This window comes from Talpa europaea (assembly GCF_964194135.1).
Source record: "Talpa europaea genome assembly, chromosome: 9".
In the NCBI taxonomy this organism is placed as follows: domain Eukaryota; kingdom Metazoa; phylum Chordata; class Mammalia; order Eulipotyphla; family Talpidae; genus Talpa; species Talpa europaea.
In genome coordinates, this window is record NC_140076.1 from 34942410 (window position 1) to 35086588 (window position 144179).

The 144179-nt window shown below is 39.8% G+C and overlaps 1 protein-coding gene across 5 annotated transcripts; it reads left to right on the top strand.

Annotated features, from left to right (window-relative positions):
* Positions 1-5617: 5617 nt before the first annotated feature.
* Positions 5618-117024, top strand: FBXW11 (F-box and WD repeat domain containing 11; the record flags this gene model as incomplete). 5 transcript variants are annotated; one of them, XM_084244128.1, is made up of 13 exons in its annotated part: positions 5618-5662; positions 46957-47058; positions 83862-83924; positions 87104-87329; positions 96663-96849; positions 97700-97790; positions 105418-105555; positions 107868-107986; positions 109944-110193; positions 113103-113221; positions 114957-115067; positions 115902-115980; positions 116863-117024. In XM_084244128.1, 13 exons carry the CDS (start codon positions 5618-5620, stop codon positions 117022-117024), a joined length of 1692 nt encoding a protein of 563 aa, XP_084100254.1. The 5 variants fall into 5 exon arrangements, with proteins under 5 accessions (XP_084100254.1, XP_084100255.1, XP_084100256.1 ...); XM_084244129.1 differs by lacking the exon at positions 83862-83924; XM_084244130.1 differs by lacking the exon at positions 83862-83924 and having other exon boundaries at positions 96669-96849.
* Between the last annotated feature and the right edge of the window lie 27155 nt (positions 117025-144179).

Below are 144179 nucleotides of genomic sequence, written 5' to 3' on the forward strand. Positions count from 1 at the left end.
AACCTATGAAGCTGTCCACAACCACTGCAGCATGAGTTCGATCCCCGGGTAGGGAGATCCCCACATGGCACTGCAGACCTCTCCTGACTTGCCCGGTGCTCCCCTCAGCAGTGCACTTCGGTCAATCTGCCTGTTCTGTTCCCGACTCTGTCTCTGGTGGATCCTCTCACCCCTCCACATCTCTGGCCTGTACCCCAGTTCTTGTATACATAAACAATCTTAAAAAAATATATCAGTGGGGCCTCCCCTGGTGGCGCAGCGATTGAGCGCTGGGCTGTGAGGCTGCCCGTAGCCTCTGCAGCACCGGTTTGTTCCCTGGCCACTGGCGAGGGTCCCACAAAAAAAAAAAAAAAAAAAAAAATCAATGGTGCTGGGAAAAAAGGAGCACCACATGCAAAAGAATGAAACTAGGCGACTACCTCTCATCATGCCCAAAAATCTACTCAAAATAGATAAAACTGAACATTAGACATGAAACCATAAATATATATATATGTATATACACACACATACACACACACACACACAAGGTGTGGGGCCTCATTATGTAGATGCTGCTTGCTTCCACACTTCTAATCAGCACTCTCTTTCCTATGATTTCACAATATGCTCCCTCAAGAATGACATTATTTGAGGGTGATCGGAAATGAGTTCAGTAAAAATTTCACTGCACTGTCCTTCTCTATGATCTATTTGAATTTAGAAAACTCATCAGAGGTTGAAATATACCACTTTAGAATATGCTTTATTCATTTTAACAGTATTCATAAACAGGGGAAAGACACAAAGCCCTATCAAGGATTTGTAGTGCCTTGATTAAAAGGAGATCTCATTGAGTCCAGTATTTTAAACTAGCTCTTCTTTTTTGGTGGGGGATGTTGGGGGTGGAGGGTGGGGGAGAAGTGCCTCTATTAATTTTGTAATGTGGTGTAACAATACCTAAAAGTGTAGCAGTTTAAAATAACAAACATTATCTTGCACAATCCCTATGGCCCAGGGATCCAGGATAAGTGGTTCTGGTTCAGTCTCTTATGAAGTCAAGATGTTGAATGGAGTACAGCTCTCTGGAGACTTGACTAGGGCAGGAGGCTCTTCCTAGAAGGTGACCTCCGTTCCTTACCACATGGACATCTCCATAGGGTTGTTTGAGTGTCCTCATGATATGGCAACTTGCTTACCCCAGACTGAGAAATTCAAGAGATAGAATAAGGAGGAAGCTATCACCTCTTATGAACTTAGTCTTGGAAGTCAGGGACCCTTACTTCAAACATATTCTTTCAGGAAAATATAAAGAATTATTAACCAGCGTCTCCCTGATGGCGCAAGGAGTTAAGCACAGCACTCTGAAGCTATCCACAGCCCCTGCAGCATGAGTTCTATCCCTGGCTGGCCAGGGAGCTACCCACATGGTGCAGCAGACCTTTCTTGCCTTACCTGCTGCTCCCCTCAGCAGTGTATTTCTCAGTCAGCCTGTTCTGTTCCTGACTCTGTCTCTGGTGAATCCTTTCACTCCCCCCCCCCCCGCACCTCTGGCCTGTACCCCAGTTCTTGTATGCATAAAGAAATCTTTAAAAACAAAGAATTATTAACCAGTGACAGGGTATTTAGTACTAAGGGATAAGGACAACTCTAAAGAATTGAGAAAGAGCAGTTATAGGGAATAGCCACTACCTTTAGAGCTGAAGCAGAGTACCCAAGGAAGGAGCAAACTCAGAAGTTCCCTCCTGCTCCCACCCCTAGGTTAAGATTCAGATCTCACTGGACAGAGAGGGTAGTTACGGCCCACAGGATGGTGACGTTACTGAGGTGATGGAGCTGGGGTTGGAAAATAGGAAGCTACCCTCTGGATGTCCCAGGAAGCTGGGAAAAATATACTTAAATTATGAAGCAAAGGACCCTTTATTCAGGTATGTTCCCGTAGGGCTCCTGACTGACAGCACATTGGCAGCTGAAAGATATATTTATAGGGCCTCACTACAGTGTTTCAAAGGGTAGGAAAGGATGGGTTTGTAGCTGAGAGTCTATAAATTGGTAACAGGCACACATATGTTCTGTTCCAGAGCAATTAATATATTGGATCATGAAGGGCTGTCCGAGACCCCACTAGGAATGTTACATTATACGCATAATATGTGTACCACATGCCTTTGTACAATCTGAACAATTCTGAAATATATCTGGACCTAAGGGTTTTGGTTAAGGGATTGTGGGCCTGTACCGCACTTTGTTGTTAGTTAGCATGTCTTTTATTTATTTATTTATTTATTTATTTTTTACTTTGGGTGCTTCACTTGGGAACTATACTAACTATATTCTTTCTCTTCTTCTCTCTCTATTGCACACTGATTCTCTATTTTATAGTAATTGTATTAAAGTTCTTTTCTATTGAAGGTCTTACACTTTAGTGTATGTTTTGTCTTTTTTTTTTTAATAAATTTTATTGTTATATTCCCCATACAATTGCAGCCCCCCCATTCTGACCCCAATCCCTCCCCTCCCGCCCCCGCCCCCCTAAAAGTGTCTCTGGTTCATAGTTTTTTGTTGATTTTGATTTTCACTTTCTTATAGTTATTCATTTTCCTGGTCCCTTATTTAAGTTTTCTAGATTCCTGCTATGAGTGAGACCAGTTAGCATGTCTTTTAAACTTCAGTGCAGAGCAATCTGAAAAATTGGGATGGGTGAGGAACGTGCCTCAAAGTCTTTGTCTATGATCAGATCTAATCACCAGCTGGCATTAAGCCTGAAGTGGTCAATATATTTCTAGTACCTCAGTAATTGTTTGAGGGGAGGAGAGAGTTAAGAGATAGGTCTTGGCTCAGCTTGCCTCTCATACAGCTTGGGGAAGAACTCTATCACACGCATGACTTTTAATCCCCCTGAGCTCCTGGAATTTGATCCAATAATATTAGTATTTTTTTTTTCTTAAGGTGACATGGTTTTAATAAAAGGACAGAGACTTTGAGTCATCCCCATTACAGCTCTAACACCAATGGTTGCAAACTCAAATATTAACATGGGCTAGGCACACAATTTAAAAGTGAATCACGCGGATATGACAACAGGGAGTGATGGCAACAGTAGAAATCTAAAGACTACCTGTAGCTGCTACTTAACTCTCATATATTATCACAGTGCAGACCCAATATAGTCAGAGAGTTAATTTTTCAAGAGAAGCAGGAAATTCAGATGTCAAATTTTCAAACAGCAGAAAAGATGTTGTAGATAAACATACATATTTGGATAGTACATCTACCCTAGCTTTGCATGCTAGGTGAAGTGGAAAGTGCTGGAAACTCAGAAGGTCTTAGTTACATTAGCAGCGTCCAATGAACCATCTGACTGCTTTGGTCAATGGGACATAGAAAGTGCGATGCAATCAAAAGCTTGCTAAGCATTTGTTCATTGGGTCTTGTCCTCTTGGAAGCTTCTGCATGAATTAGAAGCCTCAATGATTAGAAGCCAGGTGGAGAATAGCGGCTATAGAGGATGAGAAGCTGTTTTGATGAGCTCGCAGCTGGTTGAGGCCCCATGAGTAACCTCAGCTGTGTGGGCCCAGCTGAGGCCAGTCAACCCACACAACTGTAAAAATAAACCATCGTTATTTTAAGCTACTAAGTCTTTGGGTAGTTTATTATGATGCAATAGCTAACTGAAATAGAGGTCACTTATTCTAAACCAACTTTTTTTCTAATGAATGTCTCAAGGTCCAGAGAGGGAAAGGGGTTTGATATAATTCAGATAGCAATTTAGTGGTAAAAACTTTCAAATTCTGGGTTCTTTCTTTCCATTGTTTTTCTTTCAATTCCCCTGGTGGGTAGCACCAGATAAAGACTATGAAACTTCAAACTCTACCCGCAGGGAACTTACACCGTGTTCTGCATGTATACACATTACTGCAGTAATTTGGTTCATGGAAATGGAAAGATTTCTAGGTCATCTAGTCCTTTTTGCTTTTCAGGTGCAAAAAATGCAAAAAACATATTGAGAAAGTGAAAAGCAGCCCCTGATAATTGCAAACTGGTCTGGTACCATCAGCCAGGCTATGCTACTAGATAGCCTTGCTTTCTTAGCTAGGCCTTGTTTTCTCTCGTTGACCATAATTTCACAGAACGTAAACATCAAACATGGCCATTCTATGATCCTGATAGAGCAAGACAAAAACAAGACCACTCCTTAGTGGTCTGAACGCGATTAAAACATGAGCAATAACCCCAAACCCTAAACATCCTCCGCTCTTAGTGCACAGGAGGGGATGCTGTTTTTCTTTTTTCCAAACCATTCACAGTTTTAAACGCAGTCTCTTCCAGGAAAGTTACTGAGATGCCCAGTCACAGAATTATCTCCAGTTACTGACAGCATATAATCCAAAGTAAAGTCCTCTATTTCCTTAAACCTTTTCTCCAAATCATCTATCAACTCTCACTGAATTGTCCCACAGTTCCTCACAGTGTGCCTCCTTCCTCACTGCAATCAGTAATATATACCCCACCTGTTCAATTATCACTGTGTCCCTGGTGCTGTTTGGTTAGAAGACATGGACAGACTTGACAAAATTCACTGAGAGTTGGAGGTGGAGTTCACCAGGAGAAATCTAGCCCAGCTGTATTTCTCCTTACTACCTACCACTCTTTTGGTTAATGTCTACTTTCCCCCCCACTAGAATGAAATCCCACCAGAGCAGAGGACTTGACGCCATGTTCACAGCTAATTCCCAGTACTTAGGTAGCCGGGAAAGGATGGAAGTTTAAAAAAGCATTTACGAACAAATGAATGAGGGGCTCAATCTTGCAGGTTCCCTTTCATGTCTCCGCTGCTCCCAGTTCGTGTGGCATACAGAGCACAACTCCCCTCCATAAACCTTCCCCCAACTAAATCTCCACTCACTTCGGGGATGCCCATCCTCTCTAGGAATCTCCTCCCTTGAGCAAGCTTCTTTCGTTCGCTGGCCCCCTCCCACACACGGGCCCCAAGACCATGCCCTTCTAACGCACCTAGAACCCACCTGTCTTCAACATCTTCCCCTATCCCCAGACGCTCGCAAAGTCAGGCTCCGCTACCTACGCTTGGAGTGGGCACTGCGGTCACCGACTGCGCATGTGCGGAAACCCGTCGCACACGCAGGTACTCTGACAAGTAAAGAGTTGCCTCGGAGTTTCCGTCCGGGTCTGGGTAGCCTTATGCTGCCAGGAAGTCAGGACAGACTAGCCGGAAGGAGAATCCGCGCGCAAGGCTTTATGGGAAATGTAGTCCTAGCGCTCCCGAGGCTCTACCTTATGCGATCCCATATTTCTTTTGCTCTGCACATCCTTCATTCACGGCCCAGTAGTACTTTCTGCTTAGAATTTAGCTTCGGACCGCCGGGAGAGATTAGTCTGGGGTGGACTTCTTGTTCCCATAACACCCTGCTGGGCCCGCGGCGCCTGCTGGGAGCTGTAGTCCCCGCCCTGCTTACTGCGTTCGCCGAGGGGGAGGGCGGAGCTGCCGGCGGCCCGGGCGGGCTGGCAGCTAGAGTGGGTGCGATAGCCGCCTCCGCCTTTACCGCCTCCGCCGTCGCCTCCTCCGCCCGGGCCGTTCGCTGCTGCGCGGGGAGAGCGAGGCGGGGCCGCCGGGGCCGCCATGGAGCCCGACTCGGTGATTGAGGACAAGACCATCGAGCTCATGGTGAGTGTGGCCCGCTGGACCGTCCGCTCTTCCGTCTGTCCGTCCGGCCCCGGGCGGGCCTGCCCACCTCAACGTCCGGCGCGAGGCCGGCCCTGGCCCTTCCCCGCCGCCACGGCCCCGACCTGGGCCCCCTGGCTTCCCTGGCCTCGGGCCCAGCGCGGTTCCTCCGGATCCCTCGAGATCTCAGGCCGGTCTGAGCCCGGCCCCCTCGGTGCCCCTCGTTCTCCGCCCTTCCCCTCGCCTGTCTCCGGGTCAGTTTCTCGGACGACCCTCGCTCGCTTCTGCTGTGGCCCTGGGTCATCTTCGCTCTAGCATCTTGTTTTCCTTCTCTTCCGAGGGGATTTTGTCCTCCTCTATTTCTCAGACCCAGGCCTGCACCACTTTGGCAAGCCCCACTCGGGTCGAGTGAGATGATGGTGGAAGGGGGTACGGAGGAGATCGGTCAGGGCCTCGGCCTCCGCGCCCTAGAAGGGTCTCAGCACCCGCTTCCCGACCTAGGGCTTGACTGTTTGGATGCCGAGATAGGCCGTACTGGGCTGGGGGTGGGGAACTTAGGATTTGATGCTGTGACGGATAGACGGGCCTCTTGTCCGGGGCCCCTGTGATGTCCGACTTCTCGGACAAAGGGTTTCCTACTCGGCCAGGAGGGATGTTTGCATAGCAAGGCCCCAGGTGCTCTGGATTCCGTCTCCTAGGAAAGGGAAATCGTAACTTCACATTTTCCAGAGCTGCTTTGGGAAGTGGGGGGAGGGGGTTGGGAGGGAGGGGGAGGATAATCTTCACTATCGCTAGTTCATCTCCAAAAAAAGGGGGGGGGGCGAATTCTAGGCTCCTGGGGTAAGGATCACTGTTGTGTTAGAAATCATTGGTAGCCAGGCCAGACTCCCTGGCCCTGTGAGCACCCCAACCCTCTTCCGTCTTAGGACTTGGAGCCAAGAGGGGTTTTTAGAAACAGGACCATGTGGCGAGTAAAAGCCAAGAATTTGCTACTTGGCGGATGATTTGGTGGAAGGAATGAAATATGGCAGCTATTACCTGCCAATGTGAACGTTAGGGAAATCAAACTGGGCTCTTGAGAGTTGGGAGGAGGAAGTCTTTGCTTCAGCGAATGGACTAGCCCAGGGTTTCTTCCTGTGGAAACCTTGACAGTTTCTTTGTATCTTTCCTAATACAGTAACAACTTCTACCTCAGGGTTGAGAGGAAAGGTGAAAGAATCTACTTAACCCAGCAAAATGTTTTCCTAAGCAGATTTTCTCCAGTGTGAAATGTTTATTGAGTCAGTGATTCCACTGGGTAGGGTCGGTGACATCAGAGCCACTTCCCCCATTTAATGCTATAAATAATAAATGGTGACACTGAAAGTCTGTTGGATAACTGCATGGCGTCTGTGGATGATGGTATCTAGGGAGTTGAGATGCATGTTTTAAAAATGGAAGTATGGTGGCATAAATACAGAGGCAGTTTAATATTTGCTACCCTTTGCATAATTCACAGAACTAGACTTCTCCAGCATTCTTAAAAACGAAGGGGGGAGAAAAGCCCTGGCATTTTCTGTGTGTGTGTGTGTGTGTGTATATGTGTGTGTGTACGCGCGCGCGTGCGCGGGTGCATGTGCATGTGTGGGAGTAGGAATACCCACCTTTGCTTCCTAAGGGATACTGCCACTTGTGGGTTATTTTATTTTCATTTATTAAATATTTTTTCCTTTTCAGCATAGCTTATCAAACTATGATAAGTATAGTCAAGCTTTTGATTTTTTGCAGATCTTGTAGTGGATTATTTTGGTAAAATATCTTAAGTGGAATTACATATAGTACATACTTCTATGGATGTACAATACATGTACTTTTAACAGGAGAAACTTCATATGGAGAAATTATAACTTGGTACCTCTTTGAAATTGCCTGTTTTGTGCGCCTTCCATTTCCATTTATTTTTTTAAAAAAACCCTCAGTCTTTATTTTCAAAGGAATTAGAAGATATATAACCTATTCATTGTCTCTGAATGACTACCTATATTAAAAAAAAATCATTGGCCTTAATTTACTGACTTTCTATGCTTATATAAGTTATAAAAAAGTTTTGATTTTCCATGATTGCGCTTATCTATGATCTGAAAAGATACTTCTGTCTTCCTGGGACATAACACATTGGGGTTCGGAGAAAATTTAACAGAGTTTAGTAGCTATCTAGATTATTTTTAAAAATGACTTTTCATATATACAGATTTTGATAATCCCTCAAGAGTGATTGATACCAGTCAAGATTCTGAGGCAACCCTTTTCATAAACATAAGTATTTTAGTGTGGTAGATTGTACAGATACCTATTTAGTAAATCCAGTATCAGATGTAGAAATGATACTGCCTTAAAATCTAATTGCATGTGTTTTTTAGTACTCATTGCATTTTAATAACAGTTTCCAGAACTAGGTCAAAAAAATTTTTTTACACTGGTTTCAGAATAACATGATTGGAGGTAGGGGAAGGGTTTTAAGCTTATGATATTTTGATTTTTTTTTTTTTTTTTTTTTATGAGTCAGCAGCCAGTACTCAAATATTTGTCATTGTGCTGCTTGTACCGGTTTGGTACTTCATGGTTATTAACAGGGTATCTTTCATTTGATATTCTAGAGCTTAATGTATTAAAGAAAGGAAACAGTTTACTTGGATACTTCTTTCTAATTTCTTAATCTTCAACTCTGCCTTCTTTGATTTTAGGTCTTTCTCCGTTTATTCCCTGGCGCTTTTTTTTTTTTTGGTGGGACCCTCGCTGGTGGCCGGGGATCGAACTGGTGTTGCAGAGGCTGTGGGCAGCCTCGCAACCCAGCGCTCAACCGCTGCGCCACCAGGGGAGGCCCTATTCCCTGGCGCATTTGATAACTTTGCTAAGAAATAAGCTTGGTGAAAGCAGAATAATTAAATCTCCAAAATATAATCATAATCCCCATTAAGGGGGGGGCATCTTTGTTCTTAAAACCTACTGCATAGGGTTCAGTCTTTAATACAGATTATCTGTCTGTCTACTCATGATTCAGACAACTGAATTTACAATTGCTGATGGTGAATAATTTAATCACCAAATGACTGTCATGGCCTTACGTTGGTCCAGTACTATAACTAGTTTGTAGGGCTCTTTTGCAACTGTTGACCTCAGTAAGATCAGCTTTATTATTAATGAGCTGGGAAAATAGTAGCCCATTTTGGAAATTGTATACAGTGTTCTCCAGGCTATGTCTTCTGCGGTGGCTTTCACTGGAAAGAATGAAAACTACTTTTTTTATCCCATGCTTGAGTTAGGAAAATAAATTGATAGTCAGGGACTCATTACTAAAAAGCACCCAAAGTTGCTAATTGGGAAAGGTTGATTAGTTCTTTCTGTTAGAAGATAGTAGAAGCTAATGTTAAAAGTTTAGTAAAGGGGGACTCCCTGGTGGCACAGGGGGTTAAGTCTCAGCACTCTCAAGCTATTGGCAGCCACTGCAGCACGGAGTTCAATCCCTGGCCAGGGAGCTACCCACATGGTGCAGCAGCAGACCTCTCCGGTCTTGCCCACTGCTCCCCACTCTGTCTCTGGTGAATCTGTTATAGAGCAACCCTGATATTAAACGGGTTCCTGGCTGTGGGTCCTCACCCACGCGCTTTAAAGGGACTGGGACTTATGAATACTCTACTACAGACACACACAAAAGGTTAATAAAAGGTTTATTTACAAGAGAAAAGGAAAATGTACAACTCAGGGAGAAAATAGGGAAATAAAGTCTTTAATGCGTCCTACCTGATCCGAGGAGGACCTGGAAACCCAAAGTCACTCTCAGAGCTGGCCAGACCTGCGTGCTGGCAGAGAGCCAAAAATGGGGGATCCCCAAAGCCCACGTGTCTGCCTTTTCTATCCACCTGGCTGCTTAACCCCACCCTCAGGTCCCAGCCACCTTCCCTTTGGTGGTGATGGGATTTGGAGTTCCCAGTGTCTTTGACTTTGACCTGGGGTGGGGGTGGAGTCCACAAAGCCTATATGGAATTAGCTTTGGGACATCCTTTTCCCCCTAACAATTCCTCTCATTCCCCTCCCCCCCCACCTCTGGCCTATACCCCAGCTCTTTTATGCATGAATGAAATAAATCTTTAAAAACAAAAAAGTTTAGTAAAGGTAACCCCGGCCCCTCTGGATGTAAGCACATCTCTCCCTCCCCCTCATTCCCCTTTAGACAATGAATGGGCAGTTTATACCCTATTGTTAACTGTTGAATGGACCCCTTCTTTGCTAAGTGACCTTGAGTGAGTCATTTCCCTTTTGTGTTATCTTTCAGTGACTGTTATTTGTTGATGTAATATAGGTAAAAATATATTGAACGTTATTAAGAAGATATAGATATTATATTTAGAGCTATTGAAACAGTAAAAGTAGGACACAAGGCCAGGGAGATGAAAGGAACTGGTAAGTCAAGCTCTTGAGAGTTTTTCTCTTTTTGCCCATTCTGTCACTGGCTTTCTAAGTGAAGTGGGACTGTTTAGTGACCCCTTTAAGAAATTGGAGCTTACTTTGTCACTGTCACTTATCCTCAACTACCTCTCTTGAAGTGCCCAATGCAGATTAAATCGATGAAAGTTTAAGTAAGTTCCCAAAGAAAGAAAACACATCTTTCTAAGACTTCAGGGACCTGCTTGAAGAGACTGTGGCTCAAATACAAAATTTTTACCCCTGATTTTTGAGTAGGTTAAGTGTCCTTTCAGAATTCTCAAGGATAACCATGATCGTGCACATCATCAGTGAGCTCTTGGTCCCTGACTGCTCTACTCAGAAAGAGCCAGAGTGGGAGACAAACTAGCACATTCATAGAACAGCATATATATCCCCTTGAATAGTGTAATTGAGCCTCTGAATTCTAGAAACAACTTTTCTGTGCTATGATGTACCTGGGACCCCAGGTTCCACCTGGTGATATTTATACTCTTAAGGTAAGGAAAGCATTTCAAGCACTACTTATTCCAATGATAAGCCCACCTTCCAGTTTTCCTTTCCACGTTGTTCCTTTGCTCTATATTCTAGTCACTGTGGTGAGGAAGGTTATGGTTCTTTAGATTCTGCTCACACTATTTCCTTTGTCAGCACTGATATGAACTGACTTAAACCCAGGTATTGAAAACTACAGATATTTATGGAAAGGATCTAATAGTTGGCTGTCTGGCCAAATCAGCTTAGTTCAAATCTCAGTAATCTGCTCTTCCATTTAGGCTGATAAGAGTCCTGTCCACAAGCAAAACACAACTTAGATGCCACTGTTGTCAATTTCTATTGTGGTGACTGATACCATTTTATTTTTATAACTATAGTACTGCCTACATGATACTCTTTGTTAAATGAAAAGAATGAATTCTGGCACTTTGTATTTATCTTGGAGCATTTGACTTATTTCAGGCTTGTAGTTTCCTGTTTGTGTCCCTTACTGAATTATAAACTCTTCAGTGCTTTTTTATAGTAAGTGTTCTGTAAGCATTGAGTTAAAAATTTCTTTGCATGTATTATTGCCTTTTGCCAATATCTTAACCATCCTCTTTTTCTGGAAATTTTCAACTCAATCACTAATTCTAACAATCTGTTCCTAATTACTATGGGACTTATCATACCTTCCTGTTTATCATAAAGACTTGTGATCTGTTTTAACTTCCTCTCCAGAGGCTATATCTGATTGTGCTTTGAGTCCTTTTACAACCTTGAGCACTTGGGTACTCAATAGGTATTTATTGATTTAAATTAACATTGGGTTGTTGTTTTTTTTTTAATGCTGTGAAGGAAACCTTTTTAAGATTTCCTTTTGATAACCTTAAGACCAAGGTGTAGATGAATGGAGAAAGACTGGTAAGGTAGAAGAGGAGGCTGGTGTGTGGCACACGGACATTCATAGAGCTTTTAACTGTTATTTACAGACTTTTTATACACTATATGGATTCATTTACACACATCCCAGAGAGTGGTTGATAGCCATATATTGAGGAAATCAAGTTCCCTTTTTATCTGTGAACTTGCCAAACAGTCAATAAGTGCTAAGGATTCTATGACCTTAGAGAAGCATGGTGTGGCAGAAAGGGCATGCATGGGCTTTAAACACCTGGTTTCTATCCCCATTCTGTGACCTTAATGTTAACCTTTCTGTGGTTCAATTTCAGTATCTGTGAAATTAAGAGGATGGAGTAGTAGGTACTGCTTTGAGTTGTTGGGAGGATTATGAGAGATACTGTGTAAAAGGGCCTTGCAGAGGCTTGTCTCTCAGCAACCGCTTGCTGTACTAACTTTCCCATGTAGGGATCAAATTTTGTAATGCAAAATCAAGACAGATGGTGTGAAGGTTTTAACTTTTCTCCCTGAGCTGTGCATGTATTGGTTTGTGAAGTTTTACAGTTGTTTTTAGCCATACTTTTAATGAGGCAACTTTGGGGGAAATAATAAAGTCATAGAACCAGTATTATCTTGGAAATCTGGGAAGCACTGTTACAGTTACAAAGAACCCTAAATTAAACCCACCCAGACCTGTTTTAGGTATCTTGGTAGAGACTGGTCATTAGTTCATGTAAACATTAAGCATTGTGGCATGTTTAATCAGTTTAGGCTAGGAAATTATGATTTTTAAGTCCTTATTCATGGTTTAGCAAAGCTGATGATTTTGACCTTTAACAGAATAAGCACTGAATATTGATACAAGCTTTCCTTCTGAGTTGTATTGTTCATTGAATTAGTTGACAAAGGGGGAAAAAACCTGTTGGTCCAGAATATGCTTGTTACCCTCAGTTAACTAAGTTTCTGCTAATCACAATTGCCTAACAGGAAGTTTGTCTTTGTAGGCAAAAGAGAGACAAACCAGGAAGGACCTGATGGGCCAGTAGGGTATCTCTAACCTGGATCTCATTTTAACAAAATTCAAAGGTTGCAGACTTCCAGTGATGTCAGCAGGAAGCATTTTTAGGAAATTCCCTCTCAGGGTTCATCAACATTGAAGACAATATGAAGACCAAACTTGACAGAAAAAGTTTATCAGTAGAGATATACAAATGTAAGTAATGAAGATAGGAATCCATTCTCCTAAGTATCCTCTGTTCCACAAAGAAAAAGAAAAATTGAATGAGAACTCTAGAGAAAAAGGAACTTGAATAACTTTTATTTTTAAGAGTTAAATTGAGAACATTTAACCATTTTTGAGAACTAATAACATATATTTGGTTCTAGGAAAGAGAAAGGGGCAGAGAACAGGAAGAACTCAGTTCTTGCATTCCTGACCTGGCATCTGTTAAATCTTTATATCTCTAGCATAGGCTGCCACTAATTAGGCATTCAATAAATGTTTATTTGAAGGGAAGGGGGAAAATTAACTCACCAATATAGGGGAAAGGCCTCATGATTCAAGAGTTTCAGAAATGAGTCTTTTAAATTATTATGGTTATGATTTGTTATGACTGTTCTGCATTTTGGTCAGAACGGTAAATTATTTGAAAAGCAGAGTATATTTCTTTATCAGTTAACTACTAGTCATGGCGCACTAGCTACCTCTATAAAAATTGCATTTCCAATATATTCTTAGGCTCCAGAGTAATATGTAGTGGGAAAAACTTGAGCACTCATTATTTGCTTGACCTCTTAAGTTGTGGGTATGCAGCTTTTCCCAAAATCTGATTGTTAGGGTAAGGTTAGTCACACACTGGTCTTTCTGTCACTTCTTTTGCTTTTGCCTACTATGTGAAAAACCAAGAACATCTTTAATCATTGCCTGTGGACTATTAAGAAATCTTGGGATTTAAAAATCCCTTAGTTTCAACTGGATTTGAGGTTCCTTGTCCATAGACATAATCTTTGTTACTACGTACACAGACTACTTGGGCACCATTTTTTTTTTAAACTTTCCTAAAGTTTTCTTTTTTTTTTTTTTTTTTTTTTAAGATTTATTTATTTATTTATACAAGCACTGGGTACAGTCCAGAAGTGCAGGAGGGTGAGAGAATTCACCAGAGCCAGAGCAGGGAGCAGAGCAGGCAGAAGGACCGAAGTACACTGCTGAGGGGAGCAGCGGGCGGCAGGAGAGGTCTGCGCACCATGTGGGACCCTCCTCCGGTGGCTGGGGAGCAGCTGGGAATCGAACCCGTGTCGTAGAGGCTGCGCGCGGCTTCGCAACCCAGCGCTCAACTGCTGCGCCACTGGGGAGGTCCCTAAAGTTTTCTTTTTTAAAGATTTTATTTATTTATTTATTTATACAAGAACCGGGGTACAGGCCACATGTGCAGGAAGGTGAGAGGATTCACCAGAAACAGAACGGGGAACAGAACAGGCCAACTGACGAAATACACTGCTGAGGGGAGCAGCGGGTGCGACAGGAGAGGTTTGCTGTGCCATGTGGGACCCTTGCCGGCCAGGCGGCCGGGATCGAACCGGCGCTGCAGAGGCTGTGGACAGCTTCACAGCCTGTGCCACCAGGGGAGGCCCTACTTGAGCATCGTTATAAATAATATAGTATTTTAGCATCAGTATGGTGAACCTTAGAATTGCATGACTCTTTGTTAATAAAAAATTTTTTTAGGTGACAAGATCTAGGAGAGCTGGCCCTTTGAGAATGGCTCAACTGGTTGAGTTGTATTTTTTTTAGTGGGGGAGGGGGCTGAACTGTTTACTCTTCTGTATTGTTGTAGTTCTCTATTTGTATGTTAATTATTTTAGCACCTTTGAGAATAAAGTCTGGTTTCTTCTGCCCCTGGAATCCTCCCTTTGTAATCCTTGCACTTGGGGGACTGCAGTGTTTTCTTGAAGGGGCACGTGGATACATAGTGCTTGTGGGATTTGGGGAAGATCTTTCTGCTCATCTTTTTTGAGAATTAAATATGGGTAATGACTGTAAAGGGTCCATGAGTAGCCCTTCAGTGAAGATAGGTATTGTAATAATTACAGGGACATTTGGGCAGTCATGTGGCAATTGAAAAAGTAGCAAGTTTTATCTGTGTCCTTCTGTTGAAGTAGCCTTTTTGTTGGTCACAATTTTTTTGAGACTTGCAGTCTAATGGAAAAGTTGATAGGGTTGTAAAAGAATGTTGATACAATGTGAAATGGGCTATGTATTTAAAGGTTATTAGTGTTTATTTAATTTTCCGTAGTTTACCCTATAACTGGTCCCTGCCAGGGATTGGCCTTTATTTCTGAATTAGAAGTTCGCCTTTGAAAAAATAAACAAAATAGACAAACCTCTAGCAAGGCTCACCAAGAAAATAAGGGAGAAAATTGAATGAGAAATTTGCTTAAAATTATGTCATGTATTTTAAAATGGACTGTATTTCAGCTAAGTTTTGAGGATTTGGCAAATATGCGGATTTGATGTCTTATTTGTAGCAAACTAGAAGATTTCTTGTTAAGTGCTTAAATAAAATGTCTTTATTGGCAGATATCTGAGTCCTCCCATATTGTTCATTTGTATGTCTGACAAATTTTTTTGTAATGGTGGAGGAGGAGTTGTCTTAGAAAATGGCTAAGAAAGTAGTGTATGGCAGTTGAATGGTCTGGGACAATTCATATGGAACGTAGAGTTAAGTTTTTAGCTTTTCTCATTTGGAAATTGCATGCTTTTTATCATGAGTAAATAATAATATTAGGGATGTTTCCTGCTTTGCTGTGTAGCATTTCTTATCCTTCACTTAACTCAGAGGTGAAGGAAGACCTTTTTTGTCACATAGCTGGCTCAGGGGTTAAATTTTTCTGTGCCTCAGATCCACCACTCCATTGACCCTGCCTTCCATCTGCTGGTGGCTGTCCTTTGCCGCTGGTGCCATGGTGGGTGTATGGATTGCTTTCTGTCTTTCAACAGTTACCGAAGTGCATGTTTGGGATTTTGTTGAAGAAAGCTGGATACAGTAAACGGAAAGAATCTTGGAAGCTGCTTGACTGCTGTCTTTTCTCAGACTAGTCTGAAAGGGAATACCCCCATTCATTCTGGATTGGTGGATCTGAAGTACAAAATATTTTCCAGGTAAGCAATTACCCTGTATTATTTTGTTATGTGGAACTCAACTCATTGAAAGAAACGTGAAAAACAAAATTTCTTTACTTTTTTCTATTAATAGGGATTGGAAGAAATGTTAGATATTGTGTTCATGATTAGGGTGTGGCTTAGCAAGGATTATGTAGCATAATTGCTAGTGAAAACTTTAAGTGTAAGAAGCCTAGTGTAGAATATATAGCCATAGTCTAACAGGGAATACAATAAACAAGGGGTTTTTGTTTAGGGAATAGCTTGTAAAATAAGGAAAACAATTGAAAAATTTGAGGCATTATCACATGATTTCTAGTTAATACCTGGTCAAAGAATTTTTTTTGTAGCTAATATGTAAAGAGGTGGTCTTTTGTTATGCTTACGCCCTTTGGAGGATATTGCCAACAGCAGTATAGTGACACTTAGCATCTGCTGAGTGTCAGGCACTGATGTAGGCTCGTGACATAAATTTCTTATTTTACTGACACATCAGTTTTCCTGTATTTTACAGATAATGAAATGAAGTTCATGATCATTAAGTCAGTGCAGGTTGTTCAGGGTCATCTAGCTATTAATTGGCAGAGCCGTGCTCTAAGCTGGGTATGTGTGTCTTCATATTTTCAAATTGCCCATCTGCCGGAGCAAGTTGCGATTTTCCACAGTAAGCTTCAGTTCAGAGAACACATGCTGGATTGCTGTTTGGCATGGTACTTTAATTATATTTGATGCTCTCCTTACTTAAAATGAAAACTTGTTGAGTTCATCAAGTGAACATAAGTAACTTAGGAAGTATAAGAGAGTCAACACATTCAAATTTAAAGCATATTTTATACTGGGAAGTGTCATTGCTCTAGTGAACTCAAACTTGTATCTTCTCAGTTCCTCCTTTATTTTTATTGGTTATTTAAATGTCTCAGTTACTTGTTATGTAGACTTCTTTTGACTTGTGGTTTATCAGCCTTGTAAGACATTGTCAGACAACTCTCTTGCAAACAGGTTTTTTTTTTTTTTTTGGTATTTTATGTTTTCTCCATATTACCCATTGCCTTTAATATTTAAAGCATTTCTTTTTATCATAGACTGGCAATCTGATTTTGTGATTATTCTTTCAGTTTACTTCTTTTATACTTGTTAATATTTCCTCTAGGTGAACATACTTCATATTTGCCTTCTTGTTGTAATGGTAGAAATAATAGTAGTTAACACCAGGCCCTTACCCTGTATTGAGCATGATTCTGGGCACTTTATATGTATAAACTCATTTAACTTTCATAGTAATCCATTAGGTGGGTGCCATTATTTCTATTTCACTGATGAGGAAACTGAAGGATAGAGAAGTTATGTGACATGTTCAAGGTCACACATCTAGTAATAGTTAAGAGACAAAGATGAGATATGAATCCAGGCAATCTGGCTTTGAGAATGTGCTTCTAACCTCTGTACTACACAGACTTTAGCTTGGAATATTGAGTGGTAAGAGAGGCAGAGATCCTGAAGATGAGCACTATATATTCTAGCTTCAAGAAACCATTGCAAAGGAAAAGGAAAATTATTGCATATCTGTTTTTTTCTTACTTTCTACAGAAAACATTCTGGCTCTCAGTCTTTGTTAGCTAGCCAGAGCTCACTCTCAGTTTCTCAAGAGGATTGACAACAGGTTTAGTGTGAGGTTGTCTTCCAGACCAGTGCTGTTCGATAGAACTTTTTGTGATGATGGAAATCTGACTCTCTGAGGAAATAAATTTTAAATCTTAACTTAATTAATTTAAATTTAACCCTTAAATAGCCGCGTGTGTAGCTTTGGAATTAACCTTCATCCTAGGTCTAGCCCTTGGCTTAATCATTTTAGAAATCTCATCTGGCTAGCATGTTCAAAGCTACTTATTATCCCAGGGTTGGACTTTCATTAACCAGCCTTACAAGACAAATTCTGGTTTATTTAGAATGATATGTGCATGTTGGTTGGCATGATGAGGGTAAATTTTCTCATAGATAGTTTTGCTTACGAGGTCCTAATTTATATGCCAGTTAAAGAGTTAAAGGGACATGAAACAAGAGTTAAAGGGACATGAAAACTCAAGTCCAATGATTGGAATAGTCTTTTCCTGTAGATAGACATTAACTGCCACCTCAGATTGTAGTTCTGCGGCTTAGATATCATAAATTCAACCAGGGAAGTGAGAGATTTGCTGCACCAGGACTGACACAGCCTCTTACTTTAGGGGTGGATGATTTTTCTTTTTTTTTTCTTTTTTTTTTTTTTTGTGGGATCCTCATCAGCAGCCGGGGAATGAACCGGCGCTGCAGAGGCTGCGGGCAGCCTCGCAGCTCAGCGCTCAACCACTGCGCCATCAGGGGAGGCCCTGGATGATTTTTCTTTATTGCAGAACCTCTTCCTCTAGTTTCTCTGCTAGCTTTTGCTTCCCTTATCCTTTTCTGATGAAAGCATTCATTTTAGATATTTAACTTGAATGTACTCTTAACTTTTAGGTCTGGGAAGGCCTTTGTTTTCCTTAAGAAGACATTATAACTCAGGTGATCCACTTTGTGGTCATTTTTACTTTGAGAAGGCAGTTGAATTTTCCTTGCTTTCCTGTGGCCTCTTCCTATCAGAATGTAGCGTATTAGTTTATTTTATTTGGTTATATGATATATGGTAGAACAGGAAATAATCATAAAAATTACCTGGTGCTACATGCTTTTTGCATCACGTCATGTTATTAAATGAGCTTTTTTTTTTTTTTTTAAACTTAATGTATTGTTAGTTAGGGACTTATTCTTATACCTTTGTTCCTATGCAGAAAGAGTATACGAATTAATATTTTAGGAAGTTTATTTTTTCGTGTGTGTGCTAGATGTAGGTTGAAAAGACTTGACGCAGGGAGACCAGTTAGTTGAAGTGAGCAGAGATGACAAACCAAAGCATTGACAGTGGCATGATGGGGTGGGATGCAATTAAAAGAGATGTAGGGGCCTCCCCGGTGGCGCAGCGGTTGAGTGCTGGGTTGTGAAGGTGCCCGCAGCCTCTGCAGCGCCAGTTCAATCCCTGGCTGCTCCTGGCCACCGGAGGAGGGTCCCACATGGCGCACAGACCTCTCTTGCCACCTGCTGATCCCCTCAGCAGTGTACTTAGCTCCTTCTGCTTGCTCTGCTCCCTGCTCTGGCTCTGGTGAATTCTCTCACCCTCCCGCGCTTCTGACTGTACCCAGTGCTTGTATAAATAAATAAAATAAATAAATAAAGATAAATCTTTAAAAAAATAAAAGAGATGTAGGTGGTAGGGATCTACAGAACTTGGGGAGAGATTGGGTTATAGGAGTAGGAGATGGAAGGACTATAGTATGAATTTTAAGGTTTTTGTCTTGGATTCTGGATGGGTTTTGTTCTCTTTTCCAAGCTAGAAAATACTAGAACAACAGATGTTGGGTGGGAGGGGTGGGAAGGGATGTGTTTAGTTTGAGTTATAGTGAATTTGAGTTGCCTGTGGGTGATTCCTCTAAGAGGAGAAATATGTAATAGAAATACTGATCTGGAGCTCACCAGGCAGCAGTGATAGAAAGATTGGGAGCTTTTAACGTCAGTGTTAGCTAACTTAATAGAGTCAGATGATTATTGAGAGTATAGATTGGGGGAGCCTATATATCAGTGCATGGAAAATTCAATATAAAGGAGTTGACTTCAACTAAGGTTAGAACTTGAGATCATATGTGATGTTAATCAAGAGGTGTACTTGCTCTCCTTTTCATCTTCACCTGGGAATTCTGTTACAACCTGTTCCCAGTAAGCAATTAGCCCATTATGTTTGAGTTGTGGTTTTTTTCCTCCACTGTATAATGGTTTGTTAATTAATACAGGTATAGTTTTTGAAATGTGTTTTTTAAATTTCCATGTTGTCACTACTACCCATCTTATGTACATTTAAGTAAATTCAACTTTTATGTATGTGGTGACAAAAACAAGGGAAAGAAACAGTGACTGTTCTGCTTAAGTGTGAGATGGGAAATAGAAATCTGTTCAGTCAATATGTCTCAATTCCTGAATGCTTCTCATCTAGCTGTGAGGAGTATGATTATGGATTTTAACCTTTTTTTTTTTTTAAAGATTTATTTATTTATTTATACAAACACTGGGTACAAGAAGCGCGGAAGGGTGAGAGAATTCACCAGAGCCAGAGCGGGGAACAGAACAGGCAGACTGACGATATACACTGCTGAGGGGAGCAGTGGACGCGGGAGAAGAGGTCTGTAGTGCCATGTGGGACCCTTGCTGGTGGCCGGGGATAGAACCGGCGCTGCAGAGGCTGAGGGCAGCTTGGCAGCCCAGTGCTCAACCACTGCGCACCAGAGGAGGCCCTGATTATGGTATTTTAAAGAAACACCTTTTTAACATTATGAGGCCTAGCTCGGTACAAGCTAGCTATTTTTTCTATTAGTTGGTTGAAGAAACAGTGAGCTGTTCCAATGCTGGAGTGAAAATTAGCTGTGTTGGGTTATTGAGACAGTGAGTCAGTTCAGTATGTCATATCTTTAAGGAATTTTAGGGGCAGTTGTTTGCTATATGCTATTTTCACCTTATCCCTTGACTTCACACTTTTATTCCCAGGTGAGCTATATCTGTACTACAGTAAGTGGGTTGTGGTGATGAAAACATGGAGATAAGAAGAATTAGTTATAACTGCAGTCCATCAATACTTAAAATGTCTTTTTTTAAAAGATTTATTTATTTATTTATACAAGAATTGGGGTACAGGTCAGATGCGCGGGAGGGTGAGAGGATTCACCAGAGACAGAGTAGGGAACAGAACAGGCCAACTGACGAAATACACTGCTGAGGGGAGCAGCGGGCAAGACAGGAGAGGTCTGCTGCACCATGTGGGACCCTCGCTGGCCGACTGGTGTCAAACCGGCGCTGCAGAGGCTGTGGACATCTTCACAGCGCGGCACTCAACCGCCTGTGCCACCAGGGGAGACCCACTTAAAATGTCTTTTTAAAATACATTATATATGTCTTTGTGCCTATGACATAAAATTCACAATGTATATAGTCTCCCGTCCCCTCTATTTCCAACCATTTTTTTTGTGTGTGTGTAGAAGAACTGGAGTGTAGGCTGGGAGGGAGGGTGAGAGGATTCACCAGAGACAGAGTGGGGAGCAGAACAGGTAGTTCACTGAAATACACTGCTAAGGGAAGCTGTGGGCGAGACTGGAGAGCTTAGCTCCCTGGCTGGAACTAAACTCAGGCCATAGAAGTGGTAGCCCTGAGACTTAACTGCTAGGCCACCAGGGAGGCCCTCCCACCACTTTCTTGTGTAGCCTTCATAAGAGTATGTATGCACTGTACATTATTCTGCATCTTGATATTATTTTTTTGTAAAATAAGACATATTTCATCCCAGTTCCTAAAGAGCTCTCATATCCTTTAAAGAAACAATTTAAAAAATGCATGCTGATTAATTGTGTGTGCCATAATTAGTGAAACCAGTCTGGACTGATGTACATACAGGTTGTTTCCAAACTTCTGCTATTATACATAATGCTGCTATTACACATAATGCTGTAAAGAATAACTTAGTGTTTATGTCATTCCACATGTGGCAGTGTCTATCTTTGGGACAGATTCTTAGGAGTAAGCATCGCTGGATAGGGACTTTTAAAAATCTGATAGGCACTGCCACATTGCTCTCCAGTTATATAACAACACTTTATACTCACAGCTGATTTGCCTTGCAAATTGTTTTCCTCTCTCCCCTTCCCCCTAACATATTATTATGAGAATTTTCGTATGTGCAGAAGATTGGGGGGAAAGTCAGTACAAATACGCACCTGTGTACTCTCTTCACCTAGACTCAATAGTGTTAATATTTTGTCATGTTTGGGTCATTTCTCAGCTACTCCCTGAGTTCCTCCTTCACTCCCTCCCTCAGTCTCATCCTTCCTCCCTGCCCCCATCTTTCCCTTTTCCCTCTCCAGTCCTTCTCTCTCCAAATACCTATCCTTTTTGTTAAAAACTGAGAGTAAGTTGCAAACACGATGCTCTACTCTTAATGAACATATTGACATGTATCTCTTAAAATAAGGACAGACTCAAGACACATTTACCTCATTGTCTCTAAACCACCCCCCCACAACCAGCCAACCAACATATGCATATGTATATACATTTCCTGATATATAACCATGTATAATCATATATTTTATACATACATATAGAGTCACAGTACAATATCCAATTTTCAGTTACATTTTATTTTTTCTAATCGTCCCAAGAATGTCTTTTATAATATTTCCCTCAGAATCCTAACAAAATACATTTTGTGTTGGTTATGTCTCTTTAATTTCGTTTCAGTTGAAATAGTTCCTCTACCCATCTCTCTCTTCTCCTGTATTGATATTTTGGAAAAGTCCTGCTCACTTGTCTTAATAAGATGTGCAGCATTTTTCCTTGTTTGAGTATTTCCTCATGCTGTTATTTAACTTGTTTCTCTAGCTGCTACACTTCCTGTAAACTGGAAGTTAGGTGAGAGGCTTGATTGTAGTCAGGTTAAACATTCTGACAAGAATGCTTCATCATGTGTGAAGTGTACTTCTCATTGAGTCATGTTGGGAGGTACTTAATGACAGGTTACCTCATTATGAGTAATGTTAAATTTGATCCTTTGGCTAAGGTGACAAGAGCCAGATCTCTTCATTATAAAGGTATAATTTTCTACTCTGCTATTAGAAAGGAATCTATGGGGCAGTATTTTGGTACCTTGTAAATAATCTCTTCCATTACAGCCTTCCACCCAGCGGTTTCAGCATCCTAATCCTGAAATCAGTTATTACACCAGGAGTTAAAAAAATGTGGTTTTCTAATTCTGTTCTATGTACATTCATTAGTTGTTTAAAGTCATCCCTTTTTTTCTCCTTTTGTGTATCACCATACACACTCTCATGGATTTTTATTTATTCAGTGTTTTAGCAATGAATTCCAGTCTTTATTGATGTTCAGTTTGTTCAAGATTTGACTAATAATAGCCCCTTCAAGGTAGTTGCTTTTTTATGTGATCCCATTAGTCTTCATATTTTTCTTGCTTTTTCCTTTACTTGCATATCAATAACCAGCCATTTCTCCAAGGTCTGTTTACTTTGAGTAGAGGATGACATTTAGAAACCAAAATCATTGCTTTTGGGTTGCATTCACTTCGAGACCCTCCCAGTGGATAGATCTAGGAAGTATTAATTATAAAAAACCATGAATTCATGTTGTTTCTGATTCAAATTCAGTATTACGGGTATGCATATTTCTGAACCTAAGTCTTAGGCCTTCTGATTTTCAAGATCCAAGGAATTATATCAATGCACTAGCCATCAAGTTGAGGTGCAAATCATTATATATATAGACAGATAATAGCTTTTATTTATTATTCAATGTGTACTTTAACACGTACTGCTTGGTAATGAGGGGAATACGGAAGTAAGTCAGATGTGTACCTCGCTTCCAGAAACTTTGCAGTATTACATTAAAAAAATACAATGTGAAAACTGGTAAAGATCAGGAAAAGAGGTAGGTAGGTATACAGTGTTGTATGGTTAGAAAAGGAAGGAAGTTTATGAAGGGCATTTATAAAAATTACTTTTTTGAGGTGCTTGCAGAAATTAGGTGTAGAAATGGATGTTTTGAAGCAGGGGAGCACTTTCATAGCCAAAAGTAACTGAGAACAATGGTGTATGTTGTTTTTTGGGAGGGATAAATAGTTTTGTGGATTTTTGGAATATACCTTATGTGAAGGGACTGAGGTAAAAAAATTTGCAAGTATGTTATAACCGAATCTAGGACTTTATCCCTTAGGTTGTAAAAATTACAGACTAGTAGCCTGTGACTAGGTAGACTCCATAGATATATTTTATTTGGTCTGCACAGATTTTAAAAATTGAGACAATTCATATCAAAACACTTCTTTCTGGTTTTGCCTGGAAATTGTAGCTGAGTAGTGGCCACCCTTTTGGATTCAACACTTGTAATTTCATGGCCAACGTTATTACTTACTTGGCTCTGTAAGCTTTTGAGGTTGTGATCCCTATGGGTATCCCTACAGGAGAGGTAAGAGTGGTGGTAGACGTGGTCTGAAAGGAGAGGTGACTATGCAAATTTGAACAAGGTCTGTCCTTTAGAGGGCTCACTCTGGCCTTCAGTAGTTTGGAGGATGCACTGGAACAGGAAAATTGGAGCAGGGAGCCTAATTAGTAGACTTAGAATATTCCAGGGAAGCAATGACAAAGTAACAGATGGGAATTGGAGGAAATGAAACATTTTACATGTAGAATGGACAGATTCTATAGACAGACATGGGTGCGTTTTTATATTGACAAAATACAGTCAAACTGTGCTAAAACATGGAGTCCTTTTTTGAAAAAGCTTTGCATTCGTATTTTCTTTTCTGGAAGCTAACCAATTGTTTTTATAATCTGTTGGGTTAATTTTGGAAGGCAGTAGTAATAGTTTTATGCATTGTTGTTACTGTATAAAGTTTAATTTTGCTATCTACAAATAACATGTTTTGATTAAAAAAGTGACTACTCTGACCTATTTCTGACGATTGTTTATAAAGTGAATTTTTGTATTGTGATCTTTTTCAAAAAATTACTTTTCTTATAACTGTGGAAGTACATTTCAAAAGAAATATTGGTAATGCTACATACTTTTACAGAGCTGGTGGTGTGTGTTCCCACAATCTCTGCAAGAGGCTAATCAAAAGGATAGTGGGAAGGGAAGGGGTGGAAATAGAACAGTGAATTTACAAGGACCTGTCTTATACACTTAAAATTACTCTTATATTAAGGTCATTATACTTCTAATTAGTATTTTGCCATTCTGCCTTGACTGGTTGGGGCATGACTTTATCCATTTCCACTGCCAATGTCATTACTACAAGTAGTATCTGGTAGCACCCCAGCTCAGACAATCTAAGGGAGCTAGACATGGAGAACATGTAAATGATCAAGTGGGAGTGACAGTGACTCACAATTCACATGGACAGAAACCACACCTCACTACTGTGTACAGCTTCCAGATTGGTTTGTGTATGCGTGTGTATGTGTGTGTAGTGTATACATGTAGATTGAACACAGTGTGAAATGTACAGCTCAGTGAATTTTTACATGTGTGTATACCATGCTGAATAACCATCTATCTGCAAAATCAAGATATAGACCATGTCCAGAACCCTTGTCAGTGCTTCTTCAATTTCAAGCCTCACCCAGTCAATAAACCCTCCTGAAAGTCTAATCTAGTCTCTTTCACAACAGGTTTGTTACGGCTGTTTTTGGATTTTGTGTAACTGCAGTCATACAACATATACTCTTGAGTTTTTCCCTCTGCTCATTATCACACCTGTGAAATTCACCCATTGCATTGTTTGTAACAGCTCTTTTATTTTTCTTGTGCATTCTGTTTCATGTGTAGTCCGTGATTTTTTGGTAGGAGGTACTGCTGTAAATGAACACTACTTCTAAGGTGGGTCTGTCAGTCATAAAAACCCAGGGATGTAATTATTGGGTCAGTATATAGGCATATGGTTATCATCTATAGATACTGCTAAACTGTTTTCCAAGCGTTTGTGCTGATTTACACTCCCATCTAATGTGGAGAGGTCCACTCACCACTTGGTTTGATCTGTCCTTTAAGTGCTAGCCATTCTAATGGGTATGTGGTGGTACTTATTTTAGATGTACTTTTGCATTTTGAGAACATATAACCAATGTCAAAATCAAGATAAAGAACATTTCTATCCCCACAGAACTCCTCATTCCCCTTTGCAGTCCTTCTACCACAACCCCTGGCCTTAGGGCACCTGTTGTTATAACAATAGATTTGTGCGTGTTCTAGAATTTCATATAGATGGAATCATATAGCGTACATGCTCTGCTGTTACTATGTGTGGCTTATTTTTTTTCAGCATGTTTTTTAGTTTATTCTTGTATTAGTTTTTTTCCTTTTTATTGCTTAGTAGTATTACATTATATGAACATACAACAATTTGTTTTATGCTGTTCTCCTGCTAGTAGGTATTTGGGCTGTTTCCAGTGTTAGGAGTAAAAAACATGAATATTTATGTTCAAGTTTTTGTTTGGACAGTTCTTTTCTCTTAGATGTACCTGTACACTAGGAGTGGAATTGCTGGGATAGAGTGTAGATGTATGTTTAGTTTTTAAGTAACTGTCAGATTTTTTCCCAGAGTGATTGTATATTCTTATACTTCCTCTGGCAGTGTTTGAGAGTTTCACTTGTTCTAAATCCTCATCAGCTCATAGCATTGTCAGTTAATTTTAGCCATTCTGATACAAGGAAGTGGTATCTTACTGTGGTTTCAATTTCCATTTCCCTAATGACAAATGATGTTGAGAATTTCTTCATGTGCCCATCGACCATTTGGATATCCCCTTTAGAGAATCTTTTGACCCTCCAAAAAAATTGAGTTGTATTTTTCTTATTGATTTATGGGAGTCTGGAACTGAATTGTTTGTCAGATACACTTATTGCAGACAACAGCTGTTTCATGGCTTGTTTTTTTCAATGTCTTAATATTGATGGAGAGAAGGTCTTAATTCTAATAAAGTCCAGTTTATCAGTTTTTTTTTTTCCCTCATAGTTAACTGCTTTTGTGTGTGTGTGTGTGAAACCTCTTTAAAAAATGCCTGCTCTATGGTCTTGAAGAAAATTATTCTGTTTTCCTGTTTCTGTCATCTCAAAATAGTTGTTTTTAATGGTTGAGGTAGGGATCATGGTTGTTCCCCTCCCCCCATATATTTACAAATAGTGCCTTTGTTTAAAGATACATTAAGAAACTGTTAAAAAATTGTTGAATAAGGACTTTATTTTCCTTTTATGGAAGTCATTTTTACTGTAGAAAAACATATTTATAAGTGTAAAATAAACAGAACAAGTAAGTTCCTCTGGTAACTACTATTAATATCTGGTAACCTTCTTTCATGTATGTTTCACATATATTTGTTTTTCATGTATAAAGTTGTTTTGTAAACTGCTTTTAAAACAGCAGCATTTGTCATCCTTATGGACCATATTTTTTTATTTTATATATTTTTTACATCTTTTTTCATTTTTGCACAATGTATGCATTTTCATCTTGGTTATAGTCCCCATACAATTTCTCCCCCCCCCTTGTTTTGATCCTACTCTCCCCATTACCCCACACTCCAGTGTGTTTCTGGATTATAGTTGCTTGTTGATTTTGATTTTTACTTTATTATAATTAGTCTTTTTCCTGGTCCCTTATTTAGGTTTTCTAAATTCCTGCTATGAGTGAGACCATCTGGTATTTTTCTTTCTCTTTCTGGCTTACTTTTCTGAGCATGATCCCTTCATATAGGCGAAACACTACATGACATACACGTCAGTAATATCTTTAAAGATGCGTCACCCAAAGCAGTGATAGTGAAGGCAAAGATAAACAGCTGAGACTACATCAAATTAAAAAGCAAAAGAGACAGTAACCAAAACAAAGAGATACGGATTGGGAGAAAATTTTTGCACACAACACTAATGATAAAGGACTGGTCACAAAAGTCTACAAAGAGCAGATGAGACTCAACAAAAACAAAGTAAATAATCCAGTCAAAAAATGGGCAGAAGAGCTAAAAAGAAACTTCTCCAAAGAGGAAATGCAAATGGCCAATGGGCACGTGAAAAAATACTCAACATCACTTGCAATCAGGGAAATGCAAATCAAAACTACAATGAGATACCATCTCACACCATTGAGAATGGCACATATTAAAAAAACTAGCAACAACAAATGTTGGTGAGGATGTGGAGAAAAAGGAACTCTCCTGCACTGTTGGTGGGAGTGCAAACTGGTCCAACCACTATGGAGAGCTGTGTGGAGATTCCTCAGCCTGCTAAAGATGGAGCTTCCATATGATCCAGCAATTCCACTCCTAGGTATTTACCCAAAGGACACAGAAACATTAATTCCAAAGGGCACATGAACCATATGTTTTTTTTTAATAACGTTATGAAGGAGCATCTAATGTATATGTGCAAATGGCTAACTAGTTAAACTTTTCCTTTGTTGGACATTTATGTTATTTCTAATTTATGTTAACTCAAAGTTGTAGTTTAGTCTTTGAACACAATCTGAGTAGTGCTTTGGAGCAAGTTCTTAGAGGTTGATTTGCTGTGTGAAAAGGTGTAAATATTTTAAGATCACGTGTTTTAGATAACCAAAGGTTTCTTTTTAAAAAGGTTTATTTATGCATACAAGAACTGGGGTGCAAGCCAGAGGTGCTGGGGGGTGAGAGGATTCACCAGAGACAGAGTAGAGAGCAGAACAGGTGGATTGACTAAAATACACTGCTGAGGGGAGCAGCAGGCAAGATAGGAGAGGTCTGCTGTGCCATGTGGGTAGCTCCCTGGCCTGGGATTGAACTTCTGTTGCAGTAGCTGAGGATAGCTTCACAGTGCTGACACTTAACCCCTTGCACCACCAGGGAGACCTCAGTCAAAGGTTTTACCCACTTTATAGTCTTAACTGTCTGAACACAGCGGAACTGATCATATTCTATGAAAGTGCTGTTTTCTCCAGGTGTATGCCATTTTTAGGGTATTAATTTTTTATAAAAAGATTTTATTTATTTATGTATACAAGAGCTGGGGAACAGAGACACCTGCCACCAGGGAGGCCCAGCATTAAATTTTTTTAAGTCAGATTTTGGTCAGAGTTAAAAATTGTTTCTTTTATTACTATTGATATTGGACACATTTTTCTGATGTTTATGGGTATTTGTATTTCTTTTGTGAAGAAATGTTTAGATCACTGTACTTCTACTCTGTTGACTGTAGACCCAGGTGCACTTGGGGAGTGTGGTAGAAAGAAGTCCCCAGGGCCAGCAGCTCCTGAGTCTGTTGTGACTGGGACAGTGCTGGCCTCCTGTGATTGAAATGGCCATTTTTATAGGAAGGCAGCTGCAGAATGTCCGCTTTACTTAGCTTCCCGCCCCAGGGAAATTAAATCAGGCCCCTGCTCTGGCCTAGACTCACTGCTTCAAGGACACTCACTCCTACTGGCTTATGCTGCTTTGAGTTGGGAAATAAGGTTCTGTTGGGATTTCCTTCTACTTCTCAGGTAGGCTTTTCTTTGTATGACATGTCCCTATATCCAGTTCAGTTTTTTTTCTGTATTTTTTATATATATATATTTTAAAGATTTATTTACTTATGCATACAAGAACTGGGGTACAGGCCAGAGGTGCGGGGGGTGAGAGAACTCACCAGAGACAGAGTGGGGAGCAGAATAGGCAGACTGATCGAAACACACTGTTGAGGGGAGCAGCGGGCGAGACAGGAGAGGTCTGCTGTGGCATGTGGGCAGCTCCCCGGCCGGTGGGGGATTGAACTTGTGCTGCAGAGACTGTGGACAGCTCCACAGTGCTGCGCTCAACCCCCTTCACCACCAGGGAGGCCCTGTCTTCCATATGGCAGGCAGCCTTACCAGGTTTCCAGTGCTGGTGTAGATTGTCTTTTTATTTTGGTGTTTGTATGATGATTTCAACTGCACCCATTAGAAACCCCAGCCCTGACACCTCTCTTTTACTCCTGAGTCTTGTCTGTTTTTGCTCTTTTTCACTGCAGCTTTTTGCACTTTTGTCACCATGATTTTCCTCCCACCCCTCAACTCCATCCTCCAGCGCACCAGATTCTGTACTAAGGACCTAATAGGCATTATCATTTCACCATCTGTTATTTGTCATCAGGGTGGTTTCACCCTTTCTTCCTTTCTTGCCTGGTTTAACCTCAACTTGTTCTTCTATAGTGGAGCTCAAGCATCAATTCCTCAGGGATTGTGTTTGCCTCCCCTGGGTATCTCAACAGGTGAAATTCCGTTTTCTTATTGTTACAGTACTTGATTCTTTTTCTTCACAGCTGGTAACACAATTGTAATTGATAAATGTATTGCATAATCCTGTTATAGAGTTAATTCCTTTATTAGAAGGTAATCTCTATGGGACCAAGGATCATATCTGCATGTTGTATTAGTTCATAGCATATTACCAGCATCTAGCACAGTGCATGCCATGGAGTTGCCAAATTTGAATGAAGGGATAAATTTGAGAGAACAAATTGTATCAGAAGTCTATATTAATTTTTAAAATGAATGCATTTGCTTCTGTAACTCTTGGTGTTTTCTCTTTAACATCATTTCTTAATTTTTAATGACTCAGTTCTGAAAATTAAAATTGTTGGCACCAGCAACTCTTTCTAGTAGATGAAAAGGCATTCCCCCCTCTCCTTTTCTGCTTTTGAACCAGATTTTTTAACCTTCTAATCTGTCCAGATAGTCTTATCTCACTAATACTTTAGTTGTCATTTGAAGGGGTTGTCAACAGCCATCATCTACTAATCTTTTCCTTCCTCATATATTCTTCCTGTGTATCAGTAATTTTTTTAAAGATTTATTTATTTATGCATACAAGAACTGGGGTACAGGCCAGAGGTGTGGGAGGTGAGATGATTCACCAGAGATGGAGAGGGGAACAGAACAGACAGACTGACTGAAATACACTGCTGAGGGGAGCAGCGGGTGAGTCAGGAGAGGCCTGCTGCACCATGTGGGTATCTCCCTACCCGAGGATTGGACTCATGCTGCAGTGGTTGTGGACAGCTTCATAGGTTGTGTCTTAACCCCTTGCACCATCAGGAGGCCCTGAATCAGTAATTAATAGGATGACTCTAATTGTGAGTTGCTTGCTTTGGTCAAGTAAATTCTGCATATAATCTCCTGATGAAAATTTCACTCAGCATTTCCCAAACTTCTGAACCTCAGCATTTCTCTTCTCCTTTATTTTGGTTCAGAAATGGTATTATCCAAGGAGTATTCTTTGCCGTTTTTGTGCATTTCATCCTAAGTCCTTTTATTCGCCAAGAGTTCTCTATCACCCTGTAAGAAAGGTGGAAACTAACACCTGTTTATTAAATGCTGGTTTTATAGCTACTGTTCTTTTGGACTTCACTATAACCTTGAAAGTTAGGCTTATTTTCCATATTTTAGCTTTTTGAGGAAATGAAGATGAGAAGGGAGTTTTTATTTTTCTCAAGGTCACATAGTGACTCCTCCCTTCCTCCTTCCCTTCCTCCCTTCTTCCCTTTCTCCTCTTTCTCTCCCTCCCTCCCTCCCTTTCCCCTGTCATTTGAAGGGGTTGTCAAGTGTCATCAACTAATAATCTTTTCCTTCCTCATATATTCTCCGTTCTTCCCTTTTTCCCTCCCTTCCTCCCTCCCCTCTCCTTTCTGTCTGTCCATCCATCCATCTGTCCATCCATCCCTCCTTCCCTCCCTCCCTCCCTCCCTACAAAGCCTTGTACCACTCTTGATAAGAAAAGAAAAATGCTTATGATTATTTTAGAGACAGCTCGGAATATTAGGTGGGAGCTTGGGCCTCTCAAGAGAACCAGAAACTCAGAGAAGAGGGTCTTCAGGCTTTTGGAGAGATTCCCAGTATTTGGGGAGATTGAGAAGAAAAGGGGAATGTGAATACCTTGACTGCCCCTGTTCAAACTGCATCTATAAGCCCTCAGGCTTCCTTCCTGCCTTCATATAGGCTTAAGTCATTCTATCCAGTTCCAGTATTTTCTGCTGCATATGGCTTTTTTGCTGGAATTTTAGTTTGGCTTTTATGAATAATGTAGTAACTGACGTATATCCGGTGTATGCTTTGGGTATAGTTAGCATTGTTCCTCTCTGACCCCCTAAACAGCTGACTTGCCTGAGGTCACACAGTGTTGGACCTGGAATCTTAACCTGTTTCTGCCTGGGTTTTTTTTTTTTTTTTTTTTTAGCCTCTTAAGAAAAACCTTCCCCTGAGCAGTTAAAATTTATGACACCCGTAGTTTGATGTGCTACATTTTTTTACTCTTACGTTTTTAAACACATGGTTATTGAACTTAAAACACCTTTAGGTACCACCAGAAATCATCTTGGTTACCAAAGCTTTGGAAACATTGCTGTAATCTAACTATTTAACTTTATCTATCCATGTATCCATCCATCCATCCATTAATAATTCAAGATGTATCTATGAAAGATAAAGACTTGAAAACAAAAAACTTACAAAATTCCATATAAAATATTAACAATAATTCCTTAATATCAAATAGTCAGTGTGTACATTGCCTCTCTCAATTTTTAAATTAATAGGCTTTCTCTTTTAGATGTTTGAGATTTATAGAAAAAAAGCAACTAGTACAGGATTCTCATACATCTCATTTTTTTCTGCAGTTTCCCCTATTATTAGCATCTTACATTAATGTGGAACATTTGTTAAAATTGATGAACCAGATGTGCTGAAGTCCATAGCTTATGCAGATTTTCTTAGTTTTTGCCTAATATCCTTTTTCTGTTCCAGGATCCCATCCAGTACACTACCTTTCATTTAGTAGACATACGTTCTTAAGTTCTGCTTGTCTGTCAATTTCTGAAACGTGCCTTGTTTTTGAGGAGCTGGGTGGTCTTGAGGGAGTACTGGTCAAGTTTATTATATTGCTCTCTATTAGAATTTGTCTGCTTTTTTCCCCCATAAAATATTTTTAATAGTTGGTTCATATCTTGCATGTAGTTAATTAATAATCTTTTAACCTATAAAAATTGCATCACCCATCTTTTTTTATGGCCATGTATTTTTTAAGTAACTGGATTGGTCATTTGTTTCTTCCCACTTCTCCTAAATTCTAGATTTTGTTGATTGGGTCTACATAGTCTGTTCCCCTTTTTATTTCTTGTAAATTGGTCACTAAATTCAGAGATTTATTGTATTCAAATTCAGTGTGTTTCCATCTTAATTCAAAACTCAAAACAAAATGTACAACACAAGCTCTTTCCACTGTGCTGTCCTCCTTTCTTGTTTTGTGATATTTTCTAATTCTTTCCAAGTAAGTGATCCTTGAAACACAGGCCTTTCATGCATGTACATTTTTCTGAGTTAAAAATTGCCACATTTGTTGATGGCAGAAAATGAAGTAGGTACCCTGGCTGCAGGAATTCCCATGTGTGGTTGTCATTTTTGCTAGGGACAATGGTCGCACACTTTATGGCCTTGACAATCAGTATTACAATATTATTCCTATGGTACTTTATTTCCAACTTTTTTTTTTTTTAAAGATTTATTTATACAAGAACCGGGGTACAGGCCAGATGTGCGGGAGGGTGAGAGGATTCACCAGAGACAGAGCAGGGAACAGAACAGGCAGACTGATGAAATACACTGCTGAGGGGAGCAGCGGGCGAGACAGGAGAGGTCTGCTCGCCATGTGGGTTGCTCCAAGGTTGGCAGGGATTGAACCGGCACTGCAGAGGCTACGGACAGCTTCACAGTGCTGTGCTCAACCGCCTGGGCCACCAGGGAGGCCCTCCAACTTTTTCTCAGTCCAGAAATGTAATGATTTTGCCAACTGTTAGTATATATTTGTACTTTTCCCAAAAGGTTTGCATGCTTGTTGACATATACAATGTAGAAATAGATGAAAAAATATATACACATAAGATAATAAGGTAAATGCAGAGATAAAGTTACATAGAAATGCAAAAAACAAGCTTAGTTGTTAAAGGAGAGGCACAGTTTAGGTACTGCACCTTAGGTAGTATTTTGCATCTGTGGCAGTTTGCAGGACTTTGGGAATCTTAGATGAGAAATAGATTCTTTTCTAAAATTATTTTTTTGATGTTTGTACTTGATAATACCATCTCATTTGCTATTTAGAATGAAGTGCCTATAAAGAATTAGGTCCTGTTTCTCAGTATTGATTGATTTGGAAAATCAGGACTCTTATTTATTTCTTTTGTGCTTTTTCTGCAGTCTTCTTAGAGTTTTGATTAGTTGATCCATGTATATGTACGTGTATGCATATGTACACACATATAGTACTCACATATACCTATATATGTATATATACACACACATGTAATATATATATTTTAGTATCGATGCTATAACATGAATTGAGTATTTCAGAACATTTAATTTTGAAAACCTTTTGTTTTTCATTAGAACATAATGATGCCACAGCAAAGTAAATAATAATTTTAAAATGTTGCATTCACAGAATACTACATAACCTTAGGTCAAGTACCTTTTTTAGGCTTTACCTTTTCCATTTCAAATAAATGAAGGTTTGTTACGATTTTTCCAGGTGAAAGTGGATAAACCCAACTCAGCCCAGATTAAACTATAAAAAGGAGTTTTCTCATTTGAAAAATTCAGAGGTAGATGTGGGTTTAGGTTTCTTCCTCAGATTTAGTGTGGTGCTACGCAGTACCAGCTCCAAACTCTCCTTTGTGGTAGTGTGATGGCATCAGCAGCTCCACTTTTCACCGTCTCATGTTCAAGTTCAGGGGAAAGAGACTTCTTTCCTTGTGGCTCCCATAGACATTCTGGGATCCAACTTTGAGAAAGTGCCTATCTCTGAATCATTCACTGTGATTAGATGATATGGCCAAAATCAGCACCTTTAAAATGATAACATTATATTCTTTGCTACCCTTCTAATTGAATTTGCTCTACGTGTGAACTTTTCTGGACTTTACATGGTAGTTATATGACAACTTAACAAATACAGAATTCCTACTATGTACAGCCACTCTAAATATCTGAAAACATGACATTGTAAATTGGTAACTTGTCTCACTTGCTTTTTTTTTTTTTAAAGATTTATTTAATTATGCATACAAGAACTGGGTTATTGGCCAGAGGTGTGAGCAGTGAGAGGATTCACCAGAAACAGTAGGGAGCAGAACAGGCAGATCTGCTGAGAGACACTGCTGAGGGGAGTAGTGGGCAAGACAGGAGAGGTCTGCTATGCCATGTGGGTTAGCTCCATGGCCTGAAATTGAACTTGTGCCGCAGTGGCTCCCAACAGCTTGAGAGCTTGATAGTGCTGTGTCTTTAACCCCTGTGCCACCAGGGAGGCCCCCTTGTCTCACTTGCTTTTTATAAATTATTAAAAAAAATAAAGCCCACAGTTTATTTGGAAAGAAAGTCTATTTTCTTTTTTGCAAAATTCGTTGCTCCAAGTATTTTCCTGTGGGTTATAGAGCAATTTTTGTTTTTTGAATTTGACTATTTTCAAAGTAAGAATATTGTCACTCTTTCAGCCTTTTTCACAGTCCAGTTTTGGTTGCTGAGTCTGTTTCTCTATAGATACTTAATTCATCAGTTAAAACAAGCACTGATTCCTGATTATTTTTTTGCTCTGATGTGATAGGAATTGCCCCCATGAGATGTCTTCTTCTTCTCCCAATTCCATGGTTTTACATAGTAAATTAAAAATTTATTATGTTGACATCTGTGTTTTGTGCTTTTTTTTTTTTATAAAGATTTATTTATTTATACATACAAGAATTGGGGTACAGGCCAGAGTTGTGGGGGGTGAGAGGATTCACCAGAGACAGAGTGGGGAACAGGCAGATTGACCAGAGTATACTGCTGAGGGGAGCAGCGGGCGAATCAGGAGAAGTCTGCTGCACCATGTGGGTTGCTCCCTGGCCAGCCAGGGATCTGAAGTGCTGCAGAGGCTGCGGACAGTTTCACAGGTTGTGTCTTAACACCTTGTGCCGCCAGGGAGGCCCTGTGTGTGTGCTTTATAGAACTCTGACTGATTGCTTCTATCTGAGTCATTAATGAAGTTATTCAAAACAGTGGAATTGAACAGGTTTTCCAACAAAGAAGTCCAGTATCTTTTAAATTTTTACTGGGCCTTTACATCATGACTTTATTACTTTCTTTGTGTGAGAAGTTCCAGAGTGTTGTACTCTACTATGTCCGTATGTACATCTGCAAAAAGACCAGGCGGACTTTTTTGTAGGATATGTTTAGCAATAATTACCTACTGTTGAGATTAGATGCTTTCAAGGGGGTGCATACCAAACATACCATATGAGAGATTTACAGAACCTGGTCAAGAGAAACATTTTTAGAAGATGGACAAAATGGTATATAAAGTCCCTTTCAGCTCCAGAATTTAATGACCACTCTGATTTCAAGTGGTGAGAACTCCCCTTACCTAGTTGCCTACAGGAAGCTGACAGTGTGATGGGAATCAAAGCTATCCTTGCTGTGAATTAAGCAGCAGGAATACCTGAGTAAGGCAGTTCTTGCCCTGGGTTGAAAAGCAGATTCATTTATTCTTAGAGCCCAGTGGATTGCAAGGCACATAGTTTCATTCTTATTTGAAACCAAGGTCAGCTTGGGATATGCGAATAATGGACTATGAGAAAGTAAAGCAAGTGTTGAGTTTGCTATAAAGGTAACGAAGGAATGATAAAATGCCCCTTTTTAGTAGTATCGTTGACAATTCACATTTGATGATATTTCTAGCTAAAGAAGCAAAGTTTTGATTACCACTCTTTTCTAACCCTCACCTCCCTGTCCATCTCTCTCTCTCTCTCTCTCTCTCTCTCTCTCTCTCTCTCTCTCTGTGTGTGTGTGTGTGTGTGTGTGTGTGTACATTTTTAAATGTTAAGGCTTTGGGATTGGGGCTGGCTAGTTCTGTGAAAATAAATACGAATTTTGAGAAATGAGCAATGTTGAGAATGTACTAGAGGGTTAATTTAAATGGTTTTCAAAAGTTTTTTTATAGGACCAACTTTCATTCTACAGGTACTTATTCAGGTCTTATAATAAGACAGGAACAGTATTAAATGGTGGAAGCTTTGAAAGTATTTTGAATTAATTTTTAAAATACCATTAGTTGAGTTTAAATTTTAATTATCTTGAAAGTAGTAAATAAAAATGTCACTTCTTTAAAATATTTTATGCTTCTTTAGGAACTTGGCCATCTTTCTTCCTGTAGTAAACTGGGAAATAATGCAGTTTTATTTTCAGACATGGTTTTTCATACCAGAATATTTGGTTTTGTGAATTTTGTGTTGTCTATTGAAGCATTTTGTACACTGGAATAATGTTCAGTAAACTTTTTTTTTAAGATTTATTTATTTATGCATTAAGAACTGGGTGCAAGCCAGAGGTGCAGGGGGTGAGAAGATTCACCAGAGACAGAGTGGGGAGCAAAACAGGCAGATGTACTGAAATACACTGCTGAGGGGCGCAACAGGTGAGACAGGAGAGGTCTGCTGTGCCATGTGGGTATCTCCCTGGCCAGGGATCGAACTCGTACTGCAGTTAGCTTCATAGTGCTGACATTTAACCCTTTGTGCCACCAGGGAGGCCCCTCAGTAAACTTTTTTTAATAAACAGTTTAAAATGAAAAAGTCAAGATAGGATTATGATATGGGTCTACAATTAAGTCAAGTCATTGAGAGTAGATGTAGTAATATTCCTCAAGTCAGACTCCTGAAAGTAATATCTCTTTCTAGAAAAAAATTGAGACTCTCATCATACCAGGACAAAAAAAGGTTTAGTTTATTTTTTTATTTTTTTTAAAAATAAAGAAAAAGTTTATTGACTTTTGAGTTGACAGAAGGACTAGGAAGGGATGCAGCTGTAACTGGGTGAAATCGAGGGCGTACTCAGGGATCCCAGTCTGTTTTTTTATTTATTTATTTGTTTGTTTGTTTTGTTTATACATGCACTGGGTACAGTCAGAGCGCGGGAGGGTGGGAGAATTCACCAGAGCCAGAGCTGGGAGCAGAGCAGGCAGAAGGACCGAGGTACACTGCTGAGGAGAGCAGCGGGTGGCAGGAGAGGTCTGCGCGCCATGTGGGACCCTCCTCCGTTGCCGGGGAGCAGCCGGGAATCAAACCTGCGCTGCAGAGGCCGCGGGCAGCTTCGCAACCCAGTGCTCAACCGCTGCGCCACCGGGGAGGCCCAAAAGGTTTAGTTTATATATGTTCATATATGTCCTAATGTTCTTTTAAAAACTTGATAAACCTTTCCCTTGAAAAACAGGGTAAGGATTTTGGCTCAGTATAATAGGCAATTATATCTTCTGCAAACACTTCCAGAAATTCTTTAATTACAGTTTATTGACTTTTTGTGGGGCCTCCCCATTGGCACAGCGGGTTGAGCACAGCGCTGTAAAGCTGTCCGCAGCCTCTGCAGCTCGGGTTCGATTCCTGGCCAGCCAGGGAGATTCCAACATGACCCGGCAAACCTACTCTGTCGCGCCTGCTGCTCCTCTCAGCAGTGAATGTTCTGCTCTCCACTCTGTCTCCGATGAATCCTCTCACCCTCCCGTGTCTCTGGCCTGTACCCCAGCTATTGTATAAATTAAAAAAAAATCTAAAAAAATAAAGAAAAAGTTTATTGACTTTTGAGTTGACAGAAGGACTAGGAAGGGATGCAGCTGTAACTGGGTGAAATCGAGGGGGTACTCAGGGATCCCAGTCTGTTAAGGAGCTAAAAGGGTTTGGACATCCTCATGCACAACGGCAACTAAAGCAGACTCTTAGTGTGAAAGATCTTTAATTGTTGTGGGGGGAGAGAGAGAGAGAGAAGAAGAAGAAGAAGAAGAAGAAGAAGAAGAAGAAGAAGAAGAAGAAGAAGAAGAAAGGATGTCAAATAACAGGTATCTAATAAAACTCCCAAGATTACCCATCACCTTTGGGTAAATGCCCAGCCAGGCTTGATCCAAAGCAGGGTGGCTAAGGCTGGATAGCTTGCCACAGTCTAAGGCACTTTCCTGCAGGGAACCAACCACAAGAAAGGATTTAAGGAGGTCCTGTAGAGCTAGAACAGGAGGAGAACCTAAAATTCAAAGTGCAGCATGTAATCCATACAAGATCAACAGCTGCTGTTGTCTCTGCTAAAATGCTAAATTCCGTAGAGCAGCTTCTCCACGTGTGTCTTACCGATATTATCTCTTCTCCGAGTATCTTCTCCACATGTTTCTCCTTCCTCCTTTGTTACACCTCAGTTTATACATCCACTTTGCTGCTTCTCAGCTGCCCACTGTTCAGCGTGGCATGCTGGGAATTGTAGACCACGGTGACTGCATGTAAGGGAGGGTGGGAAAAATGACACCTGTTGACTGCACTGTGATGGTCCTCGGACCCTTTCACAGAGCTGCATTCTGTACGCAGCCAGCACCTGTCGGAAATGGTAAGGAAGGGAAATTTGGACTAAGCAGAGTGCCCTGCTATAGGTAATCAAAGCAGATGGCTCGCAGTTCTCAGATGATGCCTAAAAAATAAGGTGAGTTTTTAGTTTTCTGACATGGAAATCCTCAGGTTTCTTGCAATGTGGATATGGATTGTCAGATATTTAGAAGTGGAAGCTCCAGAACACAGTAAGAGTTTTCTCGCTTGATACCTTTAGTGAGCAATTATCTAGAAGTCAGAGACATTGAGATGGATTTAGGGTAGTGTTTTTGTCACCTCAGTGTACAGCCAAACACTGCTAGCTAGCTTCATTCTACCCACTCTCCACCTTCGTTGAAAGAGAATGTCTTGGAATCAAGAGACACCTTGCTGTGACCAAATCCCCAAGTAGTAGTGTGGAAATGTCAGTTACTCTGTTTTGAGGTGGCCTGGAGAAAGGATTGAGAAACTCGAGTAGTCTAGAGCCAGTTGTGGATTGTCTATAATTGAAAAATACGATAGACAAAGCAGAAGAAAGTAAAAATCACCTGTATGTAATTCTGGGCATTTTACATGTATTTTATGTCTTATTGTGTAAGTCCTGATTTGTCACCTTTATTACTTCAATGTGTCTTGTACTTTTCAGTTCTGGGTCAATAAATATATTCCCACAACATGATTTTTATTTGCTTGACACATAATATTCTGTCTTCTGAATGATTAATTTTTTAAACTAGTCCTTATTATTGCACATGTTTTCCTTTGCTATATTTTGTCAATGTCAACAACAAGCATCTTCTTAGCTATATTTTTGGATAAATCTTTATTTTTTTTCCTTACTATAATTTTTTGCAGATAAAGTTGCAGTCATATAATATACTCAGGGTATTTTCAAGTTTTGAAAGTGCATTGAGGAGTTGAATGTGAGAGGTGTACCAGTTACATTCCTGTTAGTATAGACAAGAAGATAAAATTTGCAAGTAAATCAGGGAATTGACGCTTTAAGGAGTTTAATGTCAAGAAAAGGAAGTGACTGGCAGTGAAATTCAGCAAAGAAAAATAGGGATTTTGAATTTGAATTTCATTTCTGTCACTTTTGAGTTCTGGCAAGTTATTTGTTGTCTCTGGTTCTGTTTCTTCCTCTGTAAGACTGAGATACCTGTCTGGCCTCAGGCAGTGTGAGAATTTAAGACACCACAATGGCTGTACAGTGTCTGGCACAAAGTAGGCACTCAGAAAATAACAATTGGTACCCCTCCCAGTTTACACTTCTGTAAATTTTCACTACATTTATAATTCTTACAGAAAATGATGTCAAACTTAATAGTTTAGTGGTCTGCTCTAGTCCTGAACAACATTCCTAATTGCACCACAGATGCTAACTGACAAAAGCTCAGATGTCCTTAATTTAACTGTTGTTTAATTCTCTCCTGTCTCAGGATTTGTGGATCTTGGCTAAACCCCATTGCGATTGGTTTAGACTAACCTGGAACTTGCTGGGGGAATCTGTTCCTTCTTGGCAACTGAACCTCAGACTGGTCTGAGTACAACTGAGGACCCATGTGGCTATGCCGGAAATAGATTATTTTGTTACATCCTGTTCTCTGTCATGCAGCTTAGAATAGAGATTCCACTCCCCCCACATTCATCTAATCCTTCCTCCCTCCAGCTTCTGTGAGAGCTCTTAAAAACCTGGTGACATTTTTGAACCATGGATGGCAATTGTAAAGTGGACAGTGATGATTTTTATCCCCTCTGGAATTACTCAGAATAAGCTGTTATTTTGATGTTCAGTGCTGTTTCTGAGGGTCATTAGGTAAAATATTTTTCCACCACTCAGCATCTTAACATTTTTTTAAATTACAGATGTTTAAGATGTGCTCAAAATTCTTGGCAAAAGAATTTTTTACCCAGGCTATCAAGTTATTACTATTTATAACATAACAATTTAAATAATTAGTTATATAATTAAACAAAATAAAGCATCACTTGAAATTATGCAAAGTAATATTAAAATACTACAAGTGCTAAAGTTTCATTGAAGAAAAATCAGCAAATATGAATGAGTAAAAAAAAAAATCCTTTATCCTTCTAGTAAAGATAATGGTAAAGATCCATTTTAGTTTTGTTAGCTTTTGGCTTCTGGTATCTTAGATAATTATATAAGATGAGATAATTGTTTGGACATCAGAATTTTTTTTTTAATGTTAGGGCTTTAAGAAAAGTTTGAGTTCTGGCTTTGAGTCCCACTTCCACTGCTGTTTGTGTTTGATCTCTAAAATTTGGCAGAGGGTAAATTTAAGTTTTCCAAATTTTTATCCTTTTTTTCTCTATTCTATCCGCTACCACATCCTCTCTCTGTCCTTTTTCTTACGGGCCTGAAAATACTCTCTAGTATATTACCTCTAATATATAGTTCAGCAATACCGTTGCCTAACAAAGTATTGACTATCTTGGTTATAGTCCCACATGGTTACTGACATGCTTTTATAATAAAATGCCATTATAAGGAAAAGAAAGTCACATTATGTCAGTGGACAAGTATTCAGTTCTTTAAAAGGCTTTGGACAATGATTCTCAACTATGAAGTAACTTTTATTCTACAACCTTATTATTGTGTTGTGATTCTTGGTTTTAAAAGCAATACAATGATTTTGATAAGTTGGCTGTTCTTTAGGTTGCCGTTAAACATCAAACAGCCAAAGTCTAGGTTTTAAAAGCTTTGTAGCCCTATTTTCATTACAATTACTGCTGCTCCTTGAAAAGCTATAGTCTGAAAATTGAGATACAATAGGGTAGTTCCTAATTTGGATTAGCTTCATTGCTTGCTTTGAAGTGAGGACAGTCTCCAACAGAAACTGAATGAATGTTTTGCAGCCAAGTTTGAAGTTAAATAATCTCCTTGAGGCCACCTACTGTATGGTTCTTCTGACCACATTCCCACTCTTGGAAAGAGATTCTGAGTGAGAAGGCCTTACTGCCAAAAGGTTATCATGAAATGGATCTTTCATGTCACTCCCTTTGTATTTGGTACCCCTCAATTCACTATGATGGTGCTCTTTATTTTATAGACATCAGTAGGTCTTAGTGGAAGTTTTATTGCGGGTTGGGGGAAACCTAGACTGAGTTTGAAAATTGACTTTAAACATGGTCTTTCAAAAGTAAGTGCTGACTGGCCCTTGTGGCTGTTTTTGATAACCCAGCTGAAAATTTGCTTTGGTTATAAAAAAAATGAGAGACCAACTTCTAGATTTCTAAAATACTTATCTTTCTCACTTCTCTTCCAACAATATTTCCCACCAGTTAAGAGGATCATTCTTCTACTAAACCAGTTTAATAGTTGTTTCATTATTGCCTCTAGCTGTGTTTTCAATATTAAAGTTTTGATGCCTCACCTGAAGAATTGAAAAGATTCCTAGCACTCTTCCACAATATCTATAAAAATATACATTTATTTTTAATTTCCTTCCCATTTTTGCGTTACTGTTCAGCAGACTTCTCTCTTGCATGTGACAAGTGTTCTCCACATGATCTAGAAAACATAGGCTCTTTCTTTGATGCTGATTGAATTGACTTGGCTTTGGCTTGATTTTTTTGTTTCATCCCCTTCTCTTAGTCTGAGAACTTCACTGAACCCCATCCATATCAGGGTGCTGCATGACAAGCATCTATCCCTCTGACAGGTGTTATTGAAATAGTATGCATGCTGAGTTCAGGGTGGGAAATTTTGTGCATGTTGATAAAAAATGGAACTCACACTTGGGAAGGATTGGCTGTTTACTGGTGAGCAATAGCACAGAGTACAAGAGCTGTTTTCCTACAGGATAAGTCCCAATTTGCTTACAATGGATAGGGGAGAACTTTGTGTCTCTCTCTTTCTAAACTTTCCTCATCTCACAATTAGATATTTTAGTAATGCTAAATTAAATTACAGGTCTTTGCATCGGTTGTGCCATTTTTTATCTCTTCGGCTTTGCATATGCTATTTATTCTGCCTGGAATGTGTTTCTTTTTTCCCCCTGGCTGCCGCCTACATATCCTTTACGACTTAGTTCAGGCATCCTCCTCCTTTGGGTTGGTTGTCTGTGTGTGTGTGTGTATGTGTGCATTAACTGCACATTCTCAAGTTGGTTGTGTGTGTGTGTATTAACTGCACATTCTGAAATTGGTTGTCTCTGTGTGTGTGTGCGTGTGTATGTGTGTATTAATTGCACATTCTCAAGATTCCCTCCTATGGAGGAGAGAGAATGTTAATTGCTTTTCTGTCTGCAGATACAAGTTGTTTTTTTTTTTTGGTTGTTGTTGAATGGAGTAGTATTTAAGCCACTCAACTTGGTTATCTCGAACATGTTGATGATAGGAGTTAGAAGGGGCTGGTAATGATTTTTTGGGAAGTGGTTTAGAGAAAAAACTATGGGGGATTTTTAGAAACCTATAATAAGGCAGATTTCTAAATCAGAGTGACATTAGTGATGATTAACATAAAATACCTCTTTGGTATTTTAAAAGAATTGCTTCTTTGAGAAGGAATCAGGGCAGGATATTCAAACCAACTCCATCTAGAAGCAGACCAAGGTTAGCTTTTGTGAGTTCTTCAAGCCAGCCAATCAGAAGACAAGGTGCCTGCAACCACTTTTCCCTTTTAATTTGTGGTTCCTATGGCAATAGGAAGAGAGCCTAGGACATTTCTCTGCTACCTCTTTTAATAACTTTGCTTTTGAAAAATGCCAATAGCTGTTCTTCTTGCCTTTACTGATTTATAGTGTTGCTCAGCATGAGGGTCCTGAGTTTTCTGATTATGCAGTGTATGTGACAGAATTAACAAAACTATCAGTTTCTTTGGCTAATGTTATTTTCTTTGGCTATAGGAATTAAATATAATAGTTGAATTGGACATTTGTTTTTAATATTAGAAACCCATATGAATGATTTCCTATTCTTTCAAATTAGAACAATCTTAAATCAGAATGCTGCATATGAAATATAACAAACAGTTCTTAGGGTTTTCTACCCCTGAAAGACCTCTCTTAAGTAGCCCCATTGTGATCCCTTTGGGTTTCTCTTGAGCTTGAGGCTGAAGTCTCTAGAGGAAAGAGGCTTAGTTTCTATTGTTGTTAGCATAATGAACATGTCAATAAGTATTTGTCAAAACTGGTAAATAGCCATGGTATCAGGGAAGTTCTTCAGACTTACTTAAACAATGAGATAGTGTTACAGAAGTTTAAAGATAGCAGCCCACTGTTGGCTTAAACAAAAAGAAAAAGACAGTAGTGTACATTATGAATATAGCTAATATGAAGACATTTTTACATTATTCAGTTAAAGAATAATGAATAGTCCTTATTCGACATTAGTCTACATGGATTTCCAACCAGATTCCTAAATTTAAAATTAGAAACTTCACGAATCCATTTCTGCTGTGGCCCTACCTGCATTTTAATGCTCTTGAGTTGATAAATGGTGAACTTATTTTTGCTTATTTTCAAATTAATCAATGTCCTTTTGGTCCATTAGACTTGAGAGGAATCTTGTTTGGACCAGCAGGTTCAGACTTCGTTACGAAAGGATGACTGTCTTACTGTGGCATTTTTTTTTCCTGCTGAGCAAAGCATTTTTTTTTTTTTTTTTTAGCACTGTCACTTAGTTTCAAGGTAATTGAGTGTGAAAGTAGTGCTATTTACTTTTGTATATATAGATGTAATTGTCTATACCCCACAATATCTTCCATGGATATTATAAACTCATGGAAATTGGATCCTCAAAGGGCCCTTTAAAATTTTTCCCTGAATATATAAGTTCAATATCAAGTGAATACACTTGTAACAAAATGGTACATTTTTTAAATTAAATTATCAGGAAATTTTATGTTTTCCATATTTTTGTGTTGCTCAAATCATTAGATGATTGAGAAGCCTTTAAAAATTCATTATGTTTCTTTTCTGGACTTCAGTTTTTTCACTTTTCAGATCAGGAGTGGAAGGTGAGGCTTCTAGGTGAATAGTTGATTCTTTGATTTATTGAATGTGAAACTTTTTTTTTTAGTTTTAGATCTTAAGTTCACAGCAGTATTGATGAGGCTATGGTACCTCATGCCTTAATAGTTACCCTTTCAGGCAAATACACATTAAACTTTACAGAGGGGACCTGGTTATATTTACTGAATAAATGAAAATTGATTTGCAGGTGTGCTTTAGTGTTAATTTGGTATGACTTGCTGAATACAGGTATAATCCTTAAACTCTGTTCTCAGATTTGAGCTACTCTGTAATTTAGATAACTACAAAGACTCCAAAAAAGAAGCTTAATTGAACTGTTGAGTGTTTTGGGAGTTTGTTTAAACTAAGAAATATGTGTAATGTAATATGTGGGCCTTTTCTCTACCCCTCTACTTCTGATAGACTTCAATATAGTTATTTTAACAAGCATTTGCTCCATATAAAGAGCATTTTATTTGTTAGTGCAAAGAAAATTTATTTGCTTAGAGTCAGACAGGATTAACTTCTAGTCCTAATTCTGCCATCAGTTAGTTCTTGTTTTCTTGCATGTTGGCAAATTTCTTTTTTAGCTGTGCTTCCTGGTTCTTGATTTTCTCCTTTGTAAAATGGAGTAACTGTCTTACACAAACTCTGGTGAGGTTTACTTTGTAGACTATATGTCTAGCATGTAACAAGAGCTTGATCAATGGCAAATATTTTCAGTATATTATGTAAACATTTTTCAGCATCTTTTGTGGCACTCTAAAAGTGTTGGGGTGACAAAATATGCATGCTTGGAATAACCAGTGATACACTTCTGTATGACTGTGGTAAGCTTTGGAATAAAGGCACACATTGGAAATGTATGGCGTTTTCATTGTTACCAAAAAGCTGTTTAATTTTTTATGCCATTTGCTTCCTCTGATTTTGTATTCTTTCAAATACCTTTTCTAAATGATGGCAACTTCTAGTTACACTGTAGGCTAAATGTAGGAAACTAGGTTTGTTTGATTTCAGGCAGAGCTGTTTTTGTTTGTATTATGGCAGGGGTAACCATAGAATCTTACCAAACCACAAGGCTTTTGAGAGTTAAAGTTAAACTGGGACAGAAAGTATAAATTTAGACTGTCCCAGGAAAATGAGGATGTTTGAGCATCCTACTTATGGTTAGGATAAACAAGTTTATGGTGTTGGGTTTGAGATTTATGGAGTATTTTGGTTGAACCCAAGCCCCTACCTTCTGGTTTTTTGCATGATTATTGATTTTGCCAAATTAATTGATTTTAGGTCCAAAAAAGTATTTATTGCATACCATAAACAAATGCTTATTAAGTATAGCCATAATGCATATATTCATTTATATATTTTTTCTTAATTCCCTTAAAATCATCAAGCCTTTAAAAGAGAATGGGAATGGGTAAATGAAATAAGCTTTTAATTCTTCATGTCAAATGAACTTTGTAAACAATCCAAAATGTATTATCATGACATTTTTTCAGTTTTGTTTTTGGAAGGCAGAGATGTGGATGACACTGAAAAACCAATGTGTTATTAACTAGCCATTTTATTGTTTGTATCTATCAGTCTATCACTCATCTTGCACCTTCCTTTTGCCTTACTGCCTCTAGGTCTCCTGCATTTTCACCTTAGGGAAGTGCAGACCTCTACCCACAGGATAAAATTTGAATGATCCAAGTTTTGACAATAGAGGCATCATATAGTCTTGTGGAATGAATGTGGGTTTTAATAGCAGACCAACTAAGGTTTGAAATTCTGGCTCTCCCCTCCTTTACTGTGTGTCCTTGTGCAAATGACTTAACCTCTGAATCAGTTTCCTTACACCATGGTGTGGGAGTTAGAGAACCCATTTAAAGATTTAAAGTGCCTGGCACATGGTAGGTTCTTCAGCAACTGTGGCAGTTATAATTCTATGACGTAGACCAGAAACTGTTACTTTTCTGAAGTTTATAGTCACAGTCTCACCACTAATCTTGTTTTACACTCAGACTTTCACAATTCCCTTCAGTGGGTTTTCATTTAAACATTCTCTCTCCCCCTCTTGATTCTGTTCCCTTTACCCCAAAGAATTAGTATCTGGCAGCAGAAACCTCTCTGTAGCACAGAAAGTGGGGCCCTCTCCCAAGGTTTCAGTGAATTGTCTAGGACCACCTTCCCTGACCTTCAGACTCCAAGGGTGCATCCCCTGCCCAACTAACATTCAAGTTGCCTGTGTGAAGGAGTGATTTGTTGCGGCCTCTAACTGCTTCTTCTCTTCCTTCCTTTTTGTCATCCTGCAGTGTTCTGTGCCAAGGTCTTTGTGGCTAGGCTGCGCCAACCTGGTAGAGAGCATGTGCGCACTGAGTTGCCTGCAGAGCATGCCCAGTGTCAGATGTCTCCAGGTGCCTCTCTTCTTTCTTGTTGTAAATGTGTTTTTTACGTATGCCTTGAACATTGTTGAAACTTGCAGTAGTGTGTTTAATCCAATGTTAAGTCTGCTAAATGTTCTGTGTAACCCTCTGCTTTCCTCCAGCCTGGGTGCCCCACATGGAGTTGTTAGTCCAAGAGAGGGGCCCTTCTGAGCAAATGGGTCTTCGGCTGGGCCCTGTTCCGCTCCTCTTTTTCTGCTCCTGCTTTTTATTCCCTCCCCACCCCTCCCACCTTGAAGTTGTGATTCTTATGTTTAATAGTTGTGCATGAACCCAAAAAAACCCTGACATTTTCCATTTGGCTACTTTTAACAGTTCTTTGTTGAGTTGGGAGGGTTTCATAATTAAAGTGGTGATTTTTCTATTTTGAAAGTCATCCTTTTGGCTTGCTTTCTCTTCCTCCTTCAAAAAGGAATGGAAAGGGAATCATTAATGGTGTAAAGCCTCAAATTGAAGTTTCTAAAGATCACAGCTTTATGCTGCCAATAACTGTCAGTTTGGGCCACCTCCAGAGGCCAGATCTGACACCTGTCCTCAGGGTCCGTCAACCTAGTTTTCCAGGCTGAGGCTGGCAGAGAATTCCACAGATAAAAGTGAAACTTTTGGTGGGGGATGGGGATGGGGAGGAGATGCTCAGGAACAAAAAACTTTTAGTAGGAGTGCAGCTGGACTGACCTCGCTTGTTGGGGTGGACTCTGTGAGCCAAGGCAGAAAAAAAGCTAGTGGCTTTATTGGGGAAGCTGTGCTTGGAGAAAGCATGTATTTAATTAAGTATGGTTTGCAGTATTCAGCTCTCATTGCTGCATAGCTCAGACAGTTTGATGTATCTTTAAAACATGGTATTAAATTCCTGGCATCCTGTTGAGGCTGCCCTGTTGTAGGAAAACACTATACAGTCAGGAAATGAGTTAGATATTTTTGATGGCCTAGGTGACTTTACTGTTCTCAAGGTTATCTTTCTATTCATGTTTATAGTTTTAATGGAGCTGAGGAGCCAGGAAGGAGGAAAATTTCCCTCATATTGGGACTGTGCATTTCATTTACTTATTGGCAAACATTCTGAGTACCATTGGTGAGGTTATTGATTCAAATTGCTTTCTTTAGAAAACAGTACTGGAACCTGACTAGCAATTAATTTGAGAGTGAATTCAATATGAGAGATCCTGTTGTCTTAGAATCTATAAAAGGGTGGGTCACAGCTTTAAGAGTTCAGGGGTTTGACGTTTCAGTGAGGCTGCAGTGTTTCATATAATTTATCTTTGGGAAAGCAGCTTCCTTGCATGTAATGTAACTTAACAAGAAATGCTCTTGAAAAGACATTATTGTATGTAATCTCCTTGGTACTAAATAATGCATGTTGCATTATAGTAATAGTGTACATCTTTGTCTCTGTTTTCTGAAAATGCTTACTTAAATATTACAGGTGGTTTTTAGTGGCCTGATCCAACTATTTTTCCAGAAATGTTAGTAGGGGAAGAATTGTAGTTGTTAACGAGGTCTGGGAGTGCAGATTCTTTTATTGCTCTCATTTTGAAGTAAATCACTGTTGTAAGGCATCATTCACTATGTTTTAGTAATGGTGTTAATGAATTCTCTGGAGATGGCCTGAGTGGGAGGAAACATGGATTTCTCCCTTACTGAAAATGAAAAGCTAGATGTGTTAAAAGTTCTTTCATTCATCTCTCATGTGACATTTGAGAGAAAAAAAATGTAAACTTTGCTTTGGTTGGACCTTGAATGAAATAAGGTGAAATGTTGAATGATATTCACTGAAATGTGAATGGAACAAATATTGTCTTTGGAGGTGTACAGGGAATTTTGTTTACTTGTGAGGCTATTATTTTCTGTAATATATAAATGAGAGTTTGCAGCACAGAAAATGAAATATGTACTCAGCTGGTTGGAATCATTGCTGTTTTGTTCCATTTGTGAATGGAAAGTAAACATGTATTAATGAACCTGGAAGACTAGACCTTCCTCTTTCCTCATTAGTTTTACATACTATTTTATCTCCAGTCTTCCTACTCTTCTATCTCCAGTCTCCAAATAATGCTAAAATTTAGTGACTTATTTTGGGTTTAGACTTTTAAAGAATGTCCATTATTTCTCTGCTACATCTTTGGGGTTTATCACCGAGATGACTCTTGGTTGGTATTGTACTGCCCTCAGCAAGCCCATTTAGAACCCGCTTCAGAGGAAAAGGAATGCACTACCTGAAGAGGGCAGAGCCTGGTTGACTTGGCTTTGGCTCAGGAGGTTGCTTGAGTCTCCTTAAAATTATCACAGTGAGCCCTTTAACAGTTGCAACTTTGCCCAATTAGCCTATTTGACTGAGTTAGTGTTCCTTCTGAAAAGCAGGAGAAAAGGTAGTCATCCTGCAGCCCTTCTAGTTTCTGCTGTCTGTGAAAAGGCAAAAGGGTTAACAAAGGCTTAAATATGTCATTCATTTACCTGAGTAAATTTGTCAAAAAATGAAAATTACCAACTGTAATTGGTGCTTCTCATGTATTAGGTTTGTGATTAGGTATTATTATCCCTATTTGTCAGCTGTGGAAACTGGGCCTCAGAGGTGATACTTGTGATTGGACACAAGTTAATATTTACATATGCATAAACTTATGGAGCTGACATTTTAACTCCAGGTTCACCTGACTACAAAACTGGTTTTCTTTGCTCTGTATTGGAATGCTACTATTGCTAGAGTTTTCCATCTTTTGTTTGTGAAGACTTTACTAGTGATATCTGGTGAGTAGCTTGTGTACTAAAAATAAAAAAAGAAAAATTGCCAAATATTTATTGGGGGGGGGATTTTATTCCCTTTTCTAGAATGAGCTCTCTTGAGGCTCCTGAATGACTTTTCTCCAGATTAAATTCTGTGAATATTTGCTGGGCAGTTGGTATATGCCAGGACCTATACTAGTGCTGGGCATATAAAGACGAACAACAGACTTATTCCCTGCTCACTAGAAACCCACTGTAGTAAGCAGACCTGGGAACGAAAATTCAGACTGAATCACAAATGAAGAGTGTGTGTGTGTGTGTGTGTGTTTGTGTTTGTAATTAAATCCTGAGATGTCTATGTATTTTTAGCCAAACATCTTTGTATTTTTAAAAAATGTGAACCAGTTTAAATGAGGACTAACCTTTAACAGTTTTTAAGAATTGTTGAACTGGAATATCTGGATGTATTTACACCATGCTGAATTAAGTCAATATTTCAGTTGTTTCAGATATCCAGATTCAACAAGTTGATTGTTATATGAGATTATCAGGAGTTCAGACCTTGTAGAGTATTTGCAGGACTCTAAGACCTCTATGGCACAGAGTAATGCCAATGTTAATAATAGTGTCATTTATTTTCCTCCTTTCTGTGTATTGGGCTCTAGGCTGTAAGTCATCTCATTTCTCCTTTATGGAGACATTATCATGGCCTTTTCTGTAAATGAAGTTACAGAGTTGAATTGGCTTGCCTAAGGTTACACATTTATTTCATTGGCAGAGTTGGGTTATGAGCCTGGATTGGATAATTGCAAAGCCAGTTCTAGTCACCACGCTGTTGTGACAGCAACTTGGCAACTCATTTTTAGGTTGAAACAGATTCCATTTTATTTTTAGTGTTTAAAGTTTCAGGTTGACACACCTAGAATGCAGGGATTTGCTGTAGTGGACTAGCAAGTTTTCTTGGGAATGCCATTTGCGAGCTTTCAGCTAAGGAGAGTGTTATCAATTAGCTTTTTTCAGGGTAGGACTGATTATTTGGAATGACAGTGAGGACCATGTGAATCAAATATTAGTGTCTTTGCCTACTCCAGTGTAGATATATACTGGACAGTAATTCATACAACTTCTTGACAGCTGCCTTTCTTGTTTCTTTTCTTACTTTGAATATGTGCAGTGAGCTGTAGTGGTTTGAGAACACTGCAGTCAAAACTTATCAGAGCTTCCTACACAGAGGGTAGTTTTTGGAGAAGTGAGATAGCTTCATAGAAAGAATCCTGGCTCTGGAGCATATAAATTTCAGTTCTAGTTTTGTGCCAGTTGCTTAGTAGCTCTGTAATACTAGGCAAGTTACTTTGCTTTCTTAATCCTTAAAACTGGAGTTCCTTAATCCTTAAAAATGGAGATAGGGCCTCCCTAGTGGCACAAGGGGTTAAGACGCAACTTATGAAGCTACCCGCAGCCAGTGCAGCACAGTTCAATCCCTGGCCAGGGAGCGTCTCACATGGTGCAGCAGACCTCTCCCGGCTCCCCTGCTGCTCCCCTCAGCAGTGTGTTTCCATCCATCTGCCTGTTCTGTTCCTCACTCTGTCTCTGGTGAATCCTCTCACCCTGCCCCGCACCCCCACCCCCGCCCTGCACCTCTGGCCTGTACCCTAGTTCTTGTATGCATAAATAAATAAAAATCTTAAGAACAAAGGAGATATTGTCTTGTCTACCTACAGGGTTTTGTAAAGCAGAAGAAGATAACAGTTGCCTCTTACTGATTGCCTGTTGTTGAGAAGAGTCAATTTCTTTCATTTCTTGTTCCTTGTTCCCTGTTCAGGGAGAGGGAATTCAGTCTTATAGTCTTAGATTCCCAGGCAGTGTGAGGATGAGATAAAAGACAGTGCATGTGATGTGGCCCCTGTAGTCTGGTGTTCTACTTTTGTTCACAGCCTGCCTTCTTAGGTCAGACATGGCTGTCCCACCTCTCGTTCCCAATGAGCTTTGGGGGTGTATCGTTTCCTGTTGATTATCCTTTTGTGCTTTCGGGTTAATAATGTGAAGACTTGGAGTAACTTTTGGGATTGTTCAATGGTAGAGTTTAATATTTTGTGAACTTAAACAAATATATTTTTCTCTTTTATAAGAAAATTTACAAAATAGAATTCACAAAAAAAAAAAAAATCTCTACCCAGAGGGAACATTTGTTGGAACTTAAGCATTTTGTCTTCCTCCTGCCTTTTGGGCAAGGAGGGATCCATCAAATTATGTAGGCTCTGTCTTATTATGGGGGTGACATGAATCAGCATGGTGTTTCAAATGTCCCCTGGAACACAGATTTGACTTTAGAGTCCCTCGGGGGTTAAGGAGTGGCTAGTATACTGCCCCCTCCTACTTCTGCCTCACCTGGAATTATCTGTTTGATATGCCAGGGCTCTCTGAGATTTTATGTGAAAAATCCTATGGAAATTTCCATCCATGCCCCAAAATATAAGAGACCCATTCAACCCAAACTTGAATAATTTTCAAAGTTACGCTATTCTTAGTTCAACTTTCTCCTTTTCCAACTTGTTTTTTTCCTGTGGCATTTTAAAACAAACCTAAGTGACGAATCACTGTTTTATGTCAGCATTTAAAACATTTAATCAAGGTTCAAAGAATTAAAAATAATACAGTTGGCACTCAAGGTTATAGAAGATAAATGAAGTTTCTTTCAAATCACGGTCTCACCAAGCTGTCACTTAGAGGTTCCCTTTCCTTTTAGACAAAGGCTTTAAAAAAATACAAATAGAACCATACTATACATAACATTTTTCAGTTAATAACTTTTTCCAATTAATAATGCAGATGTATGGTAATCTTTCTATATCAGTATATGAAACCCTTTATGACTACTCCATCATATGGCTTTATCTTTTTTTTTCATATAATACTTCCTTCTATGAAGGAACTTTATTTAGGCTTTTTTTTTTTTTTGGTATCATAGCACTGCTAATTTCATTCAACATGTAAGCTTTAGGTTGCACAGATATGTCTGTAAAATAAATTCCTAGAATTATAGTTGCTTCAAAGAATAGCAGGTTGTATTGATTAAGTTATCTATGCACTAGAAAGTTTCATAATTTCTCCCTTTAAGTCTCCCTCCCCTCTCCTTCCACAAATATTAGCAGTTTGTTGTTTACCATTGCACGTTTTTTTTTTTGTTGTTGTTGTTCATAAGGATATGTAACCCTACAATGACAGGAATTCCCCCCTAATTTTTTTTTTGAAAAGGGAAAATGGACTCACTTTAGAAAAACCACATTGCAGTTTCCTGTTCTTCCTTTATTTACTTAACTTTACATCAGACTTTCCCCCAGGTTTGCAAGTCTCTTTCATTAATGATGTTTGCATAGATTTGGGATAGGAAGAGTAGAAAGGAGAGGTTTTTTTTTTTTTTTTTTCAATTACAACATGCATACAGAAAAGTGCCGAAATCGTATATGTATTACAGCTCAGTGATTTATCACAAACTGGGCAGTGCTAGATTGTTTTCATGGAAGGTGGACCCTTTTATAATCTAACTATTGTCATCAGCTCTGGATATCATTTAAGGTGTTTAAGGTTTACTAGAGTTGTTCAAAATTACTAGAGTTGTTCAAATTTTGTCAGTCTGCCTGTTCTGTTCCCCGCTCTGTCTCTGGTGAATCCTCTCACCCTCCTGCGCATCTGGCCTGTACCCAGGTTCTTGTATAAATAAATAAATCTTAAAAAAAAAAAAAAAAGCAATGGCTGAAAGTTTCCCTCTTTGTATGGCCTAGATATCATTGAATATTTTAATTTTTTATTTCTTTACTATTTTGATGGAAGAAATGTACAAATGTTATCACTGTAATATATTTATTTGCTTGCTAGTGAGGAGATAAATATGTTCATTTATTTATTGGTCATTTCTATTGTTTTTTTCTCTTCACAGTGTTTAATTGTTTATTTATCAAGAGAAAGTATCCTTTACCCCATATATTCCTGTTTCATAGTTTAGGAACGCAAGTCAGTGTAAACTTCCCTGGCAGTCAAATCAAATAAATCCTTTATGTTTCAAGATCACTTTGCACTCTAAAAGATACCAACTTTCCTCATCTCCTCAAAATCTTTCATTGAATCATCATTTCTGTAGAAATCTGCATGTGCCTTCAATGCATCCCACTAGGGATGCATTGAATGCTCCATGGTAGTTATTCTCCTCATCAAGGATGACCTTCCACACTAGCAAGAAATGGAGAGTCATTTCTGTTGTTTCATGAGGTATTTCTTCATACCTTTTCTCCAATTTTAGATTGGTCTTTTTTTTTTTAATCTGATTTGTAAGAACTCTTCTTATATATTAAATACAGAACCTCTGTCTTTTATAGCAAATACTTCTCCCAGGTTGGCATTTGCCTTTCAGCTTTATTTGTAATACTTTTTGCCTTGAACAAAGTTTTGTTTTGTTTTAAACAAAGTTTTGAAAGAAGTTTTTAACTCTTCTGGTAGTCAGTCTTTACTCTTTCTGTTTATGTCTTTATGTTTTGCCTTTAAATTTTTCAGTTTCTCTAATTTATTTTGGCATGTGCCTTGAGTGAGGCATTCACATTCATTCTAAATGGCCAATCTGCTTTCTGTATACTATTTATTAGTTTAGCCTTTTTTCATGGATTTGAAATCACGTGGATATTACAATTCCATGTATTCACTCATTCCAGTCACAGAATTCTCTTTCAGGATTTTCTTTGCTTCCCAAGTATCATCAGTCACCAGTCTCTGAAGTCTGCGTTTATCAGGCTGTTTTTTACATTGAATCGTAGTTTCGAAGTATCTTGTTAATGCTGATAGGCTTTGAAAGTTCAGTGCCAAACAGAACCATTCATCTTAACATTTTCCTAGGAGTGTTTTTTCCCTCTGCTCTTAACTATGATTTGAAATTTTTTTAAATGATTTTTCATGTCATATTTTCTGAGAACAGCAAGGGTGGTGATCTAAGAATTTGAAGCTGCAGAAAATCAGCAAGTAAATTCATAGTTTGGAGAAAGTTCTAATAATAGCACAATGCCTGGCACAGGTTAGTAGTTCTCAGTCCTGTGGAATAGAGCCTCTGCTATAGGAAAAATAGCATGACACCACTATTTATTTTTACCATTTTCAGCATTTAGTTCATTTATTTATTTTTTATTACGTCATCCTTCATTTTTGTACAATGTATGATTTCCCGTGAAATTCCCACCACCAATTCACCCATGCACCATCACTGTAGTCCCTTGTGCTTTTCCCACCCCTGACCTGATGACACCTTGCTTTATTAACAATTTTAATTTATAATTTCTAAAACAGATAACTTGAGGCTATGGAAAGACTAAATGGAATTCAGGCCATTTTAAAAAGTCTCTTCCTACTTTTTGAAACCTAAGGGATGTTATATATCTTACTATAGATGTTTGTCGTGTTGCTTATAAATGCTGGATTTATGTATTTCTGTTGATTTATTTTTAGTCTGTAGAGAGGTATAAAGAAGAAATAACCATTCAGCGGTAATCTTACTTCATTTTAGTATCCATTTTTTGTTTTATTCTTGACATTTTATTTCTCTCTCTGTGTGTGTGTGTGTGTGTATTGTTTTTATTTTGGCCAATACTCTTTGTACGGAATTGTGACCTGATTTTTGTTGATAAGGTTCATGTTAGTAAACTTAGGTGTACATTTTTTTTAAATGATTTATATATTTTTTCATACAAGAACTGGGGTACAGGCCAGAGGTGTTGGGGGATGAGAGGATTCACCAGAGACAGAATGGGGAACAGAACAGACAGACTGACTGAAATACACTGCTGAGGGGAGCAGCCAGCAAGACAGGAGAGGTCTGCTGCGCCATGTGGATTGCTCCCTGGCCGGGGATCGAACTCGTGCTGCAGTGGCTGCAGACAGCTACATAGGTTGCATCTTAACCCCGTGTGCCACCAGTGAGGCCAGGTCTGCATTTTTAAAAAAGATTTTTTTATTTATTTATGCATACAAGAACCGGCGTGTAGGCCAGAAGTGTGGGGGGTGAGAGGATTCACCAGAGACAGAATGGGGAGCAGAACAGGCAGATCTACTGAAATAGACTGCTGAGGGGAGCAGCGGACTAGACAGGAGAGGTCTGCTGCACCATGTGGGTTAGATCCCTGGCTGGGGATCGAACGTGTTGCAGTGACTGGCGATAGCTTGATAGCGCTGTGTCTTTAACCCTGCACCACCAGGGAGGTCCTAGGTCTGCATTTTTAATAACTGTACAGCTTTATTATCTGGGTACACAATGATTTAATTAGTTTCTTATTGACATTAAGTTTTATTGTATGATGATGATTAATTCCTTAGCATTATGTTATTCATTGGAAAAATTTGGCGTCAAAGGATATGAACTTTGTTAAGACTTTTAGATTTTGATCAAACTTTGAACAAAAAGGTAATTCTAATTTATATTATTATCAGTAATATATGATTATAATAGAAATAAACGCCCAGTGTAGAAAATGGGGAAACATAGAGCATAGAGACTAAATTAAAAATCACCCTTTGTTTGTTCATTTGTTTTTTCTTCCAGCAACAGACATTTTTAATGTTCCTGCCATGTGCCAGGGATTATTGTTGGGGCTGGGTATGTAGGAGTGCACAAAACAGGCAAAAAGCCTATGTTTAAATGGGGAGGGAAGTAAAATGAGTAAAACAATATGTCAGGTTAGTAAATCAGTGTTACGGAAAAAAGGGGTGTTGGGTATTCTAAGACTTCGGGCTTTAATTCTGCCTGAGACAGGAAGATATTAGAGCATTTTGACCAGAGGAATACATTATCCCACTATTGTGTTACAGGTTTTTTGGCTATTGTGTAGATAACAGAATGGAGGGAGAAAGCAGGAAGACCAATGCTAACATTGACCAGTATATTAGGGTTCTCCAGAGAAACAGCATCAATAGTGGTCAGACAGACAGGCATGATTTTAGGGACTGACAAATTTGAAACATGTGGGAGAGGCCAGCAGACAGGTAACAAGATTTCTCTCTTGCAATCTTCAGATAGAACTTTGCTCTTAAGGCCTTCAATTTATTGGGTGAGGTCCACATACATTATGAAGGGTATTAAGCTTTACTTAGTGCGTCCTAATTTTAAATGTTAATCATATCTGCAAAATACTTCACAGCAACATCTCAACTAGTGCTTGACCAAACAACTGACCACCATAGCATCACCAAGGTGACACATAAATTTAACCATCACAACTGGTGACTGAAAAGAGGCCAGACTTTTCAGTTCAAAGAGTCCGAATTGATAACTCAGAGAGAGAAAGCTTGAGACTTGCTAAGAACACATTCTTACTAAATGACAAAGCCAGGATTTAAACCGAGTCTCTATAATTCCAATAAACCTTACTATCTCTTAGAAGAGAAACTATTTTCATAGAGATTAATTGTATTTTTAGTTGTAAATAGAATTTTCTAGTTATTAGAACAGTTATGCAATGGGAGTGCTATTTGTTATTATACTAGTAACTCATATGATCAAATATCTCTTCTTTAGAGGCCTTTTCTGACCATCCAGTCTAAAATAACCTCCTGTTTTCATTCTGTTCCTTCATCTTGCTTTATTTTTTCTCATAGCACTTAGAACTGACTGAAATTATATTCTGTGTTTGCTTTTTTAACTCCTCTCTGTTGTCTTTCTCCCCCACCTGAATTCAGGTTCTGTGAAAAAAGGAGTCATGTCTTATTTGTTCATGTTACTAAATAGTTCCTAAATAGTCATAATAAACTGGAATGTGAAGGAATAGCCATTTCTAAGAGTTGATAGGATTATGTGGTATATTAGCATTTACTGTCATTGCTGAACAACTTTGGACTTAGTTCTGTGAGTTGTTCATATGAACTGAAATACCACCTTGTATGAATATTAATTTTTCTTTGAACGCTAGCTTGTGATATTTTTCTTCTGTTGTTTTTTTTTTTTTTAAGATTTATTTACTTATGCATACAAAACTGGGGTACAAGCCAGAGGTGCAGGAGTTGGGTGTGAGAGGATTCACCAGAGACAGAGTGGGGAGCAGAACAGGCAGATCCACTGAAATTCACTGCTGAGGGGAGCTGTGGGTGAGACAGGAGAGGTCTGCTGCGCCATGTGGGTCACCTCCCTGGCCGGGGATTGAATTTGTGCTGCAGTGGTTGTGGATAGTTTCATAGTGTTGGCGCTTAATCCCTTGTACCACCAGGGAGGCCCTGGTATTTTTCTTTTGCTTAAGAAATGTTCTTTTCTGATTTTTTAAAACTGATTATAAAAGTAGTAAATGCATATTACAGAATGTTGGAGTAAAAGTAGAAAGAAAAAGTGAGAAATGACTGTCAATTCAGGATGTGTATTCTTGATATTTTGGCATATTTTCTTTTAGTTTATATGTTTTATATAGTTGAGAATATAATTTTATGTGCCTTCTTTTCCTTTAAAAGCTTTGTATGCTTATTCAAGCTAATTGTATAAATGTTTGCCTATTAAAATTTCTAATAATATAATTTGAAATTACCATATAACATTTCATGAACATCCCATAATGTGTCATTTTTCTTAGAATGAATGGAAAAAAAAAAGAATGAATCAAGAAAATAAGTCACCATCTGTGTACATAACTCTTTGCCTTCATTTTTAATTACTTAGGGTGTATTTCTAGGAGATACAACTGTGTGTATTTTGTCAAATTGTTTCCCAGAGTTTTTGCATCTCATTGTGCCCTCCTTAGCATCGAACATTATTTTGGAAAACTTTAAGAAGTCTGTGCTGCATGATTTAGAAGTATGCCCTAAATTCACAAGTGTCTTCAGAAATGGCAGCTTTCCTTTGAGCAATTTGAGTATGTCTTCAGTCAGCTAAGGCATGCTTACTGAAAAGATCTCCTGGGTATGCTTGGTCAAGAAAAAACTCCAGAGACATTTTCCGATACATAATGGCTGTATAGGCCTATGCCTTCCTGTTGAATTACCTGGGTGATATGACTCAAGTTCTACTAGAATGAGATTGTTCAGAAAGTACTTAAGAAAGCATAATGCACTCATATATCCTATATACATTTATATACTACTAGTGCATCTATGCTTTCTTAAGTACTTTCTGAACAATCTCATTCTACTACTAGTATATAAATGTATAAAGATTCTTTACCTAATGTAAGGAAGGTTCTTTCTATCCTCTCATCCCTTTAGAAAGCTAGGGGCCACTTATTGGAGACCTTGTTAAATTTCTTATGTATCCTAGTTACTTAATTTTAACTAAAAGGCAATTGTTAAATCTTCCATCTTTAAGACAACAAGAAAGGAAAAAATAAGGATCAGAGTAATGGTAACAAGAAAAAACTATATTCATAATTAATTCTAAAGGAGATTTTGCCAAAAGAAATTTCCAGAAAAGGGATGGGATTGATAAATCCCTGATTGTTGACTAATAGCGAATGATTCAGAGAAGACACATGAGCCTGTAGTGGTCTCAGTCACTACTAGTTTGAGATGTTTTATTAATAAGGTCATTTGACAGCAATCATGAACAAGGGCACAAAAAAAAAAATCTTAGCACATGTTTTTCCAGGGGATATGATCCCACAATTTGAAGTGTTTAGTATTAATTTTAATGTAAGTTAGTCATTGAAAGATTGTTTCTTATTTATTTTGAGACAGTCTCAAGCTATGCAAGTATACAAAAAACTATCTATTTGAAAATAAAGCTTCCTGGGCCTCCCTGGTGGCGCAAGGGGTTAAGTACAGCACCATGAAGCTATGCAGCATGAATTTGATCCCTAGTCAGGAAGCCACCCACATGGTGCAGCAGACCTCTGTTGCGCCCGCAGCTCCCCTCAGCAGTGTATTTCAGTCAGTCTGTGTTCTGCACCCCACTCTGTCGCTGGTGAATCCTCTCACCCTCCACACCTCTGGCCTATACTCCAGTTCTTGTATGCACAAATAAATAAATCTTACAAGAAAAAAGAAAAGAAAGCTTCCTGAATCCTTTGTCATGCTGTAATGCATTACCCTATATTTCCTTCGAAGGGGTATACTCTACATGTACTCATAATGTGGGAATCAAATCAGAAAATTTACATTGCAATATTACAGTCCTCAGTCTCTGTTTTATCAAGGTTTCCAATAATGCCCTTGATAGCAAAAGTATCCACTTCAGAATGACGTTACCTTGACTTATCATACTTTAGTATCTTTGAATTCAGAACAGTTTCTCAGTCTTAGCTGGACTTGACCTTGGCACTTTGGAGGATTACAGGTCACATTATTTGTAGTACGCCTGTCAGTTTGGGCTTGTATAGTGTTTCCTTATGATTAGATATAGGTTATATGTCTTTGATAGGACTATCATGGAAGTGATGCTATGTTCTCATTGTTTCCTATCTCATGATGCATGATTTTGATTTGTCTTATTACTGACGGTGATTGAGTGGGATGATGTCTGACAGCTTGCTTCACTGATTCCTAAGTTACCCTTTCTCCCTTTGTAATTAAGTATTTTGTGGAGAAGTACTTTAAACTGTGTAGATTTTCTCTTTTAATTAGAATTTCAATTTTTTTAAAAACTGTATCAGTATAGACTCATGGTTCCCTATTTTATTCAGTGAGTTATCTGTTATCATTATTTATTTTGGTGGTCAACTTCTTCAAAGTGTGCATTTGAAAACTGACTTCTGTATCCTTTTGTTCTGTCCTCATAGTTCGTTCTTTCTTTCTTTATGTATTTATTTTGTGGGACCCTCGCCAGCGGCCGGAGAACAAACCAGCGCTGCAGAGGCGCAGCCCAGCGCTCAACCACTGCGCCAACAGGGGAGGCCCTGTCCTCATAGTTCTTTAAGCATTTCCTTACTTTATGCTGTAGCAAAAGTGTTGCAGGCTTAATTTGTATTTTCCTTGGAACCAGTCAGTTCTTGAAGAACCCTGCTTCTAGACTCTTCTCAGCCAATCTTGTAAGGTAATATATGTATAATTTCATCTCTCTTTAAAAAAAAAAAAAAAACAACAAAACCTTCACAATCCAATTCTAGTCCAATCCCAAAGATGTTACTCTAACTTTCAGTAAGATAACCCTTTTCATGTTCATAATTCCCTTCCCTAGCAGTGAGAAACCTGGCTCTTTTCCCCCATAATATATTGACTTACTTGCTTAGTTCTGGAATGCATATTACATAGCTTTAGAATTACTTTTCTAGACCACTGAATAGAAAATGTACTAATAACTATTCTGAATATTTCTTTAAAATTAAACATTTTTTTGTTTATGGTTATATATTCCAATTACCAAGTTCAAGTCACTTCAGTTAGCCTTTTGTGCACCAATAAGTGTGACTGTGTTATTAATTTGAAATACATTTAGTTTCATTTATTTCTGTTGATATTGTACTATCTCCCCATCCTTGGTGGTTTTATTTTTTGAGAGAGAGGGAGGGCGAGTGAATACATGGCATTTAACATAGTTCTCTAAGAATCAAAACAATATTAAAAGGTGTAGTCATCCATTCTGTCCTGTTCACATTCCCCCGTTCTTTCTATCCTATTCTCACTGGGTAATTAATGTCATTCATTTCTGATTTATCCTTCCTGGATTTCTTCAACACTAATGAATGCATTTCTACTCATTTCTTACATAAAAGGTAGCATATAAATGCTGTCGCACTTTGCTTTGTTCACCAGAAATTGTACCCTGAAAATATTCTTATCAATCCATAGAAGTACTCCTTATTCCTGCTTATAAGCTATGTAGCATTCCATTGTGTTGTTATAGTTAACTCAACCAGTATCTCATGGTGAGCAATGTACATTGTTTTGGGTTTCTTTTGAAATCATGAATAGTACTCCCATAGTTAATTTTGAGCATATGTATTTTCATCCTAAAATTATAGTTTATCTCCAGGGAAAATTCCCCGCAGCATGGTTGCTTGATTAAAAGGTAATTGCAAATTCAAAAGTAATAGCAAAACATAATACAACACTGCTTACATGGATATTGCCAAATTCTTCAGAAAGATTGTACAGTTCGCCTTCTCACCAAAAATATGAGTACCTATGTCCTCACTGTTTTAGTGACAGAATATGTTCATACTTCTGGATATTTGCCAATAATTTAGATGTGAAATATGTAACATTAATTTTCATCTTTTTAATTATGAGTAAATCTGAACACTTTTTCTTAGTTAGGGTCATTTTGTATCTTTTAAAATTTCACATCTTACTCTTGTTTTCCTGTTAGGCTATTGGTAGTTTTTGCAGCCCTCAATTTAAAGGAAATGTTTAGGCATATCAGTTCTTTATAATTTAAAACTCAAAAAATCTGTAATACGTGTTGCAAAAAACTTTCCTTAGTTTTCAATCATTCCTTTGTGTATGGTGTTTTAAAAAATATTACGTAGCAAAAGTTTGAAATTTTTATCTAGTCAAATTTTCCTTTTATTATGTTAAGATTTTTAGTTAAATTATCTTTTTCCACACCCAGGTTTTAAAGGATATTTATGCATATTTTCTTCCATGACTTATGGAGTCATTCTTTATATTTCTGATCTGTTTGTAACCTATTCAAATGTATTCAATTAAGTATGGGTGTAATTTGGTCTTTCTCCACATGGCTAGCTCAAATCACATGTCCCAGTGATTTGAGATGCCACTTTTATCATGTACTATGTTTCCATATGCACTTCAGTCTATTTTTGCACATTCTACTTCATTAGTAAAGGATTTGACAAACTCTTGCCTGCTGGTCATATCCAGCCCCATTTTTGTAAATAATGTTACATTGGAATACATGCACTCATTTATTTAATTGTTGTCTTACATCTCATTTTTTTTTGGGCACAACAGAGGAATTGAGTATATTGTGACAGAAACTGAGGACTAAAGTATTGGCTATCTGGCCCTTTATTGTTAACACTTGCAGACCCCTACACTGAAGTAATTAGAATCACTTAAAGTGTATTTTAATGTCTGGTAGGGCATTCCCCTTCATAACTTTTATTTTCTGAATTTTTCCTGGGTTTTATGTCATTTTTGCATATGAACTTGAATATCAACTTGCCTGTTTATGTGAGGAGCTTTGTAGTGGCAGGATGGTCACAGGGCTAGTTCTTTATGATTCGAGCAGACCAGGTAAAGGAGAGTGCTGGAGCCCTTGGTGGCTTTCTCAGGCTTTTACTGAGCTTTTACATGTAGTGTGGCAAACAGGTACACGTCAGGCAGGGGGTCCAGGGGGCCAGGGCACCAGGAGACCCGTAGGCCTCCAAGACCCCAGCAAGTCTTCACTCTTGGGATTCTTTCTCCCCTTCTCTCTCTCCTGCCTCTTCTTTCCTGCCTCTGCTGCTCTTGGTGAATATCTCAATACTGAGCCAGGGCCCACAGAAGCAAACAACACAGCTACAACAGTGTAACAACTGCAGGTGCCCCATCAGGCAAGGCAATATTAATGGTGGGAGGGCAGAAAAGCCATTTACCCTACAAGCTTCTTGGTGTGATTTTTTGGTGTGTCTTACACATGAACAGGTCATGAAGAGCAGAGAAACTTATCAAAGAACTAATGTACAAAAACATATCAGACCAACATGACATCATTAGTCTTTTTAATTCTTGTCTCTTTGCATATCTTTTATAAAAAAGTTAGTAAGTCTTGTCTTTTTGTTCTATTGACTATCTTTTAATTATAATTTTTATTTTTTTTTTTTGGGTTTTTTTTTTGGGGGGGGTTATTTATTTATTTGATAGAGGCATGTTTTATTTGTTTGTTTGTTTTGTTTATACATGCATTGGGTACAGTCAGAAGCGCGGGAGGGTGAGAGAATTCACCAGAGCCAGAGCGGGGAGCAGAGCAGGCAGAAGGACCGAAGTACACTGCTGAGGGGAGCAGCGGGCGGCAGGAGAGGTCTGCGCGCCATGTGGGACCCTCCTCTGGTGGCCGGGGAGCAACCAGGGATTGAACCGGCGCTGCAGAGACTGCGGGCAGCTTCGCAACCCAGCGCTCAACCGCTGCGCCACAGGAGAGGCCCTAATTATAATTTTTAACTTATAATTTTATCTTTTAACTTAATAATTTTAAAAACATCTGGCTTCTTATTTAATGCTTTATTAACAGGTTTGTCAATCTTGAATGGTAGCCTTTAACTTCTACGTATTGCCTATTTAAAATTTTTAGTTCTTCTTTCCTCCTCTAAGTCTTTCTTCCAGTTCTTAAGTTATGTTATTTCTTCTTTGTCAGAATGTCTGACATATTCTCTACCCTTTTCTTCATCTTTATTTCTAGATCCAAAATTAATTATTTTAAATGTTTATTAATCTTTTTGCTAAAGTTTTTATGCTATTTCTTGGTTACTCAGGAAGGGCTTACGGATATGGAATCTCCTGACTTGTTTCTTGTTGAAAATTTTTCCTGTTGTATCTCAACTTAAAATGTTTATATTTTCTTTTTATGGATTTTGGAACATGCTCTTCCATCCATGCCTTTCTTGGTACATTGTTTTTTGTTTTTTGGCATATTGTTTTAAAGATGTGTGATGCCAGTCTAATTCTCTATATCTTTTAAGTTTTCTTTTTTTTTTTAAGATTTATTTATTTATATATAAAAGAACTGGAATATAAGCCACAGGTGTGGCGGGGCAAGAGGATTCACCAGAGAGAGTGGGGAACAGAACAGGTGGATCTACTGAAATACGCTACTGAGGGGAGCAGTGGACTAGACAGGAGAGGTCTGCTACACCATGAGGTTAGCTCCCTGGCCATGGATCAAGCTTGTTGCATTGACTGGCGATAGCTTGATAGCTCTGTGTCTTTAACCCCTGCACCACTGGGGGTGAGGGGGGGGAAGAGGGTCCTATCTTCAAATTTAATAATTTTCTAGGAGACCTCTAAGAATGTAATGATGTGGGGCAAGTTTCATAGTACCTGGAGACCCCTGTAACATTCAGCTCAGGTTTTCTTACATTTCTGAAAAGTTTTCTTGTATTATATAGTCTGTAAAAGTAATAGCTTCATTGATAGATAACTCATTCAGTTTACTCATTTAAGTATACAACATTGAATTTTAGTATATTTACAGAGTGGTATAACCATCACAATAGGTTTTGAGTGTTTGCATCACCCCCAAATGATACCCTTATATTTGTTGTTCCCCATTTTTCCTCATTCAGCCCTGCGTAATAACTTGAATTACAGTTTTAGATGTCATTTGTGTCATTGTGTGTATTTCTTTAGAAACTCCAGTTCTACTCTGTTTAGATCTTCTTTGTCATCATTTCAACTACTTTGTCCCATTTTGCTATTTTATCTTATTTTCTCCCCCCCCCCCCACTTTTTTCCAATGCCTCTTCCTACATATGTTCATTTAAATATATAACTTTTAGGTATTTCAGTTTGCTTTCATTTCTGTAAAAAATCTTGAATTTTGGTTTTGTTTTACTTTTTAGTTCTCATTTCTGTTTTTGGTACATTCTGTTCTTTTTTTTTCCGATTTACAGCATTTGAAAAATAACACCAAATGCATGTTTGAACATATTTAAATCAGAGCATGCATGCCATAAGGTATTAAGGCATACATAGTAGGTAATAAATTTACTTCCTTTATATATAATTCATTTTATATATAATTCCAAGCATGAACATCCTTTGTCAGTGTAAAAAGTATAGTATCTTCACTGCATAGCTTTTGAGGGTTGGGGTTAAGGTACGATGAGGAGCAGGAAATGGAAGAGAAATGCTTTGAATCCTTTGAATTTTTAGAGAGCTTTAATCTTGCAAGATTTAAAAATCCTTCTCCTGCTGTTTCTTTTTCCCTTAGTCATATAGTTTTCAGAGATGCTTTTCCTTTTTTTAATTAATAAACTTTATTCTTTAGAGTTTTTTTAGGTTCACAGAAAATTTGAAGGAAAAGTATAGAGGGTTCCATATGGCCCCTGTCCCCCCATCCACACACACATGCACATATGCATTCCCTCCCCCACCACTGACATCCTGCACTGGTGTGGTACATTTGTTACAGTCCATGAATTTGCATCATCACTCAGAGTCCATAAAAGACATAAGGGGTTTACTCTTCTGTGATCTGTTCTATGGGTTTTGGCAAATGTGGAATGACATGTCTCTGTCATTATAGTGTCATACAGAATAGTTTCTCTGCCTAAGGTTCTTGTTCTGCCTGTTCATCCCTCCTTCCCCTTAAAATCCTAGAAACCATGCATCTTTTCATGTCTGAAAGTTTTATCTTTTCCAGAATATCATGTAGTTGGAAGCATATAACTCTTCACTCTGGCTTCTTGCACTGAATAATAGTCTTCCCCTACCTCTTCTCATGGCTTGATAGCCCATTTTGATTGAGTGATGAACATTTCATTGTCTGCATGTATCTATCTTTTTGACCTACATGTTGTTTCGTGATGCATTGTTAACTTACAAACATTCAAGCATTTTTCATTTACATTAATTCCTTTGTGGTAGAACATACTTTGTGTGGTTTCAATCCTGCCAAATTTATTGAAACCTGTCTTAAGGCCTATTTATCTTTGACTGGTGGGTTCTCTTGTTAGGTTGTATTCTATAAATGTCAGTTAGGTTAGGTTAAGCTAATAGTGTTGCTCATGTTCTTATGTCTTTACTCTTTCTTGTCTACTTGTTCTTGGCATAACTAAGAGAGGAAGTGTTGTAAATGTCAAAATAGAAATTTGAAATTTTCTAGTTTTCCTTTGAGTTGATATTGTCCCCCCCCCCCCCGCTAATTTGAAATTCTGTTAACCAATAACATAAATTTAGAATTCTTACATCCTTTTGGGAAATTGATTTCTTTATCATTATGAAATGCCTCACTTAATTCTATAACATTCCTTGTTCTAAAATCTGCTTCGTTAGCCACGCAGTATTTCCTTTCATTGGTCATTGCGTGGTATCCCTTTACTTTTTTTTTCTTTTTTTTAATTTTCTAGAGGCATGTCTTATTTATTTATTTATTTATTTATTTTTTGTTTGTTTGGTTTATACATGCACTGGGTACAGTCAGAAGCGCGGGAGGGCGAGAGAATTCACCAGAGCGGGGAGCAGAGCAGGCAGAAGGACCGAAGTACACTGCTGAGGGGAGCAGCGGGCGGCAGGAGAGGTCTGCGCGCCATGTGGGACCCTCCTCCGGTGGCCGGGGAGCAGCCGGGGATCGAACCAGCACTGCAGAGGCCGCGGGCAGCTTCGCAACCCAGCGCTCAACCGCTGTGCCACCAGGGAGGCCCGGTATCCCTTTACTTTTAACCAGTGTGCCTTTGTGTTTAAAGTGGGTTTCTTATAATAACAGTTATCCAACTTTACAATCTCTGCCTTTTAATCGGAATGCTTTGTCCATTTACATTTAATTAATAATTTGGTCTGAAATCTACCATGTTGTTACTAGTTTTTTATTTGTCCCGTCTGCCCTTTGTTCCCTTTTTTACTCTGCCTCTGCCCTCTTTTGGTATTCAGTTTTTAAATGATTCCACTTTCATCTTTACTATTGGCTGTTAAGTTAAATCTCATTTGCTCAATTTTTTCCTGTAGTTGTTACAGGATTTATAAGTTAGGCCTTTAGTTTGTCTTAAAATAATAAATTACTGCTTTAGGGGTCTCCCTGGTGGCGCAAGGGGTTAAGCACTGCACTGTGAAGCAATCTGCAGCTTCTTTAGCACAAGTTCCATCCCCAGCCAGAGAACAATTGACATGGCAAAGCAGGCCTCTCCTGTCTCCCCTCAGCAGTGTATTTCAGTCACTCTGCCTGTTCTGTTTCCCATTCTGTCTCTGGTGAATCCTCTCACCTCCCTTACCTCTGGCCTATACCCCAGCTCTTGTATGCATAAATAAATAAATCTTTAAAAAAATAAATTACTGCTTTATATGTATATGGGAAGAAAGACCTTAGTATACTTCTACTTCCCTCCTCCATTCTTTGGTGATATTGTCTTGCATTTTATTTCTACACAGGCTATAAACTGCATGGCATGTTGTTATTTTTGCTTTAGCCAGCTGCGTGTGTATATGTGCATAACTTCAGAAACTTTTTCTTCAAAACATTTAAATTGTAGTAAAATTTACCATTCTAGCCTCTTAAAGTCTGCAATATTCACATTGTTGCACAACTAATCTTGAGAAATTTTTCCTACCATGAAATAGCTCTTCATTTCCCCTGGAGGGAGCAGGAGCAACATACTCTAGATACCTAATATAAGTAGAATAAGATAGCTCATATATAATTTTTGTGTGATTAACTTAATAAAATGCTCTCAAGTTTTGTTCATGTTATAGTACGTGTAAGAATTTCTTTTAAATACTTAATATTCCATTGTGTATTTGTACCATATTTTGATTAGCAATTCATCCATCAATGGGCATTTGGGTTGCTTCCACCTTTTGACTGTTGTGAGTAATGCTACTATTTGAACATAAGTGTAAAATAATTCCACCGACACCCTTCTTTTAATTATTTTGTATATATATTAAAAAATAGTCTTGCTGGATCATATAGTAACTCTATTTGTCATTTTCTTTGGAAACACCCTATTATTTTCTGTAGTAACCAGATCATTTTACATTCCCACCAGCAATGTGTAAAGGTTCCGTTTCCTCACATCATTTACAACCCCTTTTATTTTTGTTGTTTTTGATAGTCATCCTCATAGGTGTGAGGTGATATCTCATTGTGGTTTTGGTTTGTGTCATGATTACTGATATTGAGCATCTTTTCATAAACTTTTGGCCATATATCTTCTTTAGAAAAGTGTCCATTAAATCCTTTAACCATTTTGAGTTGGATTGTTGAGTTGTAAGAGTTCCTTATAAGTTCTGCATTTTAATTCCTTATCAGATAAATGATTGGCATTTTTTTGTAGGTTATCTTTTCATTTCAATGATTGTATTCTTTGATGTATGGAAGTTTGATATAGTAAAATTTATCTGTTTTTACTTTAGTTGCCTGTACTTTTGATGTCATATACAAGAAGTCATTGCTAAATCCAGTGTCGTGAACCTCTTCCTTTATGTTCTAAGTCTTGTAGCTTTAGGCCTCCCATTTAGGTCTTTGATCCATTTTGAGTTAATTTTCATATATGAGGTAAAAGATAAGTGCCATCTTCATTGTTTTGTCTGTGGATATTTGATTTCCTGACACCATTTGTTTTGAAGGCTGTCCTTTCCCCACTGAATGATCTTGGCACCCTTATCAATCAATTGGTAATATATATAGGAGTTTATTTCTGGACTCTACTCCACTGGCCTATGTGGATGTTGTTATTCTAGTACAACATAGCTTCGTAGTAAGTTTGAATCGGGAAGCATGAGGCCTCCAACAAAATTGTCTTTTTTCAAGATTGTTTTGTCTATTTGTGTTCCAATAGGATCCACATGAATTTGTGAATTGAGTTTTTGTCTCTGCAAAAACTGCTGTTGAGATTTTGATAGGGATTTTATTAAATTTGTGGTTTGTTTTGGGTGTATTATCATCTCACAACATTGTTTGCAATTCTTGAATACAAGATATGTCTCCATTTATTTTTGGCTTTGAAATTTCATGTAGCAATGTTTTATACTTCTCAGGTAGTCCATCATTTTAAAGAAATGTAAAAATGAAGAAAAACACGATTTTATATGTATCCTCATTCTTAAATTTTTCTCTTCATTTATCTCTGCCTTCCTTCATTCCTTCATTTCTTGAAATTTCATTTTCTTATCTGAACAACGTTGACTTTTGTGTGTGTGTGTGCTGGAGGTCTGAGAACTAGGTGATTTCAGCATCTTTGAAACTAAATGACTCAAGCACATGATGTTCTAAAATAATATTGTTTTAATCACAAATGTTGATGGTGGGGGGGGGATCCTGACACTTGTCAAGGCAATAACATTTTTCCAGAGCCTCCTTTTCTTGTGCATCATTTTGGTCATTTTCCTTTATGACGTTAAGTGAGGTCGTATTGTATATAAAGACAGGGAATACTTGACCTTGTAGAAAGGTCAAGTAATATGAATAATGAGAATTGACCATTAAATTTAGTAACTTCTGGGCCTCCCTGGTGGCGCAGTGGGTTAAGACGCAACCTATGAAGCAATCCTCAGCTACTGCAGCATGAGTTTGATCCCCAGCCAGGGAGCTACCCACATGGTGCAGCACACCTCTTCTGACTCACCTGCTGCTCCCCTCAGCAATGTATTTCAGGAGAACTGCCTGTTCTGTTCCCCACTCTGTCTCTGGTGAATCCTCTCACCCCTCACCCCTTTGGCCTGTACCCCAGTTCTTGTATGAATAAATAAATAAATCTTTAAAAAATAAAGTAATAAGTTCTAATACAAACTCTATTCTGATGAAAAATGATTTGACAATGGAAATTCAGCCCAGACATCCATTTATTTACTGCGCATTCTCATGGATTCAGAAATTCTAGGAATTTGAACAAAAATAATTACTCAAAGTAGGTATGAAATATGTATAATAGTGACAGATTTAATATCATTAGCAAGCTGTATTGAATTAGTGTTCTGGATGTATTAGTCTTCTCTGATCCTGCAGATTGCTTGTTTTTCTTTAAAATTTCATTCCTTAAAAAATTGAGGTCTATTTTGCATATCATAAAATTCATTCAAATATAAAGTTCAGTGTTGTACTATCTCCATCTATCAGATTTGAACATTTTTGTTATCCTTTCCAACGACTTAATGCTTTCAATGAATGGAAATTGTTTGTTATAATTCAATTTATCGCATTTTTCTTCCTGGTTAACACTTTTGTGTCTGGTTTATGAAACTTTTGCCTGTTGCAAAGTCATGAAGATGTTCTATAGTTTCTAAACACTTTATTATTTTACCTTTATATGTAGATCTGTAAAATATCTTGAGTGAATTCATTTTTCTTGGTGAGAGGGTGGGACTCAAAATAGAATAATATCCAATTGATAGTCTTTTATTAAAGAACTCTTCACTATACTGAAATTTTTTTTTTTTTTTATAGAGGCATGCTTTATTTATTTGTTTGCTGGGTTGTTTGTTTGTTTTGTTTATACATGCACTGGGTACAGTCAGAAGCACGGGAGGGTGAGAGAATTCACCAGAGCCAGAGTGGGGAGCAGAGCAGGCAGAAGGACTGAAGTACACTGCTGAGGGGAGCAGCGGGCGGCAGGAGAGGTCTGCGCGCCATGTGGGACCCTCCTCCCGTGGCCGGGGAGCAGCTGGGGATCGAACCGGCGCCGCAGAGGCCGCGGGCAGCTTCGCAACCCAGCGCTCAACCGCTGCGCCACCAGGGAGGCCCTGAAATTTTTTTTTTAAGATTTATTTATTTATGCATAGAAGAGCTTAGGTACAGGCCAGAGGTGTGGGGCGTGAGAGGATCCACCAGAGACAGAATGGGGAACAGAACAGGCAGATTGACTGAAGTACACTGCTGAGGGGCGCAACAGGAGAGTCAGTAGGTCTGCTGCGCCATGGGGTTGTTCCCTGGCCAGCCGGGGATCGAACTAGTGTTGCAGAGGCTGTGGACAGCTTCATAGGTTGTGTTTTAACCTGTTGTGCCACCAGGGAAGTCCCTGAAATGATATCTTAGTGTTCAGTCAAATGCTGTTTTGTTCTACTGATGATTTGTCTACCTTTATGCTTATGTAACACTATCTTATTTACTGTTGCTTTATGATAGATCTTAATTTCTCAGTGTGAATCTCTCAATGCTGTTTATATTTCTATGTGAATTTTAAAATCAGCTAAATTTTTGGGTGGTGGAAATAAAACCTGCCAGAATTTTGATTGGTATTGTGTTGAATTCATCATCTCTTACTCTTTTAAGTTTTGGGTAGGTTTAGTTTTTCTTTCCCCAGTTTTCATTAAAATATACAGTATAAATGATATAATCTATAGCAGGTGATAACTATGGGTTGCTGCTACTACTGTTATTATAAATGTAATTCATTGCTCTATAAGATCTTGGGTAGATTTTGTATTTGAATCTTGACAGATGATCCTGGCATGCTATATCAAACACAGTAATGTAAGAAATGATGGCGGCATGGTTTTTCTCTAGCTTGATCTGACATCAGTGACAGATACTTCCTTGTTTCTTTCAGAAGGTTTTATAGTAGAAGCTAAGAGTCAAATGTTTTTCTGTTTTAGGCCCCTCTCCCAGAGTGATAGGTGCTTTGCATATGTTACTTCTATTCCAGCAACAGACATTATTATTAATGTTTTGTAAGAGAGGAAATGGAATTCCAGAGAGTCGAGTAACTCACCAAAAATCACACCGTTTGTCGCTGGCAGTGGCAGGGATTCGCACCAGGGACACCTGGCTCTAACTCTGCATGGTGCTGCTTTTCGTGACTCCGTGCCTTTTGGCCATTCTGTTGCTGCTTCTAAAGCACCTTCTTTTCCTGGCTTCCCTTAGTGAGTATAAAAGAGTCTACAAGTTTTAACTTCAAAGTTCTCTTCACAGTGTTAACCATTAAGCAACATTTAGGTTTGCATCCTGCCACCCCATGTCTGCTTTCCCAGGGAGACTCCAGTAGACTTATCTATCCTTTTGTAATTTTTTAAAGCATCAAATAATTAATGAGGTGTTCTTGTTTCATCTGGGTAAATGAATACTTCAGGAGTGATAAGCCTGTCTTTCTGAGAATAGATGTTGTTTCTTACTGCTTTTTGTGAGGACCAGAAATGGGAAGTCTTGCTCATTGTAGACAATTTGGAAAGTATAGAAGAGCAAGCAGAAACAGAGGTACTTTTTTTGTCATTATAATTAACAGGTAAACCATAATAACTGTAACTAATACTCATTATCAACAAGTGTTTATTATACTTTCATACTTAAATACTGTGCCAGGAATTATCCTAAGTGTTTTTTTTTTTTTTTTTTTAAGATTTATTTATTTATTTATACAAGCACTGGGTACAGTCAGAAGCACGGGAGGGTGAGAGAATTCACCAGAGCCAGAGCAGGGAGCAGAGCAGGCAGAAGGACCGAAGTACACTGCTGAGGGGAGCAGCGGGCGGCAGGAGAGGTCTGCGTGCCATGCGGGACCCTCCTCTGGTGGCCGGGGAGCAGCCGGGGATTGAACCGGCACCGCACAGGCTGTGGGCAGCTTCGCAACCCAGCGCTCAACCATTGCGCCACCAGGGAGGCCCATCCTAAGTGTTAAGAACACAAACAGAATGAAATAACCAAATCTCTGCCCTTTGGAGGTTAAATTTGACTAAAGAAGTCCGTATGATGTGCCAGGCTTATCTTTTTAAATTTTCTCACTCACCCTGTCAAGGAAGTTTTTTTCACTTCAATTTTCAGGATGAGGAAATAGGCACAGATAGGCCAAATGACGTACGACAGGATATGACTACGGAATTTTGAGTAACTAGTTTCTGTTTCCCTGGACTAGAGCATATCTATTTGGGGTCTTGTGTGCATCTTTTTAGTTTGTGATTTATTTAAAAAATCACATTTCCTCACCATTTAAGAGATGTTTCTTCTTTAAGGAAAATTTACGAGCATATTTATGTGTGTGCATGTATGCAAAAAGAAAATTAAAAAATACCAAGATGTTATTGTTAGCATTTTAACACTTTTTTTTCTAGTTGCTAAACAATACATAAGTAGGTTAAACTTTATTTATAAAGATGGAATCATGGTATATTTTTTATCTGCTTTTTTCTTTTAAAATGTAGTTTAGACTTTTTTTAATTCACTATTCTAAAATGATATTTCTCAAACTTAAGACAGATAAGTACAACTTTCACATATTTTCTGACATAACTGCACACTGTTTATTATTTTCCTACTTCACATATTTAAAAATCTTTTTTCTTAAATTGCAAAAGGGAATTCCATGTCCCTGCATAACTGGAAAATCAGTGGTACTTACTGAGATACTAAAAAACAAAACACATGAAATTCTAGCCAGATATTGTTAGCTACTATAAACTGAATGAAAGCTAGCTGTTTTTGTTAAAAACAGACAACTGGAAGTATTAGAAGGAAAAATAAGTTACTGGAAGCACTGAAAGAAAATTGAAAAGATAGTAACTGTTACAGTGTGAGACTCATTGTAGTCTAATATTTTAGGGGTTATCATTTTTTAGAATAATTTCTGTAAGAAATAAAATGAACACCTAGTACATATGAGCATTTGTGTGTGTGAGCATGTATGTATATGTATGTACATATACCATACCCTGTAGTATATGTATACGCTTTCCACTCTCCTATATACTGGATTCACCAAATACAGTGTATCACCAAGTAGAACACAGCATTTATTGTAAGATCTGCCTTTATGTAGCATTCAGAAAAAGTGCTCCCATTTTAATTGTAAAACGCCATTGATTATAAGAAATCCCAGTTAAAATGTGAAAGAAGTGTATCTGAGAATTGGTGAAATAGGGTATATATTTTGTGTTGTTTGTGTTTGTTTCAGTTTTTGTTTTTAATGTTGGTTACTTCATTAAATAGATGCTGCAAACTGTAATGGTTACAACCTGCAATTTGGAAAACATTAAATTCAGATTTTAAGAAAGAATCCTGACTCATAAAAATCAGTATAGATGAATTTCAGATAAATGTAAAAATTAAAATAAAACTTCTAGGCTGTTCCATGGATGAATATGACTTTATTAAAATAAAGATTTCTTAAATGACACAGAAAGGCAAATAATGAAGGAAACAATGGATAAATTACACGTCATTAAAATTACTTCTTTTTATCAGATGACACCATTAAGAGAAAAAGTTAAGCCACAGACTAGGGATAGACTTTTGTAATATATATATTTACAAAAGGATTAGACCCTGGAATATAAAACGAATTTCTAGAACTTAATAAGAAAAGAACCATCCACTTAAAAAATAATCAAAGTTTTAAACTGTCACACCATGAAAGTAGATATCCAGGTGACTAATAAATCTATGAAAAGGTGCTCAGTATCATTAATCACCAGGGAGGTGGAGATTAAAACCATAGAGAGGTGTTATTATATAAGCAACAGAATGTTAACATGAAAAAAAAAACAAACAACAGTAGAGCAAAACAAAAACCTGTACCTGATAAGGAGCAACTAGAACTCACATTTGATTATTGAGTAGAATTACTTTAGAAAAGTGACAACATATGCTCCATAACCTAGCTCTTCACCTGCTGGCATAGACCCCACACATGCCCATGTACACCAAAAGGCACAGCAGAAGTATTTTATATGCCGAAAGTGCAAGTGATACACGTGCTTGTCCATAAAAAGGAAGAGTGGACAGATGATTTTTGAAATGATATACAGTAATGAAAGAGAATGAACTGCTGCTGTCCTTAGAATTTGAAAATCATGTTAAGCTAAAGAAGCCAGACTGTAGTAGACATGACGTGACTCTACTTGTGTATTCAAACATGGACAAAATAGATCTGTGGTGACATTTTAATTAATTAATTTATTTATTTTAAAAGATTTATTTATTTATTTATACAAGCACCGGGTACAGTCAGAAGCGCGGGAGGGTGAGAGAATTCACCAGAGCCAGAGCAGGGAGCAGAGCAGGCAGAAGGACTGAAGTACACTGCTGAGGAGAGCAGCGGGTGGCAGGAGAGGTCTGCGCGCCATGTGGGACCCTCCTCTGGTGGCCGGGGAGCAGCTGAGGATCGAACCGGTGCTGCAGAGGCTGCAGGCAGCTTCGCAACCCAGCGCTCAACCGCTGCGCCACTGGGGAGGCCCTGTGGTGATATTTTTAAAATAGTGGTTACCTCAGAGGCCTTAATGATGAAGTAATATGAGGGAAATGTTTGGGGCCTTAGTCTTTAATTTGATATGAGTATTAATACACTTGAGAATTACTTTCTTTACTATATTACACTCAACATTTTTAAAGGAATCTAATCCTAACTAATAACAAATTACATTGTTTTCTATTTTTCCTTGTGGCAAACTGCTGTAGCTGTAATTTTGTAGGTTTACAATTCCTTAGATAAATTGCTGTATGTTAAATTATGCCTGGTGTTACGTAATACTTTTTGAATAAATTGATGAATATTCCCTGAAAATTTGCAGCTTAAAATCCTACCAGAGCACCCAATTGCTATATAGTATGGAAAAAATTAAAGTGACTAATTTTAATAGATGAAAAGTTGTATCTTTTTTTTTTTATTATTGTAGGTGTTCATTTGATGACCATTTAAATTCTTCTTTTGAAATAACTACTTAACATGCTTATTTGCTTACTAAGATACTAATTTTGGTTCCTAATTAATTTATAATTGACCTTTATATAGTAATATTTAGTCAGATATATACTTAAATATTTGGCATCATGCTTGGAGAGCTTTCCCTTGCTCCATGAATTTAAAAATATTCTCTTTTTGCTTTATATAGGTAGTGTAATATGAGGTAGAATTTAAACTTATTATTTTTTTATAGAGGCATGTTTATTTCTTTATTTATTTGTTTTGTTTGTTTGTTCTGTTTACACATGCACTGGGTACAGTCAGAAGTGCGGGAGGGTGAGAGAATTCACCAGAGCCAGAGCGGGGAGCAGAGCAGGCAGAAGGACCGAAGTACACTGCTGAGGGGAGCAGCGGGCGGCAGGAGAGGTCTGCACGCCATGTGGGACCCTCCTCTGGTGGCCGGGGAGCAGCCGGGGATTGAACCGGCGCCGCAGAGGCCGCGGGCAGCTTCGGAACCCAGCGCTCAACCGCTGCGCCACCGGGGAGGCCCAGAATTTAAACTTATTTTTAGTAGTCTTTCTTGAATGATCCCTTTCCCATCAATTTGAATTTTTGACTTCATATGTAAATTTATAATTATAAATGAATTTCTGAACTTTCTGTTTTGTTTTATTGCTCTTCCTTTGCCAGCATCACACTGCTTAAATTACTATAGCTTCTAAGGAAATTTTTAGTATCCAGTAACATCAGTGGTCCCTTCTCTTGAACAAAAAATGGTGGTGAGGAAAGGAAGAAAAAATTTCTCCTATGTTCCCTCTTCCAGATATTTTAATATAATCTTGTCTTGTAATGTCAATAACAACCAAAGATCTGTTGAAATTCCAGTGAAACGATAGATAAATTTGGAGAAGAGTTACGTTGTAAAAATCATATAGCCATGATTTCAGTCAAACTCCTCATGAACTTAAATTTTATTATTACTTCTTTTATTTTGTGGTTTACAACTTTGACAATCAGTGCTTAGTTCTCATCCACACGTGGTGACAGCTACACAGAAAACAGCACTTGCTTGATGAATCATCATCCTCTGTTTTCTGGACAATGGTATATGGATGCGATGTGGGGTAGTCCTTCCTTGCTCCTTTAGCCCAGCAGCTTTGTTGAGCCTGGTGTCAGCATGCACACCTGGACTACCCATCTTCTTCATGACACATTTATAGATCTCTTTGAGTGCTCGAGGGTACTGCTTTTTGAAGTCCACCCCATGGATATGCTTGTGAATGTTGGTGATGTGTTCTCTGGTCACTACCTTGTTGGTGGCAGATTGGTCCTTCTTGTCACCCTTCTTTGCAGGAGCCATTCTGCCAGACCAGATGGGAAAGGAAGGATAATTCTTAATAATAGTAGAAAAAAAGCAATTGGTTTGCTCCTTTATTTGTGTGAAGGGGGAGAAGGTTTCAGAATAAGCTTTATTTTTAATGATGGCTAGTGTAATCATATTAAAAGTCATATGTGCAAAAAAGCATTCCTCCTTCCAAAGTTCCAGATTAGTATGGGAAGCGAGACTGCATCCTGAGCAAATTTGTCTTTTTTCTTTCCAAATGAATGCTTCTAGCTTTCCAGCGATCTTATATCCCAGCAATGTAGTAAAAGGGGAAACATTTTTAGGATGGTGTAGGGCCTAAGTAGAATTAGTAATAGCCATAAAGTTTGATTTGCCTGTGCCTATCATCATTGCTCTATGCATTTATCTTTGAAATTTATGGCAAGTAGTAATTGGCAAAATAGATTTTTATTTTTTTACATAGCCTGTTCTTAAACATATAATCTGCTGCTGCTGCGGCTGCTGCTTTTTCTTCTCTTCTTTTTCTTCTTCTGCTGCTTCCTCTGCCTCTGCTGCTCCTGCTTCTTACTCTGCTTATGCTGCTGCTGCTTCCTCTCCTGCTGCTTTTTCTTCTTTTGCTGCTGCTGCTGTTGCTGTTTTTTCTTCTGCTGCTGCTGCTCCTGCTACTGCTTTTTCTTCTGCTGCTTCTGCTTCTGTTGCTACTCTGCTGCTTTTTCTTCTGCTGCTGCTGCTGCTTCTACTGCTGCTCCCCTTCCCCATTTTCTATAACTGTATTTTAGACGACTTCTGTGGCCTAGGGTATTCAATATTTTTTTAATGTTCCATGGAAAACTGAAAATACCGTATAGTGTCTAGGATAGAAAGTTTGAGATATATCCAGTAAATTGAGGGGATTTTTGTTTTGTTTTTCATCTACTTGCTCAATCTAACATGGGAAGTTGTTTCAAAAATTTTTAGATATTTCTAACTTTTTTCCTTGATAACTGTGAAAATTCATTCATTATGTAAAAGTGCACACTACTGGCTATAAATTTTGCCTTGTACAGATTTTAAAAAGCTCTGTTATCTAGTGGTTTGGCATGAATACTGTTCTTGCAATAGTGACTTTTGCTTTCCTTTTAGTTTAAATTTTCCTATTTTGTTCTTGCTCATTCCCTTTAGCCATTTTGTGATGCTTACCCTTGTGGGCAGGGGAATGCCCAGATTAAATTTCATTTTATTAAAAATCGCTGTTGCAAGCCATTAAGTTGATTTCATAGGCTGCTACCAGCAGTTGGAAAACACCTGAGATGTATGGAAAGTACGTTAATTTCTGAGTAGAACAGACTAGATCTGAGTTCCTCATCTCCCATTTACTGTGTGACTCTTAGCCTGTTATTTAATTTCTCTGATCCTCAGTTTTTCTCTAAAAATGAATTATTTACTTTCATTTTTTTCTGAAGCAACAGCAATGTATGAAACAAACTTAGAGCAGAGACTAGTCAAGTTCTAGGTAATTTATTTTGCATTGTATATCTCTCTTTAATGTCTCAAACCCAAAAGTCTAAAAACACGAAAGAAAAATGACTACCCTTATGGTTTTTAGTTTTTAGATCCTTTGTAAGTTTGGTTTTTTTGCTTCCTTTTGGGAGTAAAGCTGCTTTTTGTATGTAAATCTTACAATATTTCTGAGCATAAAACGCAAAAATATATAATTTGCAGCATTTTTAAAGTAGGAAATTGATTCCTCTTACATAACTCTTAAAGTAGGAATTTTCCAAGTAAAATTTTGTGTTAGTTGGTGGCACCTACTGGCAGTTATATCAACCACTTAGAGCTTTCTGTGCCTGTGCTTATGTACAGCTTACATCTCCTGCCCCCCTGTTGCAGGCTGAGAAAGCTGATGAAGAATGGGAGAGGGGTATATTACGTCAACCGAAGTGGGCATTTTTTTTGTCTCCCAGAAGTAGTTGTCCAGTGAAGTGGGAGGAGGAAGGAATTGTGCTATGCTATTGTCTGAATCCATTGTTTGCCAATATGTGCTGAGCTATTACCGAGAAGTTATCTTCAAAGGGGGGTGTCCATGTTTAACAAACTTGGGAAACCTATATTATACTAATCTAACCTGATTTTAAGGTTATGAAACATAGAGCCTTTGGTATCTTAAAGGAAGTGTATTGTAAACCTCTTTGTGGGGAAGGGAGAGGAGGAGAGTACACATGGGTGCACATGGGTGCAGTGTTTCTCGTTTAGGAGACCCTTGGGACCATCTTCTTTCTGAGTGTCCGTCACCTGGAATACTCTGGAAAGGATCCTCTCTGATCAGTGTAACTTGAGAGCATCATTTTCTGTCTGGCATCTTCTGAAGGCCTTTTTTTTTCCCTATAAGAAAACGAATAGGCACTAGATTTCTTGTGATGTATGGTAGTTCTGAAAATCATGTGTTGGGATAGTCTGGCATGATGGTGTCATTTCAGTTTCCTAATTTAAGCTGGTGCTATATAATATATCACAGTGATTTTGAAGCAAAGACATAAATAAAATTACCTGGAGAACATAAAAAATAAACACATATGCCTAGAATCCTTCCTTTCTGATCAGTTCTTTGGTTCAAGATGTGCTTTACTATCTTATTGCATTTGGGTCACCTTTAAGAGTCTAATGAAAACTCTGGATTGTCTTTCTGAAGGTATATGTACATGTGAACTACTGTTTATGACCTCATGGTGTCCGTAGCCCTCATCCACACCCCAAGCCAATGGAGCTTCAGTGAAGAACTTCAGTTAGCAAGTTTTCTCAATTATGAATTTAATGTCAAGCAGTACTTTGCCCAGAATTTGAACATCTGTGTACTCCATGAATTACTTGGCCATGCCGAGATAGGATAGTAATTGAAGAAAAACACGGTGTCACAGAAGGCTAAAGGCAAGAACCCCAAAGAGAAAGAAAGGCCAGGCCTGACAGCCTGTCTTTCTAAGGAGACAAGGTTAGGAACTCACACCCTCAGAGCAGCAACTCTGAGGGGAAGGGGACACATTTGGCTGTCTGAAGAGATTTTTGGTTGTCACAATCAGTCAGGGAAGGAGGCTGCTGCTGGCATCTCGTAGGTAGAGGCCAGGGATGCTGCTGAACATTCTACCGAGTACATTTAGCAGCCCACAGCCAGCGGACTGACCACAATGCCCATAGTACTGAGGGTTGTCTGCACTGAAGTCTAGCCAGCACTTTCTAGGTCGTGTCCTTCCTTGGTGGCAGTTTCAGAGTAGGACACTGCATTCTTATTTACATGTGATGCTTCCTGGTAGATGTAGGAGGAAAGAAGTGATGACGAGAAGAATGATGAATAAGCCAGGTTGGCATTTCATAGAACTTTCCTTTCCCAGAAGTGTTGGGACTTACAGAGGATTTCATCTTTCAAATTGGCTCACCTCATGGTTTCACCTGAGAGTTTAGATGTAGGAAACCACCTTTTTCTTGTGGAGCATCATTGTTTTTTCTTACCTCACCCTTGAACCTGTGGCTTTTTATCTACTATATACATTTAAAGATTAAAAGTCAAAGTGATTAAAAGAGAAATACGGTTCTGTAAGAGAATTTCTTGTCATTCGCTTCTCAACCCCATAACCCCAGATAGCAGGTTGAGAAAGATTTTGGGAACTAGGACAGGGATGTATTTACCAAAAGTTTCCTTTGTCTTTCAGAAGTATTTGTCCAGCAAAATGGGAGGGGGAAGGAATTGTGTGCTGTTGTGTTGGTCCAGTGTTTGCCAATATGTGTTGAGCTGATATTGAGAGGTTTACTGTCCATGTTCAACAAACTTGGACTAAAACAGTTTGAATTATGGGATACTACAGAGCCTTTAGTGTCTTAATGAAGTTATTGGAGGGGGGGTGGATACAGGAGCACACAGACTTTTCTTTAAGACCACACCCTGAGATCTATTTTCTCTGAGCATCTCTTGTGTCACCTGGAATCCTCATTGGGAGTGATCCTCCGATCAGTGTGACTTGAGCACAGCATTTTCTTTTTGGCATCTTCTGAAGGCTTTGCAAGAGAAGTTGAAAACACATATGATGGGAGAGCTATTCCAGCCCCCAGAGGCTTTATGAAACACAGTTTTATTAAATTGTACGTCTTTATTCACTTTTATCAAGCTTTAGGAGAATAGTTGCTATTTTTATCAGATGGGTTGTTTCCTTCCCAACCACAAAAATAAACAGCATTTCTGTTTTGGAATGAATGGAAGGAAGAATTAAATTTTCTTACTGTAGAGACAGTTGTTTCTTGTGTAGTCTGCAGGGACTTCTGACGTTATTTTTTAGTTTCTTCCCTGAGTGAGAAAAGTATTAAGGTAGCTTAGGTCAGAAAAGCTCTGGCAGAGTCAGGCTCCTATATTTCAGTTTTTAGTTCAAAACAAATACATCCCTCATACATTTCCTGGGGTGCCTGGAGACATAGGGGTGGGGACTTCCCATCTCTCTTTCACTTCACATGCTCAACTCTTCACATTTCCATCTATTGTTTCTTCTTGACATTCTCTTAGAACCCAGGACATTGTGACGTTGCAAGGATGGCTTTGTAACTACTAAGCAAACCCAGGAGATGATGTTCCCACTTATTTCCCTAAAGAAACCTGCCTTCTTTTTTTTTTTTTTAAAGAGAGATTTGTTTTCATTTATGGATACAAGAACTGGGGGTGTATGTTAGAGGTGTTGGGGCGGTGAGAGGATTCAGCAGAGACATCTGAGTGGGGAGCAGAATAGGTGGATCTTCTGAAATACACTGGTGAGGGGAGCAGCGGGCGAGACAGGAGAGGTCTGCTGCACCATGTGGGTAGCTCCCTGGCCAGGAATAGAACTGGTGATGCAGTGGCTGTGGATAGCTTGAAAGTACTGACTCAAACCCCTGTGCCACCAGAAAGGCCTGAAACCTTCCTTCTTTATTAATCCCTAATCCTTTAAGATAGCAGTAAAAGGAAAATTACATGGAGAGGAAAGTCCTACTTCTGTTTTCCTATCTCCGTCTCTTTCTTTCCATTCAAGATCATGTATTCCTGCCACCAGGCCAGACCTCTTTGGACATTTGGACACACTGCTTTTCTCAGCTCATGGCTGGTTTTCACACATGGAGCCCTCCTACCCTCCGCCATGCCATTGTAGGTCTCGGTGCTATGGGGCTTATAAGATTTTATTGAGGAAGTCATTGGTTTTTCCTTAGAGGCAACCATTGGAACCATTTCATCAGAGCCCAAGGTTAGAAATATGTGGAATGAAACATTTGGGAGCAAGTATCGTTTTCAAAGTTGGGAGTGAGCAAATTTTTTTTTTTTTAATTCCTGGTACACACCAAGCACCATGTTGAATAGTTTCAAACCCCACAACGACTCTAGGGAGTTTGGACATATGCAAGGGTAGAATAGCTAGCTCGGAGTTAACACACACCTTGAGTAAAGGACCAGATCAAAATTTCAGCCTCTTGTCTTTGGTTTCAAAGTTTTTGGCTTTCTCACTACATCATACTGCATTCTGACCAAGCAACTCATGTCCAATGGGGAGTCTTCTGTCATTACCTTTTCAGTGGGTTATTTGGATCCAAACATGTTGTGACTTGAGAACATAAGGACAATTTGAGCCACAAGCTTATCCTCTATAGGCAATAAGCAGAATCTTGTAAAACAATGATACTTGAAAAGATCTGTAGGATCCTTTTGTGCACTATTATGGGACAAGTGTTGTAGTTTAAATTTTGTGTCTCAATCTTAGAATTTTAGGTTTAAGAAGGAATCTTAGAGACATTGTCACCCATAAATGAGTTGTTATTCCTTTCAGAGCGCAAGTTCCCACTTCCCATTCTCATTAAGTTTCCATTTAGCCATTAGGTGGGAGCTTCAAAAGGGAAAATCCAGTCATGTATAATCTCTAGTTAATGGGCAGCTATTGAGCCGACTAGGTCACCAGAAAGAATAATTACACAGTGCCTCTTTGTGCAGTAAAGAAAAAATCAAAAGCTAATGCTTTCCCAAGGCAAGCCAGATTGTTACTGGCTAACAGCATCCTCCTCTTGAGGGAAAAGGTTAGGGCACCCACCGTGCTTGCTAAGGGAGATTGCAAAGCCATTGCAGAAAAACAAGGCTACCCAAGGAGAAAAGAGAATGGCAGGGGGGCTTCCAGGGTTTTGTCACTTCTAATTGCTGATGGTTGGGGTGGTTACTGAATAGCAGACATTCTAGTAAATGTTTTCTGCAATCATCAGGAACTCCTGTGAATCTCTGGGGCTTCTTGCCACAAGTAAACGAGTAACAGTGATGACTGAGGTAGAGCTTCAGCCCCACTCCCATAACTGTCTGTTTTCATAAATAAAGACTTGATGCTGACTTTTGTCCAGCCACTAATTATATTGATTTATAAAAGGTGCGCATAGGTAGCTCTCTGGACCCAAAGTGACGTGTGTTGGCCACAAGTCAAATAGCTCCTCGGTTTGTGTTAGTACATTTTAGTTTGCGTTTTCAAATTTATATTTTGGTGTAGTTATTTAGGATTTGCAAAACTCGGCATAATTCAAATAACCTGTTTTTCCCCCCTTAGAACACTTCAGTTATGGAGGATCAAAATGAAGATGAGTCCCCAAAGAAAAATACTCTTTGGCAGGTAGGAACAACGGCGTACAGATAAGATAGCAGTTGGCTTACTATAGATAAGATGCTCCCTCAGCTCACATCCTCAGTGAAAACAAGAGCCAAGCAGTTTTGTCTTCTTTTGTGCAATTTTGCTAGTTTCAGAATCCACTCTAATTTGTCTTCTCTTTCTTAGGAAAGTGTCATTGTCGTTGTGAATAGTAAAACATTTTTGAGTTTTCACAAAGATACTGAAGTGGCTGTTGCCTGAAATGTCCCGTCTGTGGCCACTGTCTAAGCCAAAGACAGACAGTGGCAGCATTCTTTGTCACCAGAATGACACCGTGCCACACGCCACACACCATGCATTGATCATACTTTCTCCTGTTGCTCCCCCACCTACCTTTCTCTCCCATTTCCTGTTGTTTTGCTTTGCCTTCTAAACTCAGTTTCCTTCTTTCCTCATTCTGTTTTAGTTTGCCATCTTTTCTCCTAATTTCTGTGTGTGTGTGTGTATGTGTGTGTGTGTGCGTGCGCGCACGCATGTGCACACAGACACTTGTAAATATGTAGTCTCATAATTTGGTGTTTTCATCAGCCATTATGATACGTATATATATATATTTTCCCATCATAAATACACAAGTAAAGGCAAAACAAATCCAGATCTGAAGATTGTTGAAGATGTTAACAAAATATTCTCTTGGTTCATTTGATTTGGCAAGAGAGGCATATTAGTTAGTAAGTATAAAGTGTCCCCAACAAATTTAAGATGAAATGAAACATATCATAAACAATGCCCAGAAAATCTTTCTGAGCCATGTAGGTGGTTAGAAAATAGAAATGGAAAATGAGCTATAGAATCAGGCCCTTGCCACTGTTTTTTGGGGGGAGCGGTGTGCAGCCTGAACTCTGTGCCTCCTCCACATTTCATGTTTTGCAAATAAGGATTCTCTTCATTTACTATTGATTTTTTTGATTCAGAGCAGTTCTTAACACTTTTTCTTCAGTTTTTCATTCATCAGTCTTTTCCACTAGTTAATGGTGCTCTAGGGAGGATATAAGAAGGTGAGGTACACTTCTGTAAATGAAGTAGTAACCCCAGTGCTTATCAAATGAGATAATAGGTGTGAAAGCATTTTGTAAATTATAAAACAATGCACAAATGCAAGTTGTTACCATCATTATATTTAGCCGGGTTTTAAAAGCAATTATTCTGGCAAGTTATTATGAAAAAAAATGTAGAAAGATAAGAGGAAGGAAAACAAAACTTTACTTACAAATAGACACTTTTAGCATTTTCATGTATATCCTTTACTCTGTCTTGGTAATACCGTTTCTCATCACAGTGTGATATAACATTCTGCATCTTGCCTTTGTTCCTTAATATTATTTCATAGACAAGTTCTCTTGTATTGAAATATTACTTTATAAACTTAATTTTAATGATTACATTATAATACTTTATGTGGATGTATAATTTGCTTTAACTAATTGTCATTAATTGAGCAGTTTTATTTCTAATTTTTCTGTATTATGGCAAACATCCTTATGCCTAAAAGTAGCAAAGATTCCTCTTAAAGTGGCTGGCATTCACCACAACAAACAATTGTAACTTCATCTGACTTTTGAATGCTGGTATGTTGAGTCTGTTGGCAATGTATGACTTATTACAAGCAAAATCAAAAATCTGTTCAATGCTGCCCTCTGGTGGCAATTGGTCCAGTGAGCGCTACACCCATTTAATTATTAAGTTTATGGGGGGGGTTGGGGGGGTAGAACATTCCTCACCAAGGAGATGGCAAGATAGATGGGGTGGGAGGCTTCAGACTCTTTGTGGACATGAGAACTTACTCTAAGTGTGAAAGATTTATAAGATTTTGTCAAGGGAGGCCAAAGACTCCTTTGGATAGTTACAAAGGATGTCTTCTTTCTGGGATGGGTTCAGTTCACTTTAAGTTAAGGAACATACTGATAAAATTTCTTAGTTCTTTCTATGTAAGCCTTCTTACAGAAGCTCATAATGGAATTAATGAATATATATAACGTGACTCTTTAGTTTTCAAAATTCTCTTTTGTTATCCTTGCTGATATAACACAGGCAGGAATTGCCAGAGAAGTGATGGACAGATGGCTTTGCAAATGTTTGGCTGAAGTATGAGGTTATTTTGTTTTGAAACAGGGAATGTTACTGTGTTTCATGGCAGCAGTAGCAGTTGTGGCTTTAGTCTAGTGATTCAGATGTTTGTTGTTGTTGTCCAGATGCAATATATGTGGTTTCGATTAAAATGTGTGTGTGTGTGTATGTGTGTGTATGCATATACACACTGGATTTATGCAAGGATCATGTATTTGATGAAATTTCATGGATTTAATGAGAAATGCACCCTTAGTGTAGGAGTTTGTGGAATGGTCATAAAACAATTGTATAAGAGGAGGAACTTCTCAAGCCTACATGATTGACCTTGGGTCACCCTCTGAGTAGGTGATCAAAAGAAGAGAGTGAAAATCTAAATTGTTTTGCCAGCAGATTAATAACCCTGAAAACAATATGGAGAAGATTGAAACTTTGATTGAATGAAGCTATTTAGTTAGGTTTCAACATAATGCCTGTCTTCTCTGTTAGACCAATAGTTCTCAAAGTGATCTTTAAAGGGCACTCACTGACCAGCAGCAGCATCACCTGGGAACTTGTTAGAAATGCAAGTTCTTGGGCTCTCTTCCAGACCTGTAGAATCAGAATGTTTGTGATGGGCACCGGCACCCTGTGTGTTAACTTAGTTATTCTCATGCATGCACAAGTGTAAATACCATTGGTATGGATGAATGTGGCATCTGAGGTCAACATCGAGGAAGTACGATGTTTTAATAGTCAATCAGCTGACACTTGGACAAAGTTTGAGCAGTTTTTCTGATGGTGATTTGCAACATTGGTTATCTAACAGCAGCATGCTTTTGGGAATAAACATTGGAGAATAAGATATCACTATGCTTTAGAAATACCTGTAGCTTCAGCATTTGCTTTGGAGACTTTTGAGGACACAGGCCCTGAATACATTATTAATTACTACTTGAGTGAATTAATAAAGGAATGAGTTTGACTTCAGGGTAAAACTGGCATCTAAGATTAAATACATATTTAAGATGTTTCTAATGAAATATGAATGAGATTTCCTTGTCAGACTAATTATTTTTTTTGTTTTTCTAAAATAGATAAGTAATGGAACATCATCTGTGATCGTCTCCAGAAAGAGGCCATCAGAAGGAAACTATCAAAAAGAAAAAGACTTGTGTATTAAATATTTTGACCAGTGGTCTGAATCAGATCAAGTGGAATTTGTGGAACACCTTATTTCACGAATGTGTCATTATCAGCATGGACATATTAACTCTTACCTGAAGCCCATGTTGCAGCGGGACTTTATTACCGCTTTACCAGGTAACTATACAGCCTTTTTTTTTTTTTTTAAGCTTAGTAGTGGAAAAATTCCTAGCCCAAATGCTAGGTAGAACTTTGTCGATATTAGTATAATGAATGGATGAGTATGGGGTGAGGCAGCATCTTTGGGATACATAACATGTTTTAATATATGGCACTGGGAGATGAGTTTTTAGTATGCTCTGGGAAATATAGGCAGTTTCTGCAGTCAGTTCTGTTGTTTCATTTAGTTTGAGTTAATGTGCTTCTCATTTTGATGTCATGTATATATGTAAAATCTGCTTTTTGCCTTTCTAGGTAATTTCTTTTTTAAATATTGGAAAAATTAATATTTGAGAAGTGTCTTAAAGATTAGAATGTTTATTTGTATCTGAAGTGACATTTAGGAAATGGCAAACGTGTATTGGGAAAATTGATAGCATAACTGATAGCATGTCTTTTATATACCTGCAAACTTATTTCTGCATTCTCTCCCTCCCTACCAGTCTCTGTCTCTGTCTCTCTGTCTCTCTCTCTTTTAGTTCTAGATTCAGGGTAATAGAATTTAATAGGAAGCACAGAGTTCCCATATTCTTCTCTCTCTCCCTCCTGTACAACCTCCCCACCACCACCATTCCAGAGTGGCACATTTATTACAATACATAAGCCCACACTGACACAACACAATCATCCAAAGCCCAGACTTGACATGTGAGTTCACTTTTGGAGTTGTATATTCTGTGTGTTTTGACAAATGTTTGTATGATGACATGTATCTACCATTATAGTGTCATACAGAACATTTTCATGGCACTAAAAAATCCTTTGTGTTCTGCCTAGTGATTTTCCTTTGATTTTTTTTTTTAACCCCCTTTTATTTTTGACCACTTTTTTTTTTTTTGGCTCTTTTTCCCTCTCTCTGTTGTCTTTTTTCTTTTTAATTTAAAGTTGGCTAGATAATGTAGATTTGTCACTCTTAAGGGTGCTGGCCTAATCAGATGTGGTCAGTATAGTTTGGAGGTCATGATTACCATGTATTGTTGCTCCATATTGTTGTTCTTCCAAATTATTCCAAGATGTGAGCACAGTCTTTCTAGAATAATAGATTTTAATTACTCAAAGGGGTCTTAGCCATCACTTAGTCTTTTCTTAAGTGACACTTGGAATTATGCAGATTTGGAAGCCAAAGATCAGAGAAACTGGAGGTGAAATGCCCAAGATCATACATCTTGGTGGTTGTGCAGGTGATGGTAGGGGTTGGTTCAAAAGCTAGTGCAAAAATTGAAATTACTTACACTTAAAATTATTCTAGAAAATTTCTTAATATCCAAAGTATAGCTTTACAACCCACTTCAGTAATAATGAATTTTAGTTGTAGAAATGAGGAAATGGGAGAGTGAAGGGGGAGGGGCAGGCTTGTAATTGTAGGAGGGGAGAGAGAATTATAGGTGAATGTAGGTAAGATAAACACACAAGCCAGGTATGTCCTCTGCATACTGTGCAGAACTCAGAATCCCAATTGTCCAGGCCTTTCTGTTGGCCTTGACTGCATCTTACAGCAAGAAAAAACAGGGTCAGTCTTTAAAGTTGATGGCTGTATTTATTCTTTTTAAGTGCTTTTAACTAAATGAAGCTGTGCCTCCATTTTTCTCACATCTGTTCTTTGGTTTTGTTTTGTTTTTTGATAGCTTTCTACTGTTTTTTTCCCCCTCCCTGTAATTTCTTCTCATACATTTTACTGTCGTGTAACTCACCTTACATTTACAAAATATCCACAAGGTGGCACTGTTGAAGTTCTCTTGAGTTTTTAGCGGCAACCCCTTCTCTTGGGGAGTGTAGTCTTGGAGAAGAGACAGAACAGATGAACATGTGTTATGTATATAAATATGGTTAGTATAATTGCATACAATTCAGTTTTCATTACAGTGAATTTTAAGGCATTGTCCATATCTCTGTTAAAGTGGAATTTTGTGGTATTGAATATTACATGAAATAAATGGACCATTGGCTGGGACATGGAAATATTTTTGTTAAAATGCTATTTGTTTTAACAGGATTTGATCTGAACATATATACATATGTCAGTATATATCACACATGTGAATCTAATAGCTGGGGACAAACTGGCCAAGTTGATTGTGTTCAGTGTCTAGTACACTTGGATTAGACCTGGCATTAGTTTCTTAACACAGACCCTGCCTAAGAGCATTAGGGCAGAAATTGGTCCGTGTGTGTCTGTTTATACTTAGATTTAATAATGTGTGGAGCAACTTACTAATCATTATTCTAGTTTGGTGTTCAGTTTTACTACAGATGATCCTCAGTTTGAATTTCTACTCTGTTGAAATTGACAGGCAAGCTAAGACTTCTTTTGTGAAAATCGTTAATTCTGTAAAAACTGTCTATGGTTTTGACTTCTTAATGCTTACTGTGAATATTGTACCTGTCAGTATAGGGAAAATGGAAAATGTTTGTGGTCTCTGGCTCCTTTTGCTTCAGTGGAAAAAGTGATAATTATGATATGCTTTTCTAAAAATCATGGTAAATGTTTAGTCTGCAATGTCAATTTCTGCAGGCTAAGTTTGTGGTTTGTGAGAACTGTTGTTAAAGGGAAAATTTATGCCATTTAAAGTAGAGGCAGATTGTACTTCAAAGAGGATGATAAGCATTGGCAATGCATTTGGTGAGGTGTCTAAGCAATTAAAACTTTTGAAACTCTGTGTTTCCTGGTCATGGTTTATTCATTTTCTTATCTACAAGGAAGGATGATAAACCATCACGGACTGTAGCTCAAAGGTGCTGGGAGATGTGGAAGAACCAGAACTTAGCTAAGGCATTACATGGGATGCAGGGCCAAAGACCCAGCATGCCAGAGTGGAAAGAGCAGGATGCTATATTTAGACACCCCCTAAATTTGAATCTAGTTCCTGCACTTAATAACTTTGTGACTCCATTTTTTAAAAAGATTTATTTATTTATTTATACAAGCACTGGGTATAGTCAGAAGCGTGGGAAGGGTAAGAGAATTCACCAAAGCCAGAGCAGGGAGCAGAGCAGGCAGAAGGACCAAAGGACACTGCTGAGGGGAGCAGCGGGCGGCAGGAGAGGTCTGCGCGCCATTTGGGGCCCTCACCTGGTGGCTGGGGATCGAACCGGCGTTGCAGAAGCTGTGGGCAGCTTCGCAACCCAGTGCTCAATCGCTGCGCCACTGGGGAGGCCCTGTGACTCCATTTTTATAAAGCCTCAGTTTCCTTATCTGCGTAGAAATAATGTGATACTTCATGGGATATTGTGAAGATTAAAGACAAAGTATATAATATGCCTGGCAGCTGGTGAGTACTCTGAGGACGGCAGGTTTAAAAAAAAGCTCTGAGAGGCAGGAAGCACCTGTTTCTCCAGAGGTAATAAGATTTATTGCCAGGAAGTTTTAATTATTCGCCCACTAATTTCTGAATTGATTCACCCTGACATCATGTAGGTAGGGGTGTGTGCCACTCTGTTGGCATAACAAAATGCTGTTGTGTCCTGAGCATCTTTTCCTGTCATTTCTGTCTGAATCCTTAGGTCAGTAAAGGCCAAGTTTAAGCATACATTGACAGAATGTTGTTTTCAGCAGTCACATTGTTCCTCTTCCCCCTTTACCCCCCAAAAAGGTTTCTGACTTCAGATTTTACAACTAGATCCATGACTAGGAATTGGGGGGAGGGACAGCAGGGGTGGGTGGAGAAGGAAGTTTCTTTGCAGCTGCTCTTTGAAATGCGTTTCTAAAATAATAAAAGTTTCTGTAATTGTATGATCTAAGCAGCTGTGTTAAAACTGGCTGTAGTCAAGGGCATTGAACTGACTCTACACATTTGCGTTTCATTTTGATACAGTGTTATTTACACATTGAGCTTTGAAATTTGTGCCTTTTAATTGTTTTAATTTATTATTGAAATTTTTCCAGACCTTCGTCTGGTGCCTATAATTAGCAGCAGCAGCACTTCTTCAGCATTGTGTGCGCAGTCTTCTGGCCTCATTTTTTGGGGCTATAATATTTCCTCTTGTTGCCTTGGGAAGGGGGTGGCAGGAGGAGATGGGGAGTCTCAGCACGATAGAGTAAATGAGACCCAGGCATTGATACTTAAGAAAATGCTTAGTTTTAACACCTCAAAGCACTTCTAAGCTCAGGCAAGTGAGCTCAGGACCTCTTTGTCCTGAATAGGGTTGAAACGGAAAGTTCTAAGTTTGGCACCTTAGGTTTCCAGATAGAGGTTTTGTGATTCCCATTTGTCTCAAAACACTTATGGGAAATGAGATTTAAACCAGGCGATTAAAGGAGGTTTAACACTTTCTAGAGGATGGGTACTGTTTTCTCTGCAGGAAATAACAGAAAAGGGATGCAGTTTAACTTCTGTGACCAGTGACCAGCTGAGGGGTTTGAGGAAGAGAAGAACACTCTGACATTATTGAATACCTGTTGTATATCTGGCTAATAATAACTTACTCTCATTAACTTTTATAACAAGATTAGGAAATTCCTTCTCTATAAAATGAGGATCTTAAGAGTATCAATCTCAGAGGGTTACTATGCAGATTATATGATATAATCCAATACAAACATTTAACATCAGTTCTTTTATGGAAGACCAAGATCCAAAAAGGAATCAATCTGGTTATCTGATTCTACAGACAGTTTTTCCCAACAGACTAAAATGTGCTATCTCCTAGAATGAAGTGAATTGAAAGTATTAACCAGAGGAAATCCACTGAGTCTCAGAAATAACATTGAGATGTTGTTGAATTGATTTGAAGGCGTTTTTTAAAAAGATTTATTTATTTATGCATACAAGAGCTGGGGTACAGGTCAGAGATGCGGGGGGTGAGAGGATTCACCAGAGACAGAGTGGGGAAAAAACAGGCAGATTGACTGAAGTACACTGATGAGGGAAGTAGCGGGAGAGTCAGGAGAGGTCTGCTGCGCCATGTGGGTTGCTCCCTGGCTGGCTGGGGATCGAACTTGTGGTGCAGAGGCTGCGGATTGCTTCATAGTGAGGTGCTTAACCCTTGTGCCACCAGGGAGGCCAGATTTGACAGCATTTGACAGAGAAAGAAATATGTTAGTAATGATTTCTTTAATGCAGAACACCCTTTAATAATATAGTAGTAAACATTGAAGGGGAAAAATTAGGAATAAAAGGGATGTCATTGTTATAATGCCATAGTTGCCAGCTTATCAGCTGGTAGCACATCTAAAAAATACAAAATCCTGGGGCCCCATCATTTAGATGTGACTCAGTTAGTAAGGACAATGTCCAGGAAATCTGTTTGCTACTGTTGTTTTTGTTTGTTTTTAAAATCAGTAACATTAAGATTCTTACCTGACCACACCTGCTCTGAGAAAGTAGACCACCCAGCCAGGTGGAAGATTTAGAAAATGTTTAGTCACTTCATAACAGACAATAGGGATGTTGTAGCCACTGAGGCCAGAAAAGGCAAATGTCCAAAAACATTCTTGTCTTGCTGTTTGTTTCCTCTCTGAGAGAGCAGAGGGCTCAAGAGTGGCTTTGGTTAAGGGTGTATTTATAACCAATTAGAAGTTTTGGTTGGTGATGTGGAAATAATTTAAATCTTGAAAGGTGTTCTACTATTAAGTGTAGAAACTAGAAGATGGTCAGGTTAAGTACCCTGGAATTAGAGAAATCCAGGGAAGAGCCAAGTTTTATTAGCCTATAACTAGAGACTCTAAAAAATATATATATTTGGGGAGTTTAAATTTGAAATTCTGGTTAATAATTTGTGAATCCTAGCAATGGAGAGGCATAAATAGAACTCCAAAGATTACCCATGGATTTCCTTGGTTTTATTAAACAGATGTGAAGAAAAGGGAGGGGCAGAAATCACAGAGTGATACAGAAAATAGCCAGAACCTTTGAGAATGGTGTCAAGAGGCCAAATTCTGAACAATGTAAAATTGTCCAAAATGGTTAAGTAAACTGGGAGAGTTGAAAGCAAACAACAGGGGCCTCCCTGGTGGCGCAAGGGGTTAAAACGCAGCACTGTGGAGCTGTCCGAAGCCTCTGTAGCATGAGTTGATCCCCAGCCTGGGAGGTGACCCACATGACACAGCAGACCTCTCCCGACTCGCCCTTGCTCCTCCCCACAGCAGTATATTTCAGTCAATCCGCCTGTTCTGTTGCCCACTCTGTCTCTGGTGAATCCTCTCACTGCCCACACCTCTAGACTGTACCCCAGTTCTTATATGCATAAATAAATCTTTAAAAAGAAAAGAAAAGAAACAATAATCCACTATTTGGATCAAGAGTATGGAGAGTGAAGGAATAGTGTGCTTTGAATAGAGGGTGTGGTGATAATAGAACAAAAAGCATATATTTACTTCTTGTTTAACTTCTCTTTCCCCCCTCACTTAAAAATAATAGTTTTAAAATCAGAAAGGATAGAAAAATTGCAATATAGGAAAAATAAGAAGATATTCAGGTAACACGTAGCTCCTTATAAACAAGTAGACCCAAAGATATTGCATGCAGTGATAAACAGCAGGATGGTGGTGGCCCTGTAGTATAATTTTCAGAATTGTGGATCTTTGAGAAGTATCAGAAACTAGTAGGCATGCCACGAGTGCAGTTGGGCTCACACTGCTGTGTTTAGTAGTCCTGCCTGGTGGTACTTGGTCAGTTTTCGTGACTTAGGAATTGGAGAACTGGAGAAGGTGTATTTGTGGGGGATATTGGTGGTTAAATTTGATGTTTTTCTCTAACAGAATTCTTAAGCAGATTATCAGAGTTAATTAGCAGTTAATGTATGTAGAACATTAAAAGCCACTATTTCTGAGAGGTGGGATTACAGTTCTTTTACTTATGTGCATTTTATAATTTTTCTATGATGGATGTGGGTTATATATGCTAAAAAGGGTGTCTAGTGCCAACTTATAAACAAAGAACTACAATGTAGTAAGCACCAGCAAGGGAACACACAGTAACAATACCAAATTCATCTTGTTTGGATAAGGTTACTAAACTAGTAGTTCAGAAAAATGATGTAATGGTGAATAGTATCTGCACAGGGCAGAGTTTCTTCATATGTCCCTGAGGACTAAATATACAGATGTGGACCCAACAGTAGTGATCCAGATGGTTGCAAGACAGGTGACTCAGTATTGGTACCCTGAGAGTGTTAATGAATGGATGCAATATAGCTTGGAGGGATTAGGTAGAATCATGGCTGCTGTCCTTGGTTCTGACCCATTTGACATGTTTGCCAGCAGCTTGGGATAAAGAATTGCTGCATTTGCCCATCATGCAGATCTGAGACAGATCTCTCACTTCTGGATGACTGAATCTGAACTCTAAAGGCTGAAATGGAAGGGTCAGATAAAACTTCGAAGGTGAATGATAGTAAGGATGACTATAAACTACATTGCTGCCCTCCCCAACCCCACCTCTCTTAACTGGCCATATAAAGACAGAATTCAGGGAATTGTTTTAATAGAAGTTTGGGCCAGAGAAGTTTAGGATTTATTTCAACTCACTGCCCTCTTAGGAGTCTGTTGTGATATGATGACTGATGAAGGCACTATGATTTTTAACAGCAGTAACTGTAATATGCTAACATGTGCAAGGAAAGCTAGTGGTCCCAGTGTAATGCTCATCATCAGATGACAACTTGGGTGTTAGATGCCATAGAGGAGGAGGGGGACCTATAAACCATAGTCAATAGCATAAATAGTCATTCTTAGAGTTGAAGAAACCCTTAATTTATAAAGCATTTTTAATGCATCATCTCATTTTGATATTTTCAAAACAAGGCAGAGACTATTATCTTTGTTTTTACAAATGAGGAAACCAAGGCTCTGAATTTAATAATTTCCCTACACTTGTCAAATTTGTTGCTGCTATACCAGATTCTGTTTACCTTGGAAAAGAAAACAGCTATTAACAGTGTGTGATGCTTTATTGTCTTTAAAATCTTTTTATAAGATTATTTGATTCTTATAGATGCTATGAGAAAGGACAGTTGTTATTGGTAATGACCATTTTATTGATAGAAGGTAAAACACAAAGGACAGTGACCATTCATTGTTATGGTTTAGTGTTTTTTTCATGTCATAAAACTACTTGGTGGTGAAATTGGAATTCGCAGCCTGCATATTTATGTGTTCCCACCACTACACTTTATAGGTGTGGGGGTGAGCTTTATTTTTAGTAGCTACAAAGAACATGCCTAGAACTCCAAGTTGAGTGTACAGAGGGCAATAATGTTGACCATAGTGATCTTCTTACTGTTGTGTCAGGCAGAGGCTGAATCCTATTGTCTTTGAAAGGAGTCTTGCATTGTGTGGATCAACTTCTGCAGCTCCTAGAATTTGTAGGTACTGCACTCTTGATTTTGAAGATTTTACCTCCATAGGAAGGAGATGAAGCAAAGATTTCAAGAAATACATTTTAGTTCACCTGACCCTAATACTTGGATTGTCAGTTAACTTTTCTTAAGCTTTTTTTTTTCCCTCCCAAAAGATTTATTTATTTATTTATACAAGCACTGGGTACAGTCAGAAGCGCGGGAGGGTGAGAGAATTCATCAGAGCCAGAATGGGGAGCAGAGCAGGCAGAAGGACCAAAGTACACTGCTGAGGGGAGCAGCGGGTGGCAGGAGAGGTCTGCGTGCCATGCGGGATCCTCCTCTGGTGGCCGGGGAGCAGCTGGGAATCAAACCGGTGCCGCAGAGGCTGCGGGCAGCTTCACAAATCAGTGCTCAGCCGCTGCGCCACCGGGGAGGCCCAACTTTTCTTAAGCTTTTAAAGATGTGTTAATGTTTCACTTTTTTTGTGGCCTTGGTCCCAAGGAATTTGTTTTAAGAGACAGTATATTAGAGGAGAAAGAACACTGGAGTGAGCATTTTCAGTCGTGGCTTTACTTCTGAGTTGTGAAACCTTGGGTGTTTTACTTCTTTGTACCTCATCTGTAAAATTTTGGGTTCTGTAAGAATTATTTAAAAGAAGATGAGAATGAGTCTTCCATTACAATAGCTAACAAATATAGAATTGTTCAGGGTTGACTTTTACACATAAGAACTGTTAACATCAATTATCTTTTAAAAATCAGAAGCAAAAGAAGCGAGTATGTTTATTTTATTTATTTATTTATTTTTTAAATAGAGGCATGTTTTATTTATTTATTTATTTGTTTGTTTGCTTGTTCGTTTATACATGCACTGGGTACAGTCAGATGCTTATGCACTTGTTTATTTCCAGAACTTTTGTTATTTCTTAAGTGTATTTGTTACCTGGCTCAATTTCTTTATTCCTTGTATTTTTAAGGAAATGGTGTCTGATACATTTGCCTTTTCTGTTTGTAGAGCAAGGCTTAGATCACATAGCAGAAAACATTCTTTCCTACCTGGATGCCAGGTCTCTGTGTGCAGCAGAGCTGGTGTGTAAAGAGTGGCAGCGAGTGATCTCTGAAGGAATGCTTTGGAAGAAGCTGATTGAACGGATGGTGCGCACTGACCCTCTATGGAAAGGGCTTTCAGAAAGAAGAGGGTGGTAAGTACTTGGGTTGACACAGGGTCCACTTGTTTTCCCAGAAGAGCAATTATCCTTACAAAATGGATTGGTCTGTTTCATGCAAGGGGGAAAGAATGGGTGGTCAAGAATCGAAAAAACAGTGTTAAAGCTGTTAGAATTTTCCCATTTGAAATATATGGTTCCTTTATATTTATTAACTGTTAGAAAGTACTATGTAGTTTGAATGAGTGATTTGGCTTTTCACAGCTTTGTATTTGGCTTTTTATAGCTATGCTTTTCTTTCACGTTTTTCTTAGGTGATGATACTATTATCAAAAGATAGATAGGAAAAAAGAAAACATGACAAAGTCACGTAATGCCATTTTGCTATTTGATGTTTATGGCTGAGGATACGGGAGGCATAATGGGCAGGAGTTTTCAGAGAAAACCCAACCCATTAGCTGAAATGCAGCTTTATAGCTCTGTAAATGTCAGTTACCTCTCCCAGTTAACATAGAGAAAGAAAGCTACAAACAGAAGTACAGGTGGTATTGTGAGTGAGAGTTAGAGCTGTATTTTCTTTATGGAAGAATGTTTGAGGTGTGCGTACTAAGTTGGATTTCAACAAAGCAACATTAGCACTTTTTATTAAGCTATAGAGTGAAAGACTAGATATTTATGTATTATTCAGAAAATAAAAGGCCAAAAATCACGTTAGAGGCCTGTAAATTCAACTAAACTTGTCTCTAACATTCCTGCTTTGGAGCTGTTAAAGCTCAGTGTAAGTCTAAAGACTTGAAAAATACAGGATTTTTGTGAGTACCATTTTTAAATAAAATGCACACTTTTATGTGCAAAAATGTAACATCTGTTTGTTTTTATTTGCCAGGGATCAGTACCTGTTTAAAAACAGACCCACAGATGGCCCTCCCAATTCATTTTATAGGTCATTATACCCAAAGATTATCCAGGATATAGAGGTAACTTTATGATTTATCTGTTTTATGGGCTTTGTATGTCTTGTTCTCAACTTTTTATATTGCCTTAGAGTGTTCTGTTTATGTTAAATCATGGAACTAGTCATTTTCTTAAAAGTTGAACTCAGCACAAATTTGTCACTGTCAATGTATAATCTCCAGTTACTCTTAAGAATAGATAATACCTTTTTGTGAAAAATATAACTTTTCTAAAACATGCAATGCCAGTTAATTAAAACCTTAATCTAAAATTTTAACATTTTATTTTATTTTGCAAAATTCTCCAAAATCCAAGCTCCAGTTTTTTTGGGTGAGTATAGTTTTAGATTTTTGAGCCATCTCTAGAGAACTAAAGAAGGCACAGTCTCAATTTCCTTTGTAAATTTCTCATAATTTTTCATAAAAATGACTCAAATATGAGTCTACGCAATAATTAAATGGGTTTTATAGAGCAAATATGCTCCTGGATCATTTTGGATTTGAGCGTAACTTCACCAGACCAGTAAAACTCTGTAAACTTGATGAGAAATGTTGGAGATGTTTGATATTGTTCATGTGTTCTAATTAGTTCAGTTTTATTATTTAACCCTTTTCTGTGAACCAGGAAAGACATGCACAGGCATTTCTCATTAACTCTTTCACATGTGTTCTTGGCTGGTCTTGGTTACTTCACTATTTCCTCCTTGGCAGAAAAGTTAGCCTTCTCTAGGCAATGCTGTATCACCCATAAAGTTATACTCAGTTTCCCAAATGTGAAGTAATCCTCTCCCCCAGGTGATAGACATAAAAGTTATTGTGCCAAAATTCATTAATGGAGAAACATATGCTTTTTTTGGAGGTACCTCCTCCTTTTTTAAAGGCAGATGTGAACTAATGGAATCATTCTGTCCATTAACGGTAAAACTGAATGTGACTGGAATATCATTATTTAAAACAAACCCTTGTCTTAAGTATCCTGCTCCCTAAAATGAGCTATAAAGTAACCTTTTAAGGAGGGTTAAATCATTTAAAACTTCTGCCAAACAAATCATAAAAGTTTAGGAATTAATTGATCCATTGGCAGTTCAAAATGTAGACTAAATTGCTTCTACAGCATTAGTAGCAGAGATGAAGTGTTAACTTGAATCTTGGGTTGGTGCATGTGTGTTTCAGGGAAGAGGTCTTTTACCTCTAGTTGTGTTAAGACATTACTTGTGCATACATTTTAGAAACTATTTTATTTTCTTCTCTCCCCAACTATAATTTTTTAAAAAACCCCAAATTTCCTTGAATAATTTTATCAAGTCTTTTATTATGAGATTGATTTTTGAAGTCAATCATTAACAAACAGGGACTCTGAAAGAGCTTTGATCAGGTTGAATATTTGGTGACGTGGGTTATTTCATTTAATTCCCATGAGTACTATCACAATCAACAGTATGAACTTAATATTCTGTATATGACAGCATATGATACCACCTCCCAATAACTGTTTCCTCTGACTGAAATAATATTTTAAAGTTAGTGGAGGAGGCAGATGTGAGGTAAATAGAATTATGGGGGGAAACCCTGTTTGACACAAAACCACTACATCATGGTGGTCTACCCAGCGGTACTTACAGTGTGGTTTGGAAAAACCCACCGGTTGGCCATAAGAGTCTTTTCTAGATTTTTGTGGGCTAGATCTCTTAGTATATGGATGATGTTTTATACTTTGGTATATTCACTAATAGCAATAAAATAAAAATAATGTACCACATAGAAAACATTTACTTGTGCTAGATATTTTATTAAGCTTATTATAATACATTTTGTCATTTAACACTGAAAGGTAGGCCATATCCTTATTTAAAGCTGGGGAAACTGAGGCTCCAAAATGCTCAACAACATCTTGCCCAAGATCACACAGCTAGGCAATAATTGATTAGTCTGCTCTCAACCAGATACTCTTCTTAATACAAGTTATTACAATTTTTGTTTGGCATATAGATCACTGGTAACAACCCCCCCCCCCAAAAAAAAAAAAAGAATTCTTTACCTCTGTTTGGGAATATGTCTAATTGAATATACATGTAGAAAATTTTGTTAATGATCCACGAGTCAAGCACGAGCGACTCATGGGCTTGGCTGCTTTCTGTTTGTCTGGTGTGAAGCCATCATAAGCAGAATATAATAATTATAAATACTCTTTTGAGTCCGTGCACTAATCCATACACTTTGTTTTGTGACTTATATAGATCATTGCATTTAATTCTTACAACAAGGTACGTATTATCCCTATGGGTAATAAAGCAAAATTGAGACTAAGAGAAGGTTTAGAACTTGATACATAGTTAAGTAGGAGAGATGGGATTTTAACTGAGGTCTGTCTAGCTCTAGGCATAGTGTTACTGTTATTTTCAAAATAGAAAATTCAAGAAATGAGGCAGAAACAGGTTATGCTATATGCCTATGGACATTTCAAGGTGATCCTCTCATCTTTCTCCAATTGTGTGAGTACTCAGTGTCCTTGACTGTTAGCTGAAAAAAGTGTATGAGCTGAGAGATAAGATTAGTTGGCCTTGTTTTAGTTTTAGTCCAGTTACAGGAAAGGTAGTGTTTTAAAGGTTTTAAGCATCTTGCCAAAAGAGAAATTACACCCAGAATGTCAAGTGCATGTTTGTGTCCCCCCCTCCAGTTTGCCCACACACAACTGCAGAGTCTGTATGTTCCCCCCCCCCATATACTTTGCAAGGTTACCAGTTCACAATACATTTTTTTTCTCTCCTTGTTCTACCCTGACAGCCCAGATCATTTGCTCATATCATCTATCCATTCCCAGATTTCACTCTGATGAGCAGATGACTTTGCCCTTCCATGGCAGACCACTAAAAATTAGTTAACTCTTTTTTTTTTTTCCTGTGTTTATTTATTATTTATTTACATATTTTACACAAGCACTGGGTACAGTCAGAAGCGCAGGAGGGTGAGAGAATTCACCAGAGCCAGAACGGGGAGCAGAACAGGCAGAAGGACCGAAGTACACTGCTGAGGGGAGCAGCGGGCGACAGGAGAGGTCTGCGTGCCATGTGGGACCCTCCTCAGGTGGCCGGGGAGCAGCCGGAGATCGAACCGGCGCTGCAGAGGCTGCGGGCAGCTTTGCAACCCAGTGCTCAGCCGCTGCGCCACCGGGGAGGCCCCAAATTAGTTAACTCTTATGGAAAAAATAGAGAACCTGGCTTAGTGTGGCCATGCTCCATTATTCAGGAGATGAGGATATGAGAAAGAAGTCTGAGGAGAATAAAATAGAATTTCTTAACTTTATGCAAAGGTTCATTTCTTGTGTTTCCTGCCACACAGAGAGAGGGTTTAGAGTGCCATTGAATTGAGAAGGTATCCCTGGACACCCTGAGGCACATCACTAAAAGAAGCAGTCATGTTCTCTTTTTGCTATCTAGAGTCTGACTTATCACCATCATTACTAATAGTGAGCTTACTGTTAGGTTTTTTGCTACAGTGACTTAATTTGATCCTCAAATTGTCAAAACCGGAATTCTTAGTCCAGACCTCATGTTCTTTTCTTTCTACTGTGCCTCCAAGTGCCCCTCCACAAAGAGAGAGGGAGTTCTTAAAACAGACTTGAATCAGAGTTCTAATGTCCTGAACTTAGATTTTTCTCTTTGGCTGTCTCAGAGTAGTGGCGAACTCTTTCATGTAATATGCTTTTTCCCTCTTTTCAGTCACTGGGTTAAAGCCTTTGAAGCACTCTCCTTGGAACAGACCACTGGTAAAATGATGGTGTGTTGTATCACACCTTTCAATAAACCACATTTTATTCAGGGAAAGTAGGGAGCTTTTTTGTGGTTTGCAAACTTGATATTAACATTGTCCTGACCAGAAAATGCTGAAACTTGCCCACCCACCCAGTTGTGTTTAGGCTTCTAAAAATAATGTTATTCCTCCATACTCAGACATCTGTTTTCACTCTCTTGCCGATTTAAATGCCGCTGTATACTCTGTGTATCATGGCTACTTTCCCAGTATTTTGAAAATTTGCACAGGGTAAGGGGATTTTATAAGTTCTCAAAAACATGAAATACCTCCTCTTCAGTAGCCACACCACCTGATGTCTTGGTGAAATGGCAGGTATCTGCGTGATGAGAGAGGTGCACCTGTGAACGACCTGCCTTCTTGCGACTGAAGTGCAGGTAGTAGTTGAACAGCATTTGAAGGCCGAGCCCCTTCTTGGAAATGGTTAGGGAGGGCTCAGGGCTCTCAGCATTAAATATCCGCCACCTTGACGGAAACAACTGTTTGTGGCAATTTGGTGAGAAGATTTTTTTTTGGTCAGAGCCCCCTCCTTTAGGTCAGTGTTCTCAGCAACCAAGGAAGCAGGGAACTTCTGCCATTTGTAGATTCTGTGATGAGCGCTTTGTATGGCGGGTCTCATTTGACCCTTACCACAGTTTGAGGAAGTAGATACTTTTCCCATTTTTACAGAGGAGGAAACTGCAGCTCAAACAGTTCAAGTCATCTGCCAAAAGAACTAATTGACCTAGGTATTTTCTACCACAATGTGCTGCCTCCTATTTTTAAAGATCTAGTTTTTCTAAAAAAGACCTGGCTTACAAGCATTCTAGTGAGTGTTGAGGTTGTCAAATATGGTAGTAGTATTTTGGGCAGGAGAGTCAGCAGGAAGTGCTGCTTTCTTTTGTGGGTGGCCTTGGGAATTGAGACCAGTGAAGTCTTAGGAATTGGTGTGCAGCAAAGCAATCAGCTCCCTAATCTGGCTTAGTGTTGTTTTCCTGGCAAAAACAAAACAAAACTACATTCATTTTGGGGTTCAGGAACCTAATAATTTTTAAAGCAAACCCAAGGGGGAACTTCCTAAAATGACCTATCAAGAATTACATGGCAAAATTTCATAAATGTATTTTAGAAAATTAGGCTTTTTGTGTTGAGAAGCTAAACCATTTCCTAGTTTCATTTGCCTTAGAATGGAAAGTTCGATGTCTAGCAGAGCTTTTGCCAGACCCTGGCTTCTGGGTCTTGAGAGTCACAGAAGAGGGGGTGGCTCAGACTTTCACGTCAGCGGGTGTTCTCTGTCCAGACACGTCAGGGGATGTATCAGGCTGACTGAACCTCTATCTGGTTCTCTCTTCTGTGTCTTCAGGGCCTGGGTAGAAAGATTATAACCAAGCCACCCAGTTTTAGAAAACATTTTAGAGTAGCAGGAGAGCTTATGGGAAATTCTTTGGTATGGGAATTCCCTTACCATTTCTTTTTAAGTTTAAAAAAAAAAAAATTCCCCCAAATGCCATGTGTTAGTAAATGTGCCTTTTCTGTTTGTTGAAATATGCAGAGTATATTTCAGACTGAAATATATTTAGCTTGAGATATATAAACTTCAAGTCAAAGCTACCTACTGATTCAATAATACTTTAATGTACTTGTCTATATACTTTCGATATAGATGTATATCTTGGGCTCATATGGAGCCACAATTCCTGTAGACACCCTCTGGGCCCCCAGAGGGTGTAGCTTCAATTTTGGTAATCACTGCCAAGAGTCACTGGCCATGAATAAGACTTGTTACCGGTCCGTCTGCCTCCTCAGTCAGCATTTTCTTGGTATGCTTAGCATGCTGAGGTGGCTCGGTCACTATCTAAAAATACATTATTTCTCTAAATGATTCCAAGCATTGAGTTCAGTTTAAGAAATGCTTGATATTCTGGACCCTTTTCTAGAAGTTGTTTATATTGACAAATCTGTTGTCTGCCTTGATAGAGGTAGCAGAAGTGGGGTGAATTTTTATTTTATTTTGGAAAGTGACATTTTATAAACTCATCAGAGATGCTGCTGCTGACTGAGAAACTCTGGCTTGGAAACAGATGGGCAGATGGGCATTTCCTTGCTCCTGGCATCTCCATGGCACCTCCTTATATCCACTGTGTATTGGAAATAAGCAGTCTTGTCTTCGTCAAGGCTGTGTGTGGGAGCTCTGTGGGAGCAGGGACTGTATTCCTGGATCCTGTGTGAAGTACTGAGGTCACATATAATGAAACTTTTCTTTTTAAGTATTTAGTATTGGGATGCCCAATCCTCATTCTTTTTCTGTAAACTGAGGACAATTTCAGCTTCAATGTTGCAATGTTTAAGTTAGCTTTAAAATATATAAAGCACATAAAATAGTTATAAAAACTTAGTACCTGGCACATAGCTTTCAGAGAATTTTAACATTTTAAAGCATACACAAAGCTTACTGATTTCAAAATAAGAGTAAATGTAATTTTTGTTGATGTCAGCAGAATCCTAATTAAGTGCTTGTTGTGGACTAAGGTGAGACTTATCTCCATTTCTTCAGCAAACCAATTAATTAAGTTTTTAGCTACTCAGAGATAAATGAGCTACTCGGAAATAATCTTTCAAACTATATCCTGAGCTCAGGTGTAACCAATTATTGCAGTCCCTATTGTCCTCTAATTTCAAGGATCAGGAGTTTACACTTCGGTTGTTCTTAGTAGACACATTGTATCTTTTGATCCTGAAAATCCCTCATATCTGCTACCAGAGATTAGGTCTTCTAGTTCTCTGGGCATGACCCACTTCCCACTGGTCTCAGCCATAGTGTTTATCTCCACTAAGTCCTGCACCACTTTCAGTTTTTACTCACTCATCTGACACTTATATTTTATCTCGAATGGTTGCAGATGTTGTATTCTGTTTCTACTGCTTCAGTAGCTAGGATTATGCTTCTTTGAGGTCACTGCATATTTTAAAAGAAGCATGGGCTCAAAGTTAGGAGGAACTGGGTATGATTTCCAGCTCATTCAGTTATTAGCTTTGTAGCTTCAGGCAGATTCAACTGTTTCCTTGTTTGTAAAAGGGAAATAATCAGAACTTCCTTCCAAAGTTGTTGCCTGCGTCATTTAACCAAAGACACTTATGTTTAGAGCAGGTCTCGTTTTAGATACTGTGTGCCTAGGTGCTGGAGTGGTGCCTCTTTTCAGAACAACATGCTTCCTGTTGATCATTTCGGCCCCAGTGCCTAGCACAGCCAGTACCTGGCATATACCAGCATCTCAGCAAATATTGCATGAATGATGAAAGAATGAGAGTCCAGGGCTGAAATGTGCCATTCTTATTTTAAAAGAGCCTCAGTCTGGTGGAAAATTAAAAACGATAGCAAATAAAATTCTTGCTATAGTAGTTGGCATGTAGTAGTTATTCATTATTTTTTCAGTGATCAAGACAATGCTCTGAATGGATACATGGATTGTCAGTATAAGCATAATGTTGGTGGTGGGCTTTTGCCAAATATTTTAATTGGCATTAGAGAGTGACCCAGTGAGTTATTATTTATTTGTATGTTTTGGGTGCAAATGGCATTCTTGAAGCATATTGAATTCTGTCTAGGCCATTTTTTTCAAACCCAACCCAAACTCATTGGAAATCCAATGATAGTTGCCAGACGGGCAGGGAACGTTTGAGAAAACACATTGTCGGGCTAATGTCTTACTTGGAAAAGAGCATGATATTCCTATCCACAGACAGTTATGCAAACCAAGACGGGTATCAGTGGTATGCTGTTTCTGCAAGCAATGCCAGAGTCTGAAGCTTAATAGAATAGTTGATTCAGAAAAACTCATCTGTTGCCTCCTTTCCCTCCTAGACTATAGAATCTAACTGGCGGTGTGGACGACACAACTTGCAGAGGATTCAGTGCCGCTCTGAAAATAGTAAAGGTGTCTACTGTTTACAGTATGATGATGAAAAAATTATCAGTGGCCTACGAGATAATTCTATTAAGGTGAATGACTACATTTTATATGTATTATTTTTAGATTCGTTGTTATGTGTTGAACACTAGGTATGACAATCTCTCCCTTTACTCCCAGTTGGTTTTTGTCAGTTCCTCTCTTGGCAGCTCTCTGTTTGGTTCTAAAGAACTAGAGGCAGGCCCAATACTAACAGCAGACCCTGGGCTGTCTCACTTCTTATTACTCTCTAAGCACATTCATTTTCTATATTCTGTATTTAGGTGTGACAGAAAATAGCTCAACATCACAGGCTTTGCTCGTGGTGAAAGTGTTGCACACTTACCTGGAAATCAGTCATTACCTTTTATGGTTCCTGAGAACAGGTCAGATGATAACACGAAAGAATGATAGAGCAATTGATACTGTTTTCATTCACTTTCCAATAAAAAGTAAACTGGATTCTCTGTTTAATGCCTGGTGGCTGATCTGTGTGCTGCTCTGCAGTTGTCTCCATGATTGGAGCCTCTCCTGGGAGCAAAGGCTTATGTTTCTAAGTGTGAGAAAAAACAGGGCAAATGGAACCTTCCACACATTCTTTGACTCCCAAGAATCCATTTGTGAAGAGTGGTTTCTCTCCAAATGTTAATGGCTGTGCTGCTACTTCTCTGTGCAGTTCCTTGATCTAGACCCACCTTTGGGCCAAATCCACAATAGAAAGAAATGAAGAAATACCAAACAGAAAGAAGGGTAAACTGGTAAACACCACCTTAGCTTCCCAGTGTGAATTGTTTCTCCAAATTTTTACTCCTTGCTACATTCTCCTTGTTCCCCAGTTTTCCTGTCACACTTTTTAGAGTCCTCAGCCAGTTGCTTTTGTATTTTATCTAGAGTTTTAAGTTATAATCAACTGGGAATGTAGGTTGTAGTGGGCTTTCCCCATCTTGGCTCTGTTTTCTATATTGTTTTACTTTGGGTGAGTTAAAGGTTTTGTTTGTTTGTTTTTGTTTTTAAAAGTACATAAAATAGAATTTTAGGAATTCAGATAGCTAGGGCAAGAAGCATTTGAATTATGGGATATAAAGAAACTGCTTTGTTGATTTCCTCTGTGTATGGCAGTGTTTCCCAAAACATATCTTGTGGGTGTGAATCTGAAGGATATTTGTTTGAAAAATAATTCCCTTTCAGGTTTAGACAGTATGGCATGCTCTTTCTTCTTGTTAGAAATTCATAGATGACAGTAGCATTTAAAACTCCCAAGAGGCCCTCCACTGGACACCCACTTTTCCCAGTTTCCAAAATGTATTGGACTACACAGCTCTATTTTTATCTAGCACTTACTGATAGCCTTAACCTGTAGCCACAAATACACTCTAGAAAGAGTAACACATGGTGCTATTTAATTTTGGCACTCTCCTTTAAGGAATAGATAAGACTATTTATAAGGTTTATAAGGACCTGACAAAGCATGGGTGGGCCATTGACTTGCATTTTATTTGCACTTGATATGTTTCTAAAGAATTTCCTTAAATGAGGCATACCTATGTTTAAGTTAGGTTTATATAAGGTACAGAACAGGAGAGCAGTAATGCACTTTGGAGAGATCATCTATACCAGTGGTTAGTGACCTTTTGTACTCTCTTCTACACCAACTTGTGTTTGTTAATCATTCTTTCATGGTAACTGTGGTTCCACTAGTCAGAAATCAAAGGAAGCTATGCTGTTGTAAGAGACCCTTACAGGTCTGTAGCACTGTAAAATCGTGGCCATTTTAAGTAAAATCTAGAGACACTGAAAATTAGAATGGTATTATTTTACAAAGAAAGAAACAGCTTCATGGGATCTGTTTTTAACAAGTCAATCTTTGAAAAAACCAGGTCCCATCCCCATTATATTTGGGCAATATTGAAAACCTGGAAAACTCTGGAAAGATAAAAACAAATAGGAGTACAGAAACAACTGTTGAACATTTTACTTTCTATTAATCTATTCTCCCCCCTCTTTTTTTTTTTAAAGATTTATTTATTTGTACAAGCACTGGGTATAGTCAGAAGTGCAGGAGGGTGAGAGAATTTACCAGAGCCAGAGCAGGGAGCAGAGCAGGCAGAAGGACCAAAGTACTCACTTTATAAGACTAAGTGTAATGAGTATAATACTTGTAGGTAAAAAGTAAACAACATAGTGCATTTCTTCTAGAAGTACTCAGTGTTCCCCTTCCCTGTTTGGCATTTCCCACCTGCTTGATGTTTACTTGCTTTTATTTACTGCAACATAGGTTTGTTTTTTGTTTCAGAAAATAAGGTGAAATGATAATAGTTTATCAAAATATGATTCATTAAATGTCTGGTCACTCTTATCTCAATAGATCTGGGATAAAACCAGCTTGGAATGTTTGAAAGTGTTAACAGGACACACAGGCTCTGTCCTTTGTCTCCAGTATGATGAGCGTGTCATTGTGACTGGCTCTTCAGACTCTACGGTGAGGTGAGTGGTTTAGCTTCCCTGGTAAGAACTATACACCTTTATGAGGAGACTTATGAGTCATAGCCTCTTCTGGGATCAGCACACGCATATTTTATCTTACGTTTTTGTATGTTATATTTCAAAATCACTTCTGGTGTGGATGTGTTCAAGCAAAATAGGCAGGAAAACTAGCTTTAGTTAAGTAGGTCCTTTTTCCACTGTCATGCATTGAAGAGATGGCAACATGCTCTCCTATAAAAAGCATATTATGTCTGTTGTCTTCTGGAAGATTGCTCCAAAGAAGAGAGGAAGAAGGTGGATATTCTAGGAATGTGGTGGGGCATTAATCTACAAATACAGAAAGAGTCGGAAAAAGTTGTTTGCAAGACCTTTTGAGGGACACAGATAGTGTGCTAGAAGTTTTATGTAACATTATCCTGTTGGGTTCTCACATCAGTCTTTGTGAGTAGATATTATCTTCTTTTTTTCAGTAGTTGTATTCCAAAATTGATACCAGAGAGGTTAAGTAATTTGTTCAGTCATGTAGTTAATTTTGAACCTCCATATCATTCAAGATAGTCTTCATATATATAGCCTTTCTAGTAATGAAGACACTAATTTCAGATGCCATCTAGGGCAGAGTGATGAAGATGGAAATGGCAGTATTCCACAGCAGAAGAGAAGCAGTAACTGCTGGTGAGGAGTTCAGAGCCTAGAAAGGAAACATTATGGAATCCACTCCTTAACCACTGGGACAAGGACGTTTCCCACACCAGATGGCTTTGATTTCAGTATGATGATGAGTTCATCGGAGCCTAGAGATCAGACAGTAAAGCCTTAGCTGGACTGCTGGTAGCTAGGAGAAGGCATGAGATCGGGAGGGAGGAAAATGTGTCTTCTGGGCTGAGTCAGAGACGTGAAGAGGATTATTTTACAGGCACACCTAAGAGATTGGAATAGTTACCAGTATGCCAAGTATCCTTTCTCTGACTCAGTGCTTCCAGGCCTTCTGTCATAGATTATGTCTTGGCCTCAGAAGCCTGAGGTCTTTCCTCCACTCCTCTGTGTGAACTTGTCCTCATGGGAATTGGGGGTTATAGAAAAGCTGTAATGTGAAAGGTCTACACATAAGAACCATGTGTCTCCAGAGTGAAGCCGTTGGGAGACACTGGCTTTGTCCATCAAGCAGTTGGTAAATAGATGGGTGTGGGACGATGAGGCAGCATGACTTTTAGTCTGCAATTTTGTGGTGGGTAAATAACAGACTCAGAGGCCTGTCAGAGGTCAGCCTTAAGCTTGGAACTATGTTCACTTCCCCAGCCACCAACCCTTCTGTCATCTGAAATTCACTGCAAGGCCTGTTTGCTCAAGAAAGCATTTTTGGCCATCAAACAGTCTCTCCAAACAGTCCCTAAATACCTGGCTGTTCAATAATCTGGGTAGAGCCAGAACTCATCTTTTTGTTGTTGTTGATGAAATCATCTCAATACTCAGCAAACAGAGAAATTACTTCTGGGGTCTCCTTTGAAGCATGTACTTAGGTATCAAGTCCTAGTCTTCCAGAAAAGTCTACATCTTCCCAGTCTGCTACTAAAAATGAACCTAGAGCATAGACACAGGTCTTTTCCTGCTTGTTATTTTTCCTGAATTATAATTTTTAAAAAGATTTATTTATTTATGCATTTAAGAGCTGGGGTATAGGCCAGAGGTGTGGGGGGATAGGGGGCTGAGAGGATTCACCAGAGACAGAGTCAGGAACAGAACAGGCAGATTGACTGAAATACACTGCTGAGGGGAGCAGCGGGCGAGTCAGGAGAGATCTGCTGCACCATGTGGGTTGCTCCCTGGTCTGTTGGGGATCGAATTCTGCTGCAGAGGCTGAAAATTGCTTCATTGTGCTGTGCTTAACCCCTTGCACCACCAGGGAGACCCTGGTTGTCTGAATTATTAAGCATCGTACTTCTTTGTTTTCATTTAGAGTCTGGGATGTGAACACGGGTGAAGTTCTGAACACGTTGATCCACCATAATGAGGCTGTGCTACATTTACGCTTCAGCAATGGACTAATGGTGACTTGTTCCAAGGACCGCTCAATTGCTGTGTGGGACATGGCTTCTGCTACCGATATCACTTTACGTCGTGTCCTGGTTGGCCACCGTGCTGCTGTTAATGTAGTAGACTTTGATGATAAGTACATCGTGTCTGCCTCTGGTGACAGGACCATCAAAGTAAGTGTGTTCCTATTCCTTTTAGAGCAGAGAGAAAGCAGAGGCAGCTTATACCAATCCGGTAGCTGGCAAAGTTTTTATTCTCCATTTGTGCTGGAACCTTGAGCCAACACCATCCTATAGGCTTCTAGAATATAGACAAGGTAGGAAGAAAAAGGTTCTTAGTCCAGGATAGAGAACTGTCCTCTGCTGCATAAAATGACATTATTGATAGCCTTTGAAGGGGAAGAGAACTAACCTATTAAACAGGCACTGTGTACTAGGGGCTGTTAATTACCATCGCATACCACCCTCCCATAACTGTGCTAGGTACATAGGTGACTTAGTGACGAATTGCTGGAGATAATCCAGCTAGCTAATGGCAGATCTGAGATTTGATTTCTTCACTAATTTTGAAAGCCTGTCATGCCATAGATCCTAGACTGGGTGCTAGAGGTGTGATGATGAACAAGATGTGTCCCTGCCTTCAAGAGGCTCAACATGAGATGGCGTCAGACATAATACAAGCAGTTATAGTCAAAACTGACTCTTTCTAACATCCTTGTTAACTTTTAAAAATTTTTAACTTACATTGTTATAACTATGTTATTGAGCTAAAAGTCATAAAATTCACCATTTTCAGGCATACAGTTTAGTAGCCCTTAGTGTATGTCATTGTCGTAAAACCATCACTATTTCCAGAACATTTTCATCACCCTCCAAAAAAACATCATATCTATTTGTAGTTAACTCTGCGAATGAGACTTGTATTTAGGTATCAAGGGTTCTTCCCTGGTTACTGGCAATCACTCACTAATACTTTCTATCAGTTCTAGACATTTAATATAAATGGGATCATACATGGTGTGGCCTTTTTTTTTTTTTTAAGATTTTATTTATTTATACAAGAGCTGGGGTACAGGCGAGAGGCTTGGGAGGGTGAGAAGATTCACCAGAGACAGAGTGGGGAACAGAGCAGGCAGACTGACCGAAGTACACTGCTGAAGGGCGCAGCGGGCGAGACAGGAGCTGTCTGCCGCTCCATCTGGGTTGGTCCCTGGCCGGCTGGGAATCGAACCTGCACTGCAGAGGCTGCAGACAGCTTCACAGCGCTGCGCTCAACCCGCTGCGCCACCGGGGAGGCCCTGATATGGTCTTTTATGTTTGAGTTCTTTCACTTTGTGTTTTGTTTTCAAGATTCACCCATGTACATTATAGCATGTATTACTACTTTAGTCCATCTAATGACTGAATAAAATTCCATTGTGTGGATGTACCACATTTTGTTTATCCATTCACCAGTTGATAGACATTTTGGTTGTTTCCACTTTGTTGGCTATCATGAGAAATGCTACTATAAATATTTGTGTACAAGATTTTTGTGTGGACATATATTTTCAATTTTCTTATGATGCTAACTCTGTGTTTAACATTTTAAGGAACTGCCAAATTGTATTTCAAAGTGACTACACCATTTTACAAGCCTTCAGATGCCAGCAGTGTATGAAGGTTTGAACTTGACTCCAAAAACTTCTTTTTATGACCAGCACTAGACAACACTCTAGTTTCTAATGCCACAAATCACAGACTAGGTAGCATCAGACTTTAATTGGGTGGTCTGGAAGCTAAGCAACTAAGGATTTGTATGCAGTGTTTTACTTACGCCTCAGTCACACCAGTTGGTATAAGGCCAGTGCCAAGAAGTCAAGAGTGTTTGGGCCTTATTACCAAGCCATTTCATAATACGACCCTGGTGGACTTCTCCACATCCTTATCACCACTTATTTTCATCTGTCTTTTTTTATTTTAGCCTTCTTAGTCTTTTTTACTTAGCCTTTATTTTCGTCTTTCTGGATATCACTGTGGTTTACTCTGCATTTCTCTAATGATATTGAGCTGCTTGTCATGTGCGATGGGCCATTTGTATGTCTTTGCACATTTAAAATTTTTGGGTTATTTATCTCTATTGTTTAATTGCAAAAGCTCTTTATATATTCTGGTTATAAATTCCTTACCAGATATATGACATGCAAATATTTTCTCCCATCCTATGAATTGTCTTTTCATTTTCTAAGTGGTATTCTTTGAGCAGAAATGATTTAACTTTTGATTAAGTCCAGTTTATCAATTTTTGTTGCTTATACATTTTTTGTCCTAAGAAACCATTGCCTAATCTAAGGTTATAGAGATTTACTCCTATGTTTTCTTATAAGAGTTTTAGAATTTGAACCCTTGTGTGAGGTCTTTGATCCATTTTGAATTAAATTTTTGCATATACATATTGAGAGGTAGGGTCAGACTTCATCCTTTTACATATGGATATGTATTTATCCTATTCAGCTACAAATACAGCTGGTGAAATAATTCAAGGAACTTTGGTTGCTTTGTGTTTCCTTATTTGGCTTGTAATACATTAAGTGTGTCTATGAACATCTAAGTCTTGCAGATGGTTTTACAAAAGAGGGATTATTTATTCCACATACATAATATTAGGAGTGATGTGTCAAAACAAATGGAGCTGTTCAGAAACTATGCTGGAAAAGAGGAGGATGTGAAAGGTGAAGCTTTTGCACATCAGTTACATTGGATTTGACATGTCAGCTGGCATCAAAACATAAAATCTGGCCAAACTCTTCCCTGTAGGCAAGTGAATGTCTGAACCATCCAGGAGATGTTCTTTTTGTGAAGAACTCAAGATTTGGCAACTTCACAGTGTCCCTCTGTATTTCATTCCTTCACAGTGTCCCTCTATTTCAGCTTTATCACTCAGCAGCCAAGAAAATATTAATGCTGCCCAATCTGCTAACCTCCTGACTTTGAATTGGGTCAAGTATTTGGTCATTTCAGAAACTGATTTTTCATAAAGAGGATGTATTATGGGAGGACTGTCCTACATTCGTTCTTAAAAATAATTGAGCATTTGTTTTTAGGTCTGGAGCACAAGTACCTGTGAGTTTGTTCGTACTCTGAATGGGCACAAGCGAGGCATTGCCTGTCTCCAGTACAGGGATCGGCTGGTTGTTAGCGGATCATCAGACAATACCATCAGGTAGGTAGAAACTGGCGTGCTGACAGGGCAGGCTGGTTTTTGCTCATTTCCCAGCCCTAATACTTCAAAGACTGAGAGTCTTATGGGATACTTCAGATAAGAAAACTCTAGGTAATTTTTATTTATCTGTTTGGCTCTGAATACTAGAGTGGGTAAACTGTGCACACCCTGGTGTTCTTCCAAGATTCCACCAGTACGTAAGGTTTTTAAACTTGACTCCACCCAAGATCATTTAATACCAAGAGCCCCTTAGAAATGAGAACACTCATACAGGGCTCTACATTCTCTTACCTATAAGTTCTGCCTCCCTCCTGGATGTAAGGGCATGTGCCTTATTTATCTCTCCCAAAACTGTGTTACAAAATTATCTACTCCTCTTCTTTTCTTCTCAACACTCAGTGTCCTTGCTTTCTAATAAATATGACTATCCTTAAATACTTTGTGTCTTATTAAGAACTTCTCTTAAATATCAAAGTCATTTTCCACTATCCCAACATATGTTACTAACTTTACATAAACGAATATAACTGGCATTTATAACTAAATTGCCAATGTTTGAGCAAAATAAAGATTTGGGTTCAAGATGATTTAAAAAGAAAGAAGGAGGAGAATGAAAGCAAGCAGTAGTAAAGTTTTATTTCTTTATCATCTTAATTTTAAGGTGTTATAAAAATCAGTTTAGAACTTGAATCTTGGCTCTATTATGTTCTTCATGCTTTGAGATACTTTATAATACTTAATAGTTCAGAAATTCTTCACTCCCTCATTGGACTCTCTTAAGGTTCTATAAAGTAATGATATGCGTTGCTCTACAGTTTATGGATTTGTAGTGGCAGTGTTGAGTTGCTTATCCACAGTGGATCACTGGCACTGCTAAGATTTGCTGAGGGCAGCCAGGTGAAATGTTCCTTGGGTATATGACAGGAGCTACTGCTAGAGAGGCTAAGAAAAGGCCATTGTAGAATGAGTTTGCTAACTTTATTTTGTACAGGTTAGTTTGCTGCAATTTCTTTTTGCCAATCATGTAGAAAAATCAGTGATAGTTTTTAAAAATAAAGAAAAAAATCTCTAATTCCAGAATTGTTATATACATCATATGCCAAGAAAAAAGCTGCACATAACATACAGTGGATTTATATTTCCAAGACAATGCATATACCCTACTGAGAATCTCCCACTTTGACCTTGATAATACTTGATGCCCTTAGTAGACGTATAAACCTATGAAGGGCTACTCCTAAGCCTCATCAGAAGGGGAACTGCCATGCTGGTCTATCAGGTCTAACCTTGACGGACTCGGGGACTGCAGCCTAGAAGTAGCTGGGTATGGAAGCCTAACTCTATCTGTATGTATGTCCCCACCCCTCCTCTCCACTCTCCAAGTGTATGTGCACACATACACACACACACACCTTTTCTCCTAGACTATTTGACTACAAGATTTCATCAATTTAGACATCAAGAGAATGCCTGAATACATTTGAGGTTTCTTGTTTGTTGACCTTATTTAAATAATAATACATAATTTTAAAGGTTTCAAACTATATAAAAGGAAATAAAACGAGAAGTAAGTCTTCCTTCCAAATGATGTCAAATAGCTTTGTGTGGATAGTGTGGGCTGGGAGTGTGATTACCAGGCCAGTGGTAATCATATACAGGACAGCTATAAAAAACTTGGAGACAGCATGGCTCATGTGTGTGCAGTTGTTTCACAGAGATCTGTTTTTCTTTCAAGGCTATGGGATATTGAATGTGGCGCCTGCTTAAGAGTCCTGGAGGGACACGAAGAATTGGTCCGATGTATCCGGTTTGATAACAAGAGGATTGTCAGTGGGGCCTATGATGGGTATGTTTCAAATTTTCAAATGCACTGCTACAGGTATATCAAAAGGAGGGGAAAGAGCTGCCTATTAGCAGCTATGTATGTGCCAGGGCCTGTGCCAGTTGCTTTCTTTGTGATAGTGAATGGCAGGTATTATTACACCACTCGATCAAGGGAGCCACTCAGGCTCAAGAGGATGAACTGTCTTGCCCCAAATCTCACAGTAGCAGAATAGAATCCCTGTGGCTCAGTAGGTTCCCCTTTTAACTGTCATTATAAATCCAGGGAATAGCTTAGGAATTTAGTTCTTTGCCTCTGTCCTAAATTCAACCAGACTTTTTTTTTTTTTGGGGGGGGGGGTAAGTGTTGATAAATTTCTGCTTAGGGTGAATTGAATAAATCCTCTTTAAAAAGTCTCATGACTTTTTAAATGAGCAAATGACAGCTGTAAACCTTTCAAGATAACCTTGTATATACTTCACAGTCAGGTTAGTTGGTGTGTCTGTTCTTCTATTAATAACTTTCAGCATTTACTCAGTTTGGAGAAAGGTATCCTTGGAATTTCACAGAGAGCCCTAGCTTCTGTCAGCAGCACCTACTCAGCCCTAGAGAGCTCCCTGATTAATGACTTTGGTGACATAGATTATCAAGTCAGGAATTGAATTTAGATAACCTGAAGTTGTTTTCTTGTCTCCCTTAAATATTTCTACAAAATTTCAGAGATTCTGAGAATGTGAAGGGTCCTTATTTCTTCCAAGATCAAGTGTAATTGGTTTAAATAACTTGTAGGAAATGCCTAACAATATATAAAATGTTACTTAACTTTTCCACTAATTGCAATCTCATTTTCCTTTCTAGGAAAATTAAAGTCTGGGACTTGCAAGCCGCTCTGGACCCGCGAGCTCCAGCAAGCACCTTGTGTTTGCGCACCTTGGTGGTATGTGGCGTGTCGGATGGGAAGGTGGTTCCTGTGCTGGCGGGTGGGTGGCCGCCTGCAGATAGACCTGCCTAATGAACCAACAGCATGCTTGTATCTCCCAGCATGCCTTCAGAAAATGCTCTGTTTTGTTAATACTGTTTGGCCAAAGTCAGAGAATATTTGACTGTGAACTTACACCTAAGAAAGAGAATTAATGCAGCTTAAAATGTGAAAGCAGGTTTCCTTGTTTGTAGGTGGACTGAATTCCTGCTGGGGCACAAGTATTTCCTTCCTACAGCTTTGGGAATTTCTTAATATTGGTTTGTGTGATTATGGTCTATTTTAATAACACAGCATGCTGTGTTACACTGTTACAATGGAATTACTCCCTAATCTATATTCAATGGATTATTGCTTGGCATATAGGAATACTTTATATGTTAATCTCAATTTACCAACTTTACTCATTATTTATATAATAGTCTACTTGCTTGTATTTTTGAAGAAACAGTCATTTGAAAATATTGATAGGTTTTTCTTTCAGTAGCTTTACCTTATTTCTTTTTCTTCACTTCAGACATTAGTGTCATTCCTACTTTTTCTTGATTTTGGTAGGAATGCTAGTATCTCACACTAACTTTGATGTTGACTGATTGTGGAAGAGCAGGTAATTTTCCTCTTTTGACACATTAATGGACCAGAATCTAGGTTACAAAGTTTAGTTAAAGAGGAAGCCTGAAAGGGAAAGTAGAGTGTATGCTCCTGAAGGTGGAAGGACAGAGCTCACTTAGCTCTAGAATTTGTTTATTAGGAAGCATTTTTAACCTTTGCCAAGTCAATAGACAGATAAGAGGGATTGTAAAAGTCTCATTTTATTCATCAAGCTGTTTTATTTCACAGGAACATTCTGGACGTGTGTTTCGGCTACAGTTTGATGAATTTCAAATCATCAGCAGCTCCCATGATGACACTATTTTGATTTGGGATTTCTTAAATGTGCCTCCCAGTGCCCAGAATGAGACCCGTTCTCCCTCCAGAACATACACTTACATCTCCAGATAACAGTCTGCACTTTACCCGTTTCAGGTGAGTACTTCCCCTACTTTCAATTTTGCTGATTGAAATTATATTCTCCGTGGGTGGATATTGTTATTTGGGTCTCTTGGTGCTAGGAACCATAGTGGATAATCTTCATAAATGCATCAACTTTGCAGAGGTCTAGTAGAACTAGAACTAGGGTTAGATCTTTATGGTTACATCAAAAGGTCTGGAATCCTACATATTGTGCGTTTTCATATTGACAGACAGCATGGTTCCTGTTTTCATTTATGTATTCTTTGAAGCATTTTTAAAATTTATTTTTGTGTAGAAGAATGGGGTGCAGGCCAGAGGTGTGGGGGTGGTGAGAGGATTCACCAGAGTGGAGAGCAGAACAGGCAGATCTACTGAAATACAGTGCTAAGGGAGCAGCAGGTGAAACAGGAGAGGTTTGTTGCTCCATGTGGGTTAGCTCCCTGGTTGGGGATCGAACTCAGGCCATCGCAGTGGGCCTTTGTGGTGGTAGCACTGAAACTTAACCCCTAGGCCATCAGGGAGGCATGGTTCCTATTTTTAAAAACTGTTTTAGGGCCTCCCCGGTGTTGCAGCGGGTTGAGCACAGCACTGTGAAGCTGTCCGTAGCCTCTGCAGTGCAGCTTCGAGTCCCAGCCAGGCAGGGAGATACCCACATGGCACGGCAGACCTCTCCTGTCTTGCCCACTGCTACCCTCAGCAGTGTACTTCAGTCAGTCTGCCTGTTCTGCTCTGCTCCCCACTCTATCTCTGGTGAATTCTCTCACCCTCCCGCGCCTCTGGCCTGTTCCCCAGTTCTTGTATAAATAAATAATAAATCTTTAAAAGAAAAACAAAACTATTTTAGTTAATGATTTCCCAGGTCTCAACAATTTCAACACTAGTTAAAGATACTCAAATTGTTTTTCTCTTTCCTCCTTTTCAGTTCTATCTTTAAAAAAAGAAAAACCATCACCCAAATACTCAAAATTCTCCCTTCCTGCCTTCAGAGATTACCCATTAACCCCATTCCTAGAAGAGGAATCAAAGAGGGTGTTTATTGAGAGAGCCCCTAAAATCCATCCTTCATCCATCAGACACATCAGACACTTCCAGGTACCCTGGAAGTGAAGTCCTTTGTCTGGTTACTGAAAACTTAGAGCCACTGTAACATTGATGATGGCCATTTGGTAATTGAGGGTGTCTGGCCTGGAGGATACAAAGTCTTAACTTGGCTGTGTCCTGGGTGCTGGTGGCCCTGGTCATCTGGAGCAGTGTTCCTAACTCAGAATTTTGCAAGAAGACTAGTGTATTCTTTGCACATCACATTTTGTAGATTGAGAAAACATGTTTGTGCCTATCTGAACTATATATATATGCATGTAAAGACTATGTGATTCATAAAAATTCATATTTATTTAAAAACATTCCTTATTTCTTAGTGGCTTTATTTTCCCCTGTTGGTTGAATATTAAAAATGTAAAGAAATTCTGTGTGCAAAATTGCGAAATTTTTTTTTTTTTGTGATGAGAAATGGAGAACCCCTGTTACCATCTTTTCAGACGTTCCTATTCAAGATTCTAATACCCTATTGAATAGATTTCCAGGCAGTTTGTCTTACCCATGGGTTTAACCAGTAGCCAAATTAGACCCAGTAGCCAAATTAGCCTGATTTTTTTTACCCTTTGTGCAGCAAGCTAAGAATCTTTTTTTATATTTTTCAATACTTGGATAAAAATTAAAAGAATTATACTTCATGACACTTATAAATTCTTTGTAAATTCAGATTCCATTGCCCATATATAAAAGTTGTATTGAAACACAGCCAAACTCATTAGCTTATGTATATTATCGGTGGCTGTCTTCATGCTTCAGTGGCAGAGTTGAGTAGTTGGGACAGGGACCATATGGCCCAAAGCATCCAAAATATTTATTATATGGCCCTTTTACAAAAGATCTACTGACCTCTGGTCTTGCCCCTGTTCCATCTATTAGTGATACACCAAGGGCCTGCATCAGGGATGGCAAATACTTTTTCTTTTTGCCAGTTTGGTTTAATCAGTAATGATCGCTGGAGTGCTGCCTTTAGAAGGATTCTGGGGCCCTTTTTGGGCCCCAAGGACTAAGTGCCATGGGGATTGGTCATGTCTGCCTGGGTGTGGAAGGTGAGCCCTGTCATGACCTGTAAGCTACAAATGCAGTTGCTGTTTCTGGTTTTAAGTGTGTTTATATTGCATCTTGTGATTGTAACCAGCTCTTGTGCTTGCCCTCTGGACAGATTCTTCATAAATCAGTTGAAAAAGTCACATGGCAGAATTTTTACATTAATTAAATGGAGTCTTAAAATAGACATTGTAGGGAATTAAAGAGGAGGAAGGCAAGAATCTCTTGAATGATTGCTCCTTCCCCCCTCCACATCCCTTCCCAAAAATCCTAAGCAAAATACAGGGAAGGAAGAATAGAGGCAAATGAAAGCACCCTCCATCCTGCTTCCAACTGGGGTCATCTTAGCTCTGCCTCTGCCATCCTCTGCTTCACTGGCTCCCTCAGGTCTTCTGATTAATTCTTAACCACCTAGATGAGCTGACAAGAGTGTCACCATCTTGCCATTACCTTCTTCTAGAAATCCATGCCCTAACCAGACTGAATTCTGTTTCATTTCCCTAATCACACTTTAGTCTACAGACCCTACCACTTCTCCTCTGCTTTTATTATTACTGCTTTGAAGATCCCCCTCAAAACTCCCTGCCCCCTAATGTTATTTATCTTAACTTATTGTTTAGTTTTGAAGCATGAATTTCATCCCTGTCTCCCTGATGGCCATGGCGTCATTTTATTGTGGAGCCTGTGTCTGCTAGAGTGCCCAGGGGATTATGAGTGCTCGGTGGTATTTGTTGGGCAAGTGACACCAGGGCCTTCTTAACATTACATATTTGTGCTTTCTTCTAGGCCAAACGAAAATTTGCCAGTTAATGAATGAGTTGTGTGTGTGTGTGTCTGTGTGTATGTTTGTGTATAAGAAACTACTGCATATCCCTGCAGTCCCCTTCAGCAAATATAAAGATAGTAACAGTAAAAAATTAGAATGAGTTGCCTAAACTGTTTTAGTCAGGTACTAGATGTATTCCCAACAAAGACAGTCCCTGAATGTACATGTTTCTTTGCTCTGTCCTTAAATTGTCTTTTTAAATCAATTTTGTTGAGGTATGATTTGTGTAAAATAGATGATCCCCATGGTGTTTTGTTAATATACAAATAAATACACCCCTGTATCCACAATCAAGATAAGAACATACCTATCATCCCAGAAGTTCCCTCTTATCTCTTTGTAGTCAGTCCCCCTGTGCACCCCTATGCTCCTATCCTCCAGCCTTGGCCCAGCACTGACCTGCTCTCTGTCAGTGAATTGGTTTACATTTCCTATCACTGCACTGTCTACTGGGGTAGCCACTGGCCACATGTGGCTTCTGAGCTTTTTAAGTGTGACCCATGTGACTTAGGAACTTAAGTTTTAGTTATGTTTTAATTAAATTTAATTGAACTTTTAATTGTATTTCATTAGACTTTGTTTAAACCTCAATTTAAACAGTTGCATATAGCTAGTGACTGCTGTAATTGGGAGCATTTTTAAATTTTACACTTAGGTCTTTGATTGATTGAGAGTTAATTTTTTATGGATGGTGTGAGATAAAAGCATCATTGTTCTTGTTTTTTATACAGCTCTCTAGTTGGTCCAGCACTATTTGATTGAATTGCTTTAGTATCTTTGTCAAAAAAGTCAATCCACCACCATTTATAGGTCTGTTTCTGGATACTATTCTACTCCATGATCTATGTGGCTCTCTTTTTGCTAATATTAAACTAAATGATAAATCTTCTGACTTAAAAAAATTGTTTTAACTCTTATAGGTCCTTCGTGAAGATGACTACTGGGGTTATAATTAGGACTGCATTGATTTTTTTTTTTTTTTTTTGGTGGGACCCTTGCTGGTGGCCGGGGATTGAACTGGCGCTGCAGAGGCTGCGGGCAGCCTCGCAACCCAGCGCTCAACCGCTGCACCACCAGGGGAGGCCCAGGACTGCATAGATTCTTAAGATGATTTGGGGGAGAATGTCCATTTTAACAAATGTTGAGTGTTCTAATCCATAGACACAGGGTGTCTGTCTGTGTGGGCATCCATCCATCCATCCATCCATCCATCCCTCTATTTGTATAATTTAGTGCTTCAGTTTTAAGTGTAGAAGTCTTTCACATCTTTTGAATTTATTCCTCTCTTAACTTTGCCTTTTATAAATTATTAATGATTTTTCAAGTCTTTATAGGCCACGGTAGAGTTGAGTCTAGCCACATTTTGGTCAAGGAAAGAATCTTTGTCACCTCTGAGAGGGCCTTAGACTAGCCAAGCATGCCCTAGGCAGCCACAGCACCATATGTGCTCCACTTGGGGTAGGTGGGTGCACACCTGGCCCCAAACTCCATTTGTGCATTGCCTGAGCTCCATCCTGCCTCTGCTATCATGTTTCCATAGAGGAGAAACACATAAAATAGGACATGAACAGCCTCACCTGTAGCTGAGCTTATGGAATGGATGAACTTGGGAGTAGGTATGTCATTGAATAACTGAAGTGGACCTCATTTGTGTTTTTCCTGTGTTTGTATATTACACTCTTTTTAAAGAGGCACATGATAAAATCCAAGACATCCATAGTATGCCCCCTCTCACCCCCCCCCCAATTGGTGTATTTAATAGATGAATTATGGAGCACAGTAAACTTTCACAAATTGGACAGCCTTTATATATTACTTGAAATTAGCCTGAAACGAGGTTCCTTTGAGAGATGAAATAATGGTCATCAATGCTGTTTCTCTCATTGGCTATGGTAGAAAGGAAACTGGAGTGTTACTTCTTCCAGACTCTTGCTACCCCCCTTTTGAGAACCTAAGAGAACTATCTTATTGATCCACTATTGTAAATTAATGGAAAAAAGTTTTATCTGCTTCTTAAGCAGCATTAACGATGAAACTTCAAATGTATTTGTCTCTTCAAAGTGAATTACAACCTTATGAATGACAACCATGGCAGTCAACTTTATAGATTCTCTTGCTCTTTTCCAAATTCTTTTCATTTATTGTAACTTGAAAACAGTTATCGCCATGTGATGTTGTAAGATCTGTACATAATTGGTCCAGCCACTATGGAAAGCTGTCTGAAGGTTCCTCGGTCTACTAAAAATGGAGCTACCATATGACCCGGCAATTCCACTCCTAGGGATCTACCCAAAGGACACAAAAACATTGATTCAAAAGACCACCCGTACCCCTATGTTTATTGCAACACTATTTATAATAGGTAAAACCTGGAAACAACCTAAATGCCCAAGAAGAGATGACTGGATCAAGAAGATGTGGCATATATACACAATGGAATATTCAGCAATCAAAAAAGATAAACTCATGCCATTTGCAGCAACATGGATGGAGCTAGAAGGAATTATGCTCAGTGAAACAAGCCAGAAGGAAAAAGAAAAATATCGGATGGTTTCACTTACAGCAGGAATATAGGAGAACCAATAAGACATCAGTGTAAAAAAAACAATACCAGTACAAAACACAACAAAGCAAAAACAGACAATTATAAATCAGAGACATACTGCAGGGGAGGAGGCGGGAGAGGCATCAGAGGGAGGGAGGGAGGACCACAAGGGACTGAGGTGATGGTGCACGGGTACATTGGTAAAGGAAACTCTATGGGGACTACACCTGAGGGGGTGGGGGAAGCAAATATTATTTTAAAATGAACAATGATGTAAATAAAATAATTTAAAAAAAGATCTACTCATAATAAGGAACACTATCCTAATGATAATTTAACCTTGCAGTGGATATTCACCCCTAAAATAGAAGGTAGAGTATTTTGATGTCAGGGAATTTAGCAATAGGCTTATTTGCTGAGGCTTTTTAAAAAATTACTAACTTCTAAGAGATTTGCAGTAGTTCACTTTTATTACAAGACAATATAAGATCTTTATTTGGAAATTCAAAAAATAGACCAAAAAAAACTAAGCTGTTTCTCACAACTCACCATTGTTAACTCCTTTGTATATGCTTCTTTAGGTGTTTAAAAGTTATGATTGATAACTGTCCATATTTTCTAGATGTTCCCCCCTCCATTTCTTGTGAAATTGTTGCATGTCCAGTAATTACGTGTCTAAATTATCAATTGCTAATTACAAAACAATGGTTGTTCAGATATGCCATCTTATGTTTTATGTACACACACAGACACATTTCTTTGTCAGCCTGCTTTTTACATATATGTTTTTTATATATATATATATATTTCTACCTTTTCATTAATGTGAAACACATTGCCATGATCATTGTTTTGGCTTAATCTCTACCCAATTGTTTATGTCGTTGGAAATGTCTATAGTGTTGGGGTTAAAAGGTATGCTATTTAAAGACTCTTGATCCAGAGTTCCACTCCCCTCCAGAATAGTTGTCAGTTACTCCTTCCAGAAGATCTGAAAGTACCTACTTTTAATCTCTGTGTTAATATTGTTAAAATAATTCCGGTACTCATAAATATCCTTAATGGAAAAGCAATGACAAAAGAAATTAAAGTTTTCTTGAGCTCATTGTGAAGGATTACTAGGATACTTGATCTTTGTGAAAATTGATAACCTTTTAGGAAAATTGCCTTTAAAAAAAAAGCATACACGCTTTACAAAACCTCTTTGGCCATAGAAGTTTCGACCTCAAGGTGACTTTTAGATCTTCTGTGCCAATCAATGGCTTAGTGCAGTATTTAGGAAGGGTATTGACCCGTTGGTGATTAAATCATTTTAGTGGATTTTGACTTTGTTCTCATGAAATTTAGAATAGAATATGTCAGCCTGCTTTTTACACAGTAATGATAAATACTATTTTATGAATGCTCTACCTAGAGAGTAAGTGTGTGTACATATTGATATACATGAGTGCATGTAGAGATTGTGATTAAAATGGTTTTCTGACTCAAGGTCATGGTCAAAAAATATGGAACATTCAGTAGTCTTTGCCTTATACTGTTGTCCTTTTATAAATGATTTACTTCAAAAATAAGTAGTTTCTGATTATTTAGAAGGGTTACTTTACTTACTAGCTTTGCATATTTTTGTTTCACAATGATAGATGAGGGCTCTCTGGAGAACATAGAATAGGCCTGTGTAGGCTCTGGGTGTCACAAAAGATTATGGTAAATATGAAATCTAACATTAAACATTGTACTATATGCATGATTTTTACTGGCAGCTCTGAAAGATGATAGGTTATAGACCAGGCACCTCTTTGAATTTCTTCTCTGTCATTCAATGGCTAATGCCCTGAACTATAAACAGCATTTCTGAGCCTTAGTTCTTTTATTTGTGAAGTGAGTGTAATAGATTCCACCTCATGTGAAGTTTGCATCAATATCATGCTTGGTATGTAGTACTCTCAAAACAACTTGCAGCTTCTATTTTAGTGGCTGGTTACTTGAAAATCAATAATGTATTGCATACACACATGTGCATGTCTCTGGGTATGGATGGGCTGTGCTGTATATATTTGTGTCTAACCAGAATATTATCCAATCTTATTCCCTTTGGATTTTCCCCACCCAGGGTTTCCTAGTCTTGAACTACTGGCTACATGGCTACCAAATGCCTAAGGAAGTTCTTCACAGCTGAGTTATGACGCTGGAATTGGTTCTAGACGCTGGGTAGATGCAAAGCAGCCTAACTCTTCAAGTACCGACATTTCTCACCTCCGATTCTGGTCTCTACTTTGAGAAGGATACCTTAGCTTCACTGACTTCAAGTAGAACAGAAGCCCATTTTCTCCCCCATCAGTGAAAAAAATCTAATGCTTCAAATGTAAATTGTTCATATAAAAGGAACGTACAGTTTGTTTTACAGAAGTCAATTTACCGTCAAGAGAAGACTTGGCCTCTAATTTATATTGCTTTGCACTTTGGTCTGATATTAAGAAACAGCATTCTTCAGTGAAATTTTGGGTGCCAAACACCTACCCAGAATGTCCGGGGCTTTTCCTTTTCAGAAGTTAGCATTCTCCTTTTGACTGTCCAAGTCATTATGAATTCTGACTTGTATTAGAAACATGTTGGACAATGGGAAAATTTCTCTGGATTGTTTTAGTAATATTTTTTGGATTACACTTCCTTTCTGTACCAATTTCTTTTAATTTAAAGAACTATAAGCCAGGTTATATTATCTCCCAACAGGTAATATAGCTCTTTTCTTTTATGAACTGTTCTCTGTACCCCAACCATCTGATACCTGGTAGAGTAACACCTTTATGTGTGTGCTTGCCTCCTAATTTAAAATACTGTACCCGCATGTGGATGTAATGTACATAACAGTTTAACCTCAAGGTTGCTGGAGTCAGGGCCCCGGGCCTGAGACACTAATACAGAGTGTGTTCATACTTAGCTGTGGGCTGGGCTCGAGAACCTGACCCCAGGGCTGATGTGGATTAACTAGAACCCTTCCTGCAGTATTCATATGGTGTCTTTATTTTGTTGTTGTCATTGTGTGTGTGTGTGTGTGTGTGTGTGCGCGTGCGTGTGTAGCGTGTGTTTTTAATGGGAATCTTGTTTTAAAATGTAATTTCTAAAGTTTAACACAAAATGTTTTATTTGTTGTGCAGTATATACAATAGAGAGGTACCTTAACATGTTTTTTTGTTTTTTTTTTTTCTCATCAATACTCCTGAGTACTAGTGGTCACTTTCCACAGTATTCATTTGACTTCACTGTCAAAAATCGTTTTTCTGTGTGTAAGTCACCCTGGAAAGGGAAGAACAAGAAGGCCCAGTTGACTGGGTTTCCTGGCTCTAAATTTCATGCATCCTGGCCCGGCTGGGATGTGAACTGGGCCTGGCAGGATGTGGGAGCCTGTATACCAGGTCAGGCAGCTTCAGAGGCCCATCTGGAGTGGAAGGATACTGCTCGTGGTGCAAAGCCTCAAGCTCATGAATCCCATCCCTGTCATCTCTGTCACCTGCTGCTGTGGCCCCAGCAGGTTCTCCAAGCTCCCGAGTGCTGTGCAGCCTGGACGTGTGAATGGCACTCTCACGCTAACCATGCATGGAAAGGACTTTGGCATCCAGTTGGCGCTTCTTTTCCCGTGTTCGATATTAGGTTTTGATTTGCCCCTTGCCATTGTTTCCAAAGATCAAGGAATGTTAGTAACATTTTAAAGGACCAATAAGAATCTCCTGTTCATTAAACCTCTTCCCGTGGAAGCACACTCTACTACTAAAAGGGAAGGTCCCTGGGCTCTGCTTTGTCCTTTGCATTGAGAACGGTGTGGGGATCAATGTGTGTGTATGTGATTTGTTTTATTGGGTTGGCTTTCGCTTCTTAGTTTTTCCTTTTTTAAAAAACACACCCTCCCCTCCCATGTTACTAAATTAATTTCTGTTTTTGAGAAGTTGAATCCAAAAACAAAACCCTCTTTTCATAAGGTAGATATGTATGCTTGACAGTAGTTGTGAAAATGATTTAACTTTGACCACTCTTCATCCTCCAGATTTAATATCAGACTGGTTAGGAGAGCCCAGGGTGGGGGGTGGGGGGTGGGAGGAGGCTTTTCTTTTGACAGAATCGACTTTGTGTTGTTGCTTTTGCATGTTTAACATAGAAATTCTTGTTCCTTGGGAGATCATGGCCTTAGAATATGCACACGACCTTTGAATTGTGCCTACTAAATTATAGCAGGGGACTTCGGCACCCAAGGAATTCTGACTTTCTGGGATTATAGTTGTAATTCCCAGCCATACTCTGGACTTTATTTTGCTAATCATAATTGAGCAAGTGTAAATTACTGCTATATTAATGTTTTAAAGCACTGGGATAGTCTAATTCTAACTTGTAATTAATTATGTTTGCCAATTACCTGTTTGAAATAAATTTGTGTCTGAACAGCTATTGAAACTGTTAAATTGTACAGATATTATTCATGACAGCTTTGTACTGTGGAATGTGCTTAATAAAAAACAAAAGTTTGAACTTTGTCCAATAAATTGCTAAGTAATGTCAGTAAATTAAGTATGAGTATTATGCAGTACACCTAATCTGGCTTCATGCACTTGTTACTTCAGCTACTAATTCAAAGCCAATACTCTTAATAAAGTGTTGCAATACTCTGATGTTCTGTTAAGAAATTTTTCAAAACCAACCAACCACCCTGGTATGTACTGTTGGTAGTTCAGCGACATATAATAAGTTTGTAGGTTTAAAAACTCATGTGCATTGTAAAATGAGGTTAAAGGCAAACTGCTTTTGGCCTGTAAGAAAGTGAGATCACGACAGTCCATGCTGTGGGTCTTCTGCTGAAAACTGACTTTGACCTTTTAACCAAGAGCTGGGGACTTGTTCAAAACTCCTCCCCAACAAGTCTGTTTCCACCAGTACTTAATTGCTTCACAAGTTACTGTAAATACAGGAAAATGGTCCCTTCCATGTCCCACATGACTTGTGACTTGGGGTAGATTCTCTGGCTCTTGAAGAAGGGGGTGGAGGCGTGAAGTGCACTGCCGACCTGCTCGTGGGACAGGAAGTTGATTCTCATGTTTGCAGATTCACACATCGTTGGTTGGACACCAAAGTAGAAGAGTGTCCAAAGCCTTCTGCTCAGAAGCCCTAAGTAATTGCTGAGTTTTCTGAGTAACTGTTTCTTCCTCCCCCCATTAGTCAACTGAATTGGTAATATGGACTTTGTAGGTGAAATTAGAGTATTTCTATACAGTAATTGTCCCCACACATTTTTCTTGGAGAAAAAAAAAAAACTTTTTAAAATAGGTTATATGCACATGGTTAAGAAAGCCAATTCACAGACCACAGAGTAAAAAGTGATTGTCCCTTTCACCGTTGACCTTTAGCCCCTAATCATTGTTAACCAGTTTTTTGCATTCCTTACAGGTAATCTCTGTGTATAGAAAGGAGTGTTTGTGTACATGTAGTATATAGTTATGACTATGCTGAGCAGTGGGATCTTTGCCCTGATGGGCAGTGAGCAGCCATTGGTGGACATTAAGCTGAGTGTGACCAATAGAAGAGTGGAATTGTAAGGGGCAGGAATGGACATGGTGCAGGTTTTCTGATCCAGCAGACTGGGTAAAGGAGGAGTCAGAGTCCTCAGTGGTTTTTGCAGGTCTTTTATTGGGGTTCACCAGGCATATGGCAGGCAGGGGTCTGGGGGGCCGGGAGGCTGGCAGGCCTCCCAGCCCCCAGCAAATCCTCACTCTATCTGGGCTCTCTTGCGTTCTCTGCTTCTGCTGCTGCTTCTCGGCTTCTCTTTCGGCTTCTGCTGCTTCTCGGCTGCTTCTGGCATCCCTGTGACGCCGCCCTTAAAAAGCACAGTTTTAGCGCAGGTATACCCACTTCAGGTGCCCGCCATCAGGCATGCATTCAGGATCACAGGGTTCCCTCATCTATCCTGATGGCAGGAGGGCAGAAAAGCCTGATACTTTTTACCTCACCCTACAGGAGTGGAGATTTAGGAGAGAAATAGTGAAGTCTGGAAAAAGGGGGGAGGACATAGAAAGGGGATGAGAGATTTCCGGTGATTCTGAGGGATATTGAGGAGATGGGGAACTATGGGTCTTGGCTGAGGGAGGAGAAGGGGCTGACAATGACCATGTCAAGTAATTCCACCACAAACTAACCTACTTTAAGGAAATTTTGCTATGAAACAGAAAAGAAAGGGTAAGAGGGGCATCATGAAACATGCAAAATCAATAACAAAAAACCCCAAGACATTGGAATACAAATATACTTCAAAAAATACAAGATATGGGCCTCCCCTGGTGGCGCAGTGGTTGAGCGCTGGGCTGCGAGGCTGCCCACGGCCTCTGCAGTGCCGGTTCGTTCCCCGGCTGCCGGCGAGGGTCCCACCAAAAAAAAAAAAAAAAAAATACGAGATGTGAGTACATTTATGAACGTGTGGGTTAATAACAATCTTGCATAAAAAGCTTGTGGATTATGGCTAAGCCTAAGCCCTTGTCTTCCAAGTCATTTGTTCATACATATTTTTTCTGTATTTTTTGCTGATCGAAGTTACTGGAGGTGTGAAAACAGCAATGAAACCAAACTGTCAACCAGGTTTTTTTTCTTTTATGGCAGAATTGCTTTACGGCCAATTAATTACTTTGCGCCAATTAATTATGTTGCAAAGATGCTTGAGGCCCAAAAGGGAAGGTTTAGTGTGAGTCTCGTGTGCGCCACTAGGTGGGGCTGTCATGGCAAGAGCTAGAACGCCTGCTCTCAGAACACTTACATTCCAGCACAAATAGACACCCCCCCAGGGCTGGTGACCCTTCCGGGACACGGGTGAGTGTACAGGACACATTCAGAATGTGATAGCATAGTGAGGAGCTGAAGGGTAAGGTAAATAAGTATCAGGCTTTTCTACCCTCCTGCCATCAGGATAGATGACGGATCCCTGCGGTCCTGAATGCATGCCTGATGGCGGGCACCTGGTGTGGGGTGTGGGCATATATAGATGGGATTCACCTGGGCTAAGGCTGGGCTTATAAGGGCGGCGTCACGGGGACACCAGCAGAAGCGGAGAAGCCGAGACCACCAGAGAACGCTGGAGAACCCAGAAAGAGTGAAGACTTGCTGGGGGCTGGGAGACCTGGCAGCCTCCCGGCCCCCCAACACCCCTGTCTGCTGTGTACTCGGTAAAATCCCAATAAAAGCCTGAAAAGCCCCTGAGGACTCTAGGACTCCTTAACCCATCTGCTCGGATCATAAGAGATCCTGCTCCGCGTCCTCCTGCCCCTGCAGGAGCTTACCTTGGGTCTGGTCTGGACCACATAAGCAGGAACCAGGAGCCACCATGCACCACTCCAGGCTGAGGGAACGGAAAGGCAAAGCTTTGAGGTGAGAATACCCCTTGCCCAAACTGGTGGGACATTGATCTCCTTGACCAGGGAAGGGAGGGTTGGGGGGAGGGGTGGAAGGGTGACCCGTATGGACTTGGACCCCACAGGAGCGAGAGCTATTCAAGTGGGGCTGCCTCGGGTTGCCTGGAAGGAAGAGGCCTGACATTGAGTCTGGAGGAGCATCGCCTTTCAGGAGAAGGCACAGGAGGACACGGCGACACAAAGGGGCGGCAGGGGCCAAGGTAGGGGTGTGATACTCCCAGAACTTGGAAAACTTTCTTTCCCCAGCACTTGACCTGTGAGCAGCCAGGGCCGGAGCGTCCCGGAACAATGCCTGTCCACGGATGGGGCCGCAGGACACCTAATCCCGCTCCCCACTTCTTCCAAGACAGTACCACACGCTCTCCGAGGCCAGGGCTCAGGCACCTAGAGCAGCTTCCCGTTCGCTGGGCCCTCACCCCGCTCCTCCTTGGGAACGTTCCCTGCAGCCCATCTGCGAAAACAGACTGGGGGCCAGGTCTGCGCCTCAGGAATGAGGAGATAAAAGGGACCATCGGGCTTTTTCCACCAAAGGCGCAAGCATTTTATAGAACGGGCTGCGAGTTTTTGTTTCAGGAAATTTCATCATGTCTCCAAGACGGGGAGGGGAAAAAGGAGAGCGAGGGAGGGAGGAGAGAGAGGGAGAGAGAAAAGTTAATTGGCCTCAGATTTTCTCACTCCCTTTTCATGTTGGTAACACGAGGCGGCCCAGGTCAGGCTCAGGTCAGCGACGTTTGGGCTCTTTAGGGCCCCTCTGTGAATACCTCATTTCTGTAATAGTTTTTCCTTTCAAAACAGCTCTGCCTTCTTTGGCAGATGGTGACATTCCATTAGCATATGGAATATTTTTCAAAACACATCCGAAAGCATGTCTCTTATGGAGGAGACTGGGCAAAAGCAAACGAATGTTTGAAAAGTATGTTGGGAGCAACTCAACATTTAACAGAAGGCTCCCACTCCACCCGCCCCCACCGCCGTGCACCTCCCCACCCTGGCTCCTGGGTTGTACTGTAACCAAAAGAGTGGCGAGGATTTTCCCCCGAAGCTTAGTCTGTTGGCTTCGCTCTGACCATCACAGTACAAGGGCAGTTAGAGCAAAGCTGATCCAGAGGACAAAAGGGCACATTTCTTGGCCCGAAAGGAACATGGGCAAGTCTTGTGGGTGTGACCTCTGGGGTGGTGATGGATGCTACTTGCTGACTGAGCACCTACTGTGTGCCATTTGCTGTGTGACATACATTTTTTGTTTTTCCTCCTGCAATCTGTCTATCAAACAGCTGGCAGAACCATCTCTCGAATGCTTAAGTCAGACTAGGCCTCTGCCCTGCCCTCCCATGGCTGCCTGCTGTGTTTAGAATCAAATTCAAATTCTTGTTATGGTCTGCAGCTATATGGCCCCTGCCTGTCATTTGTATCACACTACTCCCTGTCACTCCCACCCCAGCTCTATCACTTTCTCGCTAGTCTTTGTTTCTGCCGCAGGACCTTTGCAGGTGCTGTTTTCCTCTGCCTGGCAGGCATTTTCCTCAGCTGTTCAAATGACATCATTCAGGTAGGTGTCCGCTCAAATATCTTCCTCTCCAGGAAGCCTTCCCTGACCAAGTCATCTCAAGATCCCATGACTCTATTGCATTCTGTGTTCTACTTATAGTGCAATCCTATGTTAATGTTGCTAAATGACAGGAATACATGTGAGAGATTCATTGTTAAGCATTTTCTTCATTGTGCAACATCACGGTGTAATTACTCAAGCCTAGATGGTGTAGCCTATTACATACCTAAGCCATGTGGTATAGCCTATTGGGACTACGGAAATATAAGAGTCTGTCACTGACCAAAATATTGTTACATGGTATGTGATTGTATTTATTTATTTGTATTTATTCAAGATGTGCTTATTGAAGGCCTACTATGTATGAGGTACTGAGCTAGGCTGTGACAAGATAGACAGCTGTGCCCCCATAAGCTGATGGTATGACTTGGGTAGGCAGATGAGAAACAAATTGTGTATTTTCTACTTCTCTCCCTAGAAGGATAAACTTCCTGGTACAGGGACCTTGTTTGTCTTCTTCAGAGGCTATTATGGTGTGTGGTGATTAAAGAACTCAATTCACAGTTCAATGAAGGCCTGAGACCCATTTTAGAAGCTTGGACACTGAGGCATAGAACAATGGCTTTCAAGATCACTCTCCCAGCCCAGTATCTAGATCTTCCCCTCTGCCCATACCCAGTTTACCTGTCCTGCAAGTATTCCCTCAGTATTCCAGTCTCTGGGGGCTACTGGCTCTCTGTTCGTTTGGACCATGCCCTTCAGCTTTCTGAGGCCCAGTTTTCTCATCAAAATGAGTACTGAATCCACAGTAGATCTGCTAATGCTCTCAAGACTCTATTATCCTGCTTTCTGATCAACCAGTCTGTGAATTGTGTTCAATAAGAAGTGAAAAAGTAATTTTGATTTCTGCATCTTCAGCTGAATAGTAATATCAAAGTCTAATACAGTCTTAGTAGCTACCTCTTATCAGACTGATATTTCCAGCCCTCTATTGTGTTCATTCTGTGGATCCAAGGGTAGGAGCTCAATTCAAACTGGCTTATGAAAAGATGAGCATTTGTGAGCAATTATTGGCTCATGGCTATAGGAATGGGCTAGTTTCAGGATCTGGGGCCTCAAACTATGTCATCAGCTCTTGGTCTTGCTCTATCTCCCATGGTCTCATTTGAAGCATCTCTCTTCCACATGGTGACCAGGTGGCTGCTAGCAACACCAGGAGTACATATATCCTATCCTCTAGTAGGAGCAAAGCTCTCTTCCCAGCATGCCCAGAGAATCCTGGATTTAATAGTCTTGACTCAGATTGGGACATGTGCCCATCCTTTAAATCGTCACTGGATCAGAGGAATTTGAGGCCTGGCCGGCCAAGCCTGGGTCACATGGCCACCCTGAAGCCAGGGCTGGGGCCTACCCCACCCAGAAAACATGCACTGAGAAGGGAAGGGAGGCAGACTCCAAAGGAAGATCAGGGTACTGAGGTCCCAAAAGAGGAGAAAGGAGGCTGCGCAGTTAGAGCCCAGTATCCACTGCTCCCACCCCTAGGCATGTCTTTCCTCACGGGAAATAACTAATTTTGCATGTTCTTTGAGGCTCAGCTCAAATATCACTTTCTCCCAGATTCACTGAGCAGAAGTTAAATTCTCTAACCCCTGAACTCCTTTTGTGCCTTACCCCTTCTCCTTGGGCTTGTAGATATTAAGACACACATTTAAGGCTGTGGATAGAAGGGTAAAAGAGCCTACCTCTGCTGTCAGAAGGCTTGGTCCACATTTCATCTTGTTAGCATATGACTCAGGGGCACACGGTTACCCCAAATTGTTAAGGAGTGTACTTTCTGAAAGGGGTTTTGTCACTCTCATGCATAATGGCAAAGTGTGAAAGATTTTTAGTAGAATTAATGTGCATAACCAGAAAGGGGGAAGAAAGGATATCCCTAATAATGCTTTGATAATTATCTATCCCCTCATGGGCAAATGTCCAGACAAAAATGCTTGGCATGAAGTGGAATTACTAAGGCCCAAAAGCTTACCACAAATCTAAGGCACCTTCTAGTGGGGAACCACAGGGAAGATATTAGGCAGGTCCCAAAGAGCTGGTACCGAAGACTCAAAATTCAAAATGTGCCACATAATCCAATATGAAGCCAGGATAACAGATGCCATTGTCTCTGCCAAGGACCAGGATCATCCCTCTCCCCTTAAATACCGAATGTATTTCTCACCCAGGTGATGTGTCTCTTCCAAGTGTCTTTATATGTCTCTCCTCTGTGTATATCCTCCATGTTTCTTCCAACAATACCAGGGTACAAGTCAGAGCTGAGAAAGCAAGATACCAGACCCGTCTGTCATCCCTGTTATATGTTCACCTGGTCACTCAGCACCACCCCTGTTTCCCAGTAACTTCCCTACTGAGAAAGTCTAGTTCATGGCATGGTAGGACTTGTAATCCAAGGTGGCTGCATGTAAGTGAGGGTGGAGAAAATGGTGCCGGTTCTGTGTGCTCCTCCCTCTTTCATAGAGCTATGTCTGATACAATCTTTGTTCTTCATTGGCTGGGTGACAAGGCATTTGTTCCTGATCACGCCTCCCTGGACTGCTCTGAGCATTCAGTGACATGAAACCAGCCCAGGCTTGGCTCCCAGGGGCCCTTTCGCTTTCCTTCATACCAGGATCCATCCCTGGTGACTTCTGATCACAGGTACCGATAAATGTGTGTCAAATGTACAATCCCATAGATATCAGAACTGCCGGGGTACAGTAAAGTCTTCCCTTTTGTGGCACTCAGATTCTAAAATGAGCACATGAAAAACCTTAAAACATGAGCTCAGGACAATACACAGATGTGGTCATTCTTATAGCTACTGAGAGTCTGAGAACCACCCAGATGATTAAAGTAACCCAAGGAAAAGTCTAAATGAAAACAGTCCATTTTGATTTTGCTTTTAAAATAACTATCAGGAGAGGTAGGGAGATGAGAGAAGGAAAAAGAAGAGATAATGGTAAATTCTCAATTGTAAATTGCCTGTGAGTTTCACTCCATTCAGGCATAATATGTGGTCTTTTCTGTCTTTAATATGCGTTGAGAGATGTGTTGTTAGTCATAGGGAAGATAATTGTGATCATAGACCTAAGTGCACTGAGAGGACATAGTGTGGCTCATGTGGGCTCAGTGAATGTGATGGGACTGGACCCAAGTCTTGCTCACTGGTCTGACATACACATGATCCCCAGGGTTTGGCAAAGTTCTGTCTGAATGTCCTGCTGCTGGCTCCCCCAAACTGATCTGCACACTCCTGCCCAAAGACAGTTGGGTCCTAAAGCTTGCAGTCAAAGTCTGGGGGCATGGAACATCCTTCAACTGCCTCTGTAACTCTGAGCTGGAGAGCAGAATTCAAGCAGGTGAAGTCCACCTCCTCCCCTTTCCTCTGAGACTTGGTGAGCATCATTTCATTTTCAAGTCAAATGCAGGATCTTGACCACCTCCTCCCTACCAGCTTTTACAAACCCACCCACCTCAAATCAAGAGCATAGTCGCATTGCTATTCCAGAAACAAGTTTTGTATGTTTGCGATGCCCTCCAGGTGACTTCTGGGGCAGCCCCGTGAATCCGCTCAGTGTGACTTCAGCCGTAAAGTGGCACAACTGCAGTATCCCTTGGGAAGGATAGAAACTGTGACGACCAAATGGTCTGGGACTCCAAAGGTGTCTTCAGAGACGAACGGGCTCCCTGCTGACACCCAGACCCCTCTCAGTCAGTATTTGGACATTGACTGTCACTATCGAGGCCCCTGTTGTCCTGCCATGGGCTTCACAACCTCACGTTTCCCTGGGTGAGATCAGCAGAGGAACAGGAGAACCGCAGGCCCCCAGTTCTGACCCACTAATGAGAAGCCCTGCTCTGCGTCAAAGCCCGGGGCTGGATCCCTGGCTCCCCCTGCTTTGGAAGCCGAGGTCATATGGCTTTATAGCGGAGTTCACAGACCTTCATTTCATGCTCCAGGCATCTTCTGCCACCAACTTGCTGACTTCAGATTTTCCTATTTAAATTCTACAGGAACCCAACCTGCTCAACAAAATTACTTGGAACTACTGCGTGGGATCTTTTGTTCTGGCCTCTCCATAGGTCGCCAGCCAGCCAATGGACAGGCTACCCTTGAGTACTTTTGTTTTGTTTTGTTTAGTTTTTTTTTTTTAAATAGAGGCATGTTTATTTATTTGTTTGTTTGTTTATACAAGCACTGGGTACAGTCAGGAGCGCGGGAGGGTGAGAGAATTCACCAGAGCCAGAGCGGGGAGCAGAGCAGGCAGAAGGACCTAAGTACACTGCTGAGGGGAGCAGCGGGCGGCAGGAGAGGTCTGCGCGCCATGTGGGACCCTCCTCTGGTGGCTGGGGAGCAGCCGGGGATCGAACCGGCGCCGCAGAGGCCGCAGGCAGCTTCGCAACCCAGCGCTCAACCACTGCGCCACCGGGGAGGCCCTACCCTTGAGTACTTTTGGACAAAAGTGCCTAGCTTTTGTCCAATCGGCAGCCATCCCAAGCCTTTTCCTTCCTGGCTGGGGCAGGTGGGTGGGTCGTGTGTGATTCCCCTTAGAAGGGGGCTTGGAATCGGCTGCCAAGATGTTCTCAGGTTAGGGCACTCTACCATACCCTTCAGCCCACCAGCTCCATAATAAACTTTGGCAAGGTCAGTATAACGGATGAGGTGCAGGCATTTATCAGTGTACTCTTGAAATTAGTTGGAGGTCTTAAGATTCAAGGGGCAAATGCCCCCATTCTCCATGGCATAAGTAAGTGCTCCAGTAGTAGGTAATTTACAAAACCTGATCCCTTCTGCACAGCCTACCATGCTAGCTATCACTGCTGTAGCCGCTGGTCTGACTCACCTCCTCACATCTGGCACTTGGTTAGCCCTTAGGAGACTTATTTGGAGTATATCCATGGGGCATATGCTCAAATGAAATTAGGAGGAGCATACTCAAAATGTTAAGACAGAGTTTTCTGGCCAAAGGGCCCTCTTCTATTTCCCCATTATTTGATTTCCCTGGATCAATGTTTACATTTCATTGTGTTTTATCCATTTTGTCCACAGATCCCTTGAAATGTTTTCCAGTGTATGTCCTGTGACAGTAGTTCCAGGGCATAGTAAATAAGTATTAGAGGTGAAGAGAATTCTGTGATCAAATAGGTTTGGGAAGTAACATAATGAATCTTAAGGCTTTTGTTGTTTTTTATGGGGTGACTTATCAGGACCTTTCATGTGCTCGTGTATATTGTGACCTTCCAGGAAGGTCATGGAAGCTTGCATGTTTCCATGTTTAACCTTGGAATCATGTTTCCCCCCATGAGTATTTCACAGGAGCTGTGTCCCAAGAAATGCTGCTCTAGTCTAGGGAATACTAACTATCCCTCCCCTCCAGTGGCTATGTGGGATTTAGAGAACTTGCTTACATGGCTGCTCCATTATTGCTGGATGTTGGAGGACAGCAGAGAGGTAGCCTGTTGGTCCACTAGCTATGGACTGTGGTTGTTCTGGTGAGGGGAGGGTGGCTTCAGACCAGGGAAGGGATGAGTACATCACCTCCATATAAACTATGGGCAGCTTCTTTGAAATGTCTTTGAGTCACAGCTTTGCCTACTTCAAATTATACTTTAAGAGAACACCATAAAATATGTAAAGTTCCCAAATAGCCTGGTTTTTGCATTAAGTGTATAGTACTTTATGATCGCAGGGATCTAGGGTTGCTGAGGAAGGAGCTAGGAGAGGGAAGATACTGGATGATTTATTACTTCTGGGTTTCTCAACCTCATCACTGTTGATGTTTGGATGGGTTCATTCTTGATCACAGGTGGTCGTGGGCGCTGGGGGCTCTCTTGTGCACTGCAGGATATTTGGTAACAGCCCTGGCTTCTCTACCCACTAGATGCCAGTAGCACAGACTCCCTCCCTTTGCCCCATTGTGACACTCAAAAATGTCTCCAGACATTGGCAAATGTCCTGTGGAAGGCAAAATGATGCCTGGTTGAGAATCATCTCTTTATGGAAAGCTTGATCAGAGTCTGTGAGGCTTTCGGGGTAAATTACCATAATCTTGGAGGAAGGAAAATAATGTTCTCATGCACAGTGCGTGGTCTGAGAGCCTATAAGAACTGCCAACTAATTAAACTCTCCCTTTGGGGCATTTTCTTAACTCATCCTAAGGCTCATGTATCTGTTGAGGTTCTTGGTTGAAGTTACAGAAAACCCAATCCAAAATGGTCTAAGCAAAAGAAAGAATTTTTTTGGCTCATGTAATGGAATAGCCCAGCATAGTATAAGCCTCAGGCAAAGCTGGATCCAGGTGCTGAAGCAATGTTATCAAGAATCAAGAATTTTTCCATCTCTTTGCTCTGATTTCCTCAAGTTTGGCTCCATTCTTAGACTCTTCCCACATGGTGGTGAGACAGCTGCCAGCAGCCCCGGCCTGCTCCTCACTACAACAGATCTGGTGGGAAAGGGGGAGCTGTTCTTCCCTCACAGTTTGAATGAAAGTCCTGGATCTGATTCCCGTTGGCCCAGGAGACCATGCTTCTCTCATTAGCTCGGCCCGATTCACACCCCTGTCCCTGGAGCCTGGGGTGGAGCCGACACCAATTGAATCATTCAGTTGGGAATAGGGAGAGTATGGCTCCCCAGACAAAAACTGGGAGGGCTTTCTTAAGAGAGGTCTATGGATCCAGGTCAGGAGGCTCCTCCACTGCCCCACAGATAATGAAAACTACCACAATAGCCAATAGTGGTAGCCCCCTATTTATGGAACATGGGCTCTGTACAAGAACCTCCTGCAGTGCAGCAGACCCTTATCCCTGGGGGATATGCTCCAAGACCCCAAGTGGATGCCTGAAACTGAAGATTGCACCAAATTCTACATATACTGTGCTTTTTCCTATGATAAACTTTAATTGATAAGTTAAGCATAATAAGAGATTAACAGCTGATGATAAGATAGAAGAATGATAACACTACAATCTAGTAAAAGTTATGTAAATGTGGTCTTTCATCTCTCAAAAGATCTTATTGTACATATTTTCATACCAGTTTGATCAGGGGGAACTGAAATCTGGAAAGCAAAACTACGAATACTGGGGGATCACTGTATTCCTATTTCCCACCAGTATCCTGAGAAGCAGCTACTGTCATTCCATTTTGCAGATGGAAGAAGAAAGGACACAACCAAGGTCACACAGCTGGGTGGTGGCCGAGCCATAGACCTGGGGCAACACTTCGCCTCCTTCAGGGTACCCTCTCTAACCCCTTTTGCTCTGCAACAATCCAGCAGATTTCACAAGGTCTCACTGGCAACGTTCTGGAATGAGGTGGAGAGATCACCTTTCAGGGCACTCTCTAACCTGTACAATAGTCTATGATTTGTGATAACGATCCCTCAAGGACCACTCCTGATGGGGCAAGACAGGGAATGCTCCATTGGCATTTTTAGGCTTGCTCCTGTTTCCCCTCCTTTGTCTGTTTTCCTGGCCTCCTCCATCACCCCATAAAGCTGTTCTATCTTCAGGGCCCTCGTTCATTATTAACAATAGCTAACATCCTAACATCGCTGGAGGGCTTACCATGAATTGAGCACTATGCCAAGAAATTGCCATAACATCATTTCATCTAATTTTCTCAAAATACAAATGACTGCTAGTATACCCATTTCACAGATGAAGTAACTGAGGCTTGGGGAGGCTGGATGACTTGCCCAAGGTCACCGAGCCGGCAGGTGGGACAACTGGAGTTTGAATCCAGGCAGATCCCATTGCCTTTACCATCATGTAAAACTTCAGAGAGCAAACCTGGGTCCTGTAAGTCAAATTTGGCTTACAGATCTATTTTGTTTGGCCCAGGCAGTACTTCAAAAAACATTTGAATTAGTTGCCAGTGTTTAAAAATCGGGAACCTGCACATTAAAAAACAAAATCCTTTCTTTCCTACTTCTCTGGAAAAAAAAATCAAGAAGGGCAGCCCTGGGCCTGCATTCCTGCCTGACAAAGATTGGCTAGCGCTGACAGCTCAGTGTCAGCTATCCCCAATGCCACAATCCCCATCACTCCCTATTGCCTTCCCCATGCCCAGGCTGTGTCCTCTGTTATGGCTTGTCGTGAACATTCTGTTGTTTTCTCTAGGCTCTTCAAGCTTTACTAGCATGATTGTGGGGTGTTTGAATTTGCTTTTCCACCACCCATTACACCCCATTAAATTCTGACCACTGGGTTGGGGTTGCTGGTGGCCTTTCTCTATAAATTTAGTGAAAAGAGCTCTCTCTGGTGAAGGTCTGACTTGGACACTAGAATAGTTGGAAAAAGCCCCATTTTTCTTTCCTCCAGTGCCCCCAGCACCTCTCCATCCCCCACAATCCTTGGTTTATTGACCATTGGGGCCACTTTCTTGGCAGGGCTTGCCTCAGGTACATGACCGTTTTTTCTTGCTCCCCTCTGAGCCCCCTGGCATTTTCTTCCTAATCCTCCTCAAGAGAACCATCACTTGGATTATCATGAAACCTGAGCACATGAGCATGAAGTACAGCCCTTTACAACCGACGGACCATTTCGTTTCTGCCTGGGTCTGTTTGTTTAAACTCTCTGCTGGCAGGACCCTGGCTCAGGGGCAGAGTTCCATGGCGTTCTCAGGCAGATGTTCTGGCCTGTTGCTGGGCTGTGTTAAGAGCCAGGACAGGGGAGCTGGTGGCTGGGAGCCAGGCTGGGGGTGGGGGGTGGAGGGCACTCACAGGTGTGCTGGGGGAGGAGAGGGATTTGAGATGAAAACAATAGCTCCCAGTGCTTTTGTAAACGGGACTGACAGGCCCCACTTCATGCATGAGAACACTGAGGCTCAGAGAGGTAAAGACACTTGTCCAAAGTCACAGAGCAAAACAAGATGGGAAGAGAAAGGAAGTATTTTATGTTGTTTACAGCATAAAGGATATGCCCATTTCGGGTATGTGGGTGATGATGGTAACTGCCAGGCACAGCAGGAAGACCTGAAAAGTCTTCCTGGGTGTGGATGCAGCCTGGCTGCTTCTACAGTGTGCTTCCTCCCCTGATCACAGAGTGGCCAAATGTGAGGATGCTGTGTCTGCTCTGGCCGAGTGGTCCTGGCTGGGTGCGTGACTTTAGGTGAAATGCCATGAGCTCAGTTTCTTCCTCTGCAAAATGGGAAGGAATTTCATAGCGGGAAGGATAGTTCACAGGGATTATGTGAGGCATAAAGGGGGTAGTGCAGGAAGGCACAGGGCATGGCACACAGTGCTGGCTGAATAAGTGTTAACCTTTCCTGCTCCATCATGAAGCCTGATACAACATATTGTACACAGGGAGGTGTCAGCAAACACCAGGAAGCCCCAAGTCCTTATGGGGGTTGAGGGGTCGGGGTCAGGTTCAAACTCCAAATCCTCAGTGTCCTCCCAGTGCCGCTTGGGGAGTATCATCCATCCTTGTTGGTAAAGTGGGTGGGTGGGAAGGAGCATACTTCTCCTTTGAGGTGCCTGGCACATAGTATGTATAGAGCCAAGTTCTTAGTACTGAGAACTGTCTCCTGCCCAGGCCGGGGCTGTACCTAAGGGGTCAGAACCTAAGGGTTCTGTGTGGTAGGGAACAATTTCACCAAGAGAGAAGGAAACAGAGGCAGGCAACCTCTCTCAAGGGACTGTTATGTCTACCTCCTTTGCCCAAGTCAAGAGTATTCATCTCTCAGTCACAAACTCAGGCTTGCAAAAACACAATTTTATTTCTAGAAGACAGGCTGACAACTCTGGTTTCCGAGCTCCCCCATGTGCCTCAGGGCAGATCACTTAATCTAGCCATTTGCTGGCTTGCCTCCCTGATTCAAGGATTTTGCTCCAAGATAGGGTTTATAGTTCAATCACGTTCAGGCCTGACTATCCCTTCTTCCCAGGCCCCCCCAGGTTCTCCTCTTGGCAGATGTGGTGTTGGGGGGATGGGAGGAGGGGTCTGTCTCTCCTCAGACTCCTGTTTGCTTCTCTCCAGCCAGTCTTCCTAAACCTGTGTAATTGTCTTACCAAAAGATGACTATGGTCATCATCTGCCATTGTCCCTGAGATCTCGGCCTTATCACCCCTTCCCCCGCAACATGGTTGGACCTTACTCAGGAAATCCAGGGACTTGAAGCCCTCCTCTGCTTCTCTCAGATGCAGACAGCCAGTGCTGCCATCTGTGAGGCCCTCCTGGGCTACCCATGCCCCCAGTGTGAGGACACTTCTGCCTTGCCATAATCCAGGAATGCTGCTGCAGGTACACCCATAATAGGGGCTCATATTGGCCTCCGCCCTTGGGGACGGAAATAGCCATGAACCCACAGAACTGTGCTCGGAGAGGGTCACTCCAGTTCAGTCAGTTGGGAATTTGACATTGGAACCTAAGGCTATCTGATTCCAAAGTTGACTCCCTTCTACCTCACTGTGCTGCAGGAAACCTAAATTCTGCTGGCAGGAGAGCCATGGGGTGTTTAATAGCTCATAAGTGCTTTTGGAGTCCTGCACTTCCCTGGACGAAACATTTCCCTAGACAGGGAAATGACTTTTCCAAGGTCACCCAGTAAGAGGCAGAATCAGCATTTGAGCTCAAGCCTCTGCTCCTTATTGTCCCAGTTCTGGAGAGGCCCCGGCTGGCAAGCCATTGCCCACATCTGGATGACCTGGATTTCTACTGGATGTCATTATTTCTCTACGGAAAGCTATCTCGGCCTCCTCCGTAGCAGGAAAATACCATTTTCCCCTCCCTTGGGCAAGGAAGACGCATAGGAATGCCCAGGTGAGGACATCTTCTCCTTGTGGCTCAAAGACAGGAGGTAAAGCCTCTTTTCTTGGGTGGGAAGGCCTGTGCCCAAGCCAAATCCCCTCTCTGCTGGAAGCCAGTGGCCTCTGTGGCCTCTCCCTCACAGCCTCGGTCCAAGTTCCACAAGTTAACTCTCCCTTGCCCTGGTCTCTAAAATACTTGTTCTTCCAAAACATCCACCATACACAGGGAGTGGGCAGCCATCTCCCTACAGCGTCAGGTCAGTGGGAGCCATCTTTACCAGCAGTGATCTTGCCCAGGCCCGTTGTCGGTGGTGCTGAGGATAGGAACTGACAGGATATGCTCCCCATCTTGGTGAGGGACTTCCAGGTGATATTAACACGTTGCGGTCAGGGTTATGTGTTCAGATTACCTAACCCTGTAAGGGAGTGTAGGTGTTCCTGGGGGGACCTATATGGAGTATGGAGGGGAAGGGCACTTGAGGCACTGCCTGTCAAAATGAGAGGGCATGGGTGTGTATGGTTGGAGTTGGAGTGAAGGATGGGAGGCTGGGAGATGCCAGGGGCTGTTACAGGGAAGAGCTTCCTTGAGGAAGAGGCCTGGGTCCCTGCCATTTTGGCATCACAGAGGCCCAGCTGCTGCTTCTTTTGATGCAACCATTAGGGAATGATGCCGGGAAAGTCACTTGACCTCTTGAAGTCTAGGAGGCACTGGGATCATAGATGTGGAAAATAGTTTGAGAACAGCAAAATGGCCGTTCTTGTGTTTGTCAAATAAATGCTATGATACCATTTATCAAAATAATCTTCAATGAATACTCCAAGAGTGAGGCTCAAATGACCAATGACAGGCAGGGAATGGAGAAAGGATCTCAGTTAACCAAAGGGGTAAAGTTTGTCAATAAACAATTGTATCAGATGAATTGTGCACCCCCTAATTCATATTTTGAACTTCTAACCCCTAGACTTCAGAATAGGACCATAGGATATAAAGCCTTTATATGAGTGATTCCATTAAAATGGGTCATTAAGATGAACACTAATCCAATAGGATTGGTGTCCTGATATGAAAAGAAATTTGTACACACAGAAAGACACCAGGGATGCCAGTTTGCAGAGGGCAGACCTGTGCAGCTGGAGGGAGAGCAGGCCCTCTACAAGCTACAGAGAGAAACCTCAGAAGAAACCAAATCTGCTGCCACCTTGATCTTGGCCTTCCAGCCTCCAGAACTGTGAGAAAATAATTTTCTGCTGTTTCAATCACCCAGTCTGTGGTATTTTGTTTTGGCAGCCCTAGCAAACCAATATACCACTGAAACCTCATTTTACAAGAGGGAAGGAAAGGAATTTATTCCTTTGTTCAGCAGAACTTTATGGGGTGCCCACTATGTGCTAGGCATGACTCCAGGTGCTGGGGGAAATGATAGACAGGCAGGCAGACAGGAAGTATGTCCAGAACTTTTACATGTAGCCTCCCCTGTCATCTTTACCCCAGTCCAGTGAGGAAGCAGAAGCTTAGAGAGGTAAACATGATTTTCCAAGAATGCATGTTAGACCACAAGAGAAAAGTCATAATGATTTTATTCCAAAGCATGCTTTCTTGTCATCACCCCTTGGGGTCTCCCCAGGACTGAATTTTCTTATGTTGAGTATTTACCTGTCATATTAATTTGGATGTATTTGGTTGCAGATAATAGAATAACCATCTAACAGTAGTGAAAGAAATGAAGGCATCTCACACTGGTATTTACAGGCAGGAAGTTAGTCCCAGGTTGATCCAATGATTCAAAATTAACATCCAGTGCTCTATTTATTCTGCCACCTACCCCCTATTATTTGTTTCCTTTAAGAGTACAGC